Source organism: Marmota monax, unplaced genomic scaffold, assembly GCF_021218885.2.
Source record: "Marmota monax isolate L192 unplaced genomic scaffold, Marmota_monax_Labrador192_F-V1.1 WCK01_AAM20220418_F8-fsc00107, whole genome shotgun sequence".
Taxonomy (NCBI): domain Eukaryota; kingdom Metazoa; phylum Chordata; class Mammalia; order Rodentia; family Sciuridae; genus Marmota; species Marmota monax.
The window spans coordinates 6,401,550-6,545,728 of record NW_026693761.1 but is presented as its reverse complement, the minus strand read 5'-3'; the positions used below and the strand labels follow the sequence as shown (position 1 = coordinate 6,545,728).

Here is a 144,179-nt window from a genome sequence, read left to right as displayed (position 1 = left end):
TGGCTGTTGTCTTTTTATTGTATGGAGAAAGGCTGAGTGTGGTTCAGCCAGCGATTGGATAGGAGGTAAGGGTGGTGAGGACTTTTCCTAACTGCTGAGGGTGAGCGAGGAAAGTGTCACTCTGGAAAATAGAGAAGTCAACTCAGTTTACTGCAGTGTCCTGAAGTGGGCAGAGTCAGGAGGGGGGTTTGGCTGGAACCGATTTATTGAAAGCCTGAATGCCTGCCTCTGAGTCTTGCTGGAGATGGCCACCAGGTGGTGAAAAATGAGGATCTGGAGCTACAGGAGCCAGGCTGGGCATTCCTACAAGAAAATGAAGCCAGATTTAAAATTAGGTAGTCAGTGTAGTTAGGTAAATCGGGTCTAATATCGAGTGAAATCTAAAATGGAGGCCATGTTGAAAATGAATTTCCAGAAAAGCTGAGCAACTCTCGGAATGTTAATGAAGCCCAGGAAACAGCCCCAACAATTTGAAGATAGCCCATCCCCAAGAAATGTTAATGAACAGCAAACTTGACTCCAAATGCCCAGATTACTTCTTTGGCCCACCTGTGTCCCAACCCTTCCCACCTACATTCCATCTCCAAAAACTATAAAAAGGGAAACACATTCGCCCTTCAACGGATTCCACCTCGTGGGTCCCCTTCTTCCTCCGGGAGAAGTCTTTTCTGTGTCCTTTAATAAACTTCTAATTTTCCACTCTGACCAATTGAAGAGGTCATTTTGCAGCTTCCTCAGGCCAGTATGTTGAATTCTTGGGGATTGAAAGGCCAAGGCTTGTCGTCGGAGATCAAAACACACACACGGATAGCAGTGACAAAGATGAAGCACTTTACTGCAAGCTGGTGCTAGCTTATATAGAAAGTGAGAGTCAGTTATCTTAAACCAGGAAGCTCCCTGGGCCAATCATAGTAAAGGTCAGGTCATCACCTGATGCAAGTCCGCCCTGCATAAGATTCATGGGGGGCACGAACTGTCCACGTGTACGGAAGACAGGAGGGCCAATTAGAAGGTTTTCAAAACAACTTGTTATCCGCCCACTGGCAACTTGCCTGCAGCCATGTTGCATTAGGGGCTCCTTATCTGAAAGGCCCAGGGAGTTCTAGCCGCCCACTGGCAATTTGCCTGCTGCCATGTTTGAAAGGCCCAGGGAGTTCTCAGGGAGACTCCCAACATTCCCCCTTTTTTTTGTTTATATGGAAAGGGATGTTGATTCCTTCTGGCTACTTCCTGCTGAGTGGGGGCGTCGCCAGGGAAGGGATCTGAAGGAGGGAAGTTAGGAGTCCCCACAAGAGAGCTGCAAAGATTGGTATAAGGTCAGATGTGACATCACAAAGTGTTCCCTGTAGCCAAAGGTCAATTATCACTTCAGTCCAGTCGGTAAGTCTCTATGGCAGGTATAAGCCAGGCATCATCAGATATCGCTCTCAAGAAGGTATCCCAGGAGTCTTTGAAGGGTTTTTCAGCATTGAGAGGGATGTTCTCTGGAGAAGGCGGTTGATTCATCTGTGGCCAATAGCTGATAATTTCTAAGTAGAAGCTGGTTAAAAGTTTGGTTAGAGATTTTCCCTACTTGAGTTTGAATAAACTTTATAATACATGGTAAAAATAGACACATTAAAAAGATTACACATAGTGGTCCAGGGATAGGTCATACCCATGCCAGAAGGGGAGTGGACATTAAGGAAGAGAAAAGGTTTTGACTTGTTGGGGTCCTTAAGGTGGCTGCCATGTGAGCTTAACAACATTGTCTTCTACAAGACCCGATTCGTTGATATTATAACAGCATTCTTCCCTAAGGAAAAGACAGGTTCCGCCCTTTTCGGCGGTGAGTAAATCTAGGGCCCTGCGATTCTGAAGGGTGACTTGTGCCAATGAGGTGACCTGTTTTTGTAAGGATGTTAGAGATTCTGCTGTGGAGAAAAGTGCTCCTTTAAGTTTTGAATTAATGTCCTTGACAGCCCATAGGGAATGACTTAAGGCTCTTCCCAATAACCCTGAACTTGTCGCTGAGGCCATTAATGAAATGTCTATCACTAACAGAAGGAATGCAGCTCATTTTCCACATTTTAGAGGGTTAAGGATGGATTTTACTTCAGAGTTGCTATAGAGAGTGAGTTGTGGAACTATGGTGACTAATAAACATGGACTAGACATGTTGGAAAGTATAATGGCGTGAGAGTGCCATTGCACCAGAAGAAGAGACCTGGAGGGGAATAAGTGGTATGGTTGATGGTTAAGTTATGGTGGCAAAAACCTGCCAGAAGGGAATTGGGAGTTGTGGATCCCAGAAGGTAAACCCGAGGAATTATGGTGTGGTTATTTTCCTCGGGTTCCCATAAAGGAACATTCTGCAGGGGTTTAATAGGATCCTTTTTGTAGGATGAGTTGGGCAAGCTGGAAACATCTGCACTGGAAACTTTTATTGGAACTGCGGCAAGTAAGAGCCGTGATAGGGAAGCGCACAGAAAGCAATTTGCTGGACTTGCAGAGGGGAAAGTTTGGTTTAGGTAGGACAATGTGTCAGTCATGATCTGTAACCAGGTATAGATCGGTGAAGCCTGAGAGTCAGAAGTGTGTTGGCTTTCTAGGGATGCAAGCAGCTGTTGTTCTGCTCCTTGAGACAAGAGAGACTGGGAGCCCTATAGAAACATATTCTGGGTAATGGATAAAGAACCACAGGGAGTGGAGACATACCCACTGCAATAAAAGGAAGCTTTTACTCCTGCTGCCTGGCGTGGGTTCCCAGGGTCTGGGATGGTCAGCTTGTATTGGTGGGAGGCAGACTCAAGTTTAAATCTTCCTACATTTAATTGCCCTGAATATGCATCATGAATTCTGCATGACCAATAGGGGCAGCCCAAACATAAGTAAGGGCAGCTGGCTTGCTTAATGAGCTCAGAGGAAGAGGAAGAGAGAACAATATAGATGGCTGAGGATCACCCTGTTAGGGGACAGTCAGAAGTGGTGGCCAAGCGGGTGGTCCGGGTGTTTTTTTGTGTGTATGTTTCTTTCACCTTGAATCTCCAGACATACAATGGTGAAGGCGTTACCCTTGGGGTGAGGATGAGGATGAGGATCAGAAAGTTAAGGTACATTTTTGGATATGTTCTCAGCTATGGGTGTAAGGGCAGAAACATGAGAGAGACAAATCTTTAAAGGGTCAGTAGGGTGGGGAAAGCAAGAGTATGTAGGTGTGGATTCTTGCGAGTCCTCTGGTCCGATGTTGCCAGAATCAGTTTCCCAGATGCATGGTTTGAGCCTGGAAATGTGAATCCATGGAGTTAATTGATTATTTGTGAGTCTGAGTTTTGCTGCCGAGGGAGTGCACATGATAATGGAGGCAGGGCCCTCCCATTTGGGGCGTAGTTGGGGTCTTTCACCTGGGGGGCAGTAATATACCTGTTGGCCGGGTGTTAGGGTGAGGGGGTTTTGAGTAATGGTTGGGTCAGGTAAAAGCCAGTCCTGGTATTTCCAAAGTTCAGAGTGTAGATAGAAAAGGAGAGGTAGAGCATAGGAATCAGGTATAGGTAATTGTTCAGTCTGTATTCGGGGGCGGGGGGTGGTGGTAAGAATGAACAGCTGTACATAACCTCAAATGGGGAAATGTTGGATGGTTTCTTTGGTAAAGCCCTGAGACGCAACAGGGCCAAGGGGATGACCTTAGTCCAGTCTAAGCTTAGTTCCATGGTGAACTTGGTGAGGGTTTTTTGAGAGACCGATTAGTTCTTTCAACTTTCCTGGAAGCTTGGGGACGGTAAGGGCAATGGAAATGCCAAGGGAGTGACAGTGCGCTAGCTAGCCCCTGAGTTATCTGTGAGGTAAATTCTGGACCATTATTTGATTGGATGGAAGTGGGCATCCCGAAACGAGGGATTATGTCAGATATCAACTGATCCACAACTGTGGATGCCCGCTTATTGGATGTTGGAAATGCCTCTATCCACCCTGAGAATGTGTCCATCTGTACTAAGAGATATTTGATGTTTTTTACCTTGGGCATGTTTGTGAAATCAATTTGCCAATCAGCTCCTGGAGTGTGACCATAGGCCTGATGAGAAGGATAGGGTCTGGATTTTAAGGGAGTGTTGGTATTGGTCCTCTGGCAGATCTGGCATGTGGATGTAACCTGTTGCAGAAAGGTCCAGTCATCGGAGGAAAGAGGGAAAAAAGATTGAAGGAAAGTCATAAGCTCTGGGGGCTAGAATGGAACAGTGAATGGAGAAATCTAATGAGCTGGTGAGGGTCAGGAGGTCGCTCCTCAGAGGAAAGATGGAGTAATGATGAAGAGGATGGGGCCTGTAGGGCAGCCGACCTGGTCATGTTTAGAGTTGCCCACTGTGGCAGGAGAAGAGTTGGTCTGACGGGCTTTACAGTGGACTATTCCCAGCTGTAAAGGCGGCGTGGAAGCTCATAGCAGATTAGAAATAAGCCTGCATTTATAATAGCAGTTCCTTTAGTAGTTAGGAGTCACCTAGTTGAAGAGGGTCCAATTCAGTTTGTGGTTGTGCTGGGACTGAGGCAATGAATGGCGCAGGAAGGCACCGTTCTGCTTGTTCCCTTAGGAGTTTGTGTAGAAGTGTGAGAAAGGGCAGGTAGGACACAAGGGAAGGAGGAGTGATTGGAAAGCTTTGGGTGGTTAAGAAAGGGCACCCATAGAGTTGCTCAAAGGGGCTGAGGCCTGAGTGAGCCCTTGGGGCTGCCTGAATTCAGGTGAGGGCCAACAGCAGGAGATTGGGTCAGAAGAGCCTAAGTTCAATAGCAAGTTTAGTGAGATGATCCTTGAGAATGCTGTTAGGCCTTCCAACTTTACCCAAGGATTGGGGTTGGTAGGAGATGTGGAGCCTCCAAGTGATGTTGAGGCCTTTGGAGACTAGTTGAACAACCTGAGAAGTAAAGGCTGGACTGTTGTCTGATTGGATGGAGGCGGGAAGTTCGAACCTGGGAATGATCTGCTCAATGAGGATGGAGGCAACAGTGTCAGCAGTTTCCCTGGATTGGGGAAGACATCTATCCAACCTGAAAAAGTATCAACCAAAATAAGTAGGTAGCGAAGCTTTTTGTGCCTAGGCACATGAGTGAAGTTGATCTACCAGTCTTTGCCTGGCTAGTGGCTCCTCATCTGAGGTGTGGGGAGTTTAGGTTTGATGCTTCCTTGTGGGGATGCTGTAGAGCAGACAGAATAAGCAGGTGGACCTGCTGGAGAGTAGTTCTCATTCCTATGAAGTGAAAGAGGGGTTGTGGAAACTGGAAAAAGGGGTTAGAGAGGGTTTTAGATGGGCACAGAGTCTCTGGAGCAGGAGGAGTTGGTCATGAGTCGTAGGACTCCATCTTGGGCACCAGGGCTGATAGTCTTAAAGAAGTAGTTGATTGACTGACTGGTTGGTGAATCTATATATCTGATCTTGCAGGAACTTCTGTAGGCAATTTAACAGACGTGGTCCTATTAGGAGAAACATAAAGAGGACTAATAGGGGTCCTGCGAGGGGGAGGAGCCAAGGCCATACTTGACTGAACATTCCCCATGGAGACTGTTGGCTAATTGCTTTCTCCTCTTTTCTAGCTGTTTTTGTCTTTCATTACTCCTAGGAATGACTTTTTGGCTTAACTGTTTTTGGTAGCTGTTTAAGATCAAGCTGGTCAAAATTGACTGTTTTTCTATCTATTGTTAAGAGTCAGCCGAGTTCCCATAGGGGTCGCTCGTGGGGGAACTTGAGAGCAGCTTCTTAGTTCTGTTAGTGCCATTTGTGCTAGGATGGGTCCAGGTCTTGCTTGACCATGTGGCTTCCCTTGGAAGCATCAGGGATGTCTCCCTTCTCTGGTGACCCTCCTATTCACAGCAAATGCACGGATTGGCTTTTCATTCTCCAATGGTCTCATTAATCTCCCTGATCAGGAGGTTATGTGGCCCAGAGTTGCAAAGCTCTTTAGAGAAGTTCCCTGTTCCCTGGATTCAGACTGACTCAGAGGGCAAGAGCCAAACATTGGTTTTCTTGGCCCTTTTAATTTAACTTTAAATTTTGATCATAAACATCCAGCAAAGTCAATTTCACTTTAAATTAAGAGTACTGGGCTTTACCTGAAGTCTGGCCTACTTTGGAGTCATTCTCACATGTACTAAGATGGGAGGCACAGCTTTATCTCAGGTAAGGCGGGGCTCTTTATAAATCTCAAGTGCTATAGTTCTGAAGCTGATCTTTGCTTTTTAAATATCATTTTATAAAGTTTACATAAATTGTTGTTCAAGTTCACATGAATATTAGCTAACACAATATAATATCATGTCTAAAACATGAATTAAAGAAAGGCTGAAAGAAAAGTAGCAAAGTACTTTTGTGTTTTGCAGTACACAATTAATCACATCTGTTGACCATTTCATGAAAACATAAACAATGTTTAAGTATATGGAATTATACTGTTGTAGGGATGGACAAAGCAAGGCACCTAAGATAGCACTGAAGATAGGGAAACAGTCCTATTTGGTTGCAACTGGATTCAGAGGGCACTGCTTCTGTTATAATCAATTAATACCCTGAACACCAAGTTAAGGTAGTTTCAGAATTTTGTACCCAACATGTAAGGGAAGGGACTCAGAACTTCACAGTCTGCAGAAGTTCACAAAAAGCAGTTTTTGTTTCTATTTTTTTCCTCTGTTCTGGGCAAGTTAACTTTTCAAGGACACTTGGGAAGGGGAGAGCTTTTTCTTTTCTTTTTTTCCTCCCCCTGCCAGCTGTTCCCATGGAGCCCAGTTGGTAACTTCCTTATCTTAGAAATGTAGCCATCTCTGTGAAGCCCCAGCTCAAGGCCAGAGGCCTTGTTTACATATTTTGTAAAAAACTAGTAAAGGGGTGTCGAGCTTAGGAGTGCTGATTTTTCCAGCCAGTGGCCAAATAGAACAGGGCAACACAAAAAGAGGAAGTTATCTACACTGAACTCTTTTATAGGGATTTTTTGCTGAAGGTCCTGAAATCAGCTATGGTGAAGACTTCTGGAGAAGGTCAGTTAAGACTTTTCTGTGGGCCTGGTAGGGAGGGGGAAGACGGGAAGGTGGGGCTGAGAGCAGCTCTGGTGGATCTGTGAATGAGGAAGGAGATGTAAAAGAATAATGGGAAAGGGGTTTGAGATTTTCCTAGCAAGGAAAACTTAAGCAGTAGAACAGGTAGAGCAGAGGGGAAGTTGGGAGGGAGTATCCCAAAAAGCCTGTGAGGGACTTTAAATTCTTAGTAACCTGTTTTCAGTGATGACAAAGCAACATTAAAGGCTATTTTCATTACATCTTGAATAGGGGTCTGAGGGCTCTCCTCAGCTGGTTTGAGCTTTGGGTTAGCTGGTAAGAGGACCTGGTGGGACCTTGTGCAGGCACTGACAGGAGAAGAGAGGACTGAGTGGGTGGAGGGGTACCTCAGTACTTGCTACCTCAGCAAGGGGGCAGTGGTCTGAGAGCCGGTGGAGGTTTGGGTTTTTGATCTAGTAATTGGAGGGGAGAAATCAGGTTGCTGAGGTGGGAGTGACAGCAGACAGTCTGGAGCAGAAAGCTGAGGGTGAGGATCTATTGGAGAAGCATAGTTCAAAGTGGGAGCGAAGGAGGGAAAAGGCCTCCACATAGAGGGATCTCCTTCCACCCTTTTGAGCACTTGCAGAAGTTAAAAATGTCACGCAAAATTTGAGGATCTAGAGACCCTTCTGGGGGCCATCGGTTTTGGTTGTCTAATTGGTAATATGGTCAATTCTGTGCACTGAATTTGATGAGGAGTTTGGATTTGATGTCCAGAGTGAGGGACAACCGGTTGAGGTTAGCCAGAAGGCATTTGAGAGGGGAATCAGCGGGGAGGGAAGAAGAGGCTCCCATGATGACTCTTGGCAGGAAGAGAAGTGGTGAATGGCCTGGACTGGAACAGAATTTGGTTGAGTTTCCTTCAGGCATCCCCGAAAGGAGAAGTCAACCAAAGAGACTCGGGAGAGCCGGGGCTGGGAGGGCAAATGAGTCGTCACCCAAGAGCCCAACCAGCAGCCCAACCAGCGAGACCTTAAGGCCGGGAGTCACAGGCCACCTGAAGTCAGGGTTTTTGCAAGAGAAGAGAAGGAGATAAAGAGAGTCAGGGAGTGCCTATTCTTCTGTCCCTTATAGCTCATCAACCATGAAATGGGCATCCAGAGAGTCCACCGTAACTGTGAAAGCTGTGGTGGAGTGTGTTCTCTCCTCCAAACTAGGCATCAAGGGCCTTGCTGGACGTTCACAGCCAAAGCCTTTGCATGTAGCCATTTGGAGATGGATTCCCAAAGAGGGGGAGGGGGACTCACCGGTTGTCGATCAGAAGTCATTACCTATTGGAGAGCCGGTGTTGGATGAAATGTAGCTGCGCTCAAAAAGGTGAACGAGGACAGCGAACCTTGAGAGAGGGGCTCCTCAGAATGAGGAATTTCCCCTCCCGGTCTCGGCACCAATGAAAGGCCAAGGCTCGTTGTTGGAGATCAAAACACACACACGGATAGCAGTGACAAAGATGAAGCACTTTACTGCAAGCTGGTGCTAGCTTATATAGAAAGTGAGAGTCAGTTATCTTAAACCAGGAAGCTCCCTGGGCCAATCATAGTAAAGGTCAGGTCATCACCTACAGTGCACGCACGTCCACCCTGCATAAGATTCATGGGGGGCACGAACTGTTCACGTGTAGGGAAGACAGGAGGGCCAATTAGAAGGTTTTCAAAACAACTTGTTATCCGCCCACTGGCAACTTGCCTGCAGCCATGTTGCATTAGGGGCTCCTTATCTGAAAGGCCAAGGGAGTTCTAGCCACCCACTAGCAATTCACCTACCGCCATGTTTGAAAGGCTCCGGGAGTTCTCAGGGAGACTCCCAACAGGGATAGGGTGAAACGTCCTTAAGCCTCAATACCTGAGGCAGACACTAATGGTTCCGTTCTGCTCTGGGCTTCCTCTGTTAAAATTGAGTCTCACATACAGCTACCTGAAATAATGATTGTATTTTCTGGTCTCTTTTTTTCTCTCTATATGGCCAGATACTTCAGCTTCCTAAGGGTTCTTTAACAAAGTGCTACAAACTAGACAACTTAAAACAACAGAAATTTATTGTATCAGGTTTTGGATGCTAGAAACTAAAACTCAAAAGTGTTTTTAGGGCTGGGTGTGAAGTGGCACCCTCTTTCACCACAGAAAAGTCTTAACTGGGCTTCTCCAAAAATTTTCACCATGGCTGATTTTAGGACTGTCAGCAAAAGAGTCTCTCCAAAAGAGTTCAATGTAGATAAGCTTCCTATTTTCATGTCACCCTGTTTTACTTGGCCACTGGCCAAGAAGATACCAGCACTCCAGGTGCTGGACACCCCCTTACTAGATTTTCACAAACATATGCAGTATAGTAGTTGGTAGAAATGTGCAAACAAGGCCTCTGGCCTTGGGCTGGGCTTCACAGAGATGTCTACATTTTTAAGATGAGTTACCAACTGGGCTCCATGGTAACAGCTGGCAGGAGGAGGAAAGAAAGGGGAAAAGAAGCTCTCCCCTTCTCAGGTGTTGTCTTTGAAGGGTTAATTTGTCCAAAACAGTGAAATAAAAAGCTGCTTTTATGTGAACTTCTGCAGGCTGTGAACTTCTGCAGACTGTGAACTTCTGAGCCCCTCCCTTTACATGCTGGATATAAAACTCTGAAACTCCCTGAACTTGGGGTTCCTGGGATTAATTGATTACAGCCATTAAGATGATGATAATTTAGTTAAGCTGTGTATAATTGCTGTGACTGGATGATGCTGGATTGAAACAGGCTGTGTATTCAGTTGTATATAGACCCCTGCTGTCCGGCAATAGGGCGGCTCCTGCTACCTCAGGTGCCCCCCCTCCCCCACTACTTTTGAGTTCTCCCGGAGTTCCCATTGAGTTCACTTTGAGGTCTCGTGGAGCCCCATTGAGGGGGGGAAGGGGGTTCCCGGGGAGTGCGTGTGGAGTGCCGGTGGAGTTCGGGCAATAAAGGAGTTCCTGTTTGAACCTACAAGTGCCTCGTGGCCTCTCGGTTATTTTGTGCCCAGCCAGACTGCGGCAGTTGTGCAACTATCATTACAATCAATTTTAGAAAAATTTCATCACTCCAAAAGAAAACTTATACCAATTTCTCCCAAACTCCTGTCTCTAGACAATAACTATTCAACTTTCTAGTTCTAGACTTGCCTATTCTGGATGATTCATATAAATAGAATCATGTAATATGTGGTCTTTTATTACTGGCTTCTTTCACATAAGCATGTTTTCAAGGTTTATTCATGCTGAACGGACTGCATTCCTTTCTCTTGCTGAATAATTACAGTCAATTGCATGGATTGGCCATATTTTGTTTATCTATTAAACAGTTAATGGACATTTGGATTGTTTCCATTCTTTAAACAATTTTGCTGTGAACACTTGCATATAAGATTTTATGTTGGACACAAGTTTTAATTCTCTCAGATATATAATCAGGAGTGGAATTACTAAACAAATGATAACTCTATTTATGTCTTAAATTTTTCAGGAACTGCCCATCTGCTTTCCAAGCAGCTGTACCATTTTACATTTCCAACAGCAGTGTATAAGAGTTCTGAATTCTTCACATCCTTACCAATACTTGTTATCATCTGTTTTTTTGCTTGAAGTCCTCCCAGTTGGTATGAAGGAGGATCTCATAATTTTAATTGGTGATTTTCCTAATAATTAATGATGTTGAGTGTCTTTTGATGCTTTATTGTCCATTTGTACATCTTCTTTGGAGAAAAGCCTAATCAGATCTTGTGCCCATTTAAAAATGATCCAGTTCAGTTGTAAGAGGGTTTCTCAAATGTATTCTAGATACAAGTCCCTTATCAGATACTGTATGTGATTTGCAAATATTTTCTGACATTCCATGGGTTGTCTTCATGCATTCTTTTTTTTAAATTTTTTTAAATATTTATTTTTAGTTTTCAGCGGACACAACATCTTTGTTTGTATGTGGTGCTGAGGATAGAACCCGGGCCGCACGTATGCCAGGCAAGCGCGCTACCGCTTGAGCCACATCCCCAGCCCCTCTTCATGCTTTCTTGTTGGTATTCTTTGTAGTATCAAAAATTTTAATTTTGATGTTCATTTTATTTATGAGTTTTTTTTCTTTTGTTGTTTGTGTTTTTCATGTTACCTCTTAGAAGGCTTTTATTTATGCGATGTCATAAAGACTATTATATTTTTTTCTGGCAGTTTTATACTTTGAATTTTCATTGAGTTAATTTTCATGTATGGTTTGAAGAAAAAAGTCCAATTTCTTTCTTTCTTTTCTTTCTTTTTTTTTTTTTTTGTAGTACTGGGGATTGAACCCAGGGATAGTCTACCACTGAGTTATACTCCCCACCCGTTTAATTTTTTTTTTTTAAATTTTGAGACAGGATCTTGCTAAATTGTTTAGGAGCTTGCTAAATTGCTGAGACTGACCTCAAACTTGTAATCCTCCTGCCTCAGCCTCCTGTTGCTGGGATTACAGGCATGTGCCACTGCACCTGGCAAGTATGAAACCTTTTGAAAGTGACTTGAGGAGTGTGGAGACAGATTAATGTCTCCCTAAAGATATTTGTGTTCTAATATCAGGAACCACTGAAAATGTAGGCTATATGGTAAAAAGAAATACAGTCAACTCACTAGCTGACTGTAAAATAGTGAGATTATCCTGCAGGATGAAAGGATAATGGAGAGGGGGTGAGGGGGGATGCTGTGGGGAGAGTGCAGTATGAGAAGGACTAGACCCAATGCTTCTGGTTTTGAAGATGGAGGAAGATGACTTTGAGTTAAGCAATGTAGACAGACTCAAGAAGCTGGAAAAGACAGATTGTCTTAGAACTCTTACAGTCTTACAAGGACACCTGACACCTAGTCCAGTGAAACCCATTTTAGATTTCTGACCACCAGAACTATAAGATGATTTGAGTAAGTGGTAATTTTTTGCAGCAGCCACAGAAAATAAAAATAAGATCCATTAAGATCTTCCCTTTTTATTGATGAGTAATATTCCATTTTACAGATATACCAAAGTTTGTGAGACTTTTGCCCATTAAACCCAACCCAACATTTGGTTGTTCCTAGCATTGTGTTATTATTGATAAAGCTGCCTTTAACATTATTTTGTGGAGGTTTGTGGAGGTTTTTGTGTGAGTGCTGCAGTCTGGCTGGGCACAAATCACAAGCCACTGAAGCAGGAACAAGCTTTATTTCCAAACCTCCCAACAATGCCACGTACGCGGCCTTCTCCAAGGACACACTACACCAACAGGAAATCCCTCCTCCGGAAATCCCTCCTACCGCACTTCCTCAACCAATGGGAACTCTCCCGGAGTCCCGGAGAGCTCCAAAGTAGCAGGTCTAGGTAGACAGCAAGGGTCTAATCTCCAATTGAATGCAGATCTTAACATAATCATTATCATCTCAATGCCTTGCTGGGGTCACCTTTCAACCAAAAATGCCATGCGTCATTCCTACTTGGCTATGGCTCTCAGCATCTCCCCCCTTCTGTTTAATTAAACAACAAGCAATGTGGCTAGGGGACCGTGCCTGTTAGGTTGTCCAATACAACACATGGTTCTTACTCGTCTTCGGATGAGCTGACTTCTAGGCGTCAGCCTCCTGTCTTAGGTTGGTACCACTGCACTTGGATCATACCTGTCACTGACTACCGGTCCAGCATACAGCCATACTTGTGGATAGGCCTATGCACCATTGGGAGGGTGAGGTTCTTTGCCTCACCTCTGTTGGCCCCCAATTTTGACCATCACTAGTAGAAGGGAGGAGGATACAGAAATGCCACGACACCAAGCCAATTGATGGCTCCTTTGGAAAAACTATATCACCGGTGACACCATCAGCAAAGATACACCAGCACTACCACAATTTGCTGTACCAACAGATAGTTCACAATGCATACAAGTGATACATAGACCAGGCAAGTTCTGCAAGCAGTTCAAAGCGGAGGAATCCCAAAGTAAATTGACTCCTTGATTGAGCATTACTTGTTGAGTTATTATTCATTGATGCATCAGTTTATACAGTTTACTGTGATAGCTATCATAGAAGCTGTAGTTTGGTTTTATCTTTGTCTTCACCAGCACTGGGATGAAGATAGGAATTCTGGCAATGATGCTAAAAAAAAAAAATTATGTAACATTCCAACAGGTACTAAGAAAACAATTTTCTGAACAATTTACATTATCCTGAACAGAATTATTAAATATAATGAAAAGGAAAGGTGAAAGTAAACAAATAGATCTGTTAACCTCCTTATTTGTACACATATTAAAACAATCCTCAACAGCTGTTTACCCAATTTTAATTAAACCATTAAAATCGTGTGAATAAAAAAAAAAATATTTGGATCCATTTTTTCATGAGCACTCCTCATATATGATATATGGACATACGCACATACAGACATACAACAAAAAACAGAAGTGTGCACACAAACGTACAACACATAAGACAATAGTAAAGGCCTTGTAGCTTTACACAGGTGAAATCTCCATTGCAATGTTTAAAAACTCCACAGTCAAAAAATAAAACTGATCAGAAAAACATTAACCTAGGTCTGTATGAGCTCAAAAAATAAAATAAAACTTTATGATGTGGGAAAAGGCAATAATTAAATGGATATTGAAAAAAGCATCCTGGTTAATCACTGTCACAGATGTAAGAATAGCCAAGCTGGAGCTCTGGATATCAGCTGTTATGGATTTGAGTCAAATCATCTTCTTTTTGGTCTGTAGAAATCACTTTGGTTAGTCTCTCTGGAATCCAAATCGGCTGCTGTTCTCCCTGTGGAAACACACAAACAGAACCCTGACTCCAGACAATCACTGGGTCAGGACCTTTCCATTGTCCTGTTAGAATATCTTTCCAAACTACTTTAGGCTTATGTACATTTTTTGGACACATATGCCTTTCCGCAGCACTAAGCCCTGATAAATCCAAATTTTAAAAGTTTAGAGTAAAAAGCGTTATTTTAAGTTTATCTTTGGGGGATATATACCCCTTTCCAATTCCCTCTTTTTGCTTTAATAAGTACATTTTAATAGTTTGATGAGCTCTTTCAACTATGCCTTGTCCCTGTGGATTGTATGGAATTCCTGTTATATGAGTAATGCCAAATGATGAGCAAAATTGTTTAAAAGAGGTAGAGGCATAACCAGGACCATTATCTGTTTTTAACTATTTTGGAATGCCCACAGTGGCAAAATTTTGTAAGCAATGAGCTATAATATCTTTAGTTTTTTCTCTGGCATGAAGGGAGCCCATCAAAAATCCGGAAGAAGTATCAACTGTAACATGCAAATATTTTAATTTTCCAAATTCTGGAAAGTGTGTGACGTCCATCTGCCAAATATGGTTAGGTATCAATCCTCTAGGATTGACTCCAAGATTAACTTGTGGTAAAAAGGTCACACAATTTTGACATTATTTTATTATATGTCTGGCTTGTTCCTTAGTTATTTTAAACGCTTTTGTAAAGTATTAGCATTGACATGGAACCTTTTATGAAAATTTGTAGCTTCTTCTAGTGTAGAGAAAATATGTATGTCATGTGTAGTTTTATCTGCTAAATCATTGCCCAAACTAAGGGCTCCAGGCAATCCTGTATGTGCCCTGATATGTCCTATAAAGAATGGATCTTTTCTGTCCCAGATTAGACTTTGTATAGTGGAAAACAAAAGAGAAAACAGTAGAAGAAGGGGAAATCCTACCAGCATCTTCAAGGGATACTATAGCATTAACTATATACTGACTATCAGAAAATAAGTTAAATACAGAATCTTTAAACATCACAAAAGCTTGTAATACTGCATTAAGCTCTACCTTTTGAGAAGATTGTTTGGGTACTAAAAATGTAAAAGTTTGATCAGGGGTAACTACTGCTGCTGTACCATTATTTGACCCATCAGTGAATATATTTGGAGCATTCATGATAGGTGTTTTTCTTGTCATTTTTGGAAAAACTACAGGATGTTTAGACCAAAAAGACAACAAAGGATTAGATGGTAAGTGATTATCAAATGAAACATTAGATTTACGCATGATTATTGCCCAAGTATTTAACTCATTAGCTAACTCATCAATTTGATCCATAGTATATGGAGTAATAATTTTAATGGGAGAAATTCCAAACACTCCCTTTGCTGCTTTTATTCCTTTGAGTATTAATTGTCCTACAGCCTCAGGATACCTAGTAAGAATAGTGTTAGGAGAATAAGATAAATGTATCCACAATAATGGACCTTCTTGCGAAAATACTCCTGTAGGAATATTTTTTGTTGGTAGTACAATAAATAATAAAGGCAAAATTATATTAATTCTATCCAAATGTATATTTTCCATATATGTTTCAATAATTTTTAATGCCTTTCTTGCTTTAGGCGTTAACATGCAGGGTGAATTTGTATCTGATGGACGTTTTAGGATATCAAATAAAGGTCCCAACTCTCCTGTTGGTATGCCTAGATAAGGCCTTATCAAATTTATGTCTCCCAACAACTTTTGAAAGTCGTTAAATGATTTGAGTTGATGCCGCAGTCTGGCTGGGCACAATTCAGGAGCCACTTGTCAAAAGAAATGAACTTTATTTTTAGAACCACACACCAAACCACACAGCTCCTCAGGAAAATCCTTTAGAGCCCAACTGCCACCACCGGCTTCCCACAAGCCTCTCAACCTCCACCCCCCTCCTCCTGTTCTTGAGGCCGATTGGCTGGGTTGTGTGGGCGGAGCCAAAAAAGTTCCCCAATGAGCAGCTCCGTGGTCTGAAAGGGCGGGGAAACAGCCCAATGAGCATCACCGCAGAGGAGCCAATCAGTTGGCAGCTAGAAGTTGCTGGGGCCACTGTGAGCCAATCATCAGCTGGCAGCTGGAAGTTTGCTGGCAGCTGTAAATTTGCTGGGGCCCCTTTCGGCTGTGGCTCTCAACAAGTTGATCTACTCGTATTTGAATTTTTGGTGGATGGACCATGGTTGAGGATAATAGAACTCCTAAATAATTAATTGGAAATTTTAATTGTACTTTATCTATTGCTATCTCTAGATTATAATTTTTTAGTAAATTTGTAAGTGTGGCATAACATTCCAGCAATGTGTTTTCATCTTTATGTGCTAATAATACATCATCCATATAGTGAAATATTTGTAGTTCAGGGTTTTGATTTCTAAGTGGCTGGATTGCTTTGTTAACATAAATTTGACACATAGTTGGGCTGTTAGCCATCCCTTGAGGGAGTACTTTCCATTCATATCTCTGATCAGGACCTTCATGATTCAGTGCAGGGATAGTAAATGCAAAACGTGGACTATCGGGGCTGGGGATGTGGCTCAAGCAGTAGCGCGCTTGCCTGGCATGCGTGCGGCCCGGGTTCGATCCTCAGCACCACATACAAACAAAGATGTTATGTCCGCCGAGAACTGGAAAATAAATATTAAAAAAAAAAAAAAAACGTGGACTATCTTCAGGATGAATTGGAATTGAAAAAAAAAATCTTTAATATCTATAGCTAAAACATATCAGGTTTTTGGCAAAGCAGACAATTGAGGAATCCCTGATTGAGCAGGTCCCATAATAACCATCTCATTATTAATGGCTCTTAAATCTTGCAATAATCTCCATTTACCAGATTTCTTTTTGATGACAAAAATGGGAGTATTATGGGGAGATATGGAAGGTTGTATATGTCCCTCTGCTAATTGTTGTTTGACCAGGTCATGGGCTGCTTGTATCTTTTCTTTAGTCAGGTGCCACTGAGGAACCCACACTGGTCTTTCTGATTTCCAAGTAATTTTGATTGTCTCAGTGGCCCCTTCTGAAAACCCAATCCATTTCTATTTATTCCTTGATCTATTTGAATTGGTGCTGCTATACCTTGTTCTTGTTCTCCTAATCTTTTTTCTTTCCTAAAACCTTGTCTAGCCCTAGTAGTGGGCGCATTAGGATTGATGTTATTTGTTAATGTCAAACCTAATTGATCTAGGACATCTCGTCCCCATAAATTTATAGGAAGATGATCCAATACATATGGCTGTATAGTTCCTTCACATCCTTCAGGATCCTTCCAATCTAATACCATTGCACTTCTATGGGGATTAGTCGCCACTCCTAGGCCTCGAAGCGTTTGAGTGGCTTGTTGTAATGGCCAATGTTTTGGCCATTCTTGATGAGATGTGATGCTAAGGTCTGCACCTGTGTGCAGTAGTCCATTAAATTCATGTCCTTGAATATTTAGTTTTAGCATTAGGTGAGAATCTAAATTTAAAGACAGCATAGCCCAATCTACACCTGTGGAGCCTAATCCCCTGGAACCTCTTTCTACAGTACGACTGGAAAATTTATCATGTAGGCTGGGTATTATTAATAACTGTGCTATTCTATCTTCTGGTGAAATTACTGATATACCTCTTGGAGAACTAGCTATAATTTTTATTTCACCTACATAGTCGGGATCAATTACCCCAGGACTTATCATAAGTCCTTTTAGTGTAGAAGAACTGTGTCCCAATAATAAGCCTACTGTTCCTTGGGGAAGAGGTCCTTTTACTCCGGGGGGAATGATTTGAACTCCCATCTCTGGAGTTAGTACTGCTCTGGCGGAGGCACAGATGTCCAACCCTGCGCTCCCTCTGGTTTGTCTGATGAGGGATTTAATGGACAATGTGTCCTGGGCACTACCCTGATGGTGTTGCTGGGTTCCTCCATTGCCCCGTATATTTGTGCTTGTGGGCCCCGGAGCATTGGGCCCCCCAGTCCGTTTTTTGGCAATGGAGCCTGATGCCTTTCTCCATGATATCATGGGTAAACACCTGGTCCTTGTCCGATTTTGATAACGGGATACCCTCTATAGTGGTTTGAGAACGGCATTCATTAGCCCAATGTCTCCCTCTACGGCATTGTGGGAAAATACCCGGTATTCTATTCCTTTGATACCTAGTTTTGTTAAACCCTTTTCCTATGGGGCAATTCCTTTTAAAATGTCCTGTTTGTTCACAATTGTAGCATGTTTTTGGCCTGGCATCTAAAGCCGGTTGTACTGCAGCTGCCAAGACTTGCCCTTGTTCATTAATGTCTCTACATAATTTAATATATGTGTTTAAATCTTCATGTTTCCATGGTCTAATAACCTCTCTGCAGCAATGATTTGCTTGGTCATAAGCCAGTTGTTTTATTAATGGCATTGCTTGTTCTGTATCCCCAAAAACTCTGGCAGCTGTTTGAATAAGCCTATCTACAAATTCAGCATAAGGTTCATTAGCTCTCTGCATTACCTTAGATAATTGACCTTGTGAATCTCTATGTCCTTGTAAATCTTCCATGCCCTAACTGTGTCTGCAGCAATTTGTGCATATATAGTGGGATCATATTCAATTTGTTGCCGTTGACCCTCATAAGGTCCTTTTCCTAAAACATATCTAGATTTCTTTGAGGGTAACCGGCTGCTGCATTTCACTTAGCTGTCTCCATGCAAAATTCCTCATTGGCAACCTTCCATAACAAATATTGTCCTCCATTTAGCACAGATTTACACATGCTAGCCCAATCTGCTGGCGTCATGTCCAAGTTGGTAATGGATTCGACCATGCTTATGGTGAAGGGTGCTTGGGGACCATAGGTTGTTACAGCCTCCTTTAACTGGTTCACTGTTTTGAAATCTAAAGCACGGTGAATTCGCTGCCCTCCTGCCTGCTCAAGTACAGGGCATGCTAATCTTTGAGGTCCTGTCTCTGGATTCCATCTATCAACTACAGGGGTTGAGGGCCACTCAGCTGTTTCTATAGGTGGAGCTGTTGGTTGAATTACACCCTCTGGTGATAGAACAGAGTTAGTAGCAGCCTCCTGTTGTAGCTTCCCCCCTGATAGCTGTTTCTCTGCTAAGCTTTTTTCCTTTAAATTTTCTTCCTCTATCTGACTAGCTGGAGAGAACTTCTCTTTTGCTTGCTCTAACATGTTTTCTACCATAGTCTGGACCTCCAACAATTTACTTAACACTCTTTCAGTTTGTTTTTTACTAATTTCTAATCTACTATAAAGATAACGCAACCCAACAAGATAACACAAAACAAAACCGAAACAGAATGAAACAAAAATGGAATAATTTTCTCTTCCTCAGGGCCGAACAACTTCAAACCTTGAGCCAACCATTTTTCTCAGTTTGCCTGAGAAAGTTCTAGGGATAGACAGCTTGAAACAAAAACAAAATAAATCAAAACCAGAACACATTGTTTTTTGAAATGGTCACCTATTCTCTCGCCTTCCCTCAGGGACGAGCAATTTCACTTACCTCCGAGCTTCAGGCGTTCCCCGAGCTTCAGGCATTCCCCACATGGGTCGCCAAATGCCGCAGTCTGGCTGGGCACAAATCACGAGCCACTGAAGCAGGGACAAGCTTTATTTCCAAACCTCCCGCCAATGCCACGCACGCGGCCTTCTCCCGGGACACACTACACCAACAGGAAATCCCTCCTCCGGAAATCCCTCCTACAGCACTTCCTCAACCAATGGGAACTCTCCCGGAGTCCCGTGAGAGCTCCAAAGTAGCAGGTCTAGGTAGAGAGTAGGGGTCTAATCTCCAATTGAATGCAGATCTTAACATAATCATTATCATCTCAATGGCTTGCTGGGGTCACCTTTCAACCAAAAATGCTATGGGTCATTCCTACTTGGCTATGGCTCTCAGCATGTGAGCATACATTTTGATGTCATTCTTTTTAAGAGTGCAATTGTTGGGTCATTCACATTTAGTTTTCTAAGAAATTATCAAACTATTTTTCAGAGAGTCTGTTTCATCTTATATCTTTGTCAGCATTTGGTATTATCAAAATCTATTATTTTACTTGCAATAGATGTATATTAATATCTCATGGCTTTAATCTGCATTTTGCTAATGGTTAATGATATTGAATACCTTGTCGTGTGCTTATTTGCCATCTTTTCATCTGCTTAATATGAGTAAATATTTCTATACTGTTTATGTCTTCTGCAATTTTCTAGTTGTATTTTTTTAAATGTTGAGTTTTGAGAGTTCTTTTTGTGGTCTAGATAATTATAGAGTCTGTCAGATATGTGGTAGCCAAATACTTTAATTTTTTTAAAAATTATGTGATTAGTACATGAATACATCCTCCATTAAAAAAAAATAAGATAGATGAATTTAAATCCTCACCAGGCATGCTGACCTATAATCCCAGATATGCAGGAGGCTGAAGCAGTAATATCACAAGTTCAAGGCCAACCTCAGAAACTTAGCGAGACCCTGTCTCAAAAATAAAAGATAAAAACACCTCTGGGTTCAATTCCTGGTGCTGAAAAAAATTAAACCCTCAAATTCTTCTTACCTTTTCCATCATCCTCCCAGGTTGCCATTATGATGCACTTAAAATTTATCCATCTAGATTTTTTTTTTTTGGTGTGGTACTGGGAATTGAACCCAGGACCTTGTGCATACAAGGCAAGCACTCTACCAACTGAGCTATATTCCCAGCCCCTCCATCTAGATCTTAAAACAAAACAAAACAAAAACTTATATATATACATATATATATGTATATTTATATATGTGTATATATACACATAGATATAGATGTATACACATACACATACCTTGCAGATATATATTATGTTATATAATACATTATATATATATAATATGCAATGTATATTCCATAGAATGCGCTGGGTGTTGTTTTGTTTATGGGTTTTACACAAAAGTTATTGTACTGTTGTCATTGGGCAAGATGAATTTTTTTGGCCCAATAATATTTTAGAGCTCTCTTTGTACATACTAGGCAAGTGCTGTACTGCTGAGCTACACACCAACATATCTACCTATCTGTATGTGTGTGTGTGTGTGTGTGTGTGTGTATATATATATATATATATATATATATATATATATATATATATCTCCATCCATCCATTTATCTATATAATTTTTTTCCTGTACTGGTGGTCAAACCTAGGTCATCTCAGCCCCTTTTTAAAACTTATTTTATTATTTTGAGACAGGGTCTTGCTAAGTTGCTGAGACTGGCCCCACACTTGTGATCCTCCTGTCTCAACCTCCCAAATGTTGTTAAATACTTCTAGTCCATTCCTTTATACTGCTATGTAGTAATGCATTCCTAGACATTTTAGTAATTTCCAGTGTTCCTCTATGTAAACAGTGCTACAGTGTGTCATCTTGTACTTGACTCTGGGCACATGTGCAATTATTTCTATAGAGAAGGTATTGAAAGATGGAATTCTACAAGTGTGAAAGATGTGCTTTCCTGCAGGGACTTTACACAAGCTAGGCAAGGGCTCTACCACTGAACTACACCCCCAAGCCCATTTTTATATTTTAATAGATCCTGAGCAAATTGCTCTTCTAGATGTGTTTCTCTACACCTTAGTCAACAATCACAAAGTTTTTGAATATAAGACCCACTATTGAGCTTGGTGCACTGGCACATGCCTGTAATCCCAGCATTATAGGGAGGCTCTAAGCAATTTAGCAAGAGCCTGTCTCAAAAATAAAATGTGAAAAATGGCGGGGGATGTGGCTCAGTTGTTAAGCACCCCTGGGTTCAACCCCCGGTTAAAAAAAAAAAAAAAAGAAGAAGAAACCTACTATTGGCTGGGCATGGTGATGCACATCCATAATCCCAGCTATTTAGTAGATTGAGGCAGGAGATTCACAAGTTTGAACCCTGCTTGTGAAACTTAGTTAGACCTTGTCTCAAAAATAAAAAAGGCTGGAGTTTAGCTCAGTGGAAGAACACTTGCCTAAACTTGTACCAGGTTTGATCTATAGTGCCAGAAAAAAACAATTTTTAGACAAAGACCCACTCTTCTGTATCTGACCTGTCTACCAACTGCAAAGAAGGAGGATGTGTAGATCTTGAATAGAAGCACAGTTCAGACACAGGGGGTGGGGCAGTGTAGGGGATGGGAAAGGGACACTGAGTGACTGAATGCCTTCTACCTCCCAGGACTGGAAGGTGTACTTTGAGTTCATCCCTTTTGGGAACCGTCACAGACCAGAGAAGACCAAGGAGACATGAGGACTAAGTTCAGGTTGGATCCTGCATTGAACCCTGAAATAGAAATGTGGAAAAAGTGGTGGAATCTAATAAGCTCTGTAACTTAAATAGTTGAAAGTCAATCTATTGGTTGTTGACAAGTGTACCCTGGTTATGCTGCCACTGGGGGAAGCTGGGGGAGGGATATGCAAGAGCTTTCTGTACAATCTGTGCAATTTTCTGTCAGTCTAAAATTATTCCAAAACAGACATTTATGAAAGACTTGAACATGTAATTAAAGCATAACCACATTTGGATTCTGATTCAAACAAACCAGCTGTATGAAGAACTTTTGGGGGAAGAAATAACAAAATTTGAAGATAGGCTGGGTATTAGATAATATTAAGGATATTGTTAATTTTGTTAACTGTGACAATATTATGTGTATATACAAAAGTCATCTTGACCTGCTGAAAGTGGGTGCTGAAGTACTTATAGATTAAGGTAAAATGTGTGTGTGTGTGTGTGTGTGTGTGTGAGAGAGAGAGAGAGAGAGAGAGAGAGAGAGAGAGAGAGAGAGAGATATGCTGGGGATCAAATGTAGGGCTTTGTACATCCTAGGCAAGTGCTGCACTGCTGAGCTACTAACATATCTACCTGTGTGTGTCTGTGTGTATATACCCATCCATCCATTCATTTATCTATATAATTTTTTTCCTGTACTGGTGATTGAACTTAGGGGCATTCTATCACTGATCTATATCTCAGCCCCCTTTTTAAAATTACTTTATTATTTTGAGACAGGGTCTTGCTAAGTTTCTGACCCCAAACTTGTGATCCTCCTGTCTCAACCTCCTAAATTGCTAGGATTACAGGCATGTGCCATAGTGCCCGCCCCCTCATGATTTGTTTAAAAACATCCAGAAACAAAAAAAAAAACAAACAATGGAAATTTTTATGGGTAAAATGATATAATTTCTTGGGGCTACTTTAAAATGTTTCAGGAAAAAAAAGGAGTGGTTAGGGAAAGACTTTAGCAAAATGTTGACATTCTTAAAACTGGATGAAAACTATGTGGAGTGTTTATTATACTCTTCTTTCTATTATTATAAATGATTTGAATGATTAAAATTTTCCCATGATAGAGCTGGGGATATAACTCAGAAGTAGAGAGCTTGCTTAGCATGCATAGGACCCTGGATTTGATCCCCAGCCCTGAAAAACAAAATCCTTAGTAGAAAGTTAAATAGTCCCACCGCACTATTAAAGTTAATGAAAGCCTGGTGTGGTAGCACATACCTATAATACCAGGCTGGGGAGACTGTTGCAAGTTTAAGGACAGTCTCAGCAACTTAATGAGCCCTGCCTCAAAATAAAAAGAGCTGGAGAATAAGGAGGCTGATTCATAGTGGGATAGGGAGCGGGGGCATGGGAGGAATAGATGAACTCTAGATAGGGCAGAGGGGTTGGAGGGGAAGGGAGGGGGCATGGGGTAATTAATGATGGAGGAATGTGATGATCATTACTATCCAAAGTACCTGTATGAAGACACGAATTGGTGTGAATATACTATGCATACAACTAGAGATACGAAAAATGTGCTCTATATATGTAATAAGAATTGTAATGCATTCTGCTGTCATATATAAATAAAAATAATAATAAAAATTAAATTTAAAAAAGAGCTGGAGATGTAGCTTAGTGATAAAGTGCCCCTGGGTTCAATCCCCAGTACTACCAAAAAAAAAAAAAAGAAGGAAGAAAGAAAGAAAAAGAAAAAGAAAGTACTTAATCAGTTAATCCCTACTTCTTCCTTCTTACAGGAGTTTTTCATACCCTGATGGTACTTCCCATGTTGATTTCCATTGGTCACAGAATGTATTGCTCTTCCTTTCGATCTGAAGATTCCTTGTAGACAGGAAGAGTCCTATTCACTGTTCTGTCTCTGCACTAACCCTCTTCACTCCAATGAACACTGTGAGCCTCATTGAGCTCCTTTGCACCAGGCCCTGAGCCATCCTGGGGACATGATGAAGAGTAAAAGCATTGAATCTACAGATCAGGGGAGCCCTCAAATATTAATTAAATAATTATGCTAAAAAATGTACAATTGTTGCTAAACATTGTGTAGGAGGATGCGCAGAGTTACTAGACAGGGACTGGATTAGGCAGGGTGCTCCAAGGAGGCCTCCCTCAGAAAATAATGACCAGTTGGAAGGATGAGTCTTCAGTCTGAAAGATGAGAAGGTATGAACCTCATTTGTCAGGATGCTCTTGGCTTCAAGTAACAGAAACACCAACTCAACTAGCTCACATAATTAGGAAAATGCATCATCACATATAAGATGTCCAGAAAGAACTCAGTGGTTCAACAATATCATCAAGAACCCGGATTCATGTGGGGTGTGGTGGCACATGCCTGTAATCCCAGCTGCTTGGGAGGCTGAGACAGGAGATTGTGAGCATAAAGCCAGCCTCAGCAAAAGTAAGGAGCTACAACTCAGTGAGACCCTGTCTCTAAATAAAATACAAAAACTAAAAACAAAATAAAAAAAAAATAGGGCTAGGGAATGTGGCTCAGTGGCTGAGTGCTCCTGAGTTCAATTCCGGGTACCCACCCTCCCTCCAAAAAAGAACGCAGGTTCACGGTTGGGGGTGTTGCTAAGTGGTCAGTGCTTGCCTGGCATATGCAAGTCCTTGGGTTTGATCCCCAGCACCACAAAAAAAAAAAAAAAATAACAACTCAGGTCTCATCTTCCTGCTGTGGTCAGTGTGTCAGCTTGTGTTATGAGCTGTCATTCACACTGTCAGATGTTATGTGCAGAGGCAACAATGGCCAACAGGATAGGAGTCACTACCTCCCACCCATCTATTTTTTTTTTTTTAGCAGAAAACTTGTCCCTGAAGTCAGGAAGCAGGCATTCCCCAAGCCCTATTGGCCAGAAGCACATGACACCCAATCCCATCAATGGCAAGGGGGATGACCATTCTGTTAGATTAGACAATCAAGAATGAGTCATTAGATTGGAATTAGATTGAGTTTGGGGCCTGTCTCCATAGAGAAAAAAGAGTAGGTTCCTGAACAAAATTGGGCTCTTCCTGAAAGGAAGAGGAGGTGGCGGGGAATAAATCGTGGGTAGGAAACCAATGACATTTGCTATACTAGCCAAAGAGAAAAGAAGAGGAGCTTCCTGGCAGTGAGACTAGCATATACAGAGACCTAAATTGGGAAGTTACAAGGAAATAGCATGGCTGAGATATGGAGTGCAAGGGGAGGGAGCCCAGCGCAAGATGGGGAGAGCTTGCAGGCCCGCTCAGGCAGGACCCAGTAGGCCCTGATCATTACTGTCCTGTTGTGCTGTAACAAATTACCACAAATTCAGTATCTTAAAAACAACAGTATTTTATTGCTTCTTGGCCTTTTTGATTAAGATCAAGTGTAGCCAAATATATTATTCCATCTCTATTCAGTAAAAAGTTTTGTACTTGTATTTCACGTTATTAAGAAAGTGATGTTGAAAAAAAAAGATCAAGTGTAGCATCTGTTCTTATTGGTTTAATATCAGATATGTTCTCTATCTGCAGACAATATATTAAATGGATTTTTGGAGCAGCAGGGTGGAATAAGAGTTTGCGCCCTATACTCCATGCATTTACCTGGTATCACAGTTCAGGAATGGAGCACCCCCTTGAAAGATTAAAATAACAAATTGCACGCGTGCGCACGCGCGCGCACACACACACACACACACACACAATTTTATTATCTTACAGATTTGGAGATCAGAAGCCTAAAGTGGTTTTTATGAGGCCAAAATCAGGATGTTGGCAGAACTATGTTCCTTCTGGAGGATCTAGGGGCGAATCTGCCATTTCCCCGTGTCTAATGACTTCCTGCATTCCTTGGCTCATGGCACCCTGTCACCCAGCTGTCTGCTTCCATTGTCCTCTCTCTCTGACTCTCTCACTTTGACCCTCTGCTTTCCTCTTTCAAAGTACCCTGTGATTACATTGGACCCACTAGGTAACCCAAGATTTTCTGCTCATCTTAAGATCCTTTATTTATACACATCTGCAAAGTCCCTTTTGCCATGTAAGATAAAAACATGTCAACAAGTTCTGGGGATTAGGACATGGACATCTCTGGGGGCTTGTCACACATTTTTGGAATCCTGTGTTTATCCCAGAAGGAAGGGGATGTAACAGAAGTATTTTAAGCAAAGGGAAGCCATGATCAGACCTCCTTCAATGCATCCCTCCAGTGACCTAACTTCTTCCCACAAGGACTCACCTGCTCAAAGCTTCATTACCCGCCAATAGCACCATGCTGGGGATCAAACCTTCACCACATGTACCTTTGTGGGGGGCATTTATGACAAACTATAAAGCTAGACAAATCTGCAAGCTCTTGTAGCTGGCACTTCAGATTGTTTTTTAAAAACTTCTTGGATGAAATTCTTAAGCAATGCTTAACTGTAAGCATTGTTCCCTGCCAACCAAGAGTGAGAATGTGGAATGGCCCTAGTCTGTCAATGAGTAGAAGTGTTCTGAAGGCCTCCTCCGGGAGCTTTCATATCAAGGGCCAAAGAGAATCTCTATCCCCACATTGTTCCTCAAGTTTGCCTCTCCTCAATGCTCTGGGCCTCCAGTGAGGCTGAGATAGGAACTGGTGGCTCTTTCTCTCTTTTCCTTTCAGAAGACATTTATTGTAAGTGGCAAGGTGCATCTATTTTAAAATTTCTCTTCTTGCTTTTTAAAAAAGGATTTTGAGAATTGACACTAGTGACTATACATTTTAAGGGGTACAGCGTGATACTTATTAATATATGAATAAGATGTGTAGTAAATCAGATGGGGTAACTGGCATGTCTGTCATCTCAGATGTTTATCATTTCTTTCTGTTAACAACATTTATAATCCTATTAGCCGTGTTGAAATGTTCATTGTGGTGACCATAATCAGCCTACTGTGCTATAGAACACTGTAATTTGTTGTTGTTCCTCTCCAGCGGCACCTTTGTACCCGTTAATCATTCTCTTTTCACCCCACCCTGCTTCCTAGACTCTGGTAACCACTATCCAATTTTCTACTTGAGATCAACTTTACCTTCCTGTGGCTGTACCTCTGACTTGATCTTTTTTCCAGTATCTTCATACTCTACATTCTATCTCACTGGCAGGCATTCCCAATTTTGATGAGTGGTACTAAGGGAGGGTAGAAAAAGCATGAAGCACCCAGTGTTCTATAATCCCAGTTGCTTGGGAGGCTGAGGCCAGGTTGCAAGTTCAAGGTCAATCTGGGCAATTTAGTAACATCTTGTCTGAACAAAGAAGTGCTGGGGATGTAGCTCAGTGGTAGAGTGCTTGTCTAGCCTGTGTGAGGCCCTAGTTTCCATCCCCAATACTGCAAAAGGGAACCTGTCTCTACATTCATTTTTCTGGCCCCATGATTTGTCACTGAAGGGTCTTTTAAAGATTCAGTGAGTCCAGAAGTGGGGCAACCTGAGTCTGGTTGATTAAAAAAAATCTGATTCAAAAAATACATGCCCTGTAATAAATATGGCTTATTACTTGTACAATCCTCACAATACTTCAGGATTTAGTCAATAAAATGCTGGTTTTACAATCAGGAACCTGATATTCAAGGAAAGTCCTCCAGGCCAATGAGAAGGCATGGAGGCCAAATTTGAATTTTGGTTCCTCAGGCTCTGGGAATCCTCAGACTCAGCTGCGCCATCTCCATTTAAAGCACCCTCAGCCGGCACCCAGAGCTTGGAAATGTAAATGAGAAGAGCTAGAATTAGAAGACAGAAGACCCGCATTTTGTTGTTGTTGTTCTTTTCAGTTATACATGATGGTAGAAACTATTTTGATATATTTATACAATCATAGAATATACCTTATTCTAAATAGAATCCCAGTCTTGTGGATGTACACAAGTGAGATTCACTGTGGTGTATTCATATACATAAGACCTGCATTTTAATTCGGGTTTTTATATTACTCATGGGATCCTGTCTCATTCATTCTTTCTTCTGAACTGTGAACTGAGGGAATGGCTTTTAAGGTCCCTTCTAAGACAATTCCTAGGATCCTAGGAAAACCGTCTTATTCCTTCCATCAAATCTCACACCAATTATGTAGATCAGTCCATAAGCCAGAATTGCTACACGATGATGCAACCATCAGGGTACAACCTGGAATTCCACCACACATCTGCTGCAGGCCTGTTTGCAGAGCTCCAGAAATTGGCTTTCACACCAGCTCCTTTCCCTTCCAGTTCAACAAGCCTCTACACTTCTTTTTTGGCTGTTTCAAACACTCTGCCCTTAGGAGTATTTTCTAATGGCTTGATGCTTACAAGTATCTAAACAAGCTGTTTTGTTTTCCTTGGCATTCTGATAAAAGCAATCTTATCCTTCTACAGAATTAGCTATGCAAGTTATCATGGTTTACAGCCTCTCTTAAACAGATGTTAAATGCCCCTCACCTTCTCATTCCTAGAAACGGTGTCTGGATGTTGATTGAGAATGCAGATGACTAAAGATCTCTCCCTACTACTTTGCCATGCATCTACAGGCAGTCCTCTACACAGCTGCATGCAGAGCTGCTGGAGCAAAGGACTGGGAAATTATTTTCAGTTAAATAAACATGAAACGAAAGCTCCAGGCTGCCAAAGGCAGGCTGCCTCTTTACTGATGTTATGGAAAAAAGCACAGTAAGGCCTGACTCTGCAGCTGACTTCTGCACAAGGTTTTCCCTCCCAACGCTTATCTTAGCAACCAGAAGAGGCCTCTTTGCTGTTTACATGGCAACATCTGCAAAGCTTTCTGAAGACAATCCCTTGAATGAATAAGAAATCCCCAGTTGTTTCCCACCTTAGTACTAAATGAAAAATTGACTATAGTCTGAGCTCCACTCTGTTTCTATTAGGTGTAGTGAGTAAGGACATGGTTTCAGGAAACTGATTGCTTGCTCCCAATCCCAGTTAATAATTGTCAGCTTTAGCTGGGTGCAGTGGGGCACGCCTGTAATTCTAGCAACTCAGGAGGCTGAGACAGGAGGGTCGAAAGTTCAAAGCCAATCTCAATGAAAAGGGAGACACTGAGCAACTCAATGAGACCTTGTCTCTAATTAAAATACAAAATAGGGCTGGGGATGTAGCTCAGTGGTTGAGTGTCCCTGAGTTCAATCCCTGGTACCAAAAAAAAAAAAAAAAGTTAGCTTCCTGGCCTTTGGTCAGTTACTCAAATGATCTGTTTCTGCGTGTGCAAAATATGGGTCAATGAAGGCACTCATCTCATTGGATTAAGTATTACATTTAAATACAGATACAGACCTTACATGTAGATGTGCTATGGGGGCAGCTAGCCAGAGTTAAGAACTAGACTTAAGTTTCTGATCTTTTGATTAAAAAAAAATTTTTTTTTTGACACTGGGGATTGACCCCAGGAATGCTCTACCACTGAGCAACACACCCCTAGTCCTCTTTATTTTTGAGACAGGGTCTTAGTTGCTCAGGCCTGACCTCAAGCTTTCGATACTAGCACTTCAGCCTCAGAGTTGCTGAGATTATAGGCGTGTGCAAACACACCAGGCTTGCCTTTAACTTTACTTCCTCTCCTTGATTTTGAAAGTAATTTGCAAAAAGAGACTAGTGGGTTAATAAAAAGGATTACTCTGGAACCTCTACAGGAATTTTATTAAATGTTTTGCTGGTTTACCCTTACAGTACTAATATAAGGTTGCCAAATAATTGAGACGAAACATGCTAATTCAGTCTGAGAGGAGAACTTACTCTAACTTTGTTTGGTGCGTAGTATTTAATATCATATTCCATGTTAGTGCTAAGAATGGGTCCGCACAGTGAAATCTGAATTATGCCAATTACAACTTGACTTTGTGTTCAATACTGAGCCACTGTTTGTAACTTGAAATCTGGCATTATACAAAGGATGTCCCCAAACTGATGGCTCAAAAGATTGTTTCTCAGGGGTGGAATTGTGGCTCAGTTATAGAGCGCTTGCCTAGCATGTATGATGCACTGTGTTCAAGTCTCAGCACCACATATAAATAAATAATATAAAGATCTATCAACAACTAAAAAAAAATTAAAAAAAAAGATTGTCCCTCAAATCTCTGACAAAGATGACCCCAGGCTGGGGTTGTGGCTCAGTGGTAGAGCACTTGCCCCACACATGAGGTACTGGATTCAAATTTCAGCACCACATATAAATAAATGAATAAAATAAAGGTCCATAAACAATTAAAAAATATATATAAAAAGATGCCCCCGTCAACAAACTGTCATATTGTAAACATCAAGTAACACCACAAACATTTTAAAAAAGGAAGTTTATTGGTCTTTAAATGGCTCAAATTGCAAATAAACGATCGGGTAGTGGCATCAGCCGAAGACATGTGATACATCTTTGTCAGTTGGCTTCATAGCACCTCAGTACCCAGGAGAGGAAAGGTCTCAAAGCAAAGTCACGATGTTAGTGGTTAGGACCCCTGGTTCAATAAGACTGCAATGAGTACACTGGAGACTGCTGGGCCTGCTGGCCAGCACGACACTGGTAACTTTAATTCTGCACATGGCATAGCTCATGAGGAATATGAAATGAAAGATGTACATCTCAAACCCTTAAGGACAAATATTTAACATGACAAGCTGGATGTCATATCTAAAGAGTTGAGTTCCTAAAAAGCCTATTTTTGATAACTTTACATACACACCTGTTCCCTGGAATGCCTCAACACATCTTTGACCTTTTAAAACATTAGGACTGAGCAACAGAAAGATAAACTTTGTTCAATCAACTGTCTTAGCCACATCCTAAAGAGGATAAGAAAAATCTGATAGTGGTAAACTTCCCATTGAAATTATGTTCCCAAATAACACACTAGAATTCTTCCCATGGGAACACCATACGATGGTGATCCAGTCTAATGTTTGATCTGTGAGCCAAACACTTTCTGCACTATACCTGTGTTTGATTGGTTGATGTTAACTTTAGAAAAATGTAGTTACAGTGTTCTTCACTATGAACATAAACAGACTACAAATACTAATAATTTCCATAAAGCCAAACTGTAACCTCATGAGAACAAATTTAGAAGAGGACAGGTGGCAAGCATGAATATTTCCCGAAGTGTTCTAGTGCAATTTGCATAGCACTGTTGACTTTTTCCTGTGCCCTGTTCCCAGGAGATTAGAAGCTTAACACTTACATGCTCACCACTTATAGGAAGTGATTTCCAGGAACCAGCATCTTAAGAGAAAAAAAAGGTTCACTCAAATTTGGTGCTGAATCCTCATAGTCTAAAATTATCTTCCAAGTACATGCTGGCCCTTCCTTTACTACCTTATAGTTTATTTAAAAGCAATCAAGGAGCTCTGGAACTTTATTCTTAAGAACCAGAGTATGGCACACATTTTTAATTTGGACAGACTCCTAGCAGATAGTAATTTCTCAAGAATCTTCTATACAAAAGCTGCACTTCATCTAAGCAAGGTAAGATCTTCTCTCACCAGAACTCCTGGGGCAGTGAATAGGCCCACAGTACCAGTGAGAACACACCTAGAATGGTGTAACAGGGAATTTTTCATTTTCAAAATTAAGGCATATTCAAAATTTTCCATGTACAAGTTTACACCACTTTTCTAAGTTAATCACCAGGTAATTAATGCAGATCCACAAATTACTCTCAGTTTAACCATATGCAACAACCATGCCAATAACTTTTTCTTCTATATTTTGCATAACAATGGTTAAAAAAGTGGTACAGTTTTAACTATCATGTTCACAACTGTCATTTTTTCAAGGCAGTAGAAGACCAAGACATTTTAAAATGATATAAAATTTAAACTTTATAATAAACACCGGAGAAAGTGGTCTTTGCTCCAATTCCCCACCCCCATTTCACCTCTTTTAACAGTTCAAGAAAGACTGCCCGAGAAACACAAGCTCACACGCTACATTCAGGACTGTGATAAATGTAGGCAATTATGAAGTTAAGTTGAACTTTGCTTCATGATGAAGCCACGTTAATTTCTTTTTTAAGTGAATTTGACTTTCAGTGCAGTTCCAATTCATGCTTTTAGCGATACATAACAATTTCCAAAATGTTAAAGTAATTTCAGTCAATTGAGCCTTCAATGGCAATGCTTATAAATTATATTTATTAGTATGGTCAAGATAAGAAAGAAGTTTGGGCTTTGATTATAAAATGCAGCATCTTTCTCTGATTCTCTTGGCTAAACTTTTCCTCTTCTTTTTTCCATTCTTTTCTTTGCTGTCTTCCATCTTTCTGGCTCGAATTTCCCTCATTAAATCAAAAAACACCTAGACAGAAGAAAATAAAGTAAAATAAGCAAACAATATGAACTTAAATCTCAGCAGTTAAATCTTGAGAATAATAAAAAAATAAAGATTTGAGAGTTTTTTTTTTGGCAGTGGGGGCAGTGCTGGGCAGAGTGTTGCCTGTGCTGGGCAAGTGTTCACCCACACGCCTAGCCCTAAGAGCTCTTTTTGGAGAAGAAAAAACTAAAGTCTGAAAATTAAAGTCTGATTTTCCCAGTACCTTGAGAAAATGGGAAAATTGGAACATTTTCTGAATTATACTTTAAATCGTAAAATGGTAAAAATGTTCATGTAATAAAATCTTTCTATTCCAATTTTCAGGATAAAAATGAAAAAAGAGAAAACTCAATGGGATTATATCTGAGTACTTTAGATTAACAAATGTATTCTATTAATTTACATTTAATAGTGATTAATTTGTAAAATAAAATTTACACTTAATACTAATCATAAGGCAGGGGTTGTGGCTGAGTGGTAGAATGCTTGCTGAGAAAACACGAGGTCCTGGGTTTGATCCTCAGTACCACATAAAAATAAATAAACTAAAGGTATTGTGTCCAACTACAACTAAAAAATAAAAATATATAAAAAAACTAATCATATTTAGTGACTCATTTTCTTCAGCCCCATTTTAAAGAAATATTCAGAAAAGGAGATAAGGAAAACAGATGCTTTATCATTTTGATACCTTTTTTTTGCACTATATTTGACAATTTATGAATTTGTGTCTAATGTCTAGGAATTAACAAATAATGACTTTAGGAATGATAACTAAAAATTCCTAGTATAACAATTCAATAATTAAATTTCAATTACAAATGTTCTTGTTTTCTTAACAGAGAGGGGCCTGGAAGGATATGGATTTGCACTATACATAATTGGTTATGAGTGTGTGTATGATAATGAATAATCTATATAGTTCACAATTTTACACTCTAAAATTAAAAAATAGCTATTATAGAATTAACAAATTTAATGAGACTAAAAACAAGCAAAAAATATGAAGATAATGGATGTTGTAAGTAAACAAGTATGTGTATGTAGTGACCAACATGCTTTTCCTAACATGCATTTAACTCTGTAATGGAAACTTTAACTGAAAAATACAAGGTGCAGAATAGCATAGACAGCTACACGTTCGTGTGTGTGCAGAACAGGAATTCACACACATTTGCTTTCTCTTGCAAAAAGAAACAATGAAATGAAAACCAAACGCTAATAATTTTATTTTCAAGAGGAAGGGAAGAAGGTAGAGGGATTAGTGAAGCACCTCTGCATATACCTTGTTATACTATACAACTTCTTTGGAAATGTAAATGTTTTATACATTCAAAAAATGCACTTAACACACAAAAAGCAATCCCTAAAAGCTGAAAACTTATAAAATAAGACTGAGTATATTCCAAGTTGGTGACATAAACATGTAGAGGAAAGGATTATTTCAAGGGTCTCTAAGACATAGTATCTATTATAAGATTAATATTTCATATGCTAAGAATAAAAATGAGAACAAAACTCCAATGAATAGAGGGCTGAAGGAACTCAGCACCTGTCTCACAAATGTGAGGCCCTGGGTTGGGTCCCTAGCACCACTTAAAGAAAACAAAAACAAACAATAATCCCAACAAATAAAAATAAGTCCTAGACTTCACTTTGTAGTTTATTTGATTTTGTGTGTGTGTGTGTGTGTGTGTGTGTGTGGTACATTGTCTTTATTTGCATTATCCTGCAGTATATATAAAACACTTTCAAAGAACAACAACACTGTTACTGGGAAATACACAGTATGTAGTGTATTCTTACCTACTCGGATGGCTCAAGCAGGAGGACTGCAGGCTTGAGACAAGCCTTGACAGCTTAGAAAGATCCTGTCTCAAAATTTAAAGAAGAGCTTGGTATGTAGTTCAATGGTATAATGCTTACCTAGCAGATGCAAGGCCTTGGTTCAATCCCTATTTCTGTCAAAACAAAGCAAAACCATGCACAAAAAGAATGAAATAGGCATAAAATTCACTAGTTGTTGCTCAACTTCTACTTCATCAGAGATGGAATTTTGGAAGCCCTCTACTTCAAATCCAGCGCTGACTAGCTGCGGCAGGAAGCCTCCATCCTAACTAAATGTAATTACTACAGTACTGCTTTCTCATGCAGATACACAACTATAAAAAAGGATATTACAAGAAGGTTTAATTTCTAATTTTCGTTTAGTCTCTGCAATAAATTTTCAAAGAATCCCTATCAGAAACCTCCGAGGTCATTTTGCCTAAAAAACAATGGGAAACTTTTAAAGTCTGCATCAACCAATTTAATGAGTTAAAGCTGAAGGAAGTCCTACTTCAAATGCCAATGAAATGAAATGAATAACTAGGGATAGGAATAAAGAACTAGTTTTGATGAACCAGACAAATGACAATCCCCTAGACACAGGGCTTCTTCCAACTTATTTTATTACAGACACTCTAATATTATTTCTCTCCCTCTATCTTCTCCTCTTGTCTTCCTCATTCTCTTTTCTCATTTTAGGGCGATACATTATGTACAAAATTTGTTTTTTCTATGGGCTGGGGATACAGTTCAGTTGGTAGAGTGCTTGCCTCACATGCACAAGGCTATGGATTCATTCCCTAGCAACACACACACACACACACACACACACCAAAAAAAGAAAGAAAAAAAATGTCCTTTCTAATTCTGCAGACCATAAGAAATCACTCTTCTCACATAAATAAAAATAAAACCCAGAAAAAACAAATACACAGGCTCTTGTTTAACTTTTTTTGCCTTCACTAGTTTTTTTCATTTTTAGTTAGTAGCCCCTACTTCACAGGTTAGACAATATTATATTTTCAAATGGGTTAAGGATCTCCTATAAAAACCAAATGCAGAAATAAAGTAAAAAATTGAATAAATTTTTAAAAATTTTAGAATGGTATTCTTTTTTGTTATTTATTTATTTATTCTAATTTGTTATACATGATGGTAGAATGCAATTCATTTCATATTATACACATAGAGCACAATTTTCCAAGTCACTGATTGTACATAAAGTATTTTCACACTATTCGTGTCTTCATATACGTACTTAGGGTAATAATCTCTAACTCATTCCACCATAATTCCTAACCCCTTTCCTCCTCCCTTCCCTACCCTCCCCTTTGCCCTATCTAAAGTTCTTCCATTCCTCCCATGCTCCTCTTCCATTGCCATTATGAGTCAGCATCTTCATATCAAAGAAAACATTCAGCTTTTGGCTTTCTGGGATTGGCTTATTTCACTTAGCATTATATTTTCCAGCTCCATCCATTTACCTGCAAATGCCATGATTTTCTTCTCTTTTAATGCTGAGTAGGTTCCATATTTTCTTTATCCACTCATCTACTGAAAGGCATCTGGGTTGGTTCCACAATTTAGCTATTGTGTATTGTGCTGTTATAAACATTGATATGGCTGTGTCCCTGAAGTCTGCTGTTTTTAAGTCCTTTGGGTATAAGCCGAGGAGCAGGATAACTGGGTCAAATGGTGGTTCCATTCCTGGTTTTCCAAGGAATCTCTATACTGCTTTCCAGATTGGAAATTTGCAGTCACACCAGCAATGTATGAGTGCCTTTTCCCCCACAACCTTGCCAACACTTACTATTGTCTGGATTCTTAAAAGCTGCCATTCTGACTGGAGTGAGATGAAATCTGAGAGTAGTTTTGATTTGCATTTCTTTAATTGCTAGAGATGTTGAACATTTTTCCATATGTTTGATGATTAATTATATATCCTCTTCTGAGAAGTGTCTGTTCAGTTCCTTAGCCCACTTATCGATTGGGTTATTTGTTTTTTTGGTGTTAAGATTTTTGAGTGCTTTATATATCCTAGAGATTAGAGCTCTATCTGATGTGCTTGTGGTAAAACATTTATTCCCATTCTGTAGGCTCTCTATTCACCTCACTGATTGTTTCTTTTGCTGAAAAGAAGCTTTTTAGTTTGAATCCATCCCATTTATTGATTCTTGGTTTTAATTCTTGCACTACAGGAGTTTTATTAAGAAGTTGGGGCCTAATCTGACATGATGGAGATTTGGGCCTACTTTTTATTCCATTAGGTGCAAGGTCTCTGGTTTAATTCCTAGGTCCTTGATCCACTTTGAGTTGAGTTTTGTGCTGGTGGTAGATATTCTTTCTAAGCAAGCTAAGAGCTCAGAAATCATAAAGGAAAATAGAAATATATTTGATAACATAATCTTTAAGGTTTTCCATGCCAAAAGACAAAATAAGCCCAATAAAAAGATATAGTACAGATTAGGAGGCAATATTTACAACATATGTAAATGGACAAAGGGTCAATGTCCTTAATAAAAAATGGACTCAGTAATCCAAAAGATAAACAATTCATTTAATAAATGGGCAGAAGAAGAAAGGGATTTCAGATAATCCAGTCAGTGAGTCAATCAAAAGATGTGCAGGGCTGGGGTTGCAGCTCAGAGGTAGAGTGCTTGCCTAGAACATGTGAGGCTTTCTGGGTTCACTCCCAGTACTGCACCCCAACTGCACCCCAAAAAAGCAGAAAATGCAGCAATCAGAAAACAAATTAAAAATTAAAATATCTTAATGGTATTTTTAAAGGTTGTTTTAATTTGGGCTGGCAAGGCTGTATGGTAAAATGTTTCTCCACACACTGCTGGTGGAATGTAAAGGCAGCTGTTCTGGAGGGTAACTTGTTACTACAATTTAAAATGTATACTTGACTTTTCTTTCCTTCCTTTTTTCCTTCTTCTTGGTGGTACTGGGGATTACATTCAGGGGCACTCTTATCACTGAGTCAAATTCCCAGTCCTTTTTATTTTTTTATTTTGAGACAGAGTCTTGCCTAGGCTGGCCTTGAACTTGGAATTCTCTAGTCTCAGATTCTTGAGTAGCTGGGATTATAGGTGTGCACCACAGCTCTCAGCTCACCTTTGTCTTTTCTCTTGCACTAATGCAGAAAGTTTACTGAAATACTGTGTGTAACAGAAAAATTCCAAATGACCAAAGTGCCATTAATATGGAAAAACCTAATATGGAACATTTTGTAGATTTTAAAAAGAATGTGGGTATATTTATTTATATGCATTAATGGTAAGAGTGGTATCTATTTGTCTAAAGTTTAAACCAAATTACAGAAACATATGCAAATCCTACTAATATATAGGTAAAATAAGCAAATGTTAACTTTCCTTTATATGTATGTATGCCTGCCTTTAACAACTGGAAAGGTACACCTGTGTTAGCACTAGTTACTACAGAGAGGGCAGGAGAGTGGCATATGGGTGAAGCTATTCACTTTTTCTTCCTATATTTCTGTGTTATGATTCTTTATAAAATAAGCATGTATTCATTCATTACTTATACAATAAAAAATTCACAGTAATTTTTAAAAAAATATTTATCTTTTAGTTGTAGTTGGACACAATACCTTTACTTTATTTATTTATTTTTATGTGGTGCTGAGGATCGAAACCAGGGCCTCGCACACACTAGGTGAGTGCTCTACTGCTGAGAGCAACCTTGGCCCCCACGGTAATATTTTTGAAAACATAAAGCACATATCTCCTAAAATTCTTTCCCCAACATAAAACTGACTACTAACATCATAATTATACTTCTTCTATTGACTGACATCTACTTACTTGCTCAAATTCTTTCCATTTTGCCAAGACGTTTCTTAAAATCAAGAGCAACCTCAGAGTTACATATTAAGAACTAAAACTAGAGGGTCCTATAAAGGTAACTGAATGAAGCCAATGAGTGCACAAGTAGTTCACCCAGGTGGTCCTCTAACTTCTTGTGATTCCTCTGTGGTAGCCCATGCCCCAGGTTCAACAAATTGGTTTGTTACAACATTTCAGAGTAGAATAAAAACCTGCCTCTTTGAAATTTTTATTTAATAGTTTATTTGGAATCCAGATAAGGATAAAGAGTGAGTCCAATAATCTTGTGGGGAGCCAGTATTCACTGTCTGTGACAATGTATGATGCTTCACAACTTCACAGAAGACAATATTGACACTTGCTGTCCCTGAAAATTCACAAATCAGGTTTCTAGAAGTGGATGACATCCAAAATGGAAGACATGATGCCTATTCTGTCTTTTTAAGTAAAAGAATAAGGAAAGATGTGATCTTGCTCCAGTTATGTATCTTTCTGCACTTCAGTTTTCTCATCTAAAAAGTGAACATGAGAAGAGTATCCACCTTTGCCTCATATATATTTAGGATTACATGGTTAGTGCCTGCCACAGTGCCCAGCTCTTATAAGTATTAATAAACATTAGTTCTTCCAACTATTAGATTACTTCTTCAGCCAAAAAATCCCAAGTATAACCTAATTTTAGAAACTGATTAGTTGCTAAAGATTACTTTTATTTAGCCATTGAAGTAGTCACTTTTCAGGGAATAGCAGCATATGAAATTAGAGTTTTCAGTATAAATTTGTACCTCAGTTTATAAGCAGCCTATGTAATTTAATTTTGTGTTGGAGGTAACCACGAATTGACAGATTATCTTTTCTGAAACTGTCACATCAATATTTTCTATGTGTATTGCCAGAGTCTTGACACTCTCTATTAGGAGTCAGATTCTATTCTCAGCCTTCCTCCTGAAGCTTGGTGGGATTTTGTGACTACCTTGACTGACAGAACCAGGATGAAATAATGCTGCCCCTTCAAAGACTTGGTAATAAAAGGCAGTGTAGCTTCTGCCTGGTTCTTATTCTCTTGTGACACTTGCCCTTGGAACTATCAGTGCACTGTGAGAAAGTCCAAGTCAACACACGTGGACAACACACATGGGGAAACCCACATGGATAGGAGCTGAGATATCCCTGGATAAAAGTCAGCATCAACTGGTTGAGCCAGACAAGTATGAACAAGTCTTACAACCTAAATTCAGATACTTACAGACACGAAGTTTTTCAGCTAAGGCATCAAACACTGTAAAGAAGATACGAACAATCTCCAAATGTGCCCTCTCTAAATTCTTAATGTCACACAATCTGTTGTTTTATCTAGGAATTTATTTTGTTCTGCAGCCACAGTAACTAAAACAGCCTCATCCATTTATTTTTTCTATTTTGAAAAGGTAAAATATGCATATGGCAAAAAGTTCAAATAAAGAAGTCCAGAAGAGTATTTACAGAGAAATGAGCATATACCTGTAATTTAGTTCTCTGGTGATGACTACAGGAAGCAAATCCTTACATATTTTTAGGATATACACACACTTATGGGTGTACATTTATTTACTTTTCATTTATTGATTGATTACAGTGCTCAGGATTAAACCAGGGCCTCATGCACATAAAGCAAACACTCTACCACTGAGCTACAACCCCCAGCCCTTCAGTGTGCATTTAAAATATAGATAACAACAAACTACAGACACTGTTCTGCACCTTGCTTGTTTCACTCACTTTATGCTGAAGATCATTTCCTGTCACACATTTAGTTCTATCTCCATTTCTTTCTTAATGGTTGGGTAGAATTCCATTACATGAACACTTCATAATTTAAACCAGTCTGTTACTGGCACTTGGAAAGCTCTGGTGTTTTTGTTTCTATAAATGCCCCAATGTTTACCGTTGAACATACATTTTTAAGTGAGTATATGATTTTTTTTCTGTAAAATGTAATTTTAGAACTTGAATTGTTGGGTCATAATTTTGACAGATAATCACCACATTGTCCTTCTACCAACATGAGTTTCCTGTTTTTCTATTCTCTTGCCAAGAACGTATTACAATTTTTTTGCTTTTTTCCAATGTGTCAGGTTAAAAAAAAAGGATATGCCATTACATTTTAAAAATGTACTTCCTTTTTTATAAGTGAGACTTAATCTTTTTTAAGTTTAAAAGCCATTTGTGTTTTCTTTCTGCACCATACCTGTTCCTGATCTTGGACCATTTTCCCTAGACTGTGGGTCTTCTTACTATCCTAATCAAGCCCCATCCCAGACTCAGTGATGCAAAATCTCGGGGTAAGACCTAAGGATGGGTGTTTATTAAGCTTTACAGGCAATTAATTTGCACACTGGAGATTAAAAGGCACTGCTATAGAGCCTGGATATTTGGGGGGTGAAGAAAGGTCTCACCTGGAGGCCCTCAAGCAACTGTGCTGCCTCCACCAAGAACACAATCTTCCTAATCACTGGAGGCAGCAGAATGAAATACACTTGGGGAGGCTCCTAGACACCTAGCAGGGGTTCCACATCTGGTTCCCAGGAGGGGCCATTCTGCACAAAGTGGGAATATAAGGAAGAAGGAAACTGAATTTCCCTTTCTACTCAGAGGTAAAAAAAAGCTCAGGGTAGAGAATATAATAGTAGTAACAGAGATTTAAAAATCCTTTTATCTTGGAGATTACTTTATCTTGGGAGGCACCTTCACTTTTTTTTTTTAAATAAATACAATTTTAGTTGTGAATGAAACTTTATTTATTTATTTTTATGTGGTGCTGAGAATCGAACCCAGTGCCTCACATATGCTAGGCACTCTACCACTGAGCCACAACCCCAGCCTGGCACCTTCATTCTGAGAACTTAAATGGACTGGGGAGGCATTAGGTCATGGAGAGAACATTCAGTACTGCCATCTTGGGACTTCTACAACTCCTTTTCAACTAGGCAGCCCCATCAGTATAAGAAAAACAGGCAGAAAAACATCAGAATAAGAAAAACAAAATGCCGTCAGTGTTACAAAATTAAAAAAAGTACAATCAGCTATAGTAACTCATGTTTTAATGTCTCTTGGGAAGTTAAAGACAAGGTCACGTAAGAAATTCCTAACACGTTATACTTAAGAATGCAGCAAAGATAAATTATTAACTTGTATTAAAACTCTATTTAAATCTCATAACACTCTAGACAAAATGGAGCTGAGTTAAAGCAAATCAGTCTATTTTTAACATGATGTAGTATTAAAGAGAGCCACATTTTACCTTGTCAACATTAGCTCGTGTTTTAGCAGATGTTTCCACATAGTTGACATTCCACTGGTCGGCTCTGTTTTTTGCCTCTTCTACAGAAACCTGCCTTTTATCTTCTAAATCTGATTTGTTACCCACCAGTAGAAATGGAACATTCTCATCTTCTTTTACTCTTAAAATCTGCTCCCTGGATAAGAGAAAATGAGAAATATTAACATGACTTCTACATGATAAAAAAATAGCAACTAGTTATCTGCAATCAGCATGTTTATAATTATATATATATATATTTCTATAAGCAATAAGCTTTTCTATCATCATAGAAAATAATAAATACTTCTTATTCTATCATCAATTATCTGAGATGCACATTCACTTCAGTAATGATAGAAAAATAAACCAGTTGGGAATATAAACATAACAAGCAGAGGTGCAAAACAAAAAGTATCAAGTAAAATCTTCCCCAAATGTTTTCATATTTTTAAAATGACCTTTTTATTTTGGAAGGTTTTTTAAAATTTACAGAAAAGCTGAGATCATAGCATGAAAAGTTTCCACTATCATTAACATCGTTTATTAGTATGAGTATGTGTACCAAAATGAATAAATCAATAATGATACATTATTATTTAAGCCCAAACTTTATTGGACATTCTTAGTTTGAACCTAACATCCTTTTTCTGTTCTGGGAGCCCATCCAGGATACCACATGACATTTAGTCTCATTAGAATTCACTTGGCTGTAATAGTTCTCAGAGTATCCTTGTTTTTGATGACCTTAATAGTTTTGAAGAGTGCTGGTTAGGGTAATTTGTAGAATGTCTCCTAGCAGGGATTTGTGCAATGTTTTTCTCACGACTGGAGTTATGGGATTTTGGGAGGAAGATCACACAGGTAGAGAGTGCTATTCTTATTACATCATATCAAAGGTCCCACAAAATATTTTTAAAGTCTCACACATGCCATAAATTATAGGAAGTAGCTCCTCAGCATAGATTTTTCATTTAAAAGTGAATTATATACTATGAAGTGTCACCAATTTGTAAGTATTGTGGTTCTGCTCTTCTTAATCATGTGACTCTGAGAAAAGTACTCTTTGTCTCCATTTCCTTTTCTATAAAATGGGATCAACAATACCTTCCTTATATGGTTGCTATGAAGAGTAAATGTAAAGTGCTTATAACTGCATGGCACATAGTAAACATTCAATAAATGCTATTAGCTGTTATTATGATTATCTACTGGAGGAAGATGTTAAGTTTACTTTTTACATCAACACAAAATTTATGTTAACTTGCTTAGAGTCACAACTGAGTAAGAAGATCAAGAATTTGAACCTGAGAAATTTAACTCCAGAAAACACATTCAACTTCTATGCTAGATACCACAGGGATTCTCATAACAGGATTATGAAGGGAACAAACCCTGACCAAGAAGGCTTAGTTCCCAAAACTTCATCATGAGAGACCCTTATCTCTGATACAGAGTAAACAACAAGGGGTCTGGCATTATGGTGAGGTTCTCCATATTATATGATACTTTCCTGCCTGCTGCTATTATGATACAGTGATCAGACCATACCTTTCTGGAAAAAAAAAAAAGTTTTACATTGTTTCCGCTGAGGGCTATATTTAATAGTAGTAAAATAATGAGTGATATAACAACATACTGTCATAGGATAGTTTATATGATTTAAAAATAATGCCCTAATGCTGGGGATATAGCTCAGTTGGTAGAGTGCTTGCCTCCCATGCTCAAGATCCTAGGTTTGATCCCCAGCACCACAAAAAACAAACCTGTTAAATCATTAAAAAAGAATAAATACTAGAGAATATGCTATATTTTAAATAGAAAACATGACATTCTATTTAAAAATATGAAATGTGGTAGTCATGTGGTTTTATAAAAAACTTGTCATTATTTTAATGAGCACCAACCAGTATAGTATCACTGATAAACTCAGAAATATGGAGGTAGACCTCCTGGATTTTAATTCTCTGCTATTAACTGCATGATCTGGGTAGGACAAATGACTTAATCTCCCTGTGTTTCAGTTTCTTCATTAAAAGATGTGGAAATAATACTTTCAGAAAGTCAAATTTAAGAATTCACTAACAAACATTATTTTATGTACTCTCAAGAAAACTGCCAATTATAAGGCTACGATGCCAGGTCATAGTCCTGACTTTTGAGAAATGTATAGGTTAGAACTTATGAAACACAGTAGTATCTATCTCTTAGGGTTGTTTGATAAGTGAACTGATTTATGTAAGTAATTAGAACAGTGGCACATGGTAAGTGCTATATGAATATCAGGTAGTGTTACTGTTATTGCTTCGTTTGCCTAATTACTGATATGTGGCAAATATTCTAACAGACTCAATGCTTGCAACAAATTCCCTGAACCTGAATTCTCAATTGTTCTAATATGTATGGACTATGAACCACACAGAAAGTCACTTCCATTTTTCACTGATCTGTATTTACTTTAAAAATCCTTTTAAAAAATAAAAATGTTAAAAAGCATAATATTTGGGTATTATAGGCTACACTGTACAGTTACAGTTACACAGTGCTATGTTTCCTGTCACTCAAATGATACCTTGCAAAAAGCATGTCAATGCTCACCATCACTGCTTTACATTTATGATGTGCTTGTGAAGAGGATTTTAGCCAACCAAAACCTTTTTCCAGGGTTGGTAACGACAAATGTGCTGAGACTTTCTTAACTACCATCCGTCATGATCTGTAGCCTGAACTAAGATAACAACTGACTTTCCATTCAGTCTCAATAACCACCAGGAAGGTGAGTCTAACTCAAATGTTCATGACTCTAGTGCTTGTGGTCACATATGTATATACTCATTAATTACCTACTAAGCTACTTTTAGTCAGATGCTGCAGGAAGACCTATACTAAAATTATGGCATGATTAATAGTATCAGAAACATGACCATGAAAAATCTGGAATATACTGGCCAGAGGTGAGAAGACAATATTCTTTAGAAATAATAGTTTTATTAGTTACTTTTCTGGGTCAGAGAAAGGTGTTGCTGTGTCTATAGCCTTCATACACATTTTCCTTAATGTTATGCTATTAGAGAATTTTAAAATAGAAAAGTTCTTTTACAATCTGGTCAAACTTCTTCATTTTTGTTGTAAGGAAAGAGAGCACCAAAAAGGTAAAGAGTTTTCAAATCAAATAAAATGTTTATTAAATGTGTACTGTATTGTTATATGATCACAACTGTACCAACAGTGAGTACCAGAGATAGGGATGAGTCAAAAATGGGTTCTGCTTTCCAGACGTTTTAACCTTATCAGGAAAACATAATCAAGCTCAGTAAAAAAAAGTGTGATACCATGTGGAGTGCCTATTGTTATCATTCTCACAAATGTCTTTCCCATTGCTGGTGAGTCACTGGGGTCATTTTTATTTATGGGAAGGGCACTACATTGGAGCTATACAAGAAGAGTAATGAATCATCCTTATTTTTTGTAACAGTAATAGCCCAAGATTCTCTCTTGGCATAAAAATACCTTATTCCCTTGAAATACCACATTGGCTTTAGTAACTATGGTGACAAATTTATTCCATTACCTAGAACAGGACCTGCTACATAATCAACTCTCATATTTATTGAATGAATGAATAAGCACTGACATTTATATAACTTTCGACATGTCTCCCAGGTTTGCAAGTTATTAGATCTGCCACCCTTTGCATTCTATCGTATATGAAATTCCTTGTAGAAACCAACAAACTTAATTTTACCAACACATCTATATTTTACAGTTTCTCAATGATGTACCTTTTTACAAAGACAGTTAACTTAGAATCCTTTAAGTTCTTGAGACGTTCAAGTGTACATAAAAAGGAATGCTCTGTATAAGCACTGGTTCAGTTTTTTGTACAACTATTGAAATGCCATTTTTCTCATCTGTGGAATCCTTCTCTTTCAGGCTCACCTACTTTGCAACTCCTTTCCCATGCTGGATCCTTGTAGTGATCACTGCCAGTGTTTCCCTACATTATCCTGTATTTAATTATATTATTATTTAACTATAATATTAATTATAAATATTTACTTATGCTTGCTTTTGCTTTACATATTCAACTTGGTTGTGTAAATTTTGAAATTAGAGGATACATTATATCCTTCTTTTGTGTCCCCCTATAACCAAAGCTGATATGTAACACAGAAATAAAAATATGTAATTAAAGAACATGTTTAATTATGCATAAAGTATTTGCAAGCGTACTCAAGAACCTTATTTATACCAAACTTTTCTTAGATAAATAGAGGAACCTCTCTCCCATTCACCAAAACTGTCCCTGCTAAACCAAAAAGATTTTTAATTAAGCAAATAGTAAATAAGACATATTGTAGAATACAACCTAGTGTGCCAGTCTACAATGATTATTTCTATTTTACAAATTCAGTCCATAAAATTATTTCTATGCTAAAAATTCAGGGCACATGAATTGTGAGGAGAATGGTAAAAATATGCCTGCTGAATGTTACAAAATGCTCCTAAATCAATGTCTAACACAAAAAAGACTTAAAAGCTGGAAAAGCTCACTATATTGATTATTCACTATCAGGGCAGTAGTAGTACTTTAAAGAGAAATACTTCAGGAATGCATAAAGGAACTCTGGATACTTGAAGCTGCCATAAACTCAAGCTCTAATATAGCTGGCACTAGGATGGCTGTAAGATTATGTAAAGTTTCCTGAATATTGTGTTTACATACACAGTGGACAGAGTCATATACTAATACTGAAGTGAGAAATAAAACACAATTAGACATATAGTAAAAGACTAACAAGCAAGAAGCTCTTGTTGTCCCCTTGTTTCTGGAGAACTGGTGTGCAGTATGTTATGAGCAATATCATTCACAAACATACCTGAAGTCGGCTGTGGCTGCAAAAGATTCCATTTCTGTAATAGAGAAGACACAGAGAAACCCCTCCCCACTCCGGAAGTAGTTGTCTCTAATTGCGGCATAGTCCTCCTGTCCAGCTGTGTCTAAGATATCAATCTGTACTTCCTCCCCATCCAGCACCACCTTCTTCCTATAGCTGTCTGCTTTGGTAGGTTCATAGTCCTCCACAAACTAGAAAAAAATGAAAAACATGTCTATTTTTTAAGGGTACTTTTGCTTTTTAAAACTTCTTACTTTGAAATATTTAATTATAAAAAATGGGGGATGAACTGTTATTACCACTAGACTGCTTACAGCTTGAAAATTATGCCTTTTGCTTTCTTAAAAAATTACTATACATGTCAAAACTATTAAACATATATTTTATTAAATTTATAAGAACACCTTCCTATGAGATGTTAAATATAAATTTTTGTGCTAGAACTGTGGAAATAACTTATAGGTCAATATTTAGGTAAGTATGAAAGTACCATTAAGTCTTTTCTTTCTCCAAAATGAAATGAATAAAAGTGACTTATGCTACTCTATAGGAGGTCAAAGCTTGGACTTGTGAGAGTTCTTCCCAAACTTGACTTTTCAAATAATACAATTAAGCAACTTTACATTCCTGCTCCTGTCATCAACTTCATAAATTTCTTTCATGTATCTTAATGAACCCTTTGACAACACTGTTAGCACATATGTATGGACACACATGTATACACAGTTATTTTGTGGGGTTTTTTTTACTAGCTTCTATAAATATTTTTATCATCTGATATTTTCTTATTTGCTTAATTTCCATATCCCACCACTAGAATTTAACCCTTGAAAGCAAAGACTTTGGATATGCTTCTCAGAGCTGTATCTTTAAAGCCTAGAACAGCATCTAGACTGGTAGACACTCATAAACAATTATTTAGAAAATGGACAGTATTTTGTAACTGCAAAAGTTATTCAACATTTTACTACATTTATATTCTAACACCGTGCTTAACCATCATCAAAAGTTAGGCATGTGGATATTCTTACTTTTGGCTTCTTTACTGTCAAGAAGGGGACTGATAAAAGGATTAGTTTGAGAAAAGACTGTCAAATGAATAGTGTGAAAAACAACTGAATGAATGAATCAGTAATTTCATTTGAAGTACCACTTCAATCCTCCTTCTCCCTAAACTTTTTTTCATAGTTACTTGCAACAATCAGAAAAATGAATGAATCTGAGGGTTTGGAGTGTGTGTGAAAGAAATGTAAATTACAGACAATTAAAAAAAAGACTTGGGGTGGTGAAATTTGCTGGATTATATTTTGCAGAAAACCAGGTATAACACTTGTAATACTTGCCCTTCTAGGGCTAAGTGGATAATCTCTCTGAGGTTTTTTTCTTCCTTGTGAAATGGTGTGCCATTACTTACCATGCAGGATTGTTATGAGAATTAAGTAAAAAAGAGTATGTTGCCACCATAAAACCTGGTTTCTACTGAGAGGAAGTGCTGAGGATAAATGTTTAAATTGAATTATTAATTCTTAAATCATTAAGACTTGATGGAGGTCCTCTAGGAAAAGAATATATTGTTTTATATAGGCTGAAACCTTAACTGAAGGATAATAAAATCTGATATAAATACATGCACATAAATTTGTAGCCTAATAATTACAAATTTTAGTGATATGGTCTTCACCTGGTTAAAGATGTATGATGCCACATCAAATCCAAAATAAAAACTAACTTTTCCATTGAGATCATTAAAGAACATTTTATATATGTTAACCTCAAGTCTCAATAAGGTTCTGCATCTACCAGTCCTATTAATTCAAGGTGGGAGTCTTCATTAAAAGGACTAAAATTTAAGATCTAAAGTAGATTACTTTAAAAAAAAAAAGAATACTGTTTTCAGTTTTGTTCTGTTTTTAAAGTCTGAGGTTTTTAAGGATCTTGAGTTCTTGACTTGTAAAATGAAGTCATATACATATGTTGGCTCTGAACTTAAAAATGGAAAAATACATTATGAGTAGCTTTTAAGGATCCAAGGAATCTATACAAAATAGCACCAAAACTAAGCTAGTGAATATTCTCTCAAAGCCAGACTTTGATACTCATTATGAAGTTAGTGCTTACCTCATCATACATGAACTGAAGAGTCAAAGCAGACTTGCCCACACCACCACTTCCCACCATGATGACTTTGTGTAAGGCCAAAGAATTCTGACCTTTGGGCTTATTTGCAGCCATTGTATGTTGTCGAGTTTTCACTGGAGGATTAAGAAGGATCTAAGAAGAACGAAAGGACAAGTAACGCTCAGTATATTCTTCCTCAGAATTCCAGTGTAGGAAAGAGATATGATGTCCCTAGGGTTCATGATACTAGTTTTCATTCTGCAGTGATTATAAACAGATGGCAAATGAAGTGTGCTCACTTAGGGAAAGAACCACTTATCAGAGAATGCCATGACAATGAAACAAGCAAATGACTCAAGGGCATTTCTCTTATAATCATTTCCATAATGAGCTGTGACCAAATGTAGAGTTCCCAGTGCAATCACATGCTGGCAATAACAAGGTACTTGTTACACTGGAATACATTCACACAAATTATGAAAACAGGTTAAAGAATCACTGTTTCATATTAATCCATATTGGCAATACTTAGAGAGATGCTCCTTCTGATTTCAGGAAGAAATAAATGACCAAAAAACGACTGCCATGCCTTAGGTTAAGGAACTCACTGAAAGGCTTGTCATGTTACAAGACAGACCATATTCCAACAACTTGGCAACAGAACTATAAATTGAATACAACACTGCATACTCAAAAGTACCATTACTAAAACATTTGTGTTTCCTGGAATGGACAATCTAAATTAAATACTTGGGCCTAACATGCCCTCACTTTCCTCAGACTATGCATTTGTTTAAGACATTTAGGTGTTCAGTGTGGAGAAGACCAGATTTCTGCAGAAGCTGTAGTAATATGGTTTTAATAGTACTCAGTCACCTTTGGCCATGGTACTGGGCATTAGGGGAAAAAAGGCTGCAGGGTCACGGCAATCTCAAGTGTACATGGAGGCCCAAGCAAAGAGACTTTTTTGTTATTAGAGAATAGAGGGGATGTTTCTGACTTGTTTAGGTTACAGATAGTTTTCCTAAATTGCAGCTCACAGAACTATGCCCAACCCTGCTTACTTCCCTATCTGTGCCCATCTTTCTTAGCTCAGCTACATCAAACATATGCTGGTCTCCGTCTGTTCCTTAAATTCTTTCCTCTGCCTCTCACTTTGCCATGTAGTTTTCCTCTGTTTGGCATATTTTTATTTGATCTGGCTAACTTCTGGTCTCACCTTACTTGAAACTCTCAATACAAATAAGGCTTTCCCCTGCCCTGTATTCTCAGATAATATCTGCTACGTTTCTTTTAAAGCCCTTTATCACAACTTGAAATCACTTAATTGTGTAGTTGTTCTATATGGGTCTTCTCTGGTACAGAATACGAGAAACAATCTGAGTGCAGGACCTATTTGGTTTAACTTATGCTTAATATAAGCAACACTACTTGGTGAAATTAGTCATTCAGTGCATGTCTGTTCAATGAATGACTACAAATGTAGATAGCCAGACTTAACCTTGAGGAATGCTTCAGACCCAATTGATGTAAAGCAGCTACTGCTGCCTATTACAAGTAAAGGCCACAGATATGTGCCTAACATATCAGTTGTATTGGAATCTAAGAGCGAGGCCTTATTTCAAGTCTCACCCAGAAGTTATACCTATATGTCTATTTGTGACCAATACAGAAAAGCAGCAGGGCATGTAATTCAGTGGTAGGGCACTTGTCCATTACTGAAAAACATTCAAACAAACCACAATCCTAGTATTCATTTACCAGCATGAGCATGTTAACACACTTCCTTTGAGACTGCTTTCACTATACTCAGCAAAACTGAGCTCACACCATACATGCAATTTTTGATTCAGTTATTATTATTATATCATAATGATTAGAGCAGAAGCAGCTTCACTATGAAGGTATGACAAAAAGTAATCTAATCTACATTTTTAGGCTAAGGGTTCAATACAACTCAAAGATGAAGCCCCATCTTTTCATCTGGGTACTGAGAACATGGTCATTAGATTCTGAATGATCATCACTACTCAAAAATAGTAATAATGGGCTGGGGTTGTAGCTCAGTGGTAGAGCATTTGCCTAGCATGTGCGAGGCACTGGATTCAATTCTCAGCACGGCATATAACTAAATGAATAAAATAAAGGTCCATCAAGAACAACAACAACAAAAAAGTAATAATGAAAGTACTACAGATTACTAACCAAAAATCGGAAAGATACCAAGTCTGAAACAGTTTATGGGGGGGGGGGGTTGTCAACTGCTGGTGTTTCTAAACAAATAAGAAAATGATTTCTTTTCACTATTATGATCCCCAGTTGCTGGTAGCTACAATCATTTTATGGCTATGTAACTTTTATTTTTAAAACAGTAAGTACCACATGTGCTCAGGGTGTTACCAAATCAATTAATACTCTAAGGTGTGTGTTTATGTGTGTGTGCGCATGCACACGCAGGGGTGGGAGGAAGTGGGGGGGGAGAGAGAGAGAGGGAGAGGGAGAGGGAGGGAGGGAGGGAGAGGGAGAGGGAGGGAGGGAGGGAGGGAGGGAGAGGGGGAGAGAGAGAGAGATAGAGAGAGGGAGGGAGGGAGGGAGGGAGGGAGGATGAGCACACATTAAGCAGTTACACCAAATGGGTTAAAACACTTTTTCTTCCAGAACAATTTAAAATATAGTCTGTGACTCAGAAATAGACAAAGATTTCTAAGGACATTTTTTTCCAAAGTACAGACATTCCCTAATAATGATGAGTGGCACATCAGAGATTTTCTAAGAGACCATCCAGGAAAAGCAATTCCCACCAAGGAAATATTCCTTGCTCCCCATTAAATAAACCTGGTACTATACAACTTAGCTACTTAATACTGGCATGTTAATATTCTGTTGCTGTGACAAAATACCTGAGAAAATCTACTTAACAGGTAAAAGATTTATTTTGGCTTGTGGTTTCAGAGGTTTAAGGACATGATTACTTGGTCATATTGTTTTTGGCCTGTGGTGAGGCAAAATATCATGACAGAGATGGCATGGTACAGCAAACGTGCTTACCTCATGGTAGCTGGGAAGCAAATAGAGGGAGAGGAGGGGCTGGGTCCAATACCTCTTTCATAGCATGCTCCCAATCACCTAACTTCCTTACGTTAAATCACACCTGCTAAAGGTTCTATAACCTCCCAATAGTGTCAGAGGCTGGGCACTAAGCCTTCAACAAACGATCTTTGTGGGACATTGAAGATACAAACTGAAATACTAGATGTTGTTTTAAATGGTAAGCAGCCAATGCCTTTTCCTACTAGAACTTAAAGATACATACACAAATATTAGTCCTAAGTACAATGAAAAAAATAAGAAGGTAATGGGATAAAGAGTTGATATAGAAGGAGGCTATCCCAGGAGTCCATGCAAGAGAGGAAAGAGATTCGGGATGCAGTGGCATTAGCAGAAATAATAAGAATACTAGCTTCACTACTACAACTAGTACAAGTATAATTACTTGTTAGCTACTAGCTATCCTGGGGATAACAAAAATAAACATTTATTGACCACTCCCTAAGTGCTAGACATTATTCTGAGCACTCTGTACATGCTAACTTGAGTACCATACTCCATATATTAACAATCCTATGAGGTATATGCTATTTCAACTTCATATAATAAATAAGAAATCCAGGTCACTAAAGTTGTCCTGCTCAAGGCCAGGCTAGGATGGAGAATCAATTGACAGGATTGGCTAGTTGACTGGATGGGGGTGGGTAGCAGTGGCAGGAGTAACTTCTAAGCTTTTGGCCCAAATATCTGAATGTGTAGTGGTACATTACCTAAGATGGAGAAAGGCTAGCAAGAAACAGGTCTAAGAAAGAAATCAAAAGATCTGCCTATGTTGTAGACACCTAATTGGAGTTCTTTAGTAGGAATTTGGATATTTTAGTCCAGAGTTCTGGGATCAGGATGGAGATAGAAACAAAACTTTGAATATCAATTTACAGTCTGAATTTAAATTCACAAAACTGAACAAACTAATTCTCTAAGGGATAAGATTGAGATGAATGAAGAAGCAGAGGAAAGGGCCCTGAGACAACATGATAGGTTGGTTTAGAAGGAGGAAATTGAGTGATCCTAGTTATCAAAGCTTGTTAACTCAATCATGCTGAGGCTGAGACGAGATACAGTGACAAGAGAAACAGAACAGATAACTAACTGGTTACTAGTTTTGGCAAAATGGAGACTGATGGTGACTTTAGGAAGTGCTATCTCACCAATAAGGCAAGAATGGAATGGACTAAAGAGTAGGTTTAGAAATGAATTCTTACTCTTTAAGAGGAATGGAGAAATGGGGTTAGAGTTAATATTATCAGGAACAAAGTTTGTTGTTTGGTTACTTTTTAATATTTTTAATGTTTGTAGAGTAATCATCCAAAAGGGGGAGAATTTAATGGTGCAAAAGAGAGGGTGACTTGAGGAGCGAAGTCCCAGAGAGGACCAGCAAGTGGAGACCCAGACCTTACAGAAGTAGGGATATCTCTTCCTTTGCAATGGGAAGTGAGTTCAAGCAAAGAACAAGTGTATATAGGGGCAAGCAGCATCCGGATTTCTTCAATAAAATATGATCACACACATAATTTAGTGAAGCTTATTTTAGACCAATGGGACAGAATATACAGAAATAGATCTAAATATAGTACTATAGTACAGTAACAAAGGTAGTATTTTAAACAGAGAGAAGGATGGAAAATAATTCAATAAACGGTGTTAGGACAACTGGTGAGTTATCTGGAAAAAATAAAGTTGGATCTATTCTCCAACAACTTAAAGTCTAAGTAAATCAAAGAATTAAATGATAATAAAGGCATAGAGAGAAAAAGCAAAACCACAAAACAACTATCTTATAATTTTAGGCTGGAGAAGACCTAAAATTAAAAAGTTAAAAAATGTTTGATAAATTTTTAACTCTCAAAAGAAATTTCTACATGACAAAATCATCTATAAACTAAGTAAAAAAAAATAAATAAATAAACTGGGGATTTTTTCACCCATTTCATTGAAAAAACAATTTCCCTATAAGAAGAGTTACTATAACTAACATCAACAGCCGGAAATTGCGCAAAACATACAAAGAATCTCAGAAAAGGAAATATGAACAGCTGTAAATACTTTCAATCTCACAGATAAGAGGAATACAAACAAAACTAAATTGGGACACCATTGTTTTACTCATCAGATTGATAAAAATGTTTGCAAAGGTAAGCAAATCAGCTCTCTGGGACTGTTTCTATATGGCCTATGAGTTAAGAAAAGATTTTATGTTAGGCTGTGATGGTGCACACCAGTAATCCCAGCCACTGGGGAAGTTGAGGCAGGAAGATGTCAAATTAGAAGCAAGCCTTGGCAACTTGGCAAGACCCTGTTTTAAATAAAAATAAAATGGTCTGAAAATAAAAATAAAATAAAGATATAGCTCAGTGGTAGAAAGCTCCTGAGTTCAATTCCTATTACCACAAAAATAAACAACAATACAATGGTTTTTGTTTCTGAGGGTTATAAATAAAACAAAACCTAAAAGAATTTGCAACAGAGAATGTATGTGGCCTGGAAGCCTAAAATACTGGGCCCTTGACATAAAATATTTGTCTATCAGTGGTGTAAAGAAATACGCACATTCCATCATGTTTGTGGAAAACGTAAATCTGATACATGGAAAAATATGTCACCATAAAATATGGGGAAGCTCTATGCATTGATATAGAAGGAGCTCAAACATTAAGTGAAAAACAAAATAAGAAGTAGAAAAATGTATCTTATATACCATGAACTGCTAAAAGATAAAACCAAAAAGGAATACTTAGGATATGTTTGTTTATATATTTGATAGGACATAAAAATAGTAATAGGATGTCTAGGAGAATGGAAACTGTCACTGGGAGACAGAGATGGGAAACAAACTTGTATATCACTTCGTACATTTTGACTTTTGCATCATGTTAACATACAACTTATTTTTTAAAATAAAATTAAAATTAGTCATAAATAATACAAGGCTGTTTCTTGCACTCACTTGACATATGAGTATACTCAACTGTCTTCTTTTTTAGTTGGCAATGGATCTTTTATTTTCTTTATTTATGTGTGGTACAGAGGATTGAACCCAGGGCTTTATAGGTGTCAGGCAAGCACTCTACCACTGAGCTACTAGTCCAGTCCCCTTAACTACCTTCTTGACACCTTATATAAATTAAGAATGGTAGGAATGAATCTGAATTTTAATTAAAATATACATTATACATGTGTGCATGCATTTGTATTTTTCTTCAAATGAGACAGGGATCTTTAGAGTTTCAAACTGTTCAATTTATTTGATTTCTCAATTATTTTCTATATCTTACTGTTCAACCTTTCAAACTGTTATCTTCAAATATACAGACCCTATTTGGTTATGGGTGGGCTTTAAGACTTCAACCCCACTGTTTTTCTCTGCTCTATCCATAAGCTAAATACCTGCACCATGTTCATATGGTTCACTTTAATTATAAGCTCTCTGAGTTGTTTCCTTTCTTTTTTTTCCTCCCTTTTCCCCACATGCCCTTGTCCTCACCCCCTCCAAATACACTGAGTGCCTACCTTTTACAAGACACTCTTCTAGGATGTTAAGGATATGGAGTTGAATTCCACAGGCCTAGAGTTCCTGACCTCATATATTTAGTTAACAAATGCCACACTGTACTAGTTTCCTATTGCCACTTTAACAAATAACCACAAACTTAATGGCTCAAAAAACTGAAATTCATTCTCTTATAGTTCAGATGCTAGAAACCCAAAGTGAATCAAATAAGGGTCTAAAAATCTATGTATCACCAGGCTGATTTCTCCTGAAGGGTCCAAGGGAGAATCTGTTACTTACATCTTTCACTCCTAGATACCACAGCAATCCTTCCTTGGCCTCTGGCTACACCACTACAACCTATGCATCTGTGGCCATGTTGCAGTATCTTCTAGTGTAGTCAAACCTCCCTGTACTCCCCACTTATAAGGACACTTGTTATACAATTAGGGCCCATCCAGATAATTCTGAATAAACTCCCTGTGTCAAAATTATTAACTTACTCTCATCTGCAAAATCCCCTTTTGCCACATAGGAGAGCATTCATGGGTTCCAGCCTACTACACACAGGAAGTGTGTCAAGGAGCTTTGGACCACAAATCTCCAATTTGAACTCTAAGGTATCCATATGAAACTTTAAGAAATATTTTAAGAAATAATCTAGTTTCTAACACTTAACTAAAGAAAACTACCAAGATCTCAAAACTTCCTGTCTACCAGAACAAAACCCCCAATATTCATTATATGTCTAGAGTTCATTATCATCTTCAGACTTCTGTAATAAAGAAGCTCATCATGAGGCTTAATCTAACAAAAATATTGGTTGGTAAAAGTTGTGAGAGATTTAAAAGCACTTCCCTCTCCTGATGTAAACAGTAAATAAGTTTCTAGTAAATCATTACCAATCACAAGCAGATAGAGGCCAAATTAGTAAAGATCTCTTAAAATTTAATGCAAAGTATTTCATATAAACAACTCACATATGACACTTCCTATCTTCATTAAGAATACCCAATCAAAAAGTTGAAGGCATTTGGATAAAATAAACAGTTTAGAAGAGTTAGAATAAACTCAACAAAAACAACAAAATCAAGATATACCATTCTATTTTGAAAGGAGTTAGAGTGATTTAGGCTTAGGTTTATAACCAGGCCCAGATAATTTTCATAGCTGTTTATAGAACAGATGACATTAATACTATTTAATGTTCTCAGAGAAAAATTTCAAGTTCCTTCTGGAAAGCTAGCCTAACAGTAATGCAAAGTCCTAACAAAAGAAAGCAGACTGACTGACTTATCATGTGAATATAATATAAAATTTCTAAATAAAAACGTAAACAAAGAGAATCCAGCATATTAAAAGACTGAATCAAGTAACCAGGTGGGAGTCAACCAGTCATGCAAGACTATTTTCTCAACTTTTTATATTTTGTAATACTACTGGAGCTATAAGCTTATATATAACGGGAATTCTGAAATGAATCAGAGCTGACTTAATAAAAATGAATATTGATTAAGGAGTTCCTATTTTTAATCCCAGTTCTGCTTCTGATGGATTGATTTTGAGCAACTGACTTCTCTGAGCTCATTTTGAGCTGCAAAATAGAAGAAACAGTCCAGACCAGTGCTGTGCAATAAAACTCACAACTGATGGTAACATTCTGTTCTGTCCAATATGGAAGTTACTAGCTAAATGTGGTAAATGAATGCTTGAAATGTGGCTGGTATAACTAAGGAACTGAATTTTAAATTTTATTTAATTCTAATTAATTAAAATAGCTACTGACTAATGGCTACCATAATGGATAAGAGAAGTTTAAACTCCCTTTCACTCTTTCACTTAGCAAGCATTTGAGTGCCTACAATATATTCCAAGCATCAGGGAAGGTGGGAAAGTGGGTCCTTATAATCAATGTCTTTGTCCTCAAGGAGTTAACAGAAAAAAACTACAAAAGACCTGCTGATGCGTGTGCTTTAATAAGCATATGCAAAAAACACCATGTACTCCCAGAAGAAAAAGCAATAACTGAAAGCACATGATCTCTAAAATCCTCTCTGGCTTTAAGATTATATGAATTAAATTCAACAAGTATCTATGAGCACCTATTCTCTGTCTAGCTTTTTTTTTTTTTTTTAATTAGTTCTATCTCAGTACAGCATTTTCACCCAGAGGTAGCACTAACAAGTACTATCAGCACTCTCATTTTGTTGGTTGATTGATTCAATATTTAGTATCCTTAGAGTGTGTTTTAATTTGTAATTGACATACTGTAAATGGACACCTAGTGTGATGTTTCAATACATGGACACAATATGGAATGATCAGATCAGGATAACTGGCATATCAGCTCAAACATTTATCGTTTTTTTCAAATTAGTACTTCATTTTTTTAATATTTATTTTTTAGTTGTAGTTGGACATGATACCTTTATTTATTTATTTTTATGTGGTGCTGAGGATCAAACCCAGGGTCTTGCACATGCCAGGCAAGCACTCACTCTACTGCTGAGCCACAACCCTAACCTCATTCTGGATTAAAAAAAAAAAAAAAAAAAAAAAAAAGTTTCTGTCTTTTTAGTGAGTTTTAAGAGTTGTTTATATATTCTGAAGTCAAATCCTTTATCAGAAATGTATTTTGAAAATATTTTCTTCCACTTTGTGGTTTATCTTTTCATTTTCTTAACCTGATTTCTGTCTTTAACTTTGATGATGTCCAATTGAGCAGTTTTTTTTTTTTTAATGTTTCATGCTTTTAGTGTCCCAAAAATCTGACAAGTTTTAAGGGACAAAGAAGCTACTATATTATGACTATTTATAATTAAAGCTTTATCATTTAGTTATTAAAAAGAGAAGGTTATTAATTATTAAAAAGAGAAGATGGAAGAAAGACCAGACAAAATATAATATTCAGTAGTAACTGGCAACCTAAACCTTTAGCAGTTCCTTCATCCACTTAAAAATATGCAATCAAATTTTGTAGGAACAAATATTCAAAGTAAGAAAGTTCCTGAGATATTGTTTCACTTTTGAAATGCAACAACTTAATATTTTTAAATTAGCCTGAATAAGGAGAACACAAAGTAAGAACAAAGACTAAACTAAGTAAAGAAATATTGTTTTAAGGGCATGGTAGTTGAAAAGCTGCTTTAAGACAGCTTTATACTTTGCATTATCAGCAAAATTAGGTTTGTTTCACTTGCCAAACAAGATGTCAGACAGCAAAGCACAGAATTTTTTGGATCCTCCTGACTCAGCCACCTGAGTTGTGAAGTATACCACCTCACCTAGCAAATCATGGACCCTTAAAATCAGAAAGCTTCAAATACTTTACCTCTCTGAAACACAGTTAAGATTAATAAAACAGCACATACAAACTACCTAATACCTAAGTATTTATAAAAGCTAACTTAAACATTTTGGCATCTTTTTAGAATCTCCTAAACACAGCCTGCAGTCAGTACAAAATTACCAAAAGTAGCACAAAGGTAAAGCCCTTACCATGGTTAAAATGAATGAAAATTTTCTAGAACACATGAGAAAATTATGGCTAAATGAGACTTGAAAGGCAAAGCATTAGCAAACCAAATGAACCTGAGAATGATGGTGAGAAGTGATGCCATACAAAGAAAAAGATCTAGAAATGAACTCTGTAAGCTACATATTTAGATTTTTATACTTAGGGCAATGGAGAACACCAGGAATTTTAAAGTGAGAGTCTATTATTTAGAAGGCAAAAACAAGTGGAGACTAGAGAGTGATAATGACTCTGGACTATGGGGGAAGGATGGATATTAAGGATATTAGGATATTAAGGAAAAAAAGAAAGAATATTAAGGATATTAAGGAAAAAAAGAAAGAATCAAACTAGGGGATAAATTACATACAAGTGGTGAAAGGAAGAGAGCATTCAAGCCAAATAATCAACTTTCTGGCTTAAGTGGAAACGAGTAAGAAGGGAAATGGAGCAGCTTTCTGGGCTTAAGGTTGTGGGTGGGAGTGAGAGAAGAGCTGATGCAAGAAAACGATGGAAATCAGCATTGACCTTTATTTATTTTTTTGAGGTACTGGGGACTGAACCCAGGGACACTCTACCACTGAACTACATCCCCAGCCCCTTTTGAGATGGCCTTGGCTAAGTTGCCCAGGCTGGTAATTTGACCCTGAGATCCTCCTGCCCCAGCCTCCCAAATAGCTGGAGCTAGAATGCACAGCTGGGCCCAGACACTGTTGGTATTTTAAAATATCAAAATATTTTAAAAGAAGAATATAAGTATTTCTTAAGTATAAGCAGTTTTGGTACACCAACCCCAGTGGTTTTGCCACTACATGACTCTGAATGTTTTCAGCAATACTGGGAAGTAACAGAGTAGAATCTCAAAGATGGAGAGTAAGACCAATAAGCTGGTATTTACTTACAACTATTTTAACATTTGTCCTTAAATTGTGCTTTTAAAAATTAAGCTGATGTAGTTTGGAAAATATTAATAATTGTTAATTCAAAATAAGTTGCTGATGTAGTTTAGAAAAGTACTAATAATTATTAATTGTAAAGAATATACATATATATTGAATTTTGAATCATGTGAATATATATTTGAAAATTAAATACACTTTTTTTTTTTTTTACTAAATTTAACAGCCACAAAGTTGAAAAAAAAAAAAAAAAACATTCAAGCTGGAAGTGTAAAAAAAATCTAATTTTAAAAAGTATAATTTACATTCTGTGCATGAGCTATAAATTAAGTGTATACATAGTCCACTTGTTTCTCTTATTGATATACTATGAAGTTGATGTTACCTAATTTGCTAATTAAAACAATTCAATCAAAATAAAACAACTAGACCAACCATACTTGAATTATTGAACTTGAAAATAAGTAGAATAGTAAAGGCCTTAGGTTCAATCCCCAGCAACTGGGGCAGGGGGCAGTTACTTGTCTAGGACTCGCGTATAACCGTATACTGAAAAAATATTAATAAAAGGTTGATTAGTAAACAGTATTAGCATGTGAATTTTTTTAAAAGAACAATCTAAGTAAGGTTTCTGATTTATAAAAAGATATGTTATATTTTGCTTTGTAATACATGTTCTCTCTTTGTATAGTGGACTCTCTGATCTTTTAATTTGCCCTTGGATTTCTTTGTCATTTTTTTTCTTATGCCCATCAATATATAGTCAGGTACTGTACTGGGCATTGAGAGGGACTGGAGTGGGGTTATTTAGATATCAGGATCCCTAGCTTTACGGGTCTTAGAATCAAGTACAGAAATGCAAACAATGCAGGTGGGTGGTGTATTAAATTGTAATATACAATTTTGTCTTCTGCATCCCTTCCTTCTTACGTCACACTTTTCGGTTGTTTTGTTGACTTCAAATCTGTAATTTTATTTTTTTGAGACATGTTTTGTTATGTTGTCTAGAATGGTCCTGCACTCATGGACCCAAATGATTCTCTTGCCTCAGTGTCCTAAGTAGCTGGGACTTTAGGCATGTGCCACCATACTCAGCCATAACTAATTTTTAATGGTGATGTAATCTATCATCCTGCAGATTTACAGCAGTTTATTCACCAAATTCCACAATATAATTCTGTTTTAAAATTCCTTAATATTATAATAGATGACCACCTATTTCGACATCTAAAATGCTTTCAATGAGACAGATTCTAAGAAATAGAAATGAATGAATGGATTAAGGTTCATCACACATATTGTTCAATTGCTCTTTCAAGTAGTGTACCCTAGTATCTACAATTGTTCACAACATCTTACTAGCAATGGGTAATTTTGTTAAAATCTGTCAATTATATGCAGGGAAGAAGATCTGTTATTTCTAATTATATCTTGGATTACTTAAAGAGGGTAAACATTTTTTCTAAGCATTTATATATTTTGTGAATTATTAGTCCATACATTTACTCATCTGGCAACAGGATGTGATGTATTGTATTTTATGTAATTTCATGTCACCAGTCTGTTTTCTTTTTTTTCTGGCTCTCCTAGTTCACTGAGCAGTTTTCTCTCTGAGTAGATCTGCTTGCCACAAAAGATCAGGAAGAGACCATATATGTTCATATGGCTTCACTTTATGATCAATGGACAGTGAACAAATCTGACAGGTTGGATTTCTTCTCTAAATATCAAAACATGGAGAGTTTATCAAGTGCTAACATTTTCATTAGAACTCTTTAGTTTTCCCAGACTGAAAGTTCAAAAAGAAATTGTTTTTGGAAGTTGATTTCCAAAATTAGCATGGGAACTGATGTTGCCATCATTGTATGGGTTGCCTGTGTAGGTAGGATATACAGCTGGCTTTTAATATAAACCCCTTTAATTAATATCATGTCCTATTACCTCTTCTGTTCTCTGTTCCTATGAGCTCATCATTAAGGTTTCTTCAGGACTCCAAGAGAAAAATAGATTCGATTAGCCATCCTCACTCATGGGTATGCTGAACTGGGGTTTCCTTCACCCTGCTTCAACTATTAACATCATCTTCTAGAACCAGTAAAGTCTCTGCTTTGCTGATGGTCACTCCATCTGTTCCCATCCTCAGTGCTGTTATGGCTTTACAAATTTCCATCTGTAAATTTTTTCTGTCATTTTCACAGGGAGTTGGGGATGAGAGGAGACAGATGCCTGAATTTAGTCTACTGGCTTTCACTACAAATTTGAGTTAAAATCCTGATGAGACTGGATTTGGAACACTCAAATATTTCAACTTTGCAACTATGAAAAATCTCAAAGACTTTCAATTAAAATTAGCTTGCGCTTTAAAGAATACTACTATTTGGCACCACCTTTAAAAATAAGTCAGTTTCCTGATATAGATGATCAAAAAAATCATAAAAAGTTTCACTAGATTAGGCACTCTCAGCATAAAAAGGCATGGGAATGGGTACAATGGGATAGAAAAGAAAGGAGAGCCAGTATTCTTCACTGCAGTTAGGAAAGGCTGAAATGACTTTTTTTTTTCCTCTCAAAATATTTTTTTCACAGCAGTGGGACAGGTTGGCTAACATTCAAAATTTATATGAGGACATACTGATCAATCAAGACCTTGAAAGTTACCCACTAAAATTATTTTTACTAACCAGGAATTTAAAACTGAAGATTGACTCTACAGCCAAAAAGATTCCCTTTGTGCCAATTAATCTTTACTAAAATCCTCTTAAATATTACCTGCTGAAATACTACCTTGTGGAACTGTGGTTGAATAACAAATTCTTTTTAAGGAATAACAGGGAGGAAAACGAAGAGGAAAGAAAGGAAAGAAACGGAGGGGAATAATATAAAGTAGTAATTTAAAATTCTGACTTGCTACACATAGCAACATACACCTGTCCAGTGAGGTTAACATCTTGGTATATAGTATAAAAGATGCTTACTGTATACCAAAGTATACAGTAAATGCAAATGTTACTTTTTATATTTAAAAAAATCCCCTGACAATGAATATAATAAACTTACTACCTGAAATTACTTTTAATGAATACTATCACCAGTTGAATTTTCTATCACACATCTGTTTATCCCAGGCTCATTTTCATGGATTATCTTGAATGTGGTTGTATTCCAAATCCTACCATCAGTGTTGATCACTCCCTGACAGGCACAGGCACCTGTAGAATTTGAGCTCAACACTTTTTCATGATTTTACAGGTAATACATGCTCAACATATAAAACTTGGAGAGTGAAGAGAAGAGGGGAAATGTTACCTTGTTACCTCTCTGGCCCTATCACCAAATATTAAAATTTTTATCTTCTTTTAAGACCATTTTGTACAGAGCATTCAACCAACCATACCGTTTAGGGACTGGTGGGAAAATACCAAGAAAAGCAGAAGTCAGGGGAGAAAAAAGGGATATTTAAAAAACCCACAATACCTAGAAAAGACAGTATCGCTGGGGGAAAATGTCCATGTTAGACATCTTTTTAACTATTTAACTAACTCCGAATCCTCTCAGAACAACTTTATATCTGTTTTCCACATTTAATGGGTGAGGAAACTGAGCCAGAGAGAACTTTAAAAACATGTCCAGGGTCACATTACTGATGTGAAGTCTGGAAAAAAAAAATTCCAGATCCTAAGTGATTACCATCTAAACATTTCTATGGCTATAGAAGAGGCAAGAAAGAATTGAAATTGTACAAGGATTGGAGCCCAGATAGTTTTACAGGAAATTTCTTCTAAAGAAAAAAGGTAATTCTCATAGATAGCAGAGAAAAGCTATCCAAATCATTTTATAAAGTCAGTGATGTTGCCAGGCATGGTAGCATACACCTGTAAACCCAGGTAACTGGGAGGCTGAGATAGGAAGATCACAAGTTCAAGGACCACTTGCCAATTTAGTGAGACCCTGCCTCAAAGAAGGGGGCGGGGGTTATAGCTCAGTGGTACAGTACCCCTGGGATTAATCTGCAATACCACAAATAAACAAAGTGAGGCCAAAATAGCAACAATCACACCAAAAAAACCTATTACAACCTTATTTATAGATGTAGAAATTTCATAAAAAACCAAAACCTAAATCTTATTTCTCAGTAAAAGAATAATCCATCTGGGCATGGTGGCGCACACCTGCAATCCCAGTGAGTCAGGAGGCTGAGGCAGGAGGATCATGAATTTGAGGCCAGCCTCAGGAACCTGGCAAGAATTTATCTCAAAATAAAAAGGAATGGGGACGTAGCTTAGCATTCCTGAATTCAGTCCCCAGTAACATCATCATATCATCATCACTACCCATTATAGTTTAGTATCTTTTATTGCAGAAATGAAATATGAGTTTACTATTAAGAATTGTATGGCTGGGAAAATGGCACACATCTGTAAAAAGTGATTTGAGAGGCTGAGGCAGGAGGATTACAAGTTTAAGACCGGTCCTAGGAACTTAGCAGATGCTATCTTATAATAAAAAAGGTTGGTGAGGTAGCTCAGGGATAGAGAATTTGCCTAGCATGTAAGAGGCCATGGTCTGATTCCCTAGCACAGATGAGAGCGAGCAAGAGAAAGAGAGCATGCATACACACACATGATATTAAAATACTATCTCATGAGTAGGCCCAGTGAGAAAATCCACATGATCAATGCAAAAAAAAAAAAAAAAAAAAAAAAGACATTAGATAAAATTCAGTATTCCTTCAAAATAAAAATTCTTGAGTTAAACACTAGCAGCTGCACTTTGTGAAGTGTATGCATGTGTATATTTCTAATGAAATGCATCACAAATTTGAAAAATATTTTTGTACAGACGCCACACTAAACAGTATTTTTAAAAAGTACATGCTTGGGGATGTAGCTCAGAGGTAGAACACTTGCTTAGAATATGTGAGACCCTAGGTTTGATCACCAGAAGCAAAGGGAAAAACAAAGTATATGTCCCTAAAGCCAGCAACTTCATTTTTAAGGAATGCAAATTAGAACATGATAAAGTTAGAAGAATGCTCAGAGAAGTCTCTTTTCTATGTTTTACAACTCTTTTATTTAGTTGCCAATAAACTTAAAAAAATTTGCTCATAATTTTGGGTTTATCTAGAGCCCATTCATACAGAGAATATAAAACACTGGCTAATAAGAGCAGATCACCAAATTATCATGAGTAAAGGAAGACATCTGCTGTTCAAAAAAATTTCCTTCACCTTCTCTCAAACACATTAAAATTATAAATCCTGGAGGTATGCTGCATTGAGAGTCATTAAGGTAAGTTAACAATGAACTGTGGTCCATTTACAAGTGTTTTATGAAAAGGCAAAAGTGTATTTGGAATGCACAAAATCCTAAATTTAAGTCATATAAAAGATAATGTGACAAGGTAGAAAAACAAAAAAGACCCAGAAATTCCATGAAGAGCTCCTATAGTACCTAGAGTTTTCATCCTAATATTGAGTGCTAATAAATCTTAATTTGTGACTTGATCATGTTAGAATTAAAAAAAAATTAATTTATGGAGTCATAAGCTGGTGTAGGTGGCACATGCCTGTAATTACCGCAATTTAGGAGGCTGAGGCAGGAGGATCACAAGTTCAAGGCCAGCTTCCACAAGTTAGAGAGGCCGTAAGCAGCTTAATGAGACCCTGTCTCAAAATAAAAAATAAAAAGAATTGGGGATGTGACTCAATGGTAAAGCACCCCTGGGTTAAATTCCAGTACCAAAAAAAAAAATTATCATAACACCAAGCAAGAGGTGGGCAAAAATATACCTAGACTGTATGGGGTGGTAAAAGGGACAGAGTGGTAGTTAAGAAAGAAGAGAGGCAGAGTCATGGATGCCACAGTGCAAATCATTATTATGTCTGGGGTTACAGGTGGACTGGTGTTGGCAGAAGAGACCAGAGAACATTAATTTTAGACAAGCTCCACATTTAGCAATTATGTATGTGTTCAAAGAAGGGACAATCTTCTTTAGTTGTTTTCTAATAGGAAGAATATGGACTAGAATGCATGTCCTATTGCTCTAATTTAGAGAGGGATGGGGGGAAAAGGGAGAGACAAAGAGATATTGTGGGGGGGCCTTCTTTTAAGGAGTTTATGTGGTATAGTCTTGGCTCATCAGGAATGATCTGGTATCACACAGACTGGGCAGCAGGCCTAGGCACAAATAAACCTCCCATCTTTTAAAGTTTTATCACTGGAAATCAATCACATATTTGAAATTCAAATATTAAACATGTTCATCTAAATTCAAAATAGTGGCTGCAAGGAAAGTTGCATCACCTTATTATCATTTAAGGCTTACAGGCTTTAACTAACATAGAGACCAGTTCAATTGCTAAACAGGTAATGTTTTAGAAGGTCCAATTCTCACAAATAGTAGGCTTTTCGTGGGGACCTCCTACAACACAGAACTATTTTTTTTAGTACACTTGTCTACCTCTTCCAATTTTACAATATGATATGATTTTAACAAGCTGTTTTCATTTTTACCAAGATGTTTCACTGCAAGATTTTTTTTAAGTCAAGTAAATATAACGAAACTGAAAAACTTTTTTAAAGAAGGAAGCTTTAAAAAAAATCAGTCATTCATTTCTCATATGTGGAAATAAGGGCTCAGAAGAAACACAAGAAGTTTTACAGAGTTGTTGTGGAGTTACAATTGGAACTAGTCCAGGATGATGAGATTCAAGAGTCAGATCGAACATATTTGTTTTACTTAGAATGGAACTAGTACCCTCTCATAGGCTTCCATATTCAGCAATGTGTCATACTAGAGAACTGAGTTTAAGTAACTGAGCCTGAATTTAACTTCCTGCAGAAATGGCCACAAAATGATCCAGAGGTTTCATGTTGTGTTAGGTGTTCAAACACATAAGCTACATTACCAGCCCTTTTTAAACTTTGAGACAGGGTCTCACTAAATTGCTGAGGTTGACTTTGAACTTGCGATCCTCCTGTCTCAGCCTCTGGAGCTGCTAGGATTACAGGTGAGTGCCACTGCACCTGGCAGAACACATGGTCTTGGTTGCACAGAGACAGGTGCTTTATGAAGATACAGACATGTTTCAGTAGACTCTTTCACAACAAGACATCCAGTTGCCAGACAATTAGTTGCAACTTATAAACCACTTTTTTCCATTTCTGGGTTCTTGCTGCTGTCACAAATCAGTAATGGCCTTGTAACTAATCCCAAATTAGTTGAGCCTTGACTCTGAAGGTTTGAAAAGAAGAAAAAGATTAAAGCTGTTACATGCTATTTTATAAGACTTCAATTGAGAATTACAAGCATGACCAGATGACGTCTGTATTTGTTAAATTTCAGCAGAATAAATTCTTAAACCTATAGTTTCCATTCTCATAACCCAAGAAACATTTTGAATTGCTAGTTACATTTCAGATGACAGGATGTAACTATAATGAATAGAGCATGATAATGCATGTAAAATAGCAGAGTATAGATTTAAATACCAAAGTAACCACAAAGTTCCTTATATGAATGTTGCCTACATTTTTATGTAAGCTCAACCTAGCACATTAAAACAGTGAAATTAGTTTGACACACCCTGCTAAAATCTTCAGACTGCACATGGTTATAAATTAAAGTCTCAATTCCTTAATACAATTTCCCATGTGATCTGACACTGCTCATTTCCCTTTTTACTCCTTGCCCCTTAAACCTTTTATACTTTGATCCTGGTATGTTGTACAATTTCTACTAATGTAATTTGTAATCAATTTGGGTACATTTAGGTTAAATGATAACAAGCAAAATGGACATGTAGTAGCTAAACAGTGGAAGATTAACAGACCCTGTAGGGACTGGCAGGACATGATATGAATAAAAAAACACAAGGTACACTTGAAATTAATTTATATGAATTACAATATTTTTGAAACTCTATTTTCATATCTACATATCATTCTAAATAGGAATAATAGGCTGAATTTACAGCATGAAGAATAGATTAAGGCATGGGAAAAGAAAACATTGTTTATCAAGTTTACTTAACTGATATGCTATTCTATATAAATTTTAGAATTTTATTTGTAACACCTTTACTGAAGTACAACATATAATAAATTGCACATATTTAAAAATTTGTACAATTGTAATTCTTCCCTTCCCCTTCACTTCTTCTCCCCATACAATGATCTGCTTTCTGTAATTATAGTCAGAATTTTCTAGAGCTGTATAAATATGAAATTATGCAATATACACTGCTTCTCTTATACTGACTTCTTTAGAACTTTAAATGATTCTTCTTTCCTTCCTTCATTTCTTTCTTTCCTTGGTACCCGGGGTGCTCAACTATTGCATTACATGCCCTGCCCTTTATATTTTCAGTTTTAACACAGGGTCTTGCTAAGTTGCCAAGGCTGACCTTGAATTTGCAAGTCTCCTGCCTTTAGTCTCTCAAATCACTGGGATTACAGGTATATGTCACTGTGCCTGGCAAATTTAATTTTTAAACTGATACATAAAACTGTACATATTAATGTGGAAATATGTACTGTTCTATCTGATTTTTTCTCCCAGCATAATTTTGAGAATCATCCATTTTGCTTGCATTAATAGTTCATTTCCTTTTATTGCTAAGTAGCATTCCACAGTATAGATATTCTGTAATTTGTTACCCAATCACTCATTAATGAACATTTAGGTTGTTTATTGTTTTCAACATCTGTTGACAAATGGGTCAAAGGCAATACAGTAATGAAAAGATAATCTTTTCAATAATGATGCCGGGACAATTAAATATCCATACATGAAAAAATGAACCTTATAGCATATAAAAAGTAACTGAAAATGGACCATTCTAAATGTAAAAACTGTCAGGGGTAGCACTGCATGCCTGTAATGCCAGAAAATCAGAAAACTGAGGCAGGAGGATTGCAATTTCAAGGCTAGCCTTAGCAACTTAGCAAGGCCCTGTCTCAAAATAAAAAATAAAAAGCACTGGGATATAATATAGCTCAGTGGTAGAGTGCTTCTGGGTTCAATCCCCACTATAGCATTAAAAAAACAAAAACAAAACAAAACAAAAAACAAAAAACCCTAACTAAATGTAAAACCTAAAATCACAAAACTTCTAGAAGAAAGCACAGAATTAGTTATGAGACTTTCAGTTAGATACTGATTTCTTAGTTTCAACACCAAAGGTAAAATCTATAAAAGATCAAATGGAGAAAATAGACTTCATGAAAAATTAAAACTTTTCTTTAAAATACTATTTAAGAAAATGAAAGGATAAGCCACAGACTGAGAGATAATTTTTAGAATTTAAAGCTAGAACTACTGTGGAAAAGACAAAAATAGGCAGATTTTGGCTGACTAGCAGGATCTTTCTGATTACTTATTACTATAAAAAAATAAAATGAGCTATAAGGGTTCATCAAAGAATTCAATCGAGAAACAAAGGGGCTTGGAGTCTGAGTTCCTTCTTATTCTATATAAATACTTTAGCTATTTCTAAGATGACCAATTTAATGCATATTTGATACAGTATTATTCAATGATAAAAAGAAGCAATTATATTCTTGATCCATACACTTCAATCAAAATATTTTTAATTAAAACATTAATAGGGTGAGATGAATATGTCCATTAAGGTAAGGGAAGTTGTTTAAACAAAACTTTTGTGCAGTGTTTACTCTCTTCTGACTGTTTCCCAGGTCAGAGTGGTTTTTTTGGTGGTTTCATGGCATTCCAATCATAAATACTATCGGTGCTTCTCACTATATTAATTATTAGGAGATTTTCTACAACAGAGTTATCTTTTTCATCTGCAAATAACTAGTATATACATATGCATTTAAAAAAGAACACTAGAAAATGACTTTGAAGAAGAATTCATCATTATTGGTAAAATTCTGAGTTATCCTTGGCCCTCTTTCATAGGAACAGGAACCCTATTCAATATTCCTGATTTAAAGGGATGAGCAGGGAAGGGAGTGCCAGCAAAGCAGACAAGTCAGACTGTTCACACACCTGATAAGGCTATACTATATTGCTTGAAATTACAATATAATGCACTAAGGACAAATAAACACTGGATTTAGAAGCTAAATCAGCTTTTATGAGATCACTATTCAGACCCCCCCATTAAAATAAAATTATCTGAGATAATTCTGCTGAGTTGAAGAAACATTTCAAGCAATTTTTTATAATAAATTAATACAACCATATTGATTTTATATAAGGTTTGACTACAATAAAAATTTGCTCTTCTAATAAGACAGTCATTTACTAAAATCACTGCATAGCAAGCGACAAATCTCTGCAAAACTTGCTTCTTATCTCATGTGATGGATATTAGAATTGCTATATTCTTATGTCCAGAAAAACAGATGTATATAACAGATTTATAGTGACTGCACTGTTTTTTGTAATTAACTGAGACTATGAATATCCCAGTCTTCCCTGAGAACCTAATAAAAGTCAATGGACCCTAATCCAGAAGCACTACTATATTCCTATTTTAAAACTAATATAAATGTTACAGATCTTAAATCCAGTTCCTTTTGCCAAACTCACATGTAAATTATTAGTAAGAAATGATATTTAGAAGGGCAAAATGGCTATCAGAATCATGAATGTGCACAGAGAATTAATGATAGATATTTATTGTAACATTATTCATAATCACAAAAAAGTGTTGTTATAGACAGCCATACAATGGAATAATACAAGAGTCACTTAAAAATAATGAGTACTGAATGCCATTGCAAAATATTTAGGAAAATGCAAAAGCTGCTTACAAAAAGCATTTACATATGAACTTCGTTTTTAACAGATATGAACTCGTACAAAAAATTTGACAACAAAATAACATCTGAGTAACCTGACCAGGGAAATACACAAAAATGTTTAATTTCCAGGGCTTTTTACTGATCTATATCCCATTCACAGTTTTCTACTATGAATGTTACTTTTGCAATCAGGAAAAACAAAGCAAAACTTTAAAAAAGAAAAGATATTTAAATAGCTTGTGTGGTTATAATATAACCAAACTGTCACAAATAGCTGTGCTGGGCAATTATGGAAACACTGGTCACATGGCACAGCTGGAAATACAAAAAGTAATATAAAATTTTATAGACACTTAAGCCCCCCAACAATCCCTACATCCCAGTACTCATATCTATATGTAGGCACCTCCTATATTTTACCAGAGCTGGTCTACATGATCAAAATATTACAGCAGAAGTGAAGACACATCATTTCCAGGATTAGGTTATAAAAGAAAGAGACTTCTGTCTTGGGCGTTCTTTCTCATTATTTTACTTGGGGGAAACAATGTCGAGAGCAGTTATGCAGAAAGGCCCATGTGCCAAAGAACAAAGCCTCCTGCCAATAGCCATGAGTGAACTAGGAAGCAGATTCTCTATCCCTAGCTGACAACTTGATAAAAGCTTAATGAGATACTGAGTCAGAATCATGTAGCTAAGCTGCCTACAGATTTCTGATCCCAGAAACTATGAGAGAAATATTTGTTGTTTCAGCAGCTAAGATTGGGATAATGTATAACACAGCAATAGATAACTGTACAGTTAGTTTACAGTTTTGGGGACTAAGGACTTTTCCAAGAACCAAGTTTAGGAAAAAGCACATAAGCTGCAAGTCATTTTGCTCTAAATTTCAAGGTTTTTATTTCCGGTTGGATCAAAACCAGAACAGTCATTTGAATACCTTCTTGAAATGTTCAGTTTCCTAGATTTGTCTTCCACTTCTTCCATCCTATCTTGTTTTTATTTTTTGGATACAATACAGGATTTATTGGTGTGTGTGAAATTAAGAAGGGGACAGCACAGCAAAAGCCTTCATGAGTACAAGGCCTGCCACTTGTCCAGGGGACCATGACTGGGAATATACTGACTCACAGCCATCAGAAATGAGATGCTTCTCAGCCACCAGGTCTTCAAATTCATCAGCATTAAACTTGGTAAAGTCCCACTTCTTTGAGATGTGCATCTTCTGACAGCCGGGGAACTTGAACTTGGCCCTGTGTAGGGCCTCAATCACATGTTCCTTATTCTGCAGCTTGGTGCAGATGGACATGGTGACTTGGCCAATGTGAACCCTGGCCACTGTGCCCTGGGGTTTCCCAAAGGCACCCCATACCTGTCTGCAGTCCAGACTGGGGACATCATGAGATCAGAAATATGAACATCCACTTGCTGTCTCCAAGCCTACTCTCACTGGATCTTTAAGTCACCAATGATCTCCACATTGCCAATTTTTAATATTCATTATACTTCACTTATTATAGTAATAGCCCCGGATAATCAATCATTCCCTCTTTCTTTAAACATCCTCTAAATCAAAGAGGATATCATAATTACTTGGTTTTTCACTAATCTCTATGGCTGCTCCTTTTTTATTCACTTCACTCTAAATATTGGTGGAACTAACAGTTTAGCTTGGACCTTTTTTTTTTCTGCCTACATTCATCCCCTTGATGACATTTTGACACATATTACAAAAATGGAGTATAAGTTCTCATTCTTCTGGTTGTACATGATGTAGAATCACACTGGTCATATAATCATTTACGTACAAGGGTAATAATGTCCGATTCATTCTACTATCCTTTTTACCCCCACCATATCCTCTCCCCTTCCTTCACTCCCCTCTACCTAATCCAAAGTACCTCTATTCTTCTCTAGCACCCCCTTATTATGAATTAGCATCCTTATATCAGAGAAAACATTCAGCCTTTGATTTGGGGGGATTGGCTTATTTTGCTTAGCATGATATTTTCCAGCTCCATTCATTTACCTGCAAATGCCATAATTTCATTCTTCTTTAAGGCTTAGTAATGTTTGATTATGTATATATACCACATTTTCTTTATCCATTCATCTGTTGAAGGGCACCAGGGTTGGTTCCATAGTTTGGCTATTGTAAACTGAGCTGCTATAAACACTGATGTGGTGCATCATTATAGTATGCTGATTTTAAGTCCTCTGGATATAAACCGAGGAGAGGGATAGCTAGGTCAAATGGTAGTTCCATTCCAAGTGTTCTGAGGAAACTCCATATTGCTTTCCATAATGGTCATACCAATTTGCACTCCCACCAGCAATGTATGAGTGTATCCTTCCCCCCACAACCTTGCCAACATTGTTAGTTGTATTCTTGATAATTGCCATTCCGACTGAAGTGAGATGGAATCTCAGTGTAGTTCTGATTTGCATTTCTCTAATTGTTAGAGAAATGTATTTCTTCTTGAAATGATAAAATGTATTTCTTCTTCTGTGAAATGCCTGTTCAGTTCCTTTGCCCATTTATTGATTAGGTTATTTGGTTTTTTTGGTGTTGAGTTCTTTACATATCCTGGAGATTAAGGTTGTATCTGAAGTGCATGTGGTAAAGATTTTCTCCCAATCTGTAGGCTCTCTCTTCACATTCTTGATTGTTTCCTTTGCTGTGAAGCAGCTTTTTAGTTTGAATCCACCCCATTTATAGATTCTTGATTTTATTCCTTGCGCTTTAAGAGTCTTTTAAGGAAGTCAGTTCCTAAACCAAGATGGTGAAGATTTGGGCCTATGTTTTCTTCTCTTAGGTGCAGGGTCTATGCTTAAGTCTTTGATCTACTTTGAGTTGAGTTGTGTGCAGGGTTAGAGATAGGGGTTTAATTTCATTTTGTTACATATGAATTTCTAGTTTTCTCAGCACCATTTCTTGAAGAGGCTATCTTTTTACATTCTTATATTTTCACATCTTATCTGCTGGCAAATTTGACAGCTTTACCCTCAAAATATACACCACTCCTGAGAAGACTTCCTTTATTATCCCAAATAAAGTTTTACAATGGTCTGTAGGACCCTAAATTCGTTTGTCATTCCTTCTACTGAGATAAATACATGGCTCATCCCTTCATGTCCTTTAGGACATCGTTGTATAAGAACATAAGATCCAAGTGGATAAGGATTTTGTACAGTTTGTTTGCTGTTCTCCATAACCTTGGATAGTTCCTGACATGTAATAAGTCCTTAAGAAATATCTGTTGTAAGTTAACTAAGTTAACAAATAGGGGGGAAAAACTCTAAGTTGATGGAAAACTTTTTATTAAAACAAATTTTATATATTAACTCATTTCTCATTTTCACAGAATTTTTAAACATAATCAAAGCCTCTGATTATACATTAGAGCAGAAAGAGGGCTAAAATTTGAGGCAATGGTCCTATGTTCTACTGCACACCTGCCTCTAAAGAAACTGGGGTTTTGCTACTTACAAACCTCTAAGACCATGGTTTTCAGACCCATAAAATGAGAGGACTGAATACAGTCCTTGGTTCCTTGAAAATCTATGAAACTACAAAATTCTGTATATGACTTCAGAGGCATATGCTGTGACATCATCTATAAGGGTGTGTTGATAAGTCTGGCCTCTTGGACACATCATACCAGGTATACAGCAGGGTCACACCAGCTGATAAGTTGGTGAAAAAAAAAAACAAACATCTATTAAAGGGATTGTTTAAGGCTTTATGCTTCATACTTAAAAACATTTCTCTGTCTTCAACACTAACAAGGAAAAGTAGGTAGGAATTTTCAGTTTTTTATTTATTTTTTTATTAGTTGCTCATGACAATACAATGATTTTGACAGACCATATAAAGGAGCCCCCTTCCCCATAAAGTTATTTAACATTGCCTTTGCCCATTTGGGCTGCTAGAATAAAATATCATAGCCTGGGTAGCTTATGAACAACAGAAATTTCTCATAGTTCTGGAGGGTAGCAAGTCCAAAATCAAAGGGCTGGTAGTCTTCTCACTGAGGATGGCTGTCTTCTCACTGTAACCCCATATGACGGAAGGATTGAGGGATCCCTCTGGGGCCTCTTTAAAAGGGAACCAATTCCATGAGGACAGAGTCCTCATGATCTAATTACCTCCCAAAGGCGCCACCTCCTAATACCTTGGAAGTCAGAATATTAACATATGGATTTGGGGGAACATAAATAGTCAGCCCATTCCAAACAAACCCAAGGTCACACAGCTAATAAATGTCTAAGCCGAAATTCAAATACAGAACTGTGGAACTTCAAATCTACATTATTTCCAACATACTACAATACCTCAGCTTTTAGTTGCAGGCCACACAAATATACTATAATAGCCATTTATACCTAAGGAACCATTTAATCAGATCTAAGCAACTGTACTCTGTCTTTAATATATTTACAGAAATCGTTTTATACAATAAAAGATAGTCCCTGAATTCAGAGTAAACTCCATAAAGGTGAAAGCCATACAGATTTCCTACTACAACAAATGTGTTTATAAGTAAAGAGGAAACAGTTTTATAAATGAAGACATTCCTACTTATGTTTAAAGGAAACAATGCTAAAATTTATGAACAAATGCCTATGGTATTCTGTATTTTATGGTATTTATTTATCAAAATGACATAAGGCAAGCATCAGACAGATGAAAAAAAAAGATTACACAAAGGATTATGCATCTTGTCCTCAAATTCAATATTAACAGTCATCAGAGTAGAGGCCATCTGTTTCCAATTGCTACTGCTCATATCTATTTGGATAGTCATAGATAACTCCAACTCAAAATGATTAAAACAATTTGTTTTTCCTCCCATATTCCCCATCTCAGTGGGTGGTGTCACCATTCATTCAGGCTCAGGTACCCACACCAGAAACTTGAGTTACTCTAGATGCCTCCTCCCTAACTCTTCATATGCAGTTAACCCCAAATCCTATATACTCTACTCCTTACTATTTCAAATTATCTTTCTTAATATCTCTAGCCCTATAGAGGACACCACCGGATCAGCCTGGGTCATCCTAAGAATCATGTTAATTCGGGAGAATCTGCTTCCAAGGTATTTCACTCATGTGGCTGTTGGTAGACTTCAGTTCCTTACCACTTGGGCCTCTACACTGGGCTGCATAAATATCTTCATAATGTGACAGTGGGCTTCCTCCAGATTGAGCCATCATTACAGCAAGGCAGAAGCTGCAATGGCTCTTATGACATGGCCTTGAAAATTACATTTACCCAATATCTTTTTGATTCCACAGGTCAGCCCATTCATTGTGAAAGGAGCTATACAAGGGTGTGAATATTGAGAGGCAAATCTTTGGTGAGCATCTTGAAGCATGACTACCACAAAGAACTTTGCATAGAAAATTATGAAACTGCTAAGAAAACTTGAAGACCTAAATAATTCTTTAGGTCATATTTATGGATTAGAGCACTCATTACTGTAAAAACATCAATCCTTCCCAAATGTATATACAGATTCAACACAGCCCAATAAAAACTCCAGCAGGGGGTTGGTGGAAACTTCTAAGCTGATTTTAAAATTTAGTAATGCTAAACAACCTTGAAGAACAACATCAAAGTTTGTAGGGGCTGACAAACTAGGATACCTGTTTTTGTAAATACAGTTTTATTGGGACAGAGCTGGCCTCATTTGTATACATGTTTTTTAAAGCTACTTCCTTGTACAATAGCAGAAATGAGTAGCTAGAACAAAGATCAAAGAGACTGGAAAGCCTAAAATATTTACTATCTGGAGACTGAGGAAGTAGCTTGGTGGTACAGTATTGCCTAGCATGAATGAAGCCCTGAGTTCAATCGCCTCATTAAAAAATTAACAATGAAAAAATTTACTATTTTGCCTTTTTGGTATAAGTGTATAGATAAAGCAGGAGTTGGAAGGCTTTTTCTGCTGTAAATGTAAATGTGTAAAACATATCCCTTTTAAAAGATAACCTTACCCGAACACTAAATTGAAAATTGACTTCTAATTTGTTTAAATTTTCCAGTTCCACTGGATTTTGAACATATTTATTAAAAATACAAAACAAAAAAGAGCATATTTTGATGAATTTTAAGGAACTGACCAACCTCAAGTAAAATGAAAATTAGCAAGCCAAATTTCATTAAAAATCTGTGCTTAACTATTTGACAAAACTGAAAACCTAGGATTATTATTACTAAGAAAAACCAGCTAACAACATAATTCTTCCATTCTGATCTATATATATTTTATGTGGCATCCATTCAACCATAATGATCAGAAAAACAAATACAAAACAGGCTGAACCTAAAACCAGGCCTCTTAATTACTATATCACAAAGTGTTACCCTTCATTAGAATAAAGACGACTCCATGTAAGCAGGGATTTTGTACATTTTCTGTATTTCCAGCAGAAGAAAGAGGATCTAGATAATTACTTGTTGTACGAATGAACCAAGAGTTTCAAAAGTTGTAATAAAAAGTACATTATTATTTTCACAAAACAATGTTTTAGTGCCAATGCACTGTTTTTATATGTCTAAAAATAAAATATTAAATTTTATAATTATTTATCTAAACTCTTTATTTCCTATTTTTTTATTGGTGCATTATAATTATATAATGTGGTAATTATTTTTTTATTTATACTTTATGATTTATAATGAGTATCACATAACTGCACAGCAATACACAGATATGACCCAAAGTAAATATACACATGGGAGGTTCTGGATTTAAGTACTAATGGCATCCATGACCATAAAGAGATTGCTTCTCTGCAGTAGGCATCTTCAAAATGAACTAGATCATGACTAGGAGAAAACAAATTTAAGAAGACACTGAGACTTAGAAACTTTTAGAGAAACTTGACAGTAATTTTTATCTGTTCAGCTTAATTAAAAAGTAGGCTTGTTTTTTGTCTTTGTAATATTTCATCCACATGATAATTCGTTTTTATTATACTTTATAAAAATGTCTTCTATGTAATGAAAATTAAAAATAATACTTCACCAGAGATGATTTCAGGAGCACTATTGCAGATAACAGGCAAAAGTCTGTCTAAAGGCATATCTGATCAAAATGCTTCTTAAATTTTTTTCAATGATTTCCCAATAGTCTTGAGATAAGGCCCACAGCCCTCAGAACTCTCTCCTACCAAGCTTTCTTTCTTTCTTTCTCCTCTCAATTCCTTAGAAGTACACTATATTCACTCTAAATTCATGGCATATATTCCCCAGTGTCCAACTAAACTTGACATATCTCTTTTATCAAACTCCTACTCATTTTCCTTGTGGTCACTTTTGGAAAGCTTTTACTATTCCTTAAGCTTAGGTTAAGTGCCTGGCATATAATAGGTATTTATTCATTTAACAGACATTTAATTAAGATCTATACTCATGTCATCACAACATACTATTTCTAACAAAGGCTCTATACTACTATTCAAAACTTTACACTTTATTGACAATAAATGAACATCTATTAGCTTCAAATATTAAAGAAAGAACTACTATTTCTAAATAAAACAAAACAAAAACAAACCTCAATTACTACCATTCTTCCCTTTCTCATTTAATTTACAAGGCCACAACTGTCAATGTCAATATCCCCAGTTTGGGGATAAAGAAAACATAAATTAATAACAACTTTCATATGTCTGACTTAAAAGGGAACATCCTTTCTTAATTCCTGTGCCCTCACTTCCCACACTGTTACATAAATTTGCAGGACAGTTTTATGAGCTATTATAATAAAAATAGCCACAAAAAGGAAAACTGCTATTTTTCACAAATGAGTCCACAAAAATGAATTCTGAACTCAAATGATGTTACAATTATAACCCCAATGTTTTAAACCCAAAGTACTTTTCACTTTTAAGATCTAGGAAAATAACTGCAAAGTCTGATTGCATCATACCTCTTACTCTGCTGACATACAGAAACAACAAAACATAATTTACAAGCTGAATCTGGGTTTCCTGAATACACGTATTCTATTTTGCCCCCTCCAAAAAACTGCTTTTAATATGAAGTTACTAAAACCTCACTAAAAGCACAGATAAGCTTACCATTTTATAATCTCAACAACAGTGATACTCTGAAAAGGATTAATTCTAGGTTTTAAATGCTTAAAAAAAAAAGGCAGCATAAGTTTTCTGGACTGTACATTTTAATCTTGTTGAAAAATAAATTTAATATCTGCATCAAAGATTTAAAGATGTAATAAAATTAGTTTGCATCGATAAAAATTAAGGGCAATACTCTATTTGACCATTTATGGCAAAACTGCACTGAAAAAACAGCTGGGTTTTGGAAGAAAATAAGATGAAAGATAAAGTATTTTTTAGAGTAACAGAGTAGATTTAACCCTAGACATTTGTTTAAAAAAGAGATTTGGTTTTGTGTCAGAAAGAGAAGAATGCTCAGCAGAAAATAAATACAATGTGCTAATTTGAAAAAAAAAAAAAAAAAAGTATTTCTGGAGTAATACAATCTTACTCTTTTAATTCTGAATCCAAAAGAAACCAACTGTTTTTTTTTAATTTTTTTTAAAGAGAGAGAATTTTTTAATATTTATTTTTTAGTTTTTGGTGGACACAACATCTTTATTTTATTTTTATGTGATGCTGAGGATCGAACCCAGTGCCCCGTGAATGCCAGGCGAGCGCACTACCGCTTGAGCCACAACCCCAGCCCCAAGAAAGCAACTGTTAACCAGATTGTTTAACAAGTACTCATGAACATTCTTATATGAAAAAGTAAAGTGTGTTTCACTGAGGATAACAGCATTCTCTAAGTACTTAAAAACTGGTAACAGAAGAAATGGACCCGAATGTGCACACAGGGGAAGTCAAACTGGGATAAACGTGAACACATTTAAGATGGGAAAACCTTCAAAATCCCTTTTTTGAACTTTTTAAAAGATTCACTACATTATTGTTTTCCATAGTTACCTTATTATAAAATAACACACTGAGTTGTACTCAACAAAGTTTATGAGTTCATAATTTTATCTGTCTCACAAATTCCTTAATTTAACTGAGTAATTCTTTAAAAAATTCTTCATGACTCAAAATCATTACGGTCAATTGTAATCCTGTTCTTAGAGGCTCTTATGTATTCAAGGCAGTTTTCCTTGATTAAAAACCCTATAATGTGGCACTCTGAATTTTTCTATAGGCATTTTACAGTCTTTTTGCCTCTTGCCTCCTTTTTTTTAAGTTGTTCCTCAGTGTTCACTACAGTTTATCTGCCTGCCCTCAGCAGCATCCCCCCAATCCCACCCAATGTTTGGAAGCAAACTATACAAGACTCACTGTTATAAGATACAAAGTAAGAGTTAAGTAGGTTCTGGGTGATGCCTAATTATTCTCCTGGGCATTAGATGCATGACAATCCTTAGTAGCATTTCTTTCTTTCTTTTGGATACTGGGGATCAAACCCAATACATGTTAGGCAAGAGCTCTATCACTGAGATACATCTCCAGGCTGGACCTGGCCATTTCTAATTTGGATGCTCAAAAGTGTCCTTGGCTTTTAAATTTTTTTTTTTTAGACTTTACTTCCTATTTCTTAATGGTGCAGTCTTAAGTTTCCTCACCTTCTACCTCACAGAGTTGTACAAGATTAATTGTTGTGTGAGATAATTAAATGGAAACAAGAAATCTGAAATTATTTAGATCAGGGAATATCCACAGAAGGACTCTGCAGATTCAGTAAATTCCTCCTCCCTTTTCACATGTGGTTCACATTCAAGCTATAAAACTTGAACTCCAAATTAGTGAATGCTACTGTATTGTTTTTAGAAGGTTGTGATTACGATGGTTAGAAATGAAAGAAATGAAGGATGTGTGACCTGAACTGGCACACCACTTGGGAAGCCAGCAAGAGAGTTTGACTGCCAGCTTCCATTATCTGAATAAACATATACGTTATACAACTGCTCACAATTCTGTCACTATATATGCTGTTTAATTAGTGCTCAAAAATATGTTTTATACTAAGTGCTGTTCCAGATAACAAAATAAGGAAGAAGTCAGAAGATAATACACCTTAGTTCAAACAAGGACAGATTTTTAAATGTAAGCATCCAAAAATGAAGATTTCCATATGATCACTGTAATTATTTAGAATTGCTAGGGCTGGAGATGTAGCTCAGTGGTAAAGTGCTTGTCTAGCACGTGATGTTTCAATACCGGCACCACAAAAGAATGGCTAATGGTTGGATAGTTTTGAGATTTAAGGAAAGGGTATGAAGAAAATGGGAATTTCTCACCCCAAAATATCTCTGACATAAAAATTATTTCAGAGCTAAAGACAACTGAGAGGTAGCAAACCAAAGAATAACACTCTCTATCTTCCCTGTTTCTGAATTCTGAGTACAGGACATAAATTCTCCTTTACTGGAGACAACTCTAACTCCACCAGGGGAATCTGCAAACAAGTCTTACTCCATTGTTTCCTTCCATACGTTTATCTTCTTACAGATTCCTGCCCTTGGAAGCCTAAAAACCCTTTCTAAGTCCTGTCATTTCTCCACAAATTTATTGTTCTTTGTTGAAGATTCTATAAGCCAGAGTTCTAAGCCACTGTTTTGAGCTGTTTTCATTGGAGTTTCTCCTATATGATATGCACTGTGTTTAGTTTTAGGGGTCCGCACCAATGAGAAAAAGTAAAATGGGTAGAAGTGATCTGTAACTCCACAGGGGAAAGAATATACTAGATGATGTTTTAAGGTCTGTTCCTTCTCTGAGAAATGTGTTATTCAGACAATCCAAGACCAGAAATTTTCATTTTTTGTATTAATTTTCATGCTGAAAATAAATTATGAAGGGTACTATATGGAAGAGATGCAAGATCCAAAGTTATTTGATCAGCTATATAAGCAAATACCATTTGCTTATAAATATATCCATTAAGGGCTTACATAAGAAATTCTTAGGTGAAATTTTTTTTTCCTTTTTGAGCAGGAAAATCATAACTACATCAATAGCACCATTACCATTGCTGTACATATCAAACACCCAGTGTAATGAAAAGGAACTGGGAACTATTCTTACTTTTTAAAACATCACTTCAAAGATGAATCATGTAACATATGGACACTGACAGAGCTTGAGAATCCAAGTTAAGTGAATGCAGAGGGGAAGCAAACTAATTATAAAAAATTGATTTCAGCAATCTGTAGAAATGTAGGAACTCCAAGACAGTTGGATATAACCCCCACTCAGAAAGCTAAAGAAAATTACATAAAACAATGTTCATCAAAAGTGTGAATAGGGGCCAGTCACAATTATCAAGTTGCTGTTATTGTTCTCAATGTAGTCGCCCTTACCTCCCTGGGAGGTAGAAAAAGGTATGTCGAATATTTACCTAAAATCAAGTATCACATGTGTTTTTTAATATAAGAAAACAGTGCTTCTAGTAAAGTCCAATTTAAAGTCAAAATTAATGAGATAACAAACATGATTTTAAAAAAATTATTCCAGATATCAACCTTCTATTTATTACTTTGGGCTCAATCTCCTAAAAGTGAGAAAAATGATGAATATCCTAAGGAAGTAGACATAATTCATAGGTGTAACCAAAATAAGACTGTTGAGTAGAGGTCAATAAATTGTCCCATCTAGAAGAACACCCATCCCACCTATACCTCTTGGCCTATAAAAAGATTAAATGAGATGATGTATACAAAAGCAGTGCTAAGTTTTTTTCCATTTAAAAAAAATATAGTCACACTCTATACTAGGTTATACACAGTTTGATGAAACTTACATCATTTTTGGTTATTCTGGTTATAATTGGTGCTCCTCAATTTTATAATAAACATTATGCTAATAATTCACTTAAAGACACTGTCAGTGTTCATTACAAATAATTCTCCCTCATTACTTTTAGACATTTTGTCTTATTACTCACTAGGCCACAATTTCTAACAATGTATTTATAACAATATAAAGTATTAGCAGTCTGAAACACATTAAATGCCAACAGAAAACAAGTCTTGTTAATGAACCAAAAGCAAAGTTCACCTAGAAGTTGAAAAGAAGTCACATTTATAGTTTCTGTAAAGAAAGTATTCTTGGCACTGGATCAAACTAAACTATCTAAGAAGAAAAAGACACAATATACTAAAATATAAACTATTTTGGACACACAGGACAGCCAAGACAAAGTGATCTAGATGCTGACAGAAATCATACCCACTAACATCACTACAATAAAAAGGATGGACAATTATAAAGTGTTGGTGAAGATGTGAAAAAAGTAGGAACACTCATTCACTGTTGGTTTTTCCATATTTTCACCAAATGATACAGTTGCTTTGGCAGTTTCTCCAAATGTGAAACATAGAATTATCATATGACCCAGCAATTCTACTCCTAGATATATATGCAAGAGAAATAAAAACATGTCCATGAAAAGCCATATACATCAATGTTCATGCAACATTATTCAATATAAGAAACACCCAAATGTCCAGAGAATGATGAATGGATAAACAAAATATAGTATATTCACACAATGGAACATAATTCAGTCATTAAAAAAAAAAAAAAAATGGAGTGCTGAAGCCAGGCATGCTGGCACATTCCTATAATGCATCCGCTCAGGAGACTGAGGCAGGAGGATTGCAAGTTCAAAGCCAGCCTGAGCAATTTAGCAAATTAGTGAGACCCTAAAAGACACGTGGGCATGTGGCTTAGTGGTTAAGTGCCCCTGGGTTCAATCCTTGGTACCAAATAAATAAATATATAAATATGGAGTATTCATACATGCTACAACATGGATAAACCCTAAAAATACTGTGCTGAACAAAGTAGCCAGACAGAAAAGACCACATATTGTATGACTCCATTTATGAAATCTTAAAATGTCCAGAGTATGCAAATCTGATAGGAAGTAGATTACTAGTTGGTTTAGGCAGAAAAAAGTCCGGAGTGATGGCTAATGAGCATGGCTTTCTTCTTGGTTGAGAAATGAACATATTCAGGAATTAGAGGTAATGGTTGTACAACTTGTAACTATACCAAAAACCACTTTTAAAAGGTGAATTTTACAGTATGTGAACTATATCTCAATAAATCTGTTATTGAACAAATCAGCCTCTTCACTGGAAAAGAAAAAAAAAGACAATTCACAGAAAAACAAAAACAATACAAAAAAAAAAAAAGACTGAATAAAAAGTTTGAACAGTTGTTACCAGATAAATTTAAGCTTTAAAACAATGACAAGACTGGTTTTTAAGAACTGAACCAAAGCAAAGGATAAGGAGAGATAAACTGAGCAAATGATCAGGTTTTATTTTATTCTTAGCAAGAAAGATACCACAAGCAGCAAATAAGAATAAATGAAGTAACAGGCAAAGAGAATAATCTTAGCTGTAGTACTAGACAGGAGAAATTGGAGACTAAAAGGGCAGTGGGAAAGTTAACCAATTAGCCAAGCATTTAAGTGAAAAGGGCTGGTGTCTCAGAAACCTAAGTCATCAGAGGAAGGAGGTATTCCTTCACGGACTACATGTCTGAGGCAGAAAGATGAGAAGAGCCAGATTTCCCTCAGACTAAAAATGCAAGGGAGAGGAAGGAAATAAGACAAAAAGGAGGAAACAAAAGATCACTCGCCAAGCCCTGCCACCGGCATGGTAGCATGTACCAGAGGATAAGACTGTCATCTATCTCTCTAAGGTAGGAAGTCCCTAAACACCAACCCAAGTACAAATTTCATGCCAGTGAGACAGCAAGTCTCAAAGAGAAAAAGGCTATATGGATCATAGGAAAGATGGGGATAGAGTGCTGCCCACAGACCAGAGGGGCTCACTTGAGTGAGAGCTCATGCACCTGAGGGGAAGAAGAGATAACTACACCACCTGCTAGCACTCCTTCAGCAGGAAGACAAGAGGTCACACACAGACAGGGGAAGTTCTAGGAAGGAGCTCTTTAACTTAAGGCCAAAAAAATTAATAAATGTTCTATTACCCAGCACTCCTGGGAGAGGAAAGATTCAGAATGACAGACAACAGGATATCGACTGAGAGTTAATGTACAGAACTACATAATCTTAAAATTATAAGAATCTTCAGAAAATAAGCAACTTTCTGGATGAATTTGATGGCAATGAAATTAAAACATTCTCCAGAACTTAGTAGACTGAGCACTGGTATGTGTCCACCATTGCCAGGTAAATGGAATGTGTGCAAGCTGTAGGGTCAACACCTGATTTCATACTAACACAGCATTCCAGCCAGAAAAATGAGTTGGCATACACAAATTCTGGAGTAAGAACTGCCTTAAAGCTTGATGACCCAGGTTCTACAATCTTGTCCATAACTACCCCATAGCCATGCATTCTGAACCATCTCCTCTGGGTAAGTTCATCTAACAGTAAACCTGCTTTGCCATATTCCCTAGAGACCCAAGAACAGAACCACTACAAAGTGAGCCTAATTCATCTGCAAAGCACAGAGCTTAAAGGAGAACCCCTACATTTCCATAGCTGTAGCCTATAAGAGAAAAGGAAATTACTTTGTGGCATTCATGATTAGCTGGGCAGAAATGACAATCAAGTCCAGAAGAAGCAAGAAGAAAACTCAAGATTGTGGTATGCACTATGAAACGACAGAACAGTCTTTACCTAGCTTTACCAGTAAGAGTGGAGGCAGGAGAATCAAAAGTTCGAGGATAGCTCGGGCAACTGAGTGAGTCCCTGTCTCAAAATAAAAAATGAAAAGAACGGGGATATAGCTCAGTGGTAGAGTTTCCCTGAGTTCAATTCCCAGTTCTGCAAAAAGGGAAGAGAGAGACAGACAGACACACACACACAGACAGTGAAGGACTACAACCTGTGAAAGGCATATCCATAGTTAAAATTAATATCCAGATACAAATACATGCATGTGTATTCCAAGAGAAGAAGATGCAATGAAGAAATCAGCATCTCTATTAAAGACATTGTTACAACTACTTAACACAATTCTGGAAATACCAGTCAATATAATTAGATAAGATAAACATTGAAAAGGAAGAGGGGAAAAACCCTTTATTTATAGATGAAATGATAGTATACCTGGAAAGCCTAAGAAAAGCAATGATAAAAGTAACTTAAGAATTTGGTAAGCTAGTAGCAAAACATGCAAAAATCAATATTTATATACATGAATAATAACCATTTAAAAGTTTTAATTGATAAGAAAACTTTGAAATAGCAACAAAAAAATACTTAGGAATAAGCTGAACAAGAAATAGTCAACAGTGTATGTTGGCATATGCCTGTAATCCCAGCTACTAGGGAGGCTGAAGCAAGAGGATCACAAGTTTGAGGATAGCCTTGGCAATAAATAAAAAGGGATTGGGATGTGGCTCAATGGTAGAGTGCTCCTGGATTCAATTCCCAGTACTGAGGAAGGTGGGGAGCGGGGGGGGGTGGGGGTGTTTAAAACTTATATGAAGAAACTGTAAGTCTTTCCTCAAAGACACAAAAGTAGAATTAAGAAAATAAAGACAAGGCTTGTTCTAGGTTAAGACTCTCAACACTATCTTGATGTCAATTCTAAGTTAAATCTTGAAGGTTGATGCAATCCCAATAAAAACAGCAATGAGGTTTTTTTTGTTTGTTTTTGTTTTTTGTTTCTTAAATAGATTTAAGACAACTGGAAGCTAAAGGTCATACGGAAATAAAGAGGAGCCAGGAAAACACTGAAGAGGAGGTACCATAATGGGGGAATGAATACCTGTACCAGGCAACATACTACAATAAAACTACTAAGCTTCTATGTACTAAAACATTCTACAACACTTCTATGATTAGAACAATATAACACTGCTTCATGAATGGTCAGACAATCCAACAGAATAAAATACAACCAACTACATACAATATGTGACAAATGGGGCACAGATTATTTTTAAAAAATTAATGGCATTGGGCTGGGGATGTGGCTCAAGCGGTAGCGCGCTTGCCTGGCATGTGTGTGGCCTGGGTTCGATTCTCAGTACCACATACAAAGATGTTGTGTCCACTGAAAACTAAAAAATAAATATTAAAAAAATTCTCTCTCTCTTTAAAAAAAAATCACTAATAAATAATTTTTAAAAAAATTAATGGCATTGACAGCCAATTGGAAAATGATAAATTAGATCCATTCCTCACACCACACATAAAAATATACACCAAATGGAACTAAATGTGAAAAATGGAGCTACATGAGTATTAGAAGAAAGCATGTGTGGATTACTCTATGACCTGAGGTTAGGAAAAGATTTTCTAACTATGACTGAACTCCAGATGTAGTAAATTTAAGGTTAATATATTTGACTATGCAAAATATACTTTTACATGATATAAAACAACACAAGCAATGCCAAAAGATAACTGGGCAAGACAAAATTTACAACATAAGCCAAAGTTAAATAGCTAATATTCTTGTTATGGTTTAAATGTGAGGTGTCCCCCAAAAGTTCATGTGTAAGAAATGCAAGAAAGTTCAGAGATGAAATGGTCTGGTTATGAAAGATTTAACCTAATCAGTGTATATTAATCCCCCGACAGGGATTAACTGGTGGTGACTGTAAGCAGGCAGGGTGTGGCTAAAGGTGGTATGTCATTGGGGGTGTCCCTTTGGGGTTTATATTGAGAAAGAGTAGTCTCTCTGCTTCCTGATTGTCCTGTTCTGAGCTGTTTTCCTCAGTCATGCCCTTCTGCCCTGATGCCCTGCTCACCTTGGACCCAGAGCAACTGAGTCAGCTATCTAGGACTGAAACCTCAGAAACCAGGTTTTTTAGGTCACAGTGGCAAAAAAGATGAAACAATTCTTTAATTCTTTTACGCCAAGAGGGTAAAAAAGACCAAAATATCATATAGAAGGTGGGCAAATACCCTACACAATATTAAGAAATATTATAATAATCCTTAAGCATATGAATGCTTAATTCATTTGTAATAAGAAAAATACAAATGAAAACTGCACTTAGATAACATTTCTTACCTACTAGATTGGCAAAAATTCAAAAGCTGACAGTATACTCTTTTGGTGAGGCTCTGGGTAACAGGCACTCATATACTACTGGCAGGAATGCAAAACAGTACAACCCCACAGGGAGAAGTATTTGGCAATATCTAACAAACCGATATGCATTTATCCTGAAGATTTGCTTCCAACAATACAAAGATATACATATGCAAAACTTTTAATTCTAAAAGTCATTATAATTTAGTACAATATTGGAAATTACTTAAGTGTCCAAGTAGGACACTGAAAAAAAAAAAAATCATGGTATACACAATGGACTACTATGTGATATCTATAATGAAAGTTACTTTGGTTTATGTGTATTATTTTCTCAAACAGTTACTAAGTTGTTAGGCAATAAATACTCATTAAGTTATCTGGGCCTAACCATTCAATAAATTAAACTGTTAGTGTTTCTTTCTTTTCTTTTGCCCCCCACCTCCCATTTTAGGGATTGAACCCAGGGGCACTCTATCACTGAGCTACATCCCTAGCCCTTTTTAATTTTTATTTTTATTTTAAGACAGGGTCTTGCCAAATTGCCTAGGCTGGCCTTGAATTAGCAATCCTCCTGCCTAAGCCTCCTAAATCACTGGGATTACAGGCATGTGTGCCCGGTGAGAATTTTTGATAAAGGCCTGTGAGAGCCTTTAAGAGAGAATAGAAGTTGTGTTTGTGTAGTTATGAGATTATTATGAACTGAGGTCAAAAAATTTACAGTATGCTAATGAAGGTACATGCCAGCACACAATAGAAGCAAGAAGCCCAGTCTCAAAGTTGTTTTTAATTGTCTTCTGTTTTGCTTTGTTTGTTTGTGGGATGGGGTCCAGAGAAAGGAACCTAATCAAAATACAAATTTTGGAGAGGTGTAACCTAACTGGAGTCTGAAGAACTAGCAGGAATATAATAGACTGGGGGAAGGAATGACTTTCAGGAAAAGAAAATAAGAGAAGAAGTAAACACTAGCTCTCCAGGAGCTCAGTATTGCTAGAACTGAATATCATGGAAGGAGAGAGGAGGCTAGAGAGCTAGTCAGGTAAGGAGTACAACTGGAAGGTTTTGTATACATGATTGAGGATAAAAGGACTTTTATTAATGGGCAAACAAGAAGCCACAAAAGAATTTTAAGCAAGAAAGTGCCATGATTATTCTAACCAAGTGCAAAAAAAGAGATTAGAAGGTAGTCAATCACAGGCTAAAGGACAGCTGCAGTAATGTAGAATAAATCTAGACAGGGTGACTATACTAAAGCATTTGCCAGTCAGTGCGGCAACCTTCATTTTCAATGGATTACTATGCTAGCTAATGGATTGCATAAAAAGACAGATTCTGTTGCGTAGATGGCCACGATTACAATCTTTGTGGAAACTGGTGATCTTTGCTCCATCTTAAGAATGCATCTAGGAGTTAAAAGTCATTTCATAATCTTGTTGAGTTATGCTGTTCAAAATGACATTGTCAAACCCTGATACTTAGTTTCAAAAGTGAGTCTGGCAATTGAAATTGGATCCCAGACACTGAATTTATGTGAGATAAATATTTCGTCTACTGCATCTAATACAGGGCACTAGTTGTGAAAGTCTTTGAGAGAAGTGTCATAATATTTTATAGAAGCTTACTTTTCTTGATGTGTACAGGCTATTCTCTTGACTTTGAGGAAATAAGCATTTGCCTTCACGTATAATTAAATCAAAGTCTCAAAGTTGTTCTAAAATATACTCTACAGCTTTTAAAAACTCAGTTTTTATTAAAAAAATAATATATATATATATATATATATGAAAAACAAATCTTTTTGAATGCAGTAAAGGTAGTAAAAAGGTGTGTAAGGAAAAAAAATAGCTGTTACTTATGGGAGCGAGGTAATGAACAAGATGTTTTTTACTTAGAGCTTTATCTTCTTTTTTTAAACCAAAAAATGAACACATACTTCAAATTAACTCCATTTGACAATGCATTTATTTTAAAAATACTAGGATTGAAAAGAGTGAAGAGAATTCCACTAGCACTGAATAACAATTAGACCCTTAAAAACAACTCTAAAACCCTTAGGCCTCCATACTAATCTCAAAGAGAAAATAACTTATAGTCTCAAGTGATAAAAAACAGACTTAGTGCACCTCTCTCCTCCCCCCCCTTAATCATTCTTCCTTCTGTCTCATAACTTCTCCCCATCTCCATTAGTGGAAGAACCAGAAAACAATATGATGTCAAGGAAATGTCACAACAAACAGGTGTATGGTTCTTTCCTCAAACAAGAACTGTTCAGATACATCAGAGGAAATAAGCAGTAATCAAAAACCAGAGCGGAGTTCCTAATACTCTATCAGAACACCAAGAAGAACAATGCCCAGATATTTTTCATCATGGCACACAAACTGTACATGTGGGCATAATAACACTGTATTTATAGGTACACTGGAGACAGAGAACTGTTATTATCAAGAGGGTTATTGAATTAAAGAAGGAAAATCTAAACTCCAAAAAGTGGTAATGCTGCTGAGATAAGAAATTGCAGGCTTCTCTCTCTGTATTGTGAGAATTAAAACATTTTATAAAACAATAAAATTATTACCCATCTCTCCCTCTCTCTTTAAAAATCACAATCTTTTCCCTAATAATATTCACAGCTTTTATTCCAGTATTTTGCAAGTGATTTTCCTTGTCACTCATTTACAAAAGGACACAAGTGCAACACTGATAGGCCCACACGTAAAAAGTGATACTGGTACATTCCCTCATGTTCTGTAGAAACTGAGCTTGGAAAACCAGTGGAAGACCATCAACAGATACTTGGAGAGGAAAGACAGTGGCACCTGGATCCTATTTGGATCTCCTAAAGTAAAAATAATCCATCTGTAGAAAAAAAATCTTCCCTCATAAATGATAGACAAGATTCTTTCCTATAATTATCGTGTTTTTTTTTCCCTGAAAGCCACGCCAAAAAAAAAAAAAAAAAAAAAAAAAGCTGTAATGAAGTACTGCTTCAAAATAAATGATACAGATGACTGCACACTCAGCAGACACTAGAGAACAGCATCTGGATCTCAGAGCAGAAATGTGAAAGTGGCTATTGGTAAATCATATCAAGGTCATATCAGGATGTCAGAGGATTTCACGTATCCATGGGAAGAATGAGCCACTATAAGCAATTTTGTGATGCATAACAGTTTCCAAACAATATTAACTCCCAATTTCCTCTCTTTGATTAAAACAGAGTATGGATATTGACTCCACATATAAATTAACAGCCTACTGCCAGGAAATCTCTTCCTGCTAACCTGGATAGGCCCAAGCAGTAAGCATTTAACACTACTAGAATACAAGTTATATTGCCCAATCAAAATCCCCCAAATATAACTGAACCTTTCAGGAAAGGATTGAGTATTGAAAGGCAAAGAATTCTTTCTGAATCGTTCTTGAATGAAGAATATACCGACAAAGCAAAATCTGTATGTACCAAAAACCTGAAATGAACAAAAGAAAACAAAAAATCCTAATCTAACAAAATAAATGACATCTGGAAGGTAACTGTGAGATCACTTAGGCATTCAATCACTCAGTGCAGAAATGTGTGAAAATCTTTGGTGTTCTAGGCACACTGCATGGAAACACAGTCATGAGTAAGACATGGCTCCTGCCCTGAAAAATTCAAGGTCTAAAAACAAAATTTTGAGAGTCACAAGAGTCATTTCATAATAACTTACTGAGACAAAAACATAAGCTAATAAGATACATTTAAATACATTAAAAGACAAAAGTTAAAGGGAATGCCTTCCATCATGAAGAGTTTACTAATGAAATTTTTTATCCAATTTTTGGAACATAAAGTTATAATTTATTTCCAGGAAAGTAATAACTTATGACATGTGTTTTAGAAAGGTTTTTCCAGACACACATCAAACTATTTGTAAATTAGGTGCTTTTCAGTTTGACAGGTAGGGCGTGGCACTGGAATTCTCACACAGCTTCAATGACACTTGGATGAGCTCTCACAGGTCTGGACATTCAGGTTTCCAAGCAAAGGCCAGTTAACTCTCTAATTCCCCCTAAACCTTGAAACAACACTACCACCTCTGAGCGCTGTCACCCCCGCCCACTCTTTCTCACACACACACACACCTAGGCAAAAGCACACAAATCTCATCTTCCACTTCTGGAAATCTTTCAGGAACGATGCACATAAGGAACATCCCTCACCCAAAATGCCTACATTCTTTTCCTCCTTTTAGAGGCTAGGTTATCCTAATATAGATAGGCTACAGCTGTGCAACAGCCCGAAGCCAGCTATTCCGTTCAGAAAAGAGCATCTAACGACTTCAGTCTAAAAAAACCATTCCTTCAACTGGCACAAAACCCTGGCCGAGATGCTTTAAAACCAACTGCTCTAGTACGGACAAGGAGTGGAAAGAAAGGGAAGGAGAAAAGAGGTGGAGTGAGGTGCGGGGACTGCGGCGGCGGCGATGAGTCCCCTCAGGTCGCGGGCACCGCCCGGGAGGGGACCTCAGCCCCGGACCAGAGATGCGGGGTGACCTTCCGAAGAGGCCAACTCCGAGCTTCCCGGCTCAGGGGACCTCGCCACAGCCTCCTAGTCTCAGGGGCGCACTCGACAGCACATCCGCGAACGCGGCGTCCGGGATTCCAGCCGGAGCTCGCCCCGCACTCGTCCCAGAGCAGAACACAGAAGAGCAATCTCGGCAGCGGAACGCTACGCCTGGGCCTCAGCCCTCAGCCGCCGGACACACCCCCGCCGCCGCCACGGCGGCCCCAGCCCCACCCGGGGCGGCCCGGGCGGGCATCGTTCACCTGCACCGCGAGCCGGTCCGCCGCCCCGCCGGTTCCCGAAGCCGCGGGTGCGCTAGCCTCTCTGGCTGGAGGGTACTCGGCCCTTGTTGTCTGGGAAGCTCCACGCCGGGAGCGGCAGAAGGAAGAGTCTGACGAGCGGCGGCAGAGCCCGGGCGGCTGGTGGAGGAGGAGGACTCCGGCACTCCGCTCTGGGGAGATCCACCCTCCTCCTGGCCGCTCTGCAGTAGCAGCCGCAGACCACTTCCGGGGCGCTGGGGAGTGGGGCGGAGCCGGAGGGGGAGCGACTTCCTGTCCGCGGGCGCGGAGGAGGGTAATTGCTGGCCAGGGACTAAGAACAATGGAATGGAGGGTTCAGGCTAGCTTGCCTCCGCCCTCTGCTTGCTGAGGGCGGTCTGGCTTTCTTTGGGGCGGCTCCACCCTCGGACCTCTGCGCCCTACGAGGTGAAGTCATCTCCCGGGGGTCCGGGAGTGGCCGCGGCCCTCGCGGAGTTCCCGGATCTAGGCGCCGAGATGTCCTTGTATCTTTTCTGGGGACCAGGAAGAGGTTCTCGGGGAGAGTAGGGGAGAAGGAGGCCGCCATCTTGCTTCTTGGGGGTAGCCCCTTCTCCCCAGGCTTATTAGGGTAGAGGCTGCTGTGTTCTGTGGCCGGCATTTTCCAGAGTGAATCCAGGGACTTTCCTTGTCGCAGGCCGACTTCTAGGAGGTGGGTTAGTCATCTCGGTGGCTGCCATGGGCCTCATATTTAACTGCTGACCTCTAGAAAACTGACCTCCGCAAAGGGTCTGTGATTCCTTTCAAACTGGGCTTGGGTCCTCTTCGACACTTTAAGTGTGGTGTCAGTAGTCTGTGAGATACTCCTGTGGCTTCACGACAGCAACTTAGTATCTTAAGTTAGAAGTTTCACCAAATCGGTTGAAATTTACGTTCTTCCACAGGTTCGAAATAGATCTTTAGCCCAACAGATCTGTTGACTTTATTTGTTCTCTTATCCCTTCTCTTCCCCCTCCAAATTTAGTAATAACTACATGCTTGGCATTTACCCATTCAAGGACTGCCTAGTTAAGTGGGCATGACAGACATGAAAGCAAATAATGATGTTTGGAACTGTGGTATATCAAGGTATATAGAGGAGAGAACCTACTAACTCTAACTTAAGCTTTTAAATAGGCTGTTTTCCAGCATAAATAGAGGAGATGGCAAATCTTAATAAAAGACATGCAGCACAGGGTCAAATAATTTAGGAGGCTGAGTGACAAGTCCCGATGTTCAAGCCTGGGTCGCTGAAAAAGAAGCAGACAAGCCAAATCATGAATCTTTTTTTTTTTTTTTTTTTTTTAAATATATCCTTGTGACACAATGGGGGAGGAATGACCCTGGAAAGATTTACAATTTAAGTTATTGTTTTATTGGTGTAGGGTAAACAGAGAGTCTCTAGACCAGAAAAGAAAGAATAGGGATCCTGTGACTGGTGATCAACATCCAAAGGAGATGGAGTCCTAAAATATGTAGGAGATCATATCAGTTGATTGCTGTGAGCAGCTAGAGGTTGAGAATGGAAGTGGCAAGGAAAATAACCTTGTTTTGCTCTCATGGAAGGGCAGGATAATGGTGTATTTCACCAAATGAGATAAGGATGAGTTGCAGGGACACTTTTCTTTTTTTGCATAAAATGAAAAATGAGTTCAGTTTTGGACTTTGTGAGTTTGAAGTAAGACTGGGGTTTTCTAGTGGTGGTTACTATATGGGTCTAGAGCTCTGGGGAGGATGTTGGTTGAAGCTAGAAACACAACAGGCTTATATTACCACATTCAAGCAGACTGCAGTCTCACTTCATTGAGCACAGTTTCAAAACCATTCCCCCCTTCCCTGTCTTGTCTTGGGAAATTTTATGAAATACTCTATTTAAAAAAAAAAAAAAATCCCCATGTGGTGATACATGTCCATCTAATGCTTAGACCATTAATCTGTGCTTAATGGCCTAAGAACCATAAAAGGTCAGGTGTACCAGAAACTGAATATGACAGTGCTAACTAGTATAGCATCATAAACTCATAAGGTGAGATATTGTCTATGTTGATGTTTTAATAAAAACATTTTAAATCTACTGGGCACAATGCTACTGGTCTGTAATCCCAGTTGTTTGGGAGGCTGGGGAAGGAGGATTGTAAATTTGAAGCCATCTTGGGCAACTTAGCAAGACCCCATCTAAAAATAAAATAAAAAGGGCTGGGGATATAGCTCAATGGTAGAGTGTTTATGCAGGGCCCCTACATTCATCTCAAGTATTTAAATAAATAAATAAATTTTAAATAGTTGACAATAGCTTAAACTAGCCTGCAGACCAAGGGTTGAGGATGATGGCTGCACCAATATCTGCTGAAGGAAGAACTAGAAGGAGGATGACTTCAAGAGTGAGCAGTAGGAACACTATGAAAGACAACCTCGAATTTATTAGTCTGTCTCAGCTGCTTCTTGGTTGTTCATAGCTATGCTAACCTAGCATAATGCAGTCAGAAATAGAATAGTTCATTTTGAGTAGAGGCTTCAGAAAGCTACAAGTAACAAAGGCACTATAAATAATAGCTATAGCAGCAAACCAAAGACTATTAGTTTTGAATTCTATATTCCTGTAAAGCAGTATTTTCCAACATACCAAGTAAGAAATCCATTCAGTTACTTTTAGTTCTTAGATTATTTAAATACATTATTCTCAATTTTCCTAAAAGAAAAATACAATTAGGTATATTAAACAACTGTATAGGGCTGGGGTTGTGGCTCAGTCATAGAGTGCTTGTTTCACATGTGTGAGACACTGGGTTTGATTCTCAGCACCACATATAAATTAATGAATAAAATAAAGGTCCTCAACAACTAAAAATATATATTTAAAAAAACAACTATATAATGGATAATATACTGAACTAAAAATGAGAACAATTAATTGAATCCTTTTTTATTAGTTGTTCACCTTATGACCCTAACTAAAGCATTTAACCTTTCTATGCCCTAGTTTCTCTGACTACAAAATAAAGATAATAACAACTTTCTACCAATCTGCCTCTCAGAGATATAAGAAGTAACAATGCTATAAGAGTTCTTTGAGGTACTTAGATGAAAGCAGAAGTATAACTACATGTTAACAATTGGCACAAATAACAATAGAACTCATGAACATTTCTAAATTTGCTGCCTAGGCAACTCCAAAGAACATGATAAATCCGGATTTATAATAGGCTTAGAATTCTTGACTTGTGAATTTACTTATTATTATTTATGATCAAACCTTAGTAACACATATATTTGCCAAAGCAAAAAACAGGAATTTTTACTAACCACAGTTACTGTGTTCACTGCTACTCACAGCTAATATATGCCTTGGGAAAAAACATGGTATGTATGGTGGTTTTGTCAGAATCAGGTTTCAGAGTTAATGATTAGTCTGTAACATTACTCATGCTTCTATAGAATAAAATTGAAATGCAGGTATATGTTTATTTGAAACATTGAGATGAATGTTCCTGTGAGCCTTTCATCATTTGCATCACTGGCTGATGAGAAATACATAGTGAAATATATAGTCCTGTGTGATGTTGTCCAGTGTCCATCCTGAAAGTAGATGACATTTTCTTTTTCTTTTTCAGTAGATTGGTGGCTTCAGGTTTTCTTTTTTGAAAGATGTATGTATATATGTATATGTACATATACATGTATGTATATATGTATATTTATGTATATAAATATGTGTGCATATTTATTTTTATATACAAGATTACCATATGCCACTTCATAAAAATATTATATGAAAGTACATTACCTGTAAATCTAGTAACAATAACAATAGCCTCATAGATCTATTTCGGGCCAGATAAGGTCCCCCAAAGTTGTTGGTTAATAGTAATTTGTCACCACTGATGAAAAAAGTTATAGTACATGTTCAGTTATTAGAATTTTGAACACTATCTGTAAGACCCATGCTGCCTCAACTTTGTGTTATTTAATTTTGTTTTCACAACCGTTCCATACTTTCACTCATCTGTTATTACCTCTTTACTATTTTGTACTTTTTACCATGGTCTTCAGATAACAGTTCTACCAAAACATACTTATAATATGTGCATTTCTGGCTAATTATTGTTGATTACTTGTATAATCTCTAAAATTCAGTCAAACAATATTTTGTAATCTTAAAGTACAATTCTTATGTTTAAGGCTGTGGTTACCAGCCTTTGTTTTATTTGTCTTTGTATGTCTCATGGTATGAGACTGCGTACTCCAAAAATATTTTTAGGAATGAATAAAAATTATATTGTGATATTTAGCTGAATAAAAAAATAATAAAGCTATAAATCATCTTAGACACTTTTAGGGGCATGTAGGAGGATATGTGTATGAATTTTATACACATTCATGTTTTGTTTTATACTTTAAGTTGGTGGGACAATTGAGAAATGAAGGAAGGAGAATTAATTTTCTATTTATTGAATATTTACTGTATTTCAGACACTGTACCAACCATCTTACAAAAGAATGAATGACTATTTAGGTCCCATAAATTTGGTTTGAATCTTGAGAGTCACAGAAAATAGTATTAATACTAATAAGTAGGATATTTGAACAAATCCTATTACTTCTGTCTTTTTTATACTTATACTCTATTTTATTATAATAATTGAAAAATGTAATCAAACAATTTTTGAAATATACCTATCTCTTCATCCCTTATTCTTTTTATGTTACAAGGCTATCATTCAATCTCTATTTTGGATCTTGACTCTTCTTGTCTATTTGGGGTTCTTGCTACATCAGTTATTCTCTTTCTGCTGTCAGCTTCTCACTCTTCACTGGTTTCTTGCTATTAGCATTCTCTTAAGTTTAATAAGAATTTTAAATGTTTAAAATGTCTTCCTTATGCATAACCTCCCTCTAGCTTCTTTTCAAATCCTCATTCTTTGTTGTAAAAGAAACTTTCTGAGAGAATTTTCTATGCTTGCTATTTCTACTTTATCAATTTTACTTTACTCTTAAACCTTTTATAATCAGGCTTTTACCCCAACACTGCTCTGAAACTATACTTGGTAAAGTCACCAACATCATCCCTATTGTAAGATGCCTCTTAGTTCTTAATGTCTTAACAGTATTTGAAACTGCTTATTGTTCTTTGCTTTTTTGAAACAATCTCTTCTCTTGTTTTCTGTAATACCATACTTCACTGTTTATTTTCTTTCACTGTCCTTTGATGTTTCTGGTAAGCTTGAAACTCTCATATTGGATTCCCTATCTAAAATTTCTTTTGTGTTTTATAGGTGCTAAGCTCAAACTCAATATGTCTAATTGAACTGATAATACCCAAGTGCCCAAAGCCAGAGAGTCTGTTTTCTTTGAATTGTTCCTTTATTCTGCAATATCCACTCAATTATCATGCACTATTAAATTTTCCTCCTTATTATAGCTTAAAATCATCTATCCCATTCTATTTCTACTGCCACTTCCTTAATCCAAGCTGCTATTACCTCCTTACTGTTATTAATATAGATTAGATTCAATGGGTTCAGTCTTTTCCTGCTCTAAAACCAACCTTAGTAGTACAACCATTGTGGTTCAGAACACGGATACTATCATTTAACTCCTCCACTTGTGTTCCTTTAATACTTACATTAATCTCAGGAAAGCCTGGAATTGTTTGTCCTCCTTTATTCACCAGGGAGAGAAGAACTTCATCTGTTTTGTGTACTGTTATTCTCCTTATATTGATTCAGTATTGATTATTGGATGAATGAGCCTTGGGAAAATATTATAAAGAAAAATTCCCTCTCTCTTAATTAAAAGGTAAGCTGGGTTATACTGCAGTGATAGAAAACTTCAAAATCTGAGTGACTTAACATCACAAAAACTTATTGCTTGCTAGGCTAAATATACAGTTTACATAATTAGGAGGCAGCTGTTGGAGGCACCAATCACTGTAGATAGAAGAACCTGACAAATTTTATGATGTAAGATTTAAAGTGACATACTTCTACTCATAATTTGTTGACAAAGCAAATCACATGTTATGCTTATTCAAAGTGGGTAACCAAATCACATGCCCGGATGGAGAGGGAAATACGAACATTTGTGTGTAGCACAATGATAACATGTTTTTTTCCCCTGTTTGGGTTGCATATGACATAAATCCAGCTTAAACTAATTCAAGGAATGATAAGGGAAACATCCTTATCAATGATGAGGGAGGGGCCTGGGCATGTAGCTTAGTGGTAGAGCACTTGCCTAGCAGGCATAAAGCTTTGGATTTTATCCCCAGCACTGCAAAACAAACTAATGATAATAATGAGGGTGGGTGTGATCCACACACCATAATCCCTGCCACTCAGGAGGCTGAGAGGGTCACAGGATCAAGGTGCCTCAGCAAATGAGCAATATCCTGTCTTCAAAAGGTCTGGGTTCAATCCCTAGTACTTCAGGGGTGAAAAGATTGGGGGGGGGGGAATGATGGAATAGATCATAAAATTGAAATAATTCATAAAACACTGACAGTGAAGGAGTGCATCTGGTTTCCATTGATAATTGCTTCCAGGACTCTATGAATCTTTTCTTACTATTCTTCCAGTTTCCTCTGTCCGTATGCCCATTGGTACCTTCCAATTTTTACCTGATGGTTCCCACCATGCCAGAGAAGGCTAAATGTTGCTGACCCCTTCCCCCTGTATCCTTAGCAGATCCTGAGTCGTGGCTCTGAGTGTTTTTTATGAGTCATGTGTCCCTTTGGACCAGCCATCTGAGCCAGGAGACAGTTATAGAGCACAAATATATGAGAACTGCCATCTACCCATCAAAAATGGAGAACTTCATGGTTAATTTTATGTGTCACCTTGGCTAAATTATATAGCCAGTTACTTAATCAGACCCTGTTTTACTCAACTTTTTCACTGCTATAACTAAAAGACCTGACCAGAACAATTTTAGAGAGGGAAAAGTTTATTTGAGGCTCATGGGTTCGGAGGTCTTAGTCTATAGACAACAGGCTCCATTCCTCGGGGCTCAAGGTGAGGCAAGATATCATGGTGTAAAAGTGTGGCAGAGGGAAGCAGTTCACCTGGTAATCCATAAACAGAGAAAGACTCCACTTGCCAGATACAAATATATATACCTCCAACCCCAAAGCCATGACCCCAGTGTCCCATCTCCTCCAGCCACATCCTACCTACCTTCAATTAGCACTCAATCCCATCAGTGATTAATTCACTGATTGGGTTAAGGCTCTCACAACCCAATCATTTCTCCTCTGAATCCTCTTGGATTGTCTCACCTGAGCTTTTGGGGGGACACTTCATATCCAAACATAACAGACCCTAATTAAGATGTTTCTGTGTAGGGATTTTGCACAGTGACTAATACCTTAAAAAAAAAAAAAGACAATTAGTTGACTTTAAGGTGATTACCTCAGCCTAGGTGCCTTGATGAATGGATAAGGAAAATGGGTACATACACACAACTGGCATATTATTCAGCCATAAAAAGAATAAACGCATCATTTGCAGGAAAACATGGAACTGGAGATCATAATGTTAAGAGAAATTTGGGGGACACAAATACAGGTATCACATGTTTTCTCATGTGGAATCTAGGGGGAAAGAGGCATGAAAGTAAGGGGAGAAGAGGAATGGGATAGAGGAATGAGGATGGGAGGGTAAGAGAAGGTAAAGGGGAATGGATATGATCAAAGTATGTTATTTACATGTACCAGTATACCATGATGAAACTTTATTATTCTATAAAATTAAAATGTACCAATGGGAGAAAAAAAAAGAAGAAAAGGAGATTATCCTCCATGGTGTGGCTGGACCTCCCTAATTGGCTTTTATGAGTAAAAGCAAGTTTCCTGGAGAAGAAATTCTGCCTCAAGATTGTAGTGTCACCTGGGTGTGGTGGTGTGTGCCTATAATCCCACTGACTTGGGAGCCCGAGATAGGAGGGTTGTGAATTTAAAGCCAGCCTTAGCAACATAGCAAGGCCCTAAGCAACTCAGAGAGACCCTGTCTCTAAATAAAAAAAATGCAAAAAAGGCCTGGAGATGTGGCTTAGAGGTTAAGTGCCCCTGAGTTCAATCCCTGGTACCAAAAAAAACCAAAAAAAAACAGATTGCAGTGTCATCTTGGAATACAACTGAGTTTCAGCCTGCCCTATGGATCTATGCATTTTGGATTTGCCAGTTGCTACAATGGATCTATGCATTTTGGATTTGCCAGTTGCTACAATCATATAAACCAATTCATGGTATGTGTGTCTGTGTGTGTGTGTGTTTGGTTTTGTTTCCCTGGGAAACCTCAACTGATACAGGGATCATTCCAGGATGTGATAGATTCACTGAATTGGGAGCCAGGTAACTGCACCAATAGAATTATAAGTGACAGTAAAAGATACACAGAAGAATGAAAAAAAAAAAAGGAGGTAGGAATAATGAAAAGTACATGTGATGAATAATATTAGAATGTGGCAATGCATTGACTTGTGAGTAGTTTTAAGTTACCTAACCTTGTCCTAAAGCATAATAAGGAATCACCATAGAAGTTCAAGCATATAAGTATATTAAAATTGTCATTCTTTTGTCATTCAGATTAAGTAATTCCTTCATTTCCAATTACTCTGTCACAGAAGGTTTCTATAATTTCATGTCTTAGCATGTTTTATTTTTTCTTATCTAACATTCTTTCCACTAGTGTTTTTATCTTCTAAATAAATATATTAGTTTCTTATTGCTACTGTAACAAATTAGCACAAATTTAGTGGCTCAACACAAAAACAAATATATTATTTTATAGCTCTGGAGTCAGAAGTATTAAACAGGTTGGTGTTCCCTCTAGGGGAGAATCTATTCTTTGCCTCTTCCAGCTTCCAGAAGCTGCAGATATTCCTTACCTGGCCTTCTATCTTCAAAGTCAGCAATCTCATCAGTGTTATTTTGCTTTTGTCATCCCACTTCCTCTGTGACTCAACCTCTTACCTCCTTTTTATAAGGACTATTGTGATTGCATTGGGTTTACCAGATGATCCAGGAGTGTTTCCCCATCTTAGGATCATTAATCACATCTGGCAAATCATTTTTTCTTGTGAAATAACATATTCATAAGTTTGTTATTAGGACATGAACATCTTCAGGTGGGGGTGTTATTCAGACAACTGCAATAAATAATTTTTAAACCAATATCACAAATATGTAAGTTTAAAAAAATCAAATAATATTGAGTCCCTTTCTCCAAGGCAAGTATTTTTAGCTTTGTGTGTGCATATGCAGGGGATTGAACACAGGACCCAGGATTGTTCTTCCACTTAACCATATCCCTAGACCTTTTTATTCTTTATATTGAGTCGGTTTTGCTAAGTTGTCAAGACTGTCTTTGAACTTGTGATCTTCTATATCAGCATACCTAGTCAGTGGGATTACAGGTGTGTGACAGTGTGCCCAGTTAGCTTTTTATATCTGTTTCTTCTACTCTTCATCTTTCTCAACAGTGGGCTAACACTGTCATTTCTTTTTTTTTTTAAATCAATTTTAGAAATTATCTGTTGACTTCTTATTTTAATAGACAATTTTGTAGATGAAGATTTGGCATCCAACTTTCCCCATAATTTTTTTTTGTCCTGGGGATTGAACCCACAGGTATTTTGCCACTGAGCTACATCCCAGCCCCTTTTAATTTTTATTTTGAGAAAGATCTAGCAAAGTTGTTTAGGGCCTTGCTAAATTGCTGAGGCTGGCCTTGAACTTAAATCCTCCTGCCTCAATCTCCCAAGTCCCTGGGATTGTAGGCATGCACCACCACACCTGGCTTCCCCATCATTTTTTGATAAGCCAATAATAAATTTTCATATCATTATGATGGTGTAAATGTTTTTTTACTGCATTGTCAAATAGAAAAGAATGATTTCATTTCCTTTTCTAAAGACATGACTTTGCATATTTGTCTTGTTTCATTTATATACATAATTTATATATATAATTATCTATTTCTGTATGTAATTTTCTAACTAGATTTTCTTAATGCTTTCTAAACATATCATTGTATTATCCATTAAGTTTTCCTGGGGGTCAGTCCTCCTGATTTCTGTCCTAGTGATTCTCTAGGTCTACAGAAGAGGTCTTATCCTGTAGTTTGCATTAAAGGGGGAAACAATGAGTAGAAAAAGTGTTAAACCAAGATGCAAAGAAAAGACTACTGGCTCCAATTTTAAATCAAATTAAAGCAAGCTTGTAATTCCGACCAGCTGGGACTGCCTCTCCTGAAATCCTTGGGTTAGAAGACAGTAGTCAGTTCTCTAGGAGTGCAGTTTTATAGCACAAAAAGTTGTAAAAGGGGAGTGTCTTGAGAATTTACAGATAACAGGATTTTGACAAGCAAAATACAAAGGCAGGTAGTAGGTTAATGGTCTAAATGGTTCAACACTTAGGGAGTAAATTTAGATCCCAACATCAGAATTTATGAGGCACCACTAAGATTCCAGAGAGGGTTGTTATCTGGTCAGGGAAAGCCAGAATTTATGAGGTGCCACTAAGTTTTCAGAGAGGGTAGTTATCTGGTCAGGGAAAACCAGGCATGGGTGAGTTCATGGCACAGGCAGGTATTCCAAGCAAGTTTAGAAATTGCAGTAATTTATAGTAAAACAGAAACTAACTTTTCATGATTTTGTGACGAGATGGCTCCCAATCTTAAAATGGAATTAGGTTCATTAAAAAGATGATGAAAACTTTTTTGAGTTATATTTCTGATTTGTTGGACTGACTATTGTTTAAATGTTCTATGGTGATAGGAAAGATTTTTAAAAATCTGACTGAAATCTTTATGCTTATAAAACAGGCCTGACTTTGATATAAAATAGATCTTACCTCAGTATTTCTAACAACCAAGTAAGACGCAGAGAGAACATTGGTTTTTTTAATTAAGTATATTATAATTTCTTCAATTACGAGCCCATAGTCTTTTGTATAACGAATTAAAGAGTTGTTAAAAGCAATTGTTTATACTTTAAATCTGAATGCCTTCAGAAGACTTGGCTTGATACTGAAATTCCAGAAAATGTAAAATTTTAATCAGACCATAATCATGTATAAATAAAATGTTAAATAGCATTAGTCTTTTTCCTGACTTTCCACTGACAAGAAATCAGTATAAGAAGTAAGTCATTCTATAAATATTTGTTGAGTAGTTCTTATGGTCCGGATACCAAGTGTCCTGAGGGTTCTTATGTTTACCAATTTTTCTTTCTCTTTTTGTTTTCAATCTTTCTGAGTTTTCTTTTTTTCCATTCTAAAAATCATCCATTAAACTTCATCTCCCACTCTAACTACTTTTTAACTTCCTTTCTCACTTTCTACTTCTTGTCGGTCAGTGGTCATTTGCTCAACATAGGTGACTTATAAGTATTCTCAAGGACTCTGCCACATGTAACATCTCAATTTTTTAACTTCTCTAGTGTGCTGTGCTGAATATTGTATTTTATTTTTATTTTTTGGTGGTTCTGGGGATTGAACCCAGAGACTTGTGCATGCTAGGTAAGCACTCTACCAACTGCACCATATCCCCAGCCCTGTGCTGAATATTTTATAGGCATTCAAGAAAGCATTGACTATTGAAAGATTTTAGAATTATAGGTAAATATAGCTTTGTTTCTAAGCCAATTTTTAAAAATTGCATGTTTTTATATCCACACGACAATGGCACCTCTGTTGATTTTAAAGTTATTCAGTAGTTCTTGTAGTTAAATTAATTTTTGCTGACAGAACTAAAAAAATCAAGGGAAGGTGATTATCTGCTAGGATCTTTGGATTTGGCCTGGTGGCTATTAAGGATTTCAGTAGAAATGGAATCAGTGCAGAGGAAAAGCCAAAAAACAAATAAAACATATGCATTAGTTATGTATTACTTCTGTGACAAGTTACCATAAACTTAATGGTCTAAAACAACACAAATTATTATCTTACTATTCTTTAGATTGGAAGTTCAATGTGTATCTTCCTGGACTAAAATCCTAGAAGCTGCCCAACATTCTTGGCTCATGGCCCCTTTCCTTCACTGGGCTAACAGTGCCAGGTCAAGTTCATATGTGTTTCCATTTCACTGGCTCTCACTTCCAATTCCATATTCTACTTTTAAGAATTATGTTAGGCCCAAATGTATAATCTAGGATACTTCCCTATTTTAAAGCCAGTCAATTATCAATCTTACTTTCTTCTGCAACCTTAATTTCCCTTTGCTATTTAACCTAACACATTCCAAGGATTAGTATATAGGTAACTTTGGAGGGGCATTATTATGTCTACCACAACAAACTAAGGAGAGGAACCAGACAATCCTAAAAAGGGGGGAAATTATGGCATTAAGTAAACACCATAATTTGGAGTAGTAAATGTAATAAAGAACCATTCAAGAGAGGATAGCCTTTCTTGGTAATTCTTAATATTTTCATAGAATTATGAGACTGAGAAGAACTTGGATATGCTGTGTAATTATTAATAGAAAGCAAAACATCAAAGCTAATTTATATTTGTAAAAAAATAACATTTCAGAAAAGAATAAAAATTTTATCACTTATCTCTTGAAAGATTTGAACTTAAAATTATGACAGAAGGCAAATTTATGCAAATAATTCTGAAATGAGAAAGTGTATTTTTCTTAAATTCAATGCAATTACAAAAAAGGATTATATTTTGCAGTCATATAAGTTGATGATTTTTGGATTGTAAATTGATTAAGTTAATTATAAATAACTTCTTATGACTATAATGCTCTCTTGGATTTGTGTTTTAGTGCTATTTTGGTATTATGTCTGGGATTTTCTAATTTGCCCCTAAACTTAGGTAGAAAATACTAAGCACATCCTCATGTGTATACATAAATATAGCAAATTGGATGATGTTTTCTATAGCCCACCATCCACCTAATTCCACTTCCGTGCTCAGCAAAAGTCACCAGGATGGAGTAGATTTATGCAGCACAGAAGAACAATTTCACTTTTTTCCTTTTGTTCCTAATGGGAGCCAGGGACTCATCATTGTCAAAAAGAATGAGATTAGAATTTTCTATTCCTTTTATGTTTGCATGAGGTTTCCCAATGTTAAACCAAAAACTTAACTACAGTGCATGTTTAATACATCAACATTCTTTTGCCAATAATTTATTAAATGAAATTTGAAGTCTAAATCCCAAATAGCTCTATTTTGAAATGATCATTTAAAAATACAATCTACATCTCCTTTCCCTATTTCTACTTTTGATTTTTTTCACTTTTAATTTTAATTTGTTATATATGACAACAGAATGCATTACAATTCATATTACATATAGAGCACAATTTTTCATATCTCTGGTTGTACACAAAGTAGAGTCACACTACTCGTGTCTTCATACATGTACTTGGGGTAATGATGTCCATCTCATTCCACCATCTTTCCTACCCCTGTGACTCCTCATTTCCCTCCCTCCCCTTTTCCCCTTTGCCCTATCTAGAGTTCATCTAATCTTCCCGTGCCCCACCACCACCACATTATGAATCAGCATCCTTAAATCAGAGAAAACATTTGGCATTTGGTTTTTTTGAAATTGGCTTATTTCACTTAGCATTATATTCTCCAACTCCATCTGTTTACCTGCAAATGCCATGATTTTATTCTCTTTTGATGCTGAGTAATATTCCATTGTGTATATATACTACATTTTCTTTATCCATTCATCTACTGAAGGACATCTAGGTTGGTTCCACAGTTTAGCCATTGTAAATTGTGCTGCTATAAATTTGATGTGGCTGTGACCATGTAGTATACTGTTTTTAAGACCTTTGGGTATAAGCCAAGGCATGGCATAGCTGGGTCAAATGGTGGTTTGGTTCCCAGTTTTCCAAGGATTCTCTATACTGCTTTCCATATTGGCTGCACCAATTTGCAGTCCCACCAGCAATGTATGAGTGTACCTTTTCCCCCACATCCTTGTCAACACTTATTGTTGTTTGTATTCTAAATAGCTGCCATTCTGACTGGTGTGATATGTAGTTTTGATTTGCATTGCTGGAGATGTTGAACATTTTTCATATATTTGTTGATTGATTGTATATCATCTTTTGAGAAGTGTCTGTTCTGTTCCTTAGCCCATTTATGGATTGAGTTATTTGGTTTTTTGGTGTTAAGATTTTTGAGTTCTTTATATATTCTAGAGATTAGTGCTCTATCTATCTGATGTGCACGTGGTAAGAATTTGCTCCCATTCTGTGAGCTCTCTATTCACCTCAATGATTGTTTCTTTTGCTGAAAAAGAAGCTTTTTAATTTGAATCCATCCCATATATTGATTCTTGATATTAATTCTTCATTACAGGAATCTTATTAAGGAAGTTGGGGCCTATTCTGACATGATGGAGATTTGGGCCTATTTTTACTTCCATTAGGTGCAAGATCCAAGGTCTCTGTTTTAATTCCTAGGTCCTTGGTCCACTTTGAGTTGAGTTTTGTTCATGGTAAGAGATAATTTCACTTTGTTGCATATGGGTTTCCAGTTTTCCCTGAACCATTTATTGAAGAGGCTATCTTTTCTCCAATGTACATTTTTGGCACATTCATCTAATACAAGGTAACTGCAATTATGTGGATTAGTCTGTGTCCTCTATTCAGTACCATTGGTCTACAAGTCTATTTTGGTGCCAGTACCATGCTGTTTTTGTTAGTATTGCTCTGTAGTATAGTTAAGGTCTGGTATAGCAATGCCACCTACTTCACTCTTCTTGCTAAGGATTGCTTTAGCTATTCTGGGTCTCTTATTTTTTAAGATGAATTTCATAACTGCTCTTTGTATTTGTATGAGGAACGTCACTGGGATTTTGATTGGAATTGCATTAAATCTGTATAGTGCTTTTGGTAGTATGGTCATTTGGACAATATTAATTCTGCCTATCCAAGAACAAGGTAGATCTTTCCATTTTCTAAGGTCTTCTTTCTTTATTTATTTATTTATTTTAATTTTTTATTGTTGGTTGTTCAAAACATTACAAATTTCTTGACATATCATATTCCACACTTTGATTCAAGTGTGTTATGAACTCCCACCTTCACCCCATACACAGATTGCAGAATCACATCAGTTACACATCCATTGATTTACATATTGCCATACTAGTGTCTGTTGTGCTCCGCTGCCTTTCCCATCCTCCCCCCTCCCCCCTCCCCACCTCTCCCCTCCCCTCCCCTCCTCTCTCTCTACCCCCTCCACTGTATAACCCTGAGGGTCTCCTTCCATTTCCATGCAATTTCCCTTCTCTCTCCCTTTCCCTCCCACCTCTCATCCCTGTTAAATGTTAATCATCTTCTCCTGCTCTTCGTCCCTACTCTGATCTTACTTACTCTCCTTATATCAAAGAAGACATTTGGCATTTGTTTTTTAGGGATTGGCTAGCTTCACTTAGCATAATCTGCTCTAATGCCATCCATTTCCCTGCAAATTCTATGATTTTGTCATTTTTTAATGCAGAGTAATACTCCATTGTGTATAAATGCCACATTTTTTTTATCCATTCGTCTATTGAAGGGCATCTAGGTTCCACAGTCTTGCTATTGTGAATTGTGCTGCTATGAACATCGATGTAGCAGTGTCCCTGTAGCATGCTCTTTTTAGGTCTTTAGGGAATAGACCAAGAAGGGGAATAGCTGGGTCAAATGGTGGCTCCATTCCCAGCTTTCCAAGAAATCTCCATACTGCTTTCCAAATTGGCTGCACCAATCTGCAGTCCCACCAGCGATGTACAAGTGTACCCTTTTCCCCACATCCTCGCCAGCACTTGTTGTTGTTTGACTTCATAATGGCTGCCAATCTTACTGGAGTGAGATGGTATCTTAGGGTGGTTTTGATTTGCATTTCTCTGACAGCTAGAGATGGTGAGCATTTTTTCATGTACTTGTTGATTGACTGTATGTCCTCCTCTGAGAAGTGTCTGTTCAGGTCCTTGGCCCATTTGTTGATTGGGTTGTTTGTTCTCTTATTGTCTAATTTTTTGAGTTCTTTGTATACTCTGGATATTAGGGCTCTATCTGAAGTGTGAGGAGTAAAGATTTGTTCCCAGGGTGTAGGCTCCCTATTTACCTCTCTTATTGTTTCTTTTGCTGAGAAAAAACTTTTTAGTTTGAGTAAGTCCCATTTGTTGATTCTAGTTATTAACTTTTGTGCTATGGGTGTCCTATTGAGGAATTTGGAGCCCGACCCCATCGAATGTAGATCGTAGCCAACTTTTTCTTCTATCAGATGGCGTGTCTCTGATTTGATATCAAGCTCCTTGATCCATTTTGAATTAACTTTTGTGCATGGCGAGAGAAAGGGATTCAGTTTCATTTTGTTGCATATGGATTTCCAGTTTTCCCAGCACCATTTGTTGAAGATGCTATCCTTCCTCCATTGCATGCTTTTAGCCCCTTTATCAAATATAAGATAGTTGTAGTTTTGTGGATTGGTTTCTGTGTCCTCTATTCTGTACCATTGGTCCACCCGCTCTAAGGTCTTCTTTAATTTCTTTCTTTAGTGTTCTGTAGTTTTTGTTGTAGAGGTCTTTCACCTCTTTTGTTAAATTGATTCCCAAGTATTTTATTTTTTGATCAAGAACATATCTAAACATTGTAAAAGTTATCTATGCTAAGCCCCAGGCCAACATCATTCTAAATGGAGAAAAATAGAAAGCATTCTTTTTAATATCTGGAACAAGACAGGGATGCCCTCTTTCACCACTTCTATTTAACACAGTTCTTGAAACACTGGCCAGAGCAATTAGACAGACGAAAGAAATTGAAGGGATACAGATAGTAAAGAAGAACTCAAATTAGCACTATTTGCTAATGATATGATTCTATACCTAGAAGGCCCAAAAAATTCCACCAGAAAACTTCTAGAACTAGTAAATGAATTCAGCAAAGTAGCAGGATACAAAAATCAACACCCACAAATCAAAGGCATTTCTGTATATCAATGACAAATCCTCTGAAAGGGAAACAAGGAAAACTACCCATTTACAATAGCCTCAAAAAAATGAGATACTTAGGAGTCTACTTTCGATTTTTGTGATTAAATTTTCTTTTTTTGGACACATACACAAAAATAAAGCCAGAAGTCCCATAGGAGCTGGGCATGATGGTATATGCCAATAATCCCAGCAGCTCTGGAGGCTGAGGCTTGAGGATCAAAAGTTCAAAGTCAGCCTCAGCAATTTAGTGAGACCCTGAGCAACTTAGAGACCCTGTCTCAAAATTTAAAAAAATAAAAAAGGGCTGGGGATGTGGCTCAGTGGTTAAGTGCCCCTGGATTCAGTCCCTAGTATCAAAAAAAAAAAAAGTCCAAAGGCAAAAAATGTGAGAACAGTATGTTAAGATAATAACAAGATTTTAAAATCATAGATGAGTTTTAAGGTGATCTAGGTCAGAGAATTTCTTAAAAATTGCTTTGCCATGACTCCTGAATGTAGCCAAGACCCTTCAGTCCATATTTTCCCATTTTCCAGTAGAAAGAACTCAGTGATGATGAATGAATCAATAAAAAGTAAAGTAGAACTAGAATTCTAATTATTCTCAAAATTCAACAGTACGTGAGAAGCATGCATATTCACCTGTAAGAACTGGAGAAAGTACTTGATTTGGGAGGAGTTCTTAGCTCATGTATTAATCAGGATTCTCCAGAGAAATAGCACCAGCAAAGGGTGTGCTTGTATATATATATGACGAGGAGCCTGGTAGGAATTGGCTTATCTGATAACAGAGACTGAGATATCCCAAGGTTTATAGGCAACAAGCTGGAAACCCAGGAGAGCTCATATGTAGTTCTAGCCTGAGCCCCAAACCTGAGAACCAGGACAGCAGATGGTATAACTTCAAGTCAGAAAGCCAGCAGTCTCAGGACCAAGATTTGCCAGTTTTAATATGAGACTAAAAGCAGGAAAATACCAAAGCCCCAGTTTAATGAGTCAGGCACAGGAGTTTTCTCTTACTTGAGGAAAGTTAGCATTTGTATTTTATTCAGGCCCTCCATTGAATGAGGGTTACATTGGGGAAGGCAACCTGGTTTTTTCAGTGTTCTTGCTCAAATGTTAATGTCATCCCAAAACATTCTCACAGACACACCTACAATGTATGACCAAATATCTGGGAACTCCAAAACCCAGTCAAGTTTACACATAATACTATTTAATCAAATTAGCTGTAATCTACTGCAAGCTATGTAATCCAAGTACTTTACATAAATGATTTCCAAACACTCTTAATATATATTTATAATATCAATATCTGTCACATATTAATATTGCAATCCTGCAGTACAGTGTTTTCTTTGAGATTCACATGTCAGTGATGATATACTGTATAATGAGAAACTCTTTGATTCTGTTAGGTATCTGCTCATCCCCCTGATGACTCAGGTGAATGCAATAGGCATGAATCCTGTTTGCTCTAAAGTAATTAAGGGTCCAGAATGGAAACAATCCTCCCTGTCAGGATATTGGTTTAATGACATATTATTATATATCTGATAAAGTTCTGGCCAATTAGAAGTATAGGAATGTAGCTTACCTACCATGCACAAGGTCCTCCCGTACCACCAAAAAAAGAAAAATGAGAGAAGAGAGAGAGAGAGAGAGAGAGAGAGAGAGAGAGAGAGAGAGAGAAGAAATATAGGAAGGTCAAGTGGAGTTGCTTTTTGGCAAGATTTATATCATTTATAAGAAGATCCCAAGAAAAGCCTTTATCCTGCCTAAGGATTTGTATATGGATGTGTCCCAGGAACTGCTACAGCATTTTGCTATAAGCTGAAAATATCGGAGTGAATATATTGAAAGACTCTACATCCTTCATACCAACCAACCCTTCCTCCATATTTCCTGCTCTTCCTCTATAGTTTCTGTCATATGATATAATGAACTCCCTTATTATTTAAGTGAAGTTGAAACAGGGATTCTTTTCTGTTCCTTGCAACCAAAATCATCTTGATAAATTTTGCCCTCAAATCTTTCAAAAATTGAGTTAATACTCATCTCACAGTTGGTGGAAAAATCCAATGTTTCTTTTAATTCCTTCAAGCTGACTTTCTTTAAATCAATATATTTTCATACCAAACTCCATACAGCCATGGAACATGACTTTTTCTCAAAAAAAATCTATTCACATTAGACATAAAAAGTTTTTTTGACAGGATATGTGTGTATGCACATGCCTTTATTAAAAGTTTAGGCTAAGGGAATAGAGTTCATATGACTCCAGTAAAACATCTTAAAATGAACTTTTAGGTATTCTTGGGGAATACCTAAAGTTATACTGGGGATTGAACCCAATAATTTTACCATTGAGATACCTCCCTAGCCCTTTTTATTTTATTTTACTTTGAGGCAGGATCTTGCTAAGTTGCTTAGGGACTCACTGAGTTGCTGAGGCTGGCCTTGAACTTGTGATCCTCTTGTCTCCTCTTCCCAAATTGTTGGGATTGCATGCATGTGCCACCATGCCTGGTTTAATTTTCAAATCAATTTAGTTTTCTACTTATTTAGGGTCTTTGGTTTAGTTTTGCATATCAAAACTCATACATGTTCTGCTAAACTAAGAACATTTATTTACCTTGAATCTTACTTTGGGGAACATAAAAAAATTGGCAGAAACTTGGAAATTTCAGTCTTCTTTCCTTCCCTTGTGTAAGACTCTGAAAATGAAAGGACACTACATGGAGAGTGCAGTCATCCTGCTTATCCACAATGATTGGTTCCAGAGCCCCTATGAGTACCTAAATCCACTGATGCTCAAATTCCTTACATAGAATGGTGTAGTATTTGCATATAACCTATGCAAATCCTACTATGTAGTTTAAATTGTCTCTAAATTACTTACAATAATGCATTGTAAGTGCTATGGAAATAGCTGTCATACTGTGTTGTTTAGGGAAAAATAACGAGAGAAAAAAGCCTGTATATGTTCAGTACAGATGTAATTCTTTCCCATATATTTTCAACTGAAGTAGTTTGAACCTGAGATGCAGAACTGTGGACATAGGACTGTTATGGCAGCCCTAGCAAACCCATATGGCAAGTTAGTTGCATCATCTTCAGATGCCTGCAACTTTTTGGTGGTTTCAATATAATCCAAAAGAGAGCTTTAGTTGATATTATTTTATATAAACAGGCATTATCCAGACCAAACAATACCAAATGTAAAATGAAATTGCTTTTTAAAAAATGTTTTTTAGTTATAGATGAACACAATACCTTTATTTATTTATCTTTATGTGGTGTTGAGGATCGAACCCAGGGCCTCACACATGCTAGGCAAGTGCTCTACCAATGAGCCACAACCCTGGCCCAAAATTACTTTTTGATTAGGCATAATTCTAAAAAGTTTTCTAAGTAAGTGTTTTTGGGAACCAACAGCATAGTGAGAAGTTCTAGGCTGGGAGCATGCTAATTTTTCTGGCTTTATTGCTAAGTTGGTAGAGACAGTAAGCAGATTGAAAATAGTAGTAGAACAGTTACCATTGTTTAATTTTACTCAAATCAAAGTTCAGTGAATATCTTTAATACTATTACAAAAATATTGTGAAAGGTTTACTAATAACAGTTCACAAAATTTCTGATTATGGTAGTATTTTTCATTCTCAAGGACATGTGATTATAAATGTAACAATAAAGAATAGTCCGATTTCCCTGATCCTTTTTTTGTATTAAATCTCATTTGAATTAAGTAGGCACTTGATAGGAACATTATACAGATCTGACATTGATATGAAATTAGATAAGTTTCAATTATTTTTTATGAATATTTTAACTCTGAGAGGCATAATAATAGATACCCCAAAAGTGGTTGCATGTTGAAGACAGTGAATAGTAAGTAAATTACAGAAAAAAATGAATGGATTAAAATAGCAAGTTCATGTTAAAAACTGGGTCACACAAGGATAATTAACAAAGATTTTTGTGGAGTAGCAATTGTCCTGGGATCATATTTGTCACTTCTATCCTTTTAAGGAACAAATTAGAGGGCTTCAAAGAGACAGGACAGAAAGACCTAAAAGAACATCTGGTTAGAGATGCTTTATTAAATGCAGCATTGACTAAGCCTAGGGAGTTTGTCCCTGAAAAACCTCCAATCTGCTACTGCCAAAAAGGTACTGCCTTCCAGCCCAGTCCAGCCCATAGACTGCTGCAGTAAAAGCAGTGACACTGCTTGGCTTCCTTGATACCTAATAGACCTACAGGGATAGACAACAAGTTTCTAAGATTTTTATTGTATTTTACTTATTTTTATTTTGGTAATTGAACCCAGGGGTACTCTACCACTATACTACATTCCCAGCCCTTTTTATTTTATATTTTGAGACAGAATTTCACTAAGTTGCCCAGACTAGCCTCAAACTTGAAATCCTCCTGCCTCAGCCTTTCAGGCATGTGCCACTGGGCCCAGCAGTTCTTGAGATTTTTGTTTACAAAAGTCTTATCATGAATAGAAACTGATGATGAAATGAGGTTTTTCCATGTTGTAAGCTCTGTAGCATCAGGAAAAATTCAAAGTTTCTGAGAAGATTCACTTAAAAAATAGAAATTGTCCACTCTAGTCCAGTATTTGACCTTGAGTATATCAATAACTATTTTCCCAAATAAGGTCACATTCTGAAGGATTGGGGTTAGGACTTCAATATATGAGTTTTGGGTGACACAACTCAACCTGTAGCACTCATAATTAAAATTATGTCTTATAATAATGGTTCTTACATTTCTTTACTGTCTGTGTAAGAGGCACTAGGCACTGGGAATAAAACAATAAATGATAGTTCTTTTTCTTCAAGAAACATCAGTTCATGGATTCCTGCTCCTTCATTGATAGCCTTTTGACTTTTAAGGACATGAAATAAAAAGAGGACTAAAAATTATTAAAGACTATGGCATAGAAAAAAACAATAATAATGACCAATATTTGTTGAACACTATGCAAGCTTCAGCATGCAAATTATCTCATTTAATCCTTACAACAATATGAAAGGACAGGAGGTATTATCATTGTCCCTGTTTACAGATGGGGAAACTCAGGCACTGAGAAGCCTAGCAAGTGGCAGAGTGAGAATTTAAAACTAAGATAGTCTGCCCCTGAGCTACACTGCTATAAAACCCCTATAGTATAAATCTTCTAATAGTGGGAAAACTTGTAAAAATGTCTTCATCTTTGAACAGTGACATAAAGTAATATCATCTAATTTCTTCTCTTTCCCTTTGTTACTTTATTTATTTTTTTTACTCACCAACATTCACAAGTCCATTTATTTTTTCTATCAACATTTCTTCCTAAAGAAAGACTTTTCTCATCATATTCCCCCTGCTCCTTTCCAGAGAGGGACTCCATTTCTACCCAGAAACTGAATTGACTCCACAGAGCAGGGTTCTCTACTGGGAAATGGGGAAATGTTTGGCCTATTACTCTAGGATGAAGAACAGAAAACCTCTCATCTTTTAGAGGTAAAACTTTTGAAATGTGGAGAGGTGGAGTAAAGTTCATTTCAACAAAGCAAAACAATTCTGCAATCCTGTTTTTCTGGGTCATATCTATTATCCTACCCTGCCACTACTAGCAAAAACTCAGTATCTTCACTGACACTGGTTTCCATTTGTATGGTGACAGTAAATAAGGGTTTGCTGGGTTATCAGAAAAATTTTTCTCCCAGGATCTAAAGAAAAAAGAAAACTCAGCAATGTTTCTGCTTATGACCTTAAGGAAAGTATAACTCAGCAATGCTATTTTGGGGAAGAAAAGTGAGATATATTAAACTTAGGTAAGTTGGTTCTTAGAGATCTGATAATTTTCCAAAATTAACCTCATGGTAAATTAAACACTTTTCCAATTATATATCCCAATCTCTCTCTCTATTCTAATAAAGACAAGATTCTGAGAGAAACATTAATAATATTTGATTATGTGGTATATCACAAGCAATTACAGAAAGTGTGTATCTACAGTAAATATTTTCTTTTACAATTCTAAAGACTTTAATAGAATCCTTTTACTGTGAAGAAGCCATAGTTCAAAAATGATTGCATTTTAGGGACAAGATTTGCATTTTCATTGTTAAATAATGGCAAATACTACTGCATCGTGACTTACTATAGAAATGTCTTTTAAAAGTCTAGGTGCAAATTGCCTTTGGAAGCACAGATTTTTTTTAAAGCCAATTTCAGTAATGTAGAATCATATTTGCTTCCAGAATCTTTCTCTTGAAATATCTTTAGTCATATTGTATTAACATGTTAATGTCCCCACATTAGTTGTGTCTTGGGCACATGTGTTTAGCAAACATGTATTGAGTATTTTATTACAAGTACTGACTAAAGGGCCAGGATACAAAGTTCAGTGAGAGATGGAGCATATTCTCAAGAAGGAGATTGTCTAATGCAGAAGATAGGTAGGTAAATGGGCAATTTCAGTACAATGTGGTGAATAATATATGATGCAAATATGCACAGGGAGCATAAGACAGCCAGCTGGTGAGGTGAGCAGGGTTAGGATAGTGGTTCAGGAGAAGAAAACATTGGAGCTACACAATGAGTAACTGTTGTTACAAGTGACTTACAAGCCATGTGCAGTAGCACACACCTGTAATCCCAGTGGCTAGGGAGACTGAGACAAGAGGATCATGAGCTCAAAACCAGCCTCAGCAATTTAGCAAGGCACTAAGCAACTCAGTGAGACCCTGTCTCTAAACAAAATACAAAATAGGGCTGGGGATGTGGCTCAAAGGTTAAGTGCCCTTGAGTTCAATCCCCAGTAGTCAAAAAACAAAACAAAACAACAACAAAAAAGTGACTTACAGATTTCTAGATCTAGTAAGATTTGATTTTGGTCAGTTCCCAAATGTTTCAAGTGACAAGTGCAAATTTGAAAAGAAACATTTTTGGGGGCAGTACTGGGAATGAACCCAGGGGTACTTTACCACTGAGCTATATACCCAGCACCCTCTTTTATTTTATGACAGGGTCTTGCTAAATTCCTGAAGCTAACATTGACCTTGTGATTCTCCTGCCTCAGCCTTTCAGGTCACTGGGATTATAGGTGTGCACCACTGTGCCAAGCAAGAATCATTATTTTGATGATGGGAAACTCAGCCACATGTGACTGATTTTGTCTTTTCTAGCTCAACTATCAAGGCCAGACATCAAGAAAATGATGTAGTCAATGGAGAAAGTTAATGTTTGGGTCAGGGACTTAGCTGGTTGAGTTAGAGAAAGAAATATGCTATATATAGATTTGACCAGAAAAAAACAAAAAAGGTCTGATTCCTTCTCATTTCAGGATGAGGTAAAACAGTTTCCAGATGAGTTCCTTGAATGCTGAATCTCTGTTTTTTTCATCTTTAAATTCAATCATTCCAGGCTTGAAACTCATCAATATAACTGTTCAACGCCATCATCAACAGCTTTGAATAGATACAATGATATCTCAAATGATTGTACTTGAGAATAGGAGGTGAGGGTGTAAGGGTCCGGCGAAGCGTCGGAGAAAGAGACCACCAAGAGACCACTCATGCAATTGGCAGAAGGGGATTTATTGAGGATCCGATTCAGCGCGCTGAGGCTCCAGGCTCACTCAGGAAGGGAAAGCAGCCCAGAGCCCAGAGCCGGGGTTGAACAATGCTTAAGTACACTTTTTTTGAGGAAGGCGGGGACTTTACATACATCACAGTCTCCTTCAACAAATCACCATACACCGCGGGAAAGTCAAACAACAATTCTTAGACTTGATTAGTACATACATTGGCGGGAACAGGGCTGGCTGGAGTGATAGGTCATTCTTAAGGAGGGGGTTACATTTAAACTGATTGGTTTAGGCCCTGAGGTGTGTACGTGCTGGACTGCACAGGATCTTAGGCTATAAATCAATTAAATGGCCAGTAGGGCATTGTCTTAACTGCCTCAGGAATTTAACCCATGCTTTGCAGTTTAGAAGCAGGTTTACAATGCCTGGTCCTTTACATTTTAGCTCAGGCTTTGCAGCTTAGAAACTTTACCCTTTCAAGGGCACCATTTCCCTCTCTATCTGCAGTAGAGTAGTTACTGAGAAAGTTGTTTAGGAACTCTTCATTCATTCACTCAGATGTTATTCATCCTTAAAAAAGATTATAGTATGAAATGTAAATTATAGGTTGAGAATTATTTGTCCAAAATGTTTGGGATCAGAAATGCTTTGGATTCAGGAATGCTTGCACATATATAATGAGATATAGTAGGAATAGAACCCAAATTTCAAAATGAAATTCATTTATGTTTCACATACCTTACTCACAGCTCAAAGATAATTTTATACTATATTTTAGTGCACTTGGGTTTTAACTGCAACCTGTCACATGAGGTCAGGTATAGAATTTTCTACTAGTAGTGTCAGCACTTTACAACTTTTGGACTTTGAATCATCAGAGAAACTCAGTCTGTAAGGTGTTTTTAAAAAGTCATTTACATCATACCCCCAAATCTTTCCCCCTAGGCCAGCATAGTTTGCCACATGAAGGGTTTTTGAATTGAATTGACTTCATGGGTTGAGTTCCTCGGCAATATTTTTCATTCTCAGATTTGTCCCAGGATCCTTTTCCTTTCTCCTCTGAGGTTATGCTACTGGATGTGAACTCAAATCCCTTTATTCAGAAACTTACCATGTGAACTTCCATAAAAACACTGTATAAAATCTTGGGCTGGGGATGTGGCTCAAGCGGCGCGCTCGCCTGGCATGCGTGTGGCCCGGGTTCGATCCTCAGCACCACATACAAACAAAGATGTTGTGTCCGCTGAAAACTAAAAAATAAATAATAAAAAATTCTCTCTCTCACTCTCTCTCTCTCTCTCTTTAAAAAAAAAAAACACTGTATAAAATCTTCATCAATTAAAAAGAATAATAGAATGGAAGGCCTGGAAATGTTCCCAGAAATGTCCTTCTCAACCTTAAAAAAAAAAAGAAAAAAACAAACCCTAGTCTACAATATTTCTACTCACCTATCCATAGGAATAAAATTTAAGCCTAAGTTAGGATAAACAAAAGGTCTTATTAGTATGTAGGTTCTGAAGAAAAAGTACTCTAGTGGCTTCTTATTAACAGAAAGGCTGGATAGGGGTCCTCCTAACTAACTTGGTCCTCTAGATCTTCTTTTAAAAAGCTTATTTTTTAAAAAAAAGCTTTATCTCTAAAAGAGGAGGAAATCAAAGCATGTTTTGATGGGGAGTAACAGGGTTGACATAAGTAAATAAGCAAACAGAAAATACATATTTCCATTACATATTTGGAGCAGATTTTTTCTTAATTGAAGAAAAAATGAGGCTCCATTTCCATTAGTGATGAAGTAGCATACACTAATCCAATCATCTCACAAGCAACCCTTATAACTCTGGACAAAATATGAAAAACAATGACATGAAGACATTGAAAAGTGACCAAAGCAGATAGAAAATGTAGTGGAATCAACCTTGGAAGAATGGAAGAATGGGGTGAGTTTTCCATTTTTTAAGACTAAACTTGAGGAAAAGCTTTAGTCTGCAATATACAGGATACGTCCGGCCCAGAAACTTGTAAACTTGTAGGTTAAGAATTCAGAGTCAGTCTGGGGAAACCACAGCCAGAAAGTGAAGGAGAATATTCCAGAAAGCATTGAGCCAAAACAAAAACCCTCAACTGAGCAGATTTCAGCTACTGTTCATCACAGAGATACAGAGGAGATAAGAGTTTAGGGTTTAAGTTCTGCCAAGTAATTACATACCATTAAACAAAAATCAATATTCTTGAGAAGAACATGACAAAGCTCAGAATTTATATACCATATCATGTATTTACCATGTCTAGGATACAACCCCAAATTCCTAGACATAAGAAGACACAGGATAATGTGACCAGTGCTCAAAAGAAAAGGCAGTCACTGAATACCAATTATAGGATGCTTCCTGTGTTATATATAATAAGAAGACAAGGATTTCAAGGCAGTTCTTATAATTATACTTGATAAGGGTAAAGGAAATATAATTTTTAAAAAGATTTTTGTTGTCGATGGACCTTTATTTATTTATTTATTTATATGTGGTGCTGAGAATTGAACCCAGTGCCTCACACATGCCACTGAGCCATAACTCTAACCCAGGCAATATAATTTTAATGAATGAACATATAGTAATTTACAGCAGAGAAACAAAACCCATAAATAACCAAATAGAAGTTCTAGAACTAGATATTAAAATGTCTAATTTTTAAAAAAAATCACTGGATAGGCTTAACTACAGATTAGAGAAAGCAGAAGAAAGAATTAGTATTCTTGGTGATAGATCAATGGAAATTATCCAATCTGAAAAAAAAAAAAGAAGAAGGAGAAATCTTGGGAAAAACTAGCAGAGCCCCAGTGACTTGATAACAATACTGAGAGTTCTAACACATGTAATTAGAATTACAGAAGGGGAAGGAGGGAGAAAGGGAGAGAAAAGAGGGTAGGAAGAGAGAGAATGAATATGATATTATGACTGAAAATTTGAAGAAAATGGCCAATGTGTTTCCAAACTTGATGAAATATATAAGATAAGTGGTATTTTTTTTTTTGCAGGATAAGTACAAAAATAACTACACCTCGGCATATCATAATCAAATTACTGGAAACCAAAATCAAAGATAACGCCTTTAAGGAGAAAACCAGTACATTGTAAACAGGGCAACAAGGATATGTATAACGCCTCACTTTTTACCAGAAACCAGAAGGCAATGAAAGTTGCTGAAAGGAAATGGGGGTGGGAATAAACCTTAGAATTTATCTATTTCCTATCTAAAGTATGTAGAATTCTTCCTCTAGGAAAAAAAAATATCCCCAAAGAAATGCAAATTAAAACAAAGAGACATCACTGCATACCTGCAATGGCCAAAATCCAGAACCCAGACATGAAATGCTAGTGAGGATAGGGAAATACAGAATCTCTTGGTTTTTGTTTTTGCACTGGGAATTGAACCCAGGAGTGCTCTTCCACTGAGTTACATTCGCAGTCCTTTTTATTTTTTATTTTGAGACAGCATCTTGCTTTATGTTGCTGAGGCTGGTCTCAAATTGTGTGAACCTCCTCTCTTAGTCTCCTGAGTCACTGGGATTACAGGCATGTGCCACCACACCCAGTGAGCTACAGGAACTCTTGCTTATTGCTGGTGGGAATGAAAAAAATGGTAGTGACGTTTTGGTAATATCTTACAAAATTAAACAAGCTTATCATATGGTCAGCAATTGTACTTCTTGGTATTTACCCAGAGCAATTAAAAATGTATGTCCACACAAGAACATGTAAGCAGATGTTTTATGGAGGCTTCATAATTGCCAAAAACTGGAGAAAATCTCTGTTGTACTTTAGTAGGTAAATGGAACTGTGATACATCAACAATGGAATATTATTCAGTGCTAACAAGAAATGAGCTATCAAACCACAAAAAATATGGAGGACATTTCAATACATATTACTAAGTGAAAGGATTTGATCTAAAATGCCACATACTATATGATTTCAAATATATGACATTGTGGAGATGATAAAAACCATGGAGAAAATATATAGATCAATGGTTGCCAGGAGTTAGGTGGAGAGAGAAGCATGAATAAATAGGGCAAAGAGGATGTTTTTAGGGCAATGAAACTATATAATACTATAATGGTGGATTACATGTCATATATTTGTCCAAACCCATAGAATACACAACACCAAGAGTGAACCTTGGGGCAAACCATGCACTCTGGGTAAAAATGTGTCAGTTCAGGTTCAACAAGAGTAACTTATGGGGGCTGGGGCTGTGACTCAGTGGTAGAGTGCTCACCTGGCACACATGAGGCACTGGGTTTGATCCTCAGCACCACATAAAAATAAAATAAAGGTATTGTGTCTATCTACAACTAGAAAAATATACATAAAAAAGTAATTTATGTGCCATTCTGGTGATGTTGATAACCAGGGAGTCTATGCGTATATAGGGACAAGAAGTATGTGGGAACTCTTTGTACCTTCTGTTCAATTTTGCTATGAACCCAAACTTCTTTAAAAAGTAAAGTCTGTTAAGAAATCCTTAGAAAATGAAAGTGAAATAAAGGTACTTTAAGGGTTTTTTTGGGGGGGTGGGAGGCAGGTACCAGGGATTGAACTCAGGGGTCCTCAACCACTAAGCCACATCTCAAGCTCTATTTTGTATTTTATTTAGAGGCAGGGTTTCACTGAGTTGCTTAGCACCTCACTATTGCTGAGGCTGGCTTTGAACTCTGATCCTCCCATCTCCGCCTCCCTGGCTGCTGGGATTACAGGCATGGTCCACTGGGCCTGGTTTAAAGGTACTTTAAAAGAAATGAAAACTAAAAGAATTCATTGTCAGTGAACTGACACCACAAAAAAAAGAATTATTTATTACTATGTGTCAAATAGTATCCTTCATGTATTGTGCCTTAGTTTGTGTATTCCAAAGCCAACTCTGAAACTGTTAAAATAATTAAAAGTTAAGTTATATTGGGAATCTTAATTGGATTATTGTGGTATATAATATCTAACGTAATACTTTAGTAATTACTTAATATACTAAGTACTTAAATTTATATTATGTACAACAATAATTGATTCATATACACATGATTTTCTTGTTGATGGGGCTTTGTGTTCTGAATTTCTCTGCTTCTACAATCACATGCTGTAAAGTACTACACATAAATATTTTATTAGTGACAGAAGTCAGGTGTTTTTTTCCTCTATGTCCTAAGGTTTGGAAAGGGACTTTTGGTGAGTCATTGTCTTGATCTCTGTGGTGATGTATGACCTTATGTCTGTCTACTGCCTCCCCAGCATTGCTTCCTGAAATCAGGCTGCAGTTCCTTAAATGCTGACAGCTTGCAGCTGCTTTGGTTCCATCCTGGCTGCTGCTGCTATTTCTGGGAATTACCCTTGATAGGCCTCCTGGGAAACAGGAGTGTATTTTGTAATGGAGATGTAAGGTACTTAAGTAAATTACCTTTAATTATGGAAAACATAAAGGCTTGAAACTGAATAAGTGATCAAAACTGATTATCCTTTTATTAGCAGCAGTTAAGAGGAATACAAATTTAAATACAGAAGTCCTATCTTCACATTAAAAAAAAAAAAAACGAAAAACAAAAAACCTAAAATAGTTACTAAATCACATACTAAATCTAAACAAGCCAATTTATTTTTTATAAAAAATTTTGAGAAATCAGTTTTTATTACATTAAAAATAATATAAGCATTTAATTAATTTTAATAAAAGTAAAAATCAATTTGGGTATGTATTATTACCAGTAAAATTATGGCATTTGCTCATAAATGGATGGAGTGGAGAATATCATGCTAAGCAAAGTAAGCCAATCCCCCCCCAAAAAAGACCAAATGTTCTCTAATAAGTGGATGCTGATCCATACAGGGAAGGGGGAGGCATGGGAAAAGTGGAGGAACTTTGGGCAAAGGGGAGGGAGGGTGCAAGGAGGAGACAGTGGAAAAAATTCATTCTAGGCACCATAACCATTATGGTTTAGATATGATGTGTCCCCACAAAGCTCATGTTTGAAACAATGCAAGAATTTTCAGAGGTAAAAGATTAGATTATGAGAGGTATAACCTCATCAGTAGATTAATCCACTGGTAAGGATTAACTAGGTGGTAGCTGTAGGCAGGTAGGGTATGGCTGGGGGAAGTAGGTCACTGGGGCTGTGACTTTTTGGTCCTTGGTGAGTGGAGCTCTCTTTGGTTCCTGGTTGCTGCTTTCCTCTGCCATGTCCTTATGCCATGGAGCGATAGTCAACTGCTATGGAGTCAGTTGATTGTGGAAAGAACCTCTGAAACTGTGAGCCAAAATAAACTTTTTCTCTATGTTGTTCTGTTAAGGTCTTTTTGTCACAGTGGTCACAGTTGATTAAAACTAATAGAGGGCTGGGGTTGTGGCTCAGCAGTAGAGCACTTGCCTAGCACATGCAAGGCCGAGGGTTGGATCCTCAGCACCATATATAAATAAATAAAATAAAGGTATTGTGTCCAACTACACTAAAAAATAAATATTAAAAAAACAGTAACAGATACTTACAAGGACATAGATTATTTAGGAAATAGCACATGTTTCTATCACTGATGTGTAAGTATCTTTGGTTGTACTGATTGGAGATCACATTGCAAAGGAAGGCTGGTATTCATTGCTTTACAGTCATTGAGACAACAAGTAAGATAACGGTATGGTCAAACTTAAATTTTAGAAAGATTTTTCTGTTAGATAACTAGTCAGCCATGAGCAAGAAGGTGTGGGAAGGAAAACAAAGGGCAGTAACTTATAGGGAGGACATCAGGCATTATACATCAAAGACAAGCCATAGATTATAGAACTAGGAATCTCAGGGAACCTTAACAAAACAGACAAACATCTGGAAAATGGGTATGTCAAACCATAGATAATTGCATAAGTCACACCCATACCTTGTTACTAGGTCATCAGGATTCTCCCAAAGGAAATTTGCTGAGGGTTCTACAAAAGGGGGAATGCAAAACTAAGAATGAAAGAACTCAAAACTTAAAAAAAAAAAAACACACACACACCTAGATTCTGTAAAAGCCATACTGTTCTCTCCAGAGGCAGTGTGTATGGTGCCTATCTCATTACCTTCATTTCTCACTTTTATAATCAACTCCTGTCTATACTCTGATGACTCACTGGACGATCTTCCTGTGGAATTGCAAGAACTTGTAGCTATAGATACCGGCTGCTACTTCAGCTCTGTCGGCAGGTCTCCTCTGCAACACTTCTGGTAATGTGGAGCACAGGGAAGCCAGGAGGATTATGCCAAGAGGCCAGGCAAAAATTGGTAAAGGACTGAATTAAAGCAATAGGAGTTAAAATCTACAGGTTTTACAGCTGACCCTGTGAATGACTGGGCATTCAGTTAAAACTTCTTTTATTAGGACTATGTTGGATACACACTAACAAATAGTTTTACCTTTATCTTTTTTGTTTTTCTTCAGTGCTGGAAATTGAACACAGGACATTACACACGATAAGCAAGTGTTTTACCATTGAGCTACATCCCTACCCCTGATTATTTTTCTCAAATCCATTCAATTATCAAACACTATCTCTTATTAGATATTAGACTTCTGTCTGCCTGATGGTGTTCACAAGATAACCTAAATTACTGATAAGGTTTTTTTTTTTTTTTTTTTTGGTACTGGGAATTGAACCCAGGGCGCTTAACCACTGAGTCACATCCACACACTGAGTCACATTCACAGCCCTTTTTTGTTAAAATATTTTTTTTGGTTGTAGATGGACACAATACCTTTATTTTGTTCATTTTTTTTATATGGTGCCTAGGATCGAACCTAGTACCTCATGCATGCTAGGCAAGTGCTCTACCACTGAGACACAATCCCACCCGCTCCTGTCAATGGTCACTGACAGTATGGACAAGGTCCCAGTGGTGAAGGCTAGAGTCACCCATAGCATCATGAATTCTCTGATCACAAAACAGACCCAGGAGAGCATTTAGCATTTTGAGAACAGACAAGGCTGAGACATGCTGGCTACACAACCCACAAGGGCCTTACCATGGAGAAGACCAAGTGCCTCTGATGGCAAAAGTATTCCACAAACTGCAGAGTGGAAAGATAACAAAAGAAGAGAAGCAGCCTGCATGAACCCAGTATATCCCAAGCAGTACCCCTCCCTGTTCTTCTAAGCAAAGGCCTAGAGGCTGGTTAATTTCTCATTTCTTTACAGCTTTGCTTGGCCAAATCCTAGCACCATAGATTCTGGAAGTGGGAATAAGGACAGAAATTCTTCAGAAAGGAGTTTTTTTTTTTTTTTTTTTTTTTTTGGGGGGGGGGGGGGACCAAGACGTTTTTAGATGTCTGATTCTGGAGTTTACCATCCAGGCCTTCAAAAGAGCCTAGAAGCCCTCCCCAATGGAACTGATCTGTGCACAGGTCATCCCAATGGATGAAGCCACCCAGGATGGATGTCCCAGAGATAGAAGAGAAGAAACAGTTGTCATCGACCTTAATATCAAACCCTGTGTTTTAGTTAGCTTTTTCATGGTTGTAACCAAAATATTCAACAAGAACAACTCAGAGGAGGAAAAGTTCATTGGGGCTCATAGTTTTAGCCGTCTTAGTCCAAAGACAGTGGGGTCCATTGCTCTGGGCCCAAGGTGAGGCAGCACATCATGAGGGAAGAGCCCATCAGAGAGAAGTTGCTCAGCTCCTGGCGTGGTCAGGAAGCAGGGAATTGGGGGAAGGGGCCACAGGGAAGAAGCACCCTTTCAGTGCATACCTCCAAAGACCATCTCCAGTTATGCCTCACCTGCCCACAGTTACCACCAAGTCAGTCCATTCTGATTAAGTCACAGCTCCCACAATTAAGTCATTTTACCTATGAATATTTCTGCATTAACACAGGAGATTTTTGGGGACACCCATATCCAAACCATAATGTTTGCATGTGCTCATACCCACAGGAATCTAGAGTGCTTTCTATTCCAGGAACTCTGAATGGAAGTTTTCTTGTTCATTCCTCTTTTACCTTGTCTCTGACAGAGGAATATATTATATTATATTCCTATGAATAATTTTGTTTACATAAGGAGTTTACCTCATAGAGAATATTATATAGTATAGTATCTTTATTAAAAAAAAACCTCTCAAACTGAGGCTAGACTAGAGCCATAATTGATTCTGAGAAACATTGGCACAAAGCTTATGCTTGTGTGGAAGAAACCATTTTGTGCTGCTTTAAAGTCAGACTTAAAAAAAAATCTTATCAGTGATGTTTTTCATTATCTATTTTTATTTCATTAATCCTAGACTTTGATCATTGCTTACTAGATAAATAATGTTTATACGTTTCCAAAACCTATGTTTCTTGATTCTTTTTACCATCGTCACTGTGAGCATTGATACATCATGGCAAAGAGGTGCCTACTGATAAGTTTGGGTGACCTTCCCTTCTTGACTCTGGTAGGGCTATGCTCCAGCCTTGCTAGTTAGAGGGGTATGTTTGAGGTGTGGGATGCAATTACTGTCTAGACTTGGCAGGGATCCCTCTTTCTAGGCTTAAACTGGAGTCTCCCTCCTTTTTGGTCAACTTAAGGAATCACTGTCCTGCAGCCAGTTCTTCCTGTCTCATGGTACCTCTCAGGCCACTGCTTTTGGAGAGATGCTTCTCTTTTATAAGTCACAAAACAGTCACTAGTCTTACATATCTGTTCTTGTACTTTATATTTTTTTAATATTTATTTTTTAGTTTTTTTAAGTGGACACAATATCTTTATTTTACATTTATGTGGTGCTGAGGATCGAACTCAGTGCCTCAAGCATGCTAGGCGAGCACTCTACCACTGAGCTACAACCCCAGCTCCTCTTGTACTTTAAAGTAAGATTAATTTAACTCCAATTTGGTTGGAAATTTCCTAAAGGAAGAAAGTTAAGTCTACTGATTTGATATTGATGTATTTATGTTAAACTTATTTTAATTTTTTTGCAGTGCTGGGGATTGAACCTAGGGCTTGAACATGACAGCTAGATGGTCTATCATTTAGCCACCCCCAACCCCTGAATGTTAAACGTTTTTAGAGTAAAGAAGATGGTAAGTACAGTTACATTATAGACTTAAGGTTCATGTGAAATTAATGTCATCTGTCATCTTGTTTTGACTTCTTTATCCAGGTCACAGACTGAAACTTTTTTGGAGGAGAGAGAGAAGAATTCAAAACTTTTTTATAATGAAAGCATTTTTTTACCAAAATGATTCTCATTCTTATACATTTATGCAACATGTTTTACAGCAGAAAAGAAATAGACTGCATTTTTATTTCTCCTCACTGTGTACATGTTTGTTGTCTTGAACACTGTCTCAGATACTTTCTGGTTTTGTTTTGGGTAGCATTCTGTTTATATAAGGAGCTGACCTTCTCATAGAGAAGCCCTAGAGTCTAAAATTGTCAGAACAAATAATTTATTTGTGTCTTCTATTGTGATCTCTTGTTTTGACAATCCTTACTCTATTATCAAAGATAAACAACACACCAATTTATAAGTTAGTTTCTATCACTTCTGAAACTATGTGTCTTATTTTATAATAAAAAAGTACTTTAAGCTAAAACTAAATTGTATATTTTTTAAAGTAAATTCTAAAAGCAGAGTGACTTTCCAATGCTCCAGGAGACATTTGTGTAAATTAAAAATCTATTTATAATTATCTAAGTCTACAACCTAACTCTATCTTAAATATAAATATATTATTATTTTGTCTTAATTTATTGCTTTTCCAGATTATAAAATAATTAGGCTCCTCATAGAATATTTGAATATTATAGAAACATTGTGGAAAATATTACTGAAGAAAAGTACATCTTGGCTGGGGGTATAGCTCAGTGGTAGAACACTTGCCTAGCATACACAAGGCTCTGGGTTTAATCCCCAGCACCCCCCAACCCTCAAGTAAATCTTCCATGTCCTCACCTTTTATGGACTGAATTTTATCCCCATAATTCATGTTGAAGCCCTACCCCCAGTACCTCAGAATATAAGAATGTGACTGTATTTTGAGTTAGGATCTTTAAAGAAGTGACAAAATGAGGCATTAGAGTGGGCCCTAATCCAATCGGACTGGTGTTCTTAGTTTGGGCAGATAAAGAGACACCAGAGATGTTTGTGTGTGCATAGAGAAAATCATGTGAGGACACAGAGATGATTGCCATTTGCAGGCCAAGATGAGAGGCCTCAGGAGAAACCAAATCAGCCTGACACCTTGATCTTGTACTGCGAGCCTCCAGAACTGTGAGCAAATATATGTCTGTGAAAAGCCTCCCAATCTGTGGTATCTCATGATGACATCCTAGCAAACAAATAGTCCATTGCTAGTGCTTTTTCCATTATTATAACAAAATATCTGAGACTATGTAACTCATTAAGAAAAGTTTACTTGGCTTAAAGTTTTGAAGCTGAAAGTCCAAATAGCACAGTGCCAGCTTCATGTGAGGGCCCCTTAGCTGCATCACATCATGGCTGGAGTGCATGCAAGAAGGAAATATCACATGTCAAGACAGGAAGCCAGATGGTGGGGAGTGGCCAGGCTTGATCTTTTATAACAGCTGGTTCTTATAAGAACTAACTTCAGGATCTCATGAGATCTATCTTAATCAATTGACTGCAGTAACCTACCTGTTGGTTCCACTTCTTTAAAGGTCCTGCCACCTCAACACTGCTACAGTAGGGACTAAGCCTCCAACACATGAACAATTGGGGGACAAATCACATCCAAACCCGAGTCACTGGGAATACAGGTAGGCACCCTTGTGCCTGGCTAAAATATACTTTTATGCTAACATTTGCAAATGTTGAAAACATTTTCTTCTTTTCCTTCCCTTCACCTTTTCTTTTAAAATACTAATGGAGAAAAATAATCATGCTAATTCCCTTTAGTTACACGAGTAGGAAGCTTGGCTGTGTCTGAGTCATGGCAATTTCATGATAGCTAAAGTTGTCTAAAGATGGTTAAACCCCTTGCTAAATTGCAGGCTCAGGATAAAATATGACAATAATAGCTAATGTTTAGTGAGCATTGAATACATTCAAGGTACTTTCCTAAGCATTCTACATGTTCAGATTCATTTATTGATGTGTGTGTGTGTGGGGGGGGTTGGGATATAGCTCAGTGATAGAGTACATGCATATACGTACCCACAATGCATGTGGTTTGAACCCCAGCACCAGCAAACCAATCAATAACCAATCAAACACAGAGATTTATTTCTTTTAATTATCTTATGAGATAAACACTATTTGAGAGATGAAGAAAAAGAACAGGAAGGAGAACTGACTAGTAAGTGATTGGAGCTGTGCTTCCAAGCAGACAATCTGGCTTTTAGGACTGTCATTTTTAGCCACTACGGGATACTAAGTAAGCACTTACAAGGTGCCTGACACCAAGCAAGCATTTTACACATGTTATTGTATGCAGTCCTCACAGAAATAATGACATTACTACCAATACTTCCATTTTACAGATTTTATAGATTTGGAAACTAAGAGGCTCATATTGCTTGATAAATAGATGCCATATGCTTTCTGTTTATTAAAGTGTATAAAATAATAGCAAACATGACCCAAGTTGTCCCAATTTTCAATTTGATCTTTGTCTTTGAAAACAGAAACAACCTTGTGATAAATTCAATGAAGAGCTTTATTTTTATTTGGTAAGACAAGGTAGCTCCAGAAATTAAGAATTAAGAAAGCTAATTATTAATAATTGTTAATTAAGAATTAAGAAAGCTAATTCATTTACACTACTGAGAATAGAATCAGATACCACACTGTTGTTATACAAGTTGGTATTATCTGAAGTAAAATCTTAACATGAGTTGTTAGAAAATTCACTTCAGGCAAATATAAAGGGCTTTTAGCTTAAAAAAAATACCTGTTTTTTCTTCCATTTAAAGTTTAAAGTTGATTAAGTGTGTTTGTTTTCTGTTACTATTATAAAATACAGGAGATAATCAACTTAAAAAGAAGAAAGATTTATTTTGGCTTATGGTTTCAGAGGTTTCAGCTCATGGTCACTGCTTTTGGGTATGTGGAGAATGTCATGTCGGGGGAACATGGTGGAGCAAAGCTGCTCACCCCATGATGGCCAGGAGGCAAAGGGAAAGAAAGGTGCTGAGATCCCAATGTCCCCTTCAAGGACATGCTTGTCAGTCTCCTGATACCTGTTTTCACCTCCCCCACCTCCCAATAGTGCTTCAGGCTGGTGACAAAGCCTTTTTAATACATGGGACTTTGAAGGACATTTAAGATCCAAACTATAATACTATGTATAATTTAAGAAATAAATATGATTGATATGATTTGAAAAACATATTGTATTGCCCCACCCCCACCACATCTTTTTCTGATCCAGTGTTTTGAATTAAGTACATTTGCTTTCTTCCCCAGATTTTGATTTTCAGGAAAGTGCACATAGTAGTTCTTCTTAAAAATGAACACCTTTTCAAACATTTTTCTTATTATACAAAGTGTTCACAACAAAAGATCATTCTGAAAAAGAAAACAAGTCGTACAGTCCTACCACATTAATACAATAATTACTGTAACAGAGAATGATCTTCCATTTTATCTGTTAAATACACATTTTAAATATAATGTATCCACACATTTCAACATTAAATAGTGACTTTCAGTTAAATATATACCATAAACATTTTGCTTATTCTATAGTTCTCATAATGATAACTTATAATGGGTATGTCAAATTTAAGCTAACATAATTAACAATTTTTAAATTGTTGGCCATAGGGTGTTTCTAATTTTACTCTACGTAGAATGTGGCAATGGATTATCTTTGTACTGAAAGTTTCTTTTACCACCTATTTATTTTCTTAGATCAGATTTCTAAATCTGGAATTTTTAAGGCAAATGGGTTAAAATATCTTTGATTTGAGACATATTCTGTTCTAAAAATTCAAAAGCTACACTGATTTTTTAGTAAGTTTCTTTGTCACCTTCTCTAGTCATTCTTTCCATCAATTTAACATCATTCATCATCAGCAATTTACTTTGCCTGCCTTTCTCAAGTTATCCCCTGGTTACTTCTTTGCGGAAAATGTAACCTGCAGTGAGGTCAGGAGTATAATGTTCACACTGGAAAGGCAGAGGCCCCGGAGCAGCTTAGTGAAAATGGATCATATCTCTGATCTCAGTGTTGCTATTACCTTTCATGAAGGGTGCCCTTTGATCCAGCACTGAAAAATAAAAATGCTCTTTAAGCTAACAAATGGGGTGGGTCATAATGGATACTGCCAGATTTCAGACATTATATGAACCTCATAGAAGCCTATGAAAAGGTTAAAATCGGAGACTATTAATATATCATTTGGCATCTTGAATAGCAGAACACTGATTTCAAATGAAAATGTTTAATTAGTTCCCACTTGGGATTTGAATGTCTAAATGCATTTAAATGAGTTTTCCTTCCAAAAATCAACTCCATAGCAATAATTTCTAGTATAACTGAGAGATTAGAAATTTATGGTTATTTTTTATTTATATTTTTGGTACTGGGAATTGAACGCAGGGGCACTTAACCACTGAGCCACATCCCCAGCCCTTTTTTGTATTTTATTTAGAGACAGGGTCTCACTGAGTTACTTAGGGCCTCACTAAGTTGCTGAAGCTGGCTTTGAACTTGTGATCCTCCTACCTCTGTCTCCCCAGCCACTGGGATTACAGGAGTGTGCCACCTTGCCTGGCCTGGTTAGTTTTTAATAAGCAAACGATTTGGCATTTTCACTTTATAATTTATAGTTACAAGTTAGAGAGTCCCTGGTTATTTCAAGATCTGATTATGGGAGAAAAGTGTTTGCAATGTCTCCAAATAAGAAAAAAGAAAGATATTTTATTTTCAGGTATTTACATTATACCCTTATATCAGTCCAGTTTTTTTTTTTTCAAAGACTACAAATACTATCATTGTAAAATGACTGTCATTATTATAAGGGATTTAGCAAATATTTCTTTTATGTTTAAAAATTCCATCTTAGAACCACATAACTTCAAAAAATAATAAAGCCATAGATAATAGTGATTATGCAATTCATAAGGAACAGCTTAACTATTAGATGGAATGAGTTGTATTTGTTATGAGAAAAACCTATCTGGTTGTAGATTTCTTGACTTAAAAAAAAAAGGCATTGTGATATGTTTGAGTGGGTTAAAAAAGTTGCTGTCTACTTCTACTTTAAACCCTGAAAAGCTGTACTTGTGTGGGAGAGAGAGAGAGCAAAACAGTGACAAATGAAGAGATGGATTAGAATTGTTTCTAATGGTTTAGGCAGTCTTGCCTGTCAAGCAGAGTTACATGCCTGTGAAATTATAATTTTATATGGTTTCTTACTGAATTCTATATGCTTTGGGTTCTTAGTTCTTTTAGGACTCAAAGCTTTGGCGTATAGAAGGTCTTTTTTTTTCCCCCTTACAAATTGGCTTCTTTATGATTGGTTATTTTGATTTAGAATAAGTCTCAGCTTAGAATTATAAACAGGGGGCGTCCTAATTTCTTGTTTGCTGACATACCCAGAAAATTCTTCCCACCTACCCAATCTTACAAGTGATTCAATCTATCTGGCATAGCTCTAGGGATAATTGTTAGCTTCTTATTCTTCTGACAGTGAAATCTAAGGTCTAAAGGGCAGTTACCTAGGAAACACATACTGTACTAACATATCAGGGTACACGAGCACCACCCAGTGGCCTTGAACTAAATTCATCAGTTTTTGGGAAAGATACAGGATCCAAAGATCCAGGGCCTCTCTAAAGCTGAACTGCCTATTAACATATGAAAGCACTAGGATCCAAATTCTCTAGAACTTAATCTGTAGGTAGTTCTGATTGTATTTTGCTGACCTTCTTTCTAGAAAGATAGACTATTAATGGGACAAGAAAATGGAGTGTTTTGCATGCTGAGTACTCTTGGCTCTTTTTGGCAAATATGTAGCAGTATGTAAGAGGTGAGCTAACAGTCTTTTTTTTTTTTTTTAATTAGGAATATATGAAAGGTAAAGACACATTATCATGAAATGAATGACTTGGATTATCCTCCTGTGAGGAAGTATGAAGTCTAAGGAGTCTAAGGAGAATTTAGTTTCTGTTTATGTTGAACATATTTTTCTATACCACATTCTAAATGATGGAGATTCTCTCCCCCAGTAGGCAGGAATGGTATTTTTCCTGTTTTAGATGTAGAGAAGACAAATTTCTGAGAAACTTTCATTTATTATTATTCACATTTATTATAAAAATAATACTTGTGGAGTGGGGAAGTCTTGAAAAATGCAGTAGAAATACCAAGTAGAAACAGCAAGGGGAAAATATAGTTCATAGTTCCCCCACTAAACATGATCGCTGCTACTGTTATTATTTAGTGAGCATCTACCTTGAGCACAAATTCTGGGGCTAGACTTAACATAGGTTTAAATCTCAACCAGGTCATTTCATAGCTGTGAATTGGACAACTTGTTCAGCCTTCTTCATACTTTTTTTTTTCCTATCATAGAATGGGATAATAATAGTTCTGTGACATAGGGTTGTTATGAGAATTAAACAAATTAAATATGTAAAGTTTTTAGAACAGTGCCTGTATACAGTAAGCACTGTTAGCTATTACTTGCCCTATTTCCTCCTCTTGTTTCAGCTCCTTCTTAGCATCATTAAAACTATGCATCAGGCATCCTGCTAAAAACGAATAATTTATTAAACTGTTTTCATCCAGGTTTTTCTTTTGTGTAGTTTCTTTCTGTACTTTCTTAATGGGTGAGACTTACTAAAACATAATTTTATGTGTTTTAGGCCTTTCATTATATTCCAGTATAGTTTTTTTCTTTTAGCAGTACTGGGGATTGAACTTAGGTGTGTTCTACCACTGAGCTACATTCCTAGGCCTTTAAAAGATTTTTAGACAGTTTTGTTAAGTTGTTGAAGCTGGCCTCAAACTTATGATTCCTGCCTCAGACTCCCAACTTGTCAGGATTATAGGCATGCACCCATGGTGCCCAACTCAGAAGTATAGTTTTTAATGACTGATAAGTGCTATTGTCTTAATGTTAGTATTTAGCCTGGTATAAGATGATAATACAAATTGGATACATGGATTTTTATGATTAATATAAAAAATGAGGAGGAACAATGGACTTTTTTTTTTTAAAATAAGGCAAACATAAAGGTTTGTTTTGTCTTCTAAAAACAAAAGGATGTATGATGTATTTTGGAATCCTATATTTCTTGTTATATTGTCATTTTGCCTAGTAGACTTATTTGTTTTTTTCCTCGATTCATCGAATATTACCTATGCATCTGTTATAGGATATGATGCTAAGTGCTGTCGATGTTATTCCTTCTTGGAGAATTCTGAAGTTAAGAGATACTCAAAGTGATACAGAGGGTATATTGGGGAAGTAAACTAACTCTTTGACTGATTAAGTTTAAATTTAAGCTAGCATTGAAGGATAAGTAAGCACTTTCTGGGAAAGAAGGATGGAGAATGAAGTATTCTCAGCAGAAGAGTCAGCAATGAGTAAAACTGGAGGTTGGGAGTAGCTCTATTATGTCCCAGAAGAATTATAGTATTGTATAATAAGTGTGGAGTGCATGGTTGGGTAGAAGCAGGCAGAAAGAGAAATAAGACTCATAATGCTGCTTGGGCTCAGAACTGAAATTCATGTTTATAATTTACTTAGTAGAAAAAAAGAGAAATAAGTCAGGTTTTTTTTTTTTAATGTTATTTTCAGTTGTAGATGGACACAATGCCTTCATTTTCTTTATTTATATGTGGCACTGAGGATCAAACCCAGTGTCTCACATGTGCCAGGCAAGCACTCTACCACTGAGCTACAACCCCAGTCCTAAATTGAGGTTTTAAATCAGGGAAATAAACTGTTTCAGGAAGATAATAGTGACAAGGAAAAGAAGAAAGAAATGACCTAAATTGGAAGTACTAACAGTAATGAGGCAAAAACTTAATTTAAAATCTGATGATTCAAATGAAAGGTCAGATTCAAAATGTTCTGAAGATGTAAAAATATTCAGTTGACAAGTAGGGTGTGGTGGCAAAGGAAAGGCAGAGAACGACATAAAGATTTCTAGCTTTGTATGAACAGAGATGATGTTAATAGATTGAAAATACAAAGGCAAAGTAAAAGTCTGGGAATGTCACTCAGTGGTAGAGCACTTGCCTAGTTCTGGGTTCAATCTCCAGTTTCACACACATGCACAGGCACACAAAATAAATTGGGATGGAAATGAGAGGGAAAGGGAATAGAAATCTATTTAGAAATGCTGTTTATGCTAAGCCACTGAAATAGGCATAAGAAATGGGCAGTTGCAAATTTATGTCTGGAGCTTGGGAGAAGGATGGGGTTGAAATATTAGCTTTGGGATATTCAGTGTAATTGAAACCATAGGAGGAGGTGAGGTTCTTTGCTTAAGAGTGTAAAAACAAAAAAAGGTCCACGAATGAAACTCTGGGGAATCCTCACAGTTAAGGGGCAGACAGAAAAGGGGAGAGTTAGCAAATGATAGGTAATAGTAACACCTAGGACAAAAAGAAAAACTATTGCTGCAGAATACAAGCAGAAGGGATTGTAAGGTTCGTTGGTTGTGTCCATTGTTGGAGAGACAAGTGGTAGGACCAAGAACAAGCCAGTAATGGGCAGATGTGTGACTTTAGCTATCAGCATCCTTAGCAAAAAGCAATTTAAAGTGGAAGTATGAATAGGAAGTAAACATTTGAATGGTGATAACAGATTCTTGTGCAGTTTAGCAACACTGTGGCTAACAATGGGTCCCAGAGAAACAATGGTGGTCCTATAAAATTACATCACCTAGTGACATCATAACCATCTTAGTTGAAGCACATTCAAATGTTCACACAATAAAATCACCCAATGATACGTTTCTCAGAATGCATTCCAGGAAGTGATGTGATTGTAAATGAGATTAAGATGCAAGTAGGTGAATCCAGTTGCTTATTTCCTGTTCACATATCATAAAAAATTTTATGTCCTCAGCAGTTCCAGCAATTGAAATGTCAGAAAATGGAGCTCCCCGATTTGTTAAAAAATATACCCAGAACAAAAAAAGTATGTATATACCCAGATATGTCAACACCTAGAAATAACTTACAATGCAATTTCTGCTGCTGAGAGCCATAGCCCAGTAGGAATGATGCATGATATTTTTGGTTGAAAGGTGACCCCAGCAAGCCATTGAGATGATAATGATTATGTTAAGATGTGCATTCAATTGGAGATTAGACCCCTGCTGTCCACCTCGGGCCTGCTACTTTGGAGCTCTCTCGGGACTCCCGGAGAGTTCCCATTGGTTGGGGAAGTGCAGTAGGAGGGAATTCCGGAGGAGGGAGTTCCTGTTGGTGTAGTGTGTCCTGGGGGAAGGCCGCCTGCGTGGCATTCGCGGGAATTTTGGAAATAAAGTTTGTTCCTGCTTGAGTGGCTCCTGATTTTGTGCCCAGCCAGACTGCAGCATTCTGCTTCTAAAAAACACATTACTCAGCCTAATGTCCAGGTCCTTGGCCTTGACACTCTAGCTGTGCTGGTTCTGGGGCAATCTTGCCTTTCCAATTATATTCATCTATAGTCTTCTCATGGGAAGACCTGGCATGCCTACAAACATATAAACCAAGGCAAAAGAAAAAAAAAAATCGAAAGTTAAGCAGGACTTCCTTTGCTCTTGTTGGTTCTAGTGCAGAGGCTTATCATCAACTCAGCGAATTCTTTTGACTTCATTTTCTATAAACATTTCTACAAACAGGCTCTATGTAATCAATGGTGACAAGGGATATTATTTTTTGGGAATCTTATTGGGGAAGCCCAGATAAAATCTCAATAACATCATTAAGTTTTTACTCAGTGTGACCTTCTTGCGATAATATCACTAGAGATGGATATTTCACAAGTAATATGCAGTACAGAACAAAAAGAAGACTTGAGATTGCTTTTAATATTCTGTGTGGATTTTAGATTTTGGTTGCATCTAAAAATATGGAAAAATATATAACAAGATGAATTAGTAAATCTCTAAAATGGTGTTCATATCTGGATATGGGCACATTTTTTAAAACCAGGTACCAAATGTCACTTTGATAGCTTCAGCAGGTTTTTATAAAACCTGAAACTCTATGGCATTCTTTTTTAAAAAATATATTTTTAGTTGTAGGTGAACACAATACCTTCATTTTTATGTGGTGCTGAGGATCTAACCCAGTGCCCCACCCATGCCAGGAGAGCACTGTACTGCTGAGCCACAACCCCAGCGCTATGGTATTCTTATTTCAAAATTTGTTGCCTCAATTTTTCAAAGTTCTGTGAACTCTGAAGAGGGCTCTAAGATCATAGTACATTTTCTTTGTCCCTTGAAAAGACATTTTCGCAGGTTCTCTCACTATAGTGATATGTCTTTTAGCATGTATGGTACATAAAAATACTGATGAAATAGCAGCTAAGGCTACCAATGAAGGACAATTACCAGGGTGCCTCTCAAGTTGGCTACCTCATATAAATTTGTATTTCAGGTGGAAAAAAGTGACGAAAAATTATTTTCCAAGTTTAGTACATGCTTAGATCCTCAAGTAAATATTTGAATCTTTAATTTATGCTAGACTAAAAAATTCACTTTAAGGTAATATAGAAGCCAGTTATTTCTTACGTGAATTTTAAGCAAAACAGCCATTTAGAATAATCTGGAATATTTAATAACTCTTTACTATTTGGAAAAACTAGGTACTTGAGAATGAAATGGATTTTCTGTATTCTTTATGGAATGTCCTTATTATTATTTTGGTGGTGCTGGGGATTGAACCCAGGGTCTTGTGCATGTGCGGCAAGCACTCTACCAACAGAGCTACATCCTCAACCCTCTAATTTTTAATCAATATGTAACTAAAGTGAATTTTGATATTTTACTTTTAATTGTTTAATCAACAATATTAAGACTGCTTTCAATATAAAACTGTATATCTATACATATATTTATTTCTGTGTCTATGTTAGCCATCAGGTTACTTTTGATAACTTAGGTCTGATTAGTTGGTGATGAGGTCTTGAACCCCCTGATTGTGATGGAAGTAGAAAGTAGTGTTAGGTTCTTACAAAATGTTTGATTCTTGTTAGCTTTTGTTAATGAGTCTAAAAATGTTCAATTTTGATGAGATATTTGAAAATGATGACAACTGGAATTTCCGAGCATATCTTAAACTACAAAAGAATTACCAGTGACACAGAAAAAGCTTATAGTATAATAATGTTAATGTTGAAGTCATTGCAAACTTCCATGAAGGATAACAACATCTGAAGTGTTCAGAGCAGAAATGGTATTAATTCTGGTTACCCTATTAGGAAACAAAATGCTGAGACATTCCTTAGAAAAGGGAACATAATTTTTATAGTTGTTTGAGGTGCTGCAAAACATCTATTGATATTCCCAACTGTTTAACTAAACTGGCTGTCTGTTCTAAAATCCAAGCAAGGTTTGGGTTTTCAGAATGTGAATGCTCTTGTGTTGTACAACGTTCTAAATATGAACAATCTTTCCCACTAGGACTCTTGCCACAGTTTTTGTTAAACTCAGCATTATTTTCACAGAGTCTTTCATCTTTAGTTTCATCAATCTTTTTCTCGTCTGGAACTACATGACAAAGGTCCATGTCCTCAATGGAATCCAATAAATCTACAACATGAGGCTGTGAAGTGATTGATTTCAGATGTTTGAGCACATACTCTTCACATTGGCCAACTGCATCCAGAAGACTATTTATTTCACTGATCAAAGTTGAACTATTATCATGAAGGTGACACCAGGAGAGCAAAGCACTGAATGAAAATATAAACAAGAATTAAAAACGTAAAAAATTAAAGTCATAGGCTTTTAGAATGTTTGAGGCTAAGCCCTACAAATCTCTTTCAGATAACATCATGCAACATGTATTAATGATAATAATGTCAGTCAAAAGCAGAAGTTAATAATGGTAAAATAGGATTTAAAAATAAGGACATTATTTTTTAATACAAATTAGACTTAATCACGTATTTATAATCCATATTTCCTCTTTCACAGCTCTATAACTACTTTTCACATTTTAGACTTTCCCTAATAACTATAACTTCTACAGAGGTATACAACCTGGAGAAAGATCAGTAAAACAAGTTTCTCCTTTAAGGACATCAAACAGTTCCTGAACTAGTGATTCTTAATCTTGGCCACCCATTAGAATCATCTAAGGAGCTACGTACAATTCCCTTGAAAAAGGTAAGAATTCTAGTCCTAACAGATTTAACATATGTTTTACTTTTCTAATATGGACAATATTGTTTTATTATTTTACATTTCAGAAATAACACAATGGTTATTATGAAAAGTAATTATTTTGTTTGTTTTTTGTTTTGGTGCTGGGGATTGAACCCAGGGCCTTGAGCATGCTAAGCACTCTAATGCTCAGCTACATCCCCAGCTGAAAAGTAATGTTTAATAACGGAATCAACAGACATAAAAGATTTAGCAGTAAGTTTTCTAAGCATATAAAAGATTAATTTAACTTGATGATGTGAAGATGAATAATTAATCATTTTCCTATTGTAGTAAACTATAAATCCAGTTAAATTTTCTAAGACTATGAACTTGATAATTTTGTTTTGATCTTTCTTTCATCTTCTATCATATTATATTCTAAAACTATGAACACAATAATTTTTTGTTTTGATTTCTTTCATCTTCTATTCTAAAATTAGATTCTTTGAAATATTTTATGCCTTTCTCTACAGAGGAGAGTTTAAAACGTATAAAGCATCAAAGAGGATAAACCTGTCTGTCATGTTCTTAGCTCCATGTGTCATCTGATCACTTGGCTTTGTTATATGCCATTATTGCTATGAAATCCTGACAGGTACAGAATGCTCAGGACAAAAACAAATGGAATAATTTTTCAATTACTAACTATAATTTTCATTATGTACTTCTGGTCTAGAGGTCTATCATATTGTGCTCTGCCATATGTACAAACATTAAAAGCTTTATTCAAAATCTTCTTTTAATTAGAGATTGATGGTAGTTTGGGTAGCAAAAGTATATATATTTTCCTACCATTTGTTTGCAAAAATGGATAACTTCTGGTTTACATATTCAAGTGAATGAACTAATAATGAGTTTTACTTTTTGTTTGCTTTTTTTTTTTGTACTGGAGAATGAACCCTGGGGTGCTTTACCACTGAGCTATATCCCCAGCTCTTCTTAAAAATTAAAAAAATTTTGACACAGGGTCTTGCTATGTTGCTTAGGACCCTGCTAAAGTGCTGAGGCTGGCCTTGAAATTGTGATCCTCCTGGCTCGGCCTCCTGAGTTGCTGAGATTATAGGTGTGCACCAGTTAGTCCAGCTAATTTTCACTTTTTGAAGGCAGTGTAATTCAATTTTGTGCATTCAATACTAGGGAAAGCACTTTAGCTTAAATACTTTATTTTTACTTTTTTATATTACTTTCATAAAAATTCACCAGTGGTAACGACATTGTAATTTAAAATTACCTCAATGTTCCTCTGAGTTGTCCATAGTTTATAATGACTTCTGCACCTTCCTTATAACCTTGATTGAAGCCCTGTTGGAGAGTAACTGCTTTGCCAGCATCTAGTCCATCTCTATAACCTTCCTAAAAATAAAGAATTGTGATTGTAATCAACACCAAGTGAACCATATGCAGGCAAAAATAAAGAATTGTGATTGTAATTAACACCAAGTGAACCATATGCAGGCTTTTCTAGAAAGGCATAGTACTAATTTAGAAAACTGTGAAATAGGCCTTTACTATGCCATTGGACATATAATGGCATCCCACTTTTGAAGTCTAGATTTAATAAGCAAATTTTAAACACTTGATTCTTACACAATTTTAAACAATGTCTTCACAGAAAAGAAACATGGAAAATTATGTCTGGCCCCTTGGCAATGAATGGAATGGTATAGGTGGGTAAGGAGGCCAGTAAAGTAGCAAAAGAGTAAACTTTTAGAAAAAGAAAATGGGAAATTTGGCTTTAGAATTTTACTTGATTACTAACTTTGACTAAAATGCAAATTTTCTGTGGATAGAGATTTTGTCTTGCATCTCTCAAGGGTGTCACAGCACTCAGTATTTACTGGACTAGCACCAGTCTCAAATAAAGCATTTCTGAAAGGGACAATATGGCTGTTGGGCCAAGTAAATAATATTTTACTGAAACATTAAATTAGGGAAAATTCCTAACTACAGCTCTAAGGGCATAATAAGGCTGGCAAAAATATTATGTGGATGCAAATCTTATCATTTAGTTCTTATCCAGAACTAAGTTCTGAGAGCTTTACCTGAAAATTAAGCTTGTTCTCAATGAATAATGAGACAAAGAAAGAACACTTTGTATTTACCAAATAAAAAAGAAACCAACTTTTAATATTGCCTTACCTAGCCACCAGTGTTTCATACCAGCTTTCCCCTACTTTCCCCTTGACAACATTCTTAAGCTCAACCTTTTCCATATGCCTTTGTGTTCCCCACCCATTCAAGCACACTGTGTCCTTGATAGCCATAATTAGTATAGTCAGGGTACATTACTCCCCAACCCCTCTCCTTGAGATCCTCATCAAAGTGCAAACTCTTCGAAGTCTGGATAGTTTTATCTTTAAAGTAGGTCCCAGCTTGTAACGCAGCCCTCAGGTTCACAAAGACCGCGCAGTAATCTTCCCTGCCTCCCATTCCTGCTTGGATGCCTTAACTGTAGGTTGTTGGAGTGGAAGGTAGGGACTTGTTAATGTACACACTCAACCACCAGCTGGTTCAGACACATACTAGATGTTATCTTTTTGTGTGTGATGCCCGGGGCTTGAACCTCGAATCTTATGCATACATGCGAGGCAAGCACTCTACCAACTGAGCTACACCCCCAGCCCTAGATGTTGAACTAGATATTGGTGAATGAATGGGTCCTCTATTCCTGCTTTGCCCTTTGCGTGAGTAAAATAAGTCAGGCTATAATGCGTTGTTTCACACGCTTTCAAGGAACCCGCTGGGAAATCCTAGCGGGACGCGGGCCAGACTGGCAATCAAGCCATAAGGAGGGCAGCAGGCCAAGCTGGGAACACGCTGGAAAGAGCTTCTTTACAACTCCGCACATTCCTCCCGCAACCCGGGACCCTAGGGTGTGCCCACGGCCTCCACTCAGGTTTACTTTGACTCGTCTCTGCATGTGATTCCGCCATTCTCGCTGCACCAGGAGCGACTCGTCCGCTTCCTCGTCAAATACGTCCTCTTCGTCAGCAGCGCTCGGGGTGGAGGACGCAGCTTGAACCCACGACATCACCGAGGCAACGGCAAGGGTCGCAGACCTCCGGAAGCTCAGGCACGTTCTTCCGGCGCGAGGGGCGGGGCGAAGTGGGCGGGCCTGGCTCGGAGGCGGCTGCGCGCGGACCCTGGGCTGTGTCTGCACGTCGCTCGTGTGCTTCGGCTGCTTTTGGATCTGGTGGTTCCCAGTGTTTTGGGACTCCTTCGGTTGACCCCTGTTAGTTGTGGGCGAGTCGCATTTCTTCCTCACCGGACTAGGCGGCCTTGATCTCGGCGGAAGGCAGCCGAGACCGTATGTTCCCATAACAGCCTCCACGCCTGTATGGGTTTTGCAGACCCGCGCGTGCGTGAAACCATTCCGGGTGATTAAGGTGATGGTCGACTGTTGTCCAGCCACTGTCTTCTAGAATTTCCCTCGGTATGTTTGAGGGATTTGACCACCCGACATCTTTTTTAAACATATTTTTTAGTTGTTTCAATAATTGGACACAATACTTTTATTTTATTTATTTTTATGTGATGCTGAGGATCAAACTCAGCGCCTTGCACATGCTAGGCGAGTGCTGTACCGCTGAACCACAACTCCAGCTCGACCACCCGACATCTTTTAACTGTTAGGAGAGTAACCAAAACAATAGGTCAAAAAGTTGATTCGGCGGCCGATTTGAGATCAATAAGAAATATTAAGAGTATATTTGTACAACCAATACATTTTTCCATTGATTCGCAGCATCTGTCCCTGCCTCCCATTCCTGCTCATATGTAGACTGTTGGCTCCGTGAGGGTAGGGGCTTGTTAATATACACTTAAGCGCCAGCAGGTTCTCAAACATACTAGACGATGAACCAGATGTTGGTGAATGAATGGGTATCAGTAGTATGCCTGATTTGTCCTTTGCGTGAATAAAATGAGTTATGTGATAATAATGGTTTATTCATCTAATATATTTTCTTAAGTACCTACTTTGTGTCAGGCACAATTTAAGGCTTTTAAGATACATGAGTGAATAATACAGGTAAAAATTTCTAGCCCTTGTGAACTTTGTATTAGTGTATAATTAACAGAGGCTAAACAATAAGCAATATATAAGTAACTCGTGTAGGTTGTTTGAAGATCATAAATGATAAATGGTACAAAAAGAATTTTAAACAAGCAAAGTAACAAAGTGTGTAAGGAAGTGGGTGGTTGGTGCAGGTACAATTTTATTTTTTTGCTGGGGATTGAATCCAGGAGACCTTGTGCATGCATGTTCCACCCCAAGCTTCAAGGTCACAATTGTAAATCCTCAAAAAGAATTTTGTAACCCACAATATAAATACATAGATATATACCAAATATAAAATATGTATATATAATATAAACTATGTAAAGATATAGACATATGTTAATTAGAAACAATGGAAGCAATAAATATAACAATTGAAATGAATAAAATACAAACTTGTATAAATAAACCCCAAAGCTGGTTCTTTGAAAGCACCATGTCTCTGATTAAAACAAAACAAAACAAAATTGTACAAGATAGGAATTAGAAGGGAGACCATCGATGGAAAAGAATATTAAAATATTATAAATTACTAATTAAAACTCAAGACTATTACAGTTGAAAATCTAGGAGATGTGAGTGACTCCTTAAAAATATTGACCTGGGCTGGGGATGTGGCTCAAGCGGTAGCGCGCTCGCCTGGCATGCGTGCTGCCCGGGTTCAATCCTCAGCACCACATAACAAACAAAGATGTTGTGTCCACCGAAAACTAAAAAATAAATATTAAAAAATTCTCTCTCTCTCTCTCTTTAAAAAAAAATATTGAGCTGTAAAGTAGAAAATCTGAAGAGATTAATTACCATAGAAAAATTGGAGATGGTACAATCAGATATTAAGACATTTCCTCTAATGTGTAGAAAATAGAGGGCATCTGATGATCATTATTATTAATGTTCTTTTGGAGACCAATGAATGTAATAAGAGAGGTAAACAAAGTAATCTGTATAAATGTTGGATAATGAGTGATGAAGTTATTTCTTTTGCTGTTTATATAATTGTATGCCTAAGAAATGCTAAGAACTTCAGTTAAAAACAACAGAATAAGGGAATTTGATAAGGTTTTTGGATATCAGAAAAACAGACAATACTCCCTTTCTTTTTTCATTTTCATTATCTAGAGATATAAATAAGTATTCCTTTTGTCATGCCAAAAAATAAGGTATTTATTTACATATCTATTTAGTATCTAGTATGTATTTGGTATAGTATTTATAA

The 144,179-nt window shown here is 37.1% G+C and overlaps 2 protein-coding genes, 1 long non-coding RNA gene, 1 other non-coding gene and 2 pseudogenes across 6 annotated transcripts; 3 read left to right on the top strand and 3 right to left on the bottom strand.

The window, feature by feature from the left end:
- Nucleotides 1-20,432: 20,432 nt before the first annotated feature.
- On the bottom strand, nt 20,433-20,507 carry Trnat-ugu (transfer RNA threonine (anticodon UGU)). The gene has a single exon. It is a non-coding gene; the product is annotated as a tRNA-Thr (tRNA).
- Nucleotides 20,508-25,482: 4,975 nt separating this feature from the next.
- Nucleotides 25,483-25,718, top strand: LOC124103989 (U2 spliceosomal RNA; annotated as a pseudogene).
- Nucleotides 25,719-30,363: 4,645 nt separating this feature from the next.
- Nucleotides 30,364-92,340, bottom strand: Rala (RAS like proto-oncogene A). Of its 3 annotated transcripts, none has more exons than XM_058584459.1 (6): nt 92,000-92,340; nt 48,384-48,536; nt 46,248-46,456; nt 41,350-41,524; nt 39,316-39,348; nt 32,191-32,376 (listed from the first exon to the last, which is right to left on the bottom strand). In XM_058584459.1, the coding sequence occupies exons 2-5, from the start codon at nt 48,495-48,497 to the stop codon at nt 39,334-39,336; spliced, it is 513 nt and encodes a 170-aa protein (XP_058440442.1). In that variant the 5' UTR covers nt 48,498-48,536; nt 92,000-92,340; the 3' UTR covers nt 32,191-32,376; nt 39,316-39,333. The 3 variants fall into 3 exon arrangements, with proteins under 3 accessions (XP_046316566.1, XP_058440442.1, XP_046316568.1); XM_046460612.2 differs by lacking the exon at nt 39,316-39,348 and adding an exon at nt 34,318-34,352; XM_046460610.2 differs by lacking the exon at nt 39,316-39,348 and having other exon boundaries at nt 30,364-32,376; nt 92,000-92,319.
- On the top strand, nt 92,287-128,340 carry LOC131424804 (uncharacterized). Its single transcript, XR_009228336.1, has 3 exons — nt 92,287-97,825; nt 126,539-126,640; nt 128,241-128,340. It is a non-coding gene; the product is annotated as an uncharacterized LOC131424804 (long non-coding RNA).
- Nucleotides 124,265-125,527, top strand: LOC124103979 (putative monooxygenase p33MONOX; annotated as a pseudogene).
- Nucleotides 128,341-137,842: 9,502 nt separating the features above from the next.
- Nucleotides 137,843-141,938, bottom strand: Yae1 (YAE1 maturation factor of ABCE1). Its single transcript, XM_046460652.2, has 3 exons — nt 141,806-141,938; nt 140,135-140,256; nt 137,843-138,428 (listed from the first exon to the last, which is right to left on the bottom strand). Exons 1-3 carry the CDS (start codon nt 141,932-141,934, stop codon nt 137,999-138,001), a joined length of 681 nt encoding a protein of 226 aa, XP_046316608.1. The 5' UTR covers nt 141,935-141,938; the 3' UTR covers nt 137,843-137,998.
- Between the last annotated feature and the right edge of the window lie 2,241 nt (nt 141,939-144,179).

Coding starts and splice junctions, on each gene's coding strand:
- Yae1 (XM_046460652.2), bottom strand. CDS start 141,934: ATGTCGTGGGTTCAAGCTGCGTCCTCCACCCCGAGCGCTGCTGACGAA. Junction 140,257..141,805: donor ACATGCAGAGACGAGTCAAA/GTAAACCTGAGT, acceptor CTTTATTTTTAG/GAAGGTTATAGAGATGGACT. Junction 138,429..140,134: donor CAACTCAGAGGAACATTGAG/GTAATTTTAAAT, acceptor ATTTTCATTCAG/TGCTTTGCTCTCCTGGTGTC.
- Rala (XM_046460610.2), bottom strand. CDS start 48,497: ATGGCTGCAAATAAGCCCAAAGGTCAGAATTCTTTGGCCTTACACAAA. Junction 41,525..46,247: donor GCAGCCACAGCCGACTTCAG/GTATGTTTGTGA, acceptor TCTCTTATCCAG/GGAGCAGATTTTAAGAGTAA. Junction 32,377..41,349: donor CACGAGCTAATGTTGACAAG/GTAAAATGTGGC, acceptor TCTTCTGTCTAG/GTGTTTTTTGATTTAATGAG.